Source organism: Salmo trutta, chromosome 25 (assembly GCF_901001165.1).
Source record: "Salmo trutta chromosome 25, fSalTru1.1, whole genome shotgun sequence".
Lineage (NCBI taxonomy): Eukaryota > Metazoa > Chordata > Actinopteri > Salmoniformes > Salmonidae > Salmo > Salmo trutta.
In genome coordinates, this window is record NC_042981.1 from 6011263 (window position 1) to 6155441 (window position 144179).

General features: G+C 43.7%; 5 protein-coding genes and 1 long non-coding RNA gene across 12 annotated transcripts in view; 1 reads left to right on the forward strand and 5 right to left on the reverse strand.

The window, feature by feature from the left end:
• Nucleotides 1-10657: 10657 nt before the first annotated feature.
• Nucleotides 10658-12105, reverse strand: LOC115161908 (uncharacterized). Its single transcript, XR_003869452.1, has 2 exons — nt 11609-12105; nt 10658-11458 (listed from the first exon to the last, which is right to left on the reverse strand). It is a non-coding gene; the product is annotated as an uncharacterized LOC115161908 (long non-coding RNA).
• Nucleotides 12106-13785: 1680 nt separating this feature from the next.
• On the reverse strand, nt 13786-42638 carry si:ch211-132f19.7 (adenylate cyclase type 8). Of its 5 annotated transcripts, XM_029712731.1 has the most exons (22): nt 41409-42638; nt 40036-40401; nt 32494-32694; nt 29831-30076; nt 26068-26296; nt 25653-25802; nt 25366-25496; nt 23935-24046; nt 23684-23811; nt 22760-23159; nt 22106-22294; nt 19294-19394; nt 17432-17633; nt 16783-16878; nt 16536-16702; nt 16288-16369; nt 15630-15788; nt 15403-15549; nt 15107-15199; nt 14393-14507; nt 14185-14309; nt 13786-14093 (listed from the first exon to the last, which is right to left on the reverse strand). In XM_029712731.1, the coding sequence occupies exons 2-22, from the start codon at nt 40296-40298 to the stop codon at nt 13809-13811; spliced, it is 3621 nt and encodes a 1206-aa protein (XP_029568591.1). In that variant the 5' UTR covers nt 40299-40401; nt 41409-42638; the 3' UTR covers nt 13786-13808. The 5 variants fall into 5 exon arrangements, with proteins under 5 accessions (XP_029568591.1, XP_029568592.1, XP_029568590.1 ...); XM_029712732.1 differs by lacking the exon at nt 41409-42638 and having other exon boundaries at nt 14393-14504; nt 40036-40941; XM_029712730.1 differs by lacking the exon at nt 41409-42638 and having other exon boundaries at nt 40036-40941.
• Nucleotides 42639-45985: 3347 nt separating this feature from the next.
• Nucleotides 45986-69576, reverse strand: LOC115161911 (dnaJ homolog subfamily C member 27). Its single transcript, XM_029712736.1, has 7 exons — nt 69019-69576; nt 61450-61532; nt 59711-59780; nt 57021-57185; nt 56739-56861; nt 52244-52404; nt 45986-48799 (listed from the first exon to the last, which is right to left on the reverse strand). The coding sequence occupies exons 1-7, from the start codon at nt 69103-69105 to the stop codon at nt 48667-48669; spliced, it is 822 nt and encodes a 273-aa protein (XP_029568596.1). The 5' UTR covers nt 69106-69576; the 3' UTR covers nt 45986-48666.
• Nucleotides 69577-75142: 5566 nt separating this feature from the next.
• LOC115161912 (pro-opiomelanocortin A) lies at nt 75143-78239 on the reverse strand. The gene is made up of 3 exons (XM_029712737.1): nt 78098-78239; nt 76469-76592; nt 75143-75789 (listed from the first exon to the last, which is right to left on the reverse strand). The coding sequence occupies exons 2-3, from the start codon at nt 76583-76585 to the stop codon at nt 75205-75207; spliced, it is 702 nt and encodes a 233-aa protein (XP_029568597.1). The 5' UTR covers nt 76586-76592; nt 78098-78239; the 3' UTR covers nt 75143-75204.
• Nucleotides 78240-83943: 5704 nt separating this feature from the next.
• LOC115161913 (angiopoietin-related protein 7) lies at nt 83944-108867 on the forward strand. Its single transcript, XM_029712738.1, has 8 exons — nt 83944-84156; nt 89015-89892; nt 102049-102283; nt 103347-103484; nt 103793-103886; nt 104891-105013; nt 105106-105301; nt 107140-108867. The coding sequence occupies exons 2-8, from the start codon at nt 89323-89325 to the stop codon at nt 107284-107286; spliced, it is 1503 nt and encodes a 500-aa protein (XP_029568598.1). The 5' UTR covers nt 83944-84156; nt 89015-89322; the 3' UTR covers nt 107287-108867.
• A 15800-nt stretch (nt 108868-124667) lies between these two features.
• Nucleotides 124668-144179, reverse strand: part of snx9a (sorting nexin 9a) — a 24663-nt gene continuing 5151 nt past the window's right edge. Inside the window, exons 4-18 of one of the 3 annotated variants that reach the window (XM_029712739.1) lie at nt 138073-138159; nt 136982-137084; nt 136681-136819; nt 136270-136354; nt 135331-135456; nt 132596-132713; nt 128476-128606; nt 128181-128284; nt 127896-127999; nt 127321-127398; nt 126962-127038; nt 126589-126678; nt 126212-126326; nt 126031-126122; nt 124668-125227 (exon numbers count right to left, since the gene is read on the reverse strand). In XM_029712739.1, the coding sequence (XP_029568599.1) occupies nt 125180-125227; nt 126031-126122; nt 126212-126326; nt 126589-126678; nt 126962-127038; nt 127321-127398; nt 127896-127999; nt 128181-128284; nt 128476-128606; nt 132596-132713; nt 135331-135456; nt 136270-136354; nt 136681-136819; nt 136982-137084; nt 138073-138159 (1497 nt within the window). In that variant the 3' untranslated portion in view covers nt 124668-125179. The other 2 variants (XM_029712741.1, XM_029712740.1) reach the window with 2 other exon arrangements.

Genomic DNA, 144179 nt, shown 5'->3' on the forward strand with positions numbered 1-144179 from the left:
AGTGTTAGCTAGCTAGCTACATAGCTGTCTTTGTCATAGCTTGATAATTGTGTAGTTTAGTAATAGCTAGGTTAGCTAGCCAGCTATTTCCGTCCCCCGCGACGCCATTGTTCCATACCCAGCCAATTATTACCGACGAGCAGCATTGTAGAAACTAAATACGTTACAAAGGAACGTCTTGATTAGTGTTATGTTATGTTAGCTAGCTACAAAGTTGCTTTTGTATAATAGCCAACCTCTACCGACTAGCAGCACTGTAGAAATTATTACATTACAACGGAACGATTTGACTAGTGCAGTGTTAGCTAGCTAGCTACATAGCTGTCTTTGTCATAGCTTGATAATTGTGTAGTTTAGTAATTATCGAGGCTAGCTAGGTTAGCTAGCCAGCTATTTCCGTCCCCCGCGACGCCATTGTTCCATACCCAGCCAACTATTACCGACGAGCAGCATTGTAGAAACTAAATACATTACAAAGGAACGTCTTGATTAGTGTTATGTTATGTTAGCTAGCTACAAAGTTGCTTTTGTATAACAGCCAACCTCTACCGACTAGCAGCACTGTAGAAACTATTACATTACAACGGAACGACTTGATTAGTGTAGTGTTGTGTTAGTTAGCTAGCATTTTCGTCACTTTAGTCAATAAGATTTTCGCAACGTAAGCTTAACTTTCTGAACATTCGAGACGTGTAGTCCACTTCTCATTCCAATCTCCTTTGCATTAGCGTAGCCTCTTCTGTAGCTTGTCAACTATGTGTCTGGCTATCCCTGTTCTCTCCCCTCTGCACAGGCCATACAAACGCTTCACACCGCGTGGCCGCTGCCACTCTAACCTGGTGGTCCCAGCGCGCACGACCCACGTGGAGTTCCAGGTCTCCGGCAGCCTCTGGAACTGCCGGTCTGCGGCCAACAAGGCTGAGTTCATCTCAGCCTATGCTACCCTCCAGTCCCTAGACTTCCTGGCGCTGACGGAAACATGGATTACCACAGATAACACTGCTACTCCTACTGCTCTCTCCTCGTCTGCCTACGTGTTCTCGCATACCCCTAGAGCATCGAGCCAGCGGGGTGGTGGCACTGGAATCCTCATCTCTCCCAAGTGGACATTCTCTCTTTCTCCCCTGACCCATCTGTCTATCTCCTCATTTGAATTCCATGCTGTCACAGTTACCAGCCCTTTCAAGCTTAACATCCTTATCATTTATCGCCCTCCAGGTTCCCTTGGAGAGTTCATCAATGAGCTTGATGCCTTGATAAGTTCCTTCCCTGAGGATGGCTCACCTCTCACAGTTCTGGGTGACTTTAACCTCCCCACGTCTACCTTTGACTCATTCCTCTCTGCCTCCTTCTTTCCACTCCTCTCCTCCTTTGACCTCACCCTCTCACCTTCCCCCCCTACTCACAAGGCAGGCAATACGCTTGACCTCATCTTTACTAGATGCTGTTCTTCCACGAATCTCATTGCAACTCCCCTCCAAGTCTCCGACCACTACCTTGTATCCTTTTCCCTCTCGCTCTCATCCAACACTTCTCACTCTGCCCCTACTCGGATGGTATTGCGCCGTCCCAACCTTCGCTCTCTCTCTCCCGCTACTCTCTCCTCTTCCATCCTATCATCTCTTCCCTCTGCTCAAACCTTCTTCAACCTATCTCCTGATTCTGCCTCCTCAAACCTCCTCTCCTCCCTTTCTGCATCCTTCGATTTTCTCTGTCCCCTATCCTCCAGGCCGGCTCGGTCCTCCACTCCTGCGCCGTGGCTCGACGACTCACTCCGAGCTCACAGAACAGGGCTCCGGGCAGCCGAGCGGAAATGGAGGAAATCTCGCCTCCCTGCGGACCTGGCATCCTTTCACGCCCTCCTCTACATTTTCCTCTTCTGTCTCTGCTGCTAAAGCCACTTTCTACCACTCTAAATTCCAAGCATCTGCCTCTAACCCTAGGAAGCTCTTTGCTACCTTCTCCTCCCTCCTGAATCCTCCTCCCCCTCCCCCCCCCTCTCTCTCTGCGGATGACTTCGTCAACCATTTTGAAAAGAAGGCTGATGACATCCGATCCTCGTTTGCTAAGCCAAACGACACCGCTGGTCCTGCTCACACTGCCCTACCCTGTGCTTTGACCTCTTTCTCCCCTCTCTCTCCAGATGAAATCTCGTGACGGCCGGCCGCCCAACAACCTGCCCACTTGACCCTATCCCCTCCTCTCTTCTCCAGACCATTTCCGGAGACCTTCTCACCTCGCTCATCAACTCATCCTTGACCGCTGGCTACGTCCCTTCCGTCTTCAAGAGAGCGAGAGTTGCACCCCTTCTGAAAAAACCTACACTCGATCCCTCCGATATCAACAACTACAGACCAGTATCCCTTCTTTCTTTTCTCTCCAAAACTCTTGAACGTGCCGTCCTTGGCCAGCTCTCCTGCTATCTCTCTCAGAATGACCTTCTTGATCCTAATCAGTCAGGTTTCAAGACTGGGCATTCAACTGAGACTGCTCTTCTCTGTGTCACGGAGGCTCTCCGCACTGCTAAAGCTAACTCTCTCTCCTCTGCTCTCATCCTTCTAGACCTATCTGCTGCCTTTGATACCGTGAACCATCAGATCCTCCTCTCCACCCTCTCAAAGCTGGGCATCTCCGGCGCGGCCCACGCTTGGATTGCGTCCTACCTGACAGGTCGCTCCTACCAGGTGGCGTGGCGAGAATCTGTCTCCGCACCACGTGCTCTCACCACTGGTGTCCCCCAGGGCTCTGTTCTAGGCCCTCTCCTATTCTCAATATACACCAAGTCACTTGGCTCGGTCATATCCTCACATGGTCTCTCCTATCATTGCTACGCAGACGACACACAATTAATCTTCTCCTTTCCCCCTTCTGATAACCAGGTGGCGAATCGCATCTCTGCATGTCTGGCAGACATATCAGTGTGGATGACGGCTCACCACCTCAAGCTGAACCTCGGCAAGACGGAGCTGCTCCTCCTCCCAGGGAAGGACTGCCCGTTCCATGATCTCGCCATCACGGTTGACAACTCCCTTGTGTCCTCCTCCCAGAGTGCTAAGAACCTTGGCGTGACCCTGGACAACACCCTGTTGTTCTCCACTAACATCAAGGCGGTGACCCGATCCTGTAGGTTCATGCTCTACAACATTCGCAGAGTACGACCCTGCCTCACACAGGAAGCGGCGCAGGTCCTAGTCCAGGCACTTGTCATCTCCCATCTGGATTACTGCAACTCGCTGTTGGCTGGGCTCCCTGCCTGTGCCATTAAACCCCTACAACTCATCCAGAACGCCGCAGCCCGTCTGGTGTTCAACCTTCCCAAGTTCTCTCACGTCACCCCGCTCCTCCGCTCTCTCCAATGGCTTCCAGTTGAAGCTCGCATCCGCTACAAGTCCATGCTGCTTGCCTACGGAGCTGTGAGGGGAACGGCACCTCCGTACCTTCAGGCTCTGATCAGGCCCTACACCCAAACAAGGGCACTGCGTTCATCCACCTCTGGCCTGCTCGCCTCCCTACCTCTGAGGAAGCACAGCTCCCGCTCAGCCCAGTCAAAACTGTTCGCTGCTCTGGCACCCCAATGGTGGAACAAGCTCCCTCACGACGCCAGGACAGCGGAGTCAATCACCACCTTCCGGAGACACCTGAAACCCCACCTCTTTAAGGAATACCTGGGATAGGATAAAGTAATCCTTCTACCCCCCCCCCCGAAAGATTTAGATGCACTATTGTAAAGTGGTTGTTCCACTGGATATCTTAAGGTGAATGCACCAATTTGTAAGTCGCTCTGGATAAGAGCGTCTGCTAAATGACTTAAATGTAAATGTAATGTAAATGTTGTTTTCGTTCAAAGAGAGAGAAAGTAAACATGGTGTCGGCTCGGGCACGCGCCTCCAGTATCATTGTTCTCAGATCGACCACTTACAAAATGCGCTAATGTTTTTCAGCCAGGGCCTGCAAAGCCACCATTCAGCTTTTTGGCGCCTTCTGAGAGCCTATGGGAGCGTTAGAAAATGTCACATCATGCCAGAGATCCCCTGTTTTGGTTAGAGATGATCAAGAAGGCCATGAAATGGTCAGAGAGAGCGCTTCCTGTTTGGAATCTTCTCAGATTTTGGCCTGCCAAATGAGTTCTGTTATACTCACAGACACCATTCAAACAGTTTTAGAAACTTTAGGGTGTTCTCTATCCAAATCAAACAATTATATGCATATTCTAGTTACTGGGCAGGAGTAGTAACCAGATTAAATCGGGTACGTTTTTAATCCGGCCGTGCAAATACTGCCCCCTAGCCCCAACAGGTTTTAAACAACTTCTTCCGTGGTGCCACAAATCCTAATTTATTTTAATTCATTTAATTAATTTTAATTTTAATTTCACCTTTATTTAACCAGGTAGGCTAGTTGAGAACAAGTTCTCATTTACAACTGTGACCTGGCCAAGATAAAGCAAAGCAGTGCGACACAAACAACAACACAGAGTTACACATGGAATAAACAAACATACAGTCAATAATACAATAGAGAAAAAAGTCTATATACAGTGTGTGCAAGTGAGGTAAGATAAGGGAGGTAAGGCAATAAATAGGCCATTGTGGCTAAATAATTACAATTTAGCAATTAAATACTGGAGTGATGGATGTGCAGAAGATGAGTGTGCAAGTAGAGATACTGGGGTGCAAAGGAGCAAAAAAATAAAAAATAACAGTATTGGGGATGAGGTAGTTGGATGGGCTATTTACAGATGGGCTATATACAGGTGCAGTGATCTGTGAGCTGCTCTGACACCTGGTGCTTAAAGTTAGTGAGGGAGATATGGGTCTCCAGCTTCAGCGATTTTTGCAATTCATTCCAGTCATTGGCAGCAGAGAACTGGAAGGAAATGCGGCCAAAGGAGGAATTGGCTTTGGGGGTGACCCGTGAAATATACCTGCTGGAGCGCGGGCTATGGGTGGGTGCTGCTATGGTGACCAGTGAGCTAAGGTGGGGCTTTACCTAGCAAAGACTTATAGATGACCTGGAGCCAGTGGGTTTGTGTGACAAATATGAAGCGAGGGCCAGCCAATGAGAGCATACAGGTCGCAGTGGTGGGTAATTTGTAAGTCGCTCTGGATAAGAGCGTCTGCTAAATGACGTAAATGTAGTATATGGGGCTTTGGTGACAGAACGATGGCACTGTGATAGACTGCATCAATTTGCTGAGTAGAGTGTTTGAGGCTATTTTGTAAATGACATCGCCGAAGTCAAGGATCGGCAGGATAGTCAGTTTTACAAGGGTATGTTTGGCAGCATGAGCAAAGGATGCTTTGTTGCGAAATAGGAAGCCGATTCTAGATTTAATTTTGGATTGCAGATGCTTAATGTGAGTCTGGAAGGAGAGTTTTTACAGTCTAACCAGACACCTAGGTATTTGTAGTTGTCCACATATTCTAAGTCAGGCATTTTAGTTTTACTTGCATTTAAGAGCAGTTGGAGGCAATGGAAGGAGAGTTGTATGGCATTGAAGCTTATCTGGAGTTTAGTTAACGCAGTGTCCAAAGAAGGGCCATAAGTATACAGAATGGTGTCGTCTGTGTAGAGGTGGATTGGAGAATCACCAGCAGCAAGAGCGACATCATTGATGTATACAGAGAAAAGAGTCGGCCCGAGAATTGAACCCTGTGGCACCCCCATAGAGACTGCCAGAGGTCTGGACAACAGGCCCTCTGATTTGACACACTGAACTCTGTCTGAGAAGTAGTTGGTGAACCAGGCGAGGAAGTAATTTGAGAAACCAAGGCTGTTGAGTCTGCAGATAAGAATGTGGTGATTGACAGAGTCAAAAGCCTTGGCCAGGTTGATGAATACAGCTGCACAGTATTGTCTCTTATCGATGGCGGTTATGATATCGTTTAGGACCTTGAGCGTGGCTGAGGTGCACCCATGACCAGCTCGGAAACCAGATTGCATAATGGAGAAGGTACGGTGGGATTCGAAATGGTCGGTGATCTGTTTGTTAACTTGGCTTTCGAAGACCTTAGAAAGGCAGGGTAGGATAGCTATAGGTCTGTAGCAGTTTGGGTCTAGAGTGTCTCCCCCTTTGAAGAGGAGGATGACCATGGCAGCTTTCCAATCTTTGGGTATCTCAGACAATACGAAAGAGAGGTTGAACAGGCTAGTAATAGGGGTTGCAACAATTTCGGCTGATAATTTTAGAAAGAGAGGGTCCAGATTGTCTAGCCCTGCTGATTTGTTGGGGTCCAGATTTTGCAGCTCTTTCAGAACATCAGCTATCTGGATTTGGGTGAAGGAGAAATGGGGGAGGTTTGGGCAAGTTGCTGTGGGGGGTGCCGGGCAGCTGACCGGGTGGAAAGCATGGCCAGAAGTAGAAAAATGCGTATTGAAATTCTCAATTATTGTAGATTTATCGGTGGTGACAGTAATTCCTAGCCTCAGTGCAGTGGGCAGCTGGAAGGAGGTGCTCTTATTATCCATGGACTTTACAGTGTCCCAGAACTTTTTGGAGATTATGCTGCAGGATGCAAATTTCTGTTTGAAAAAGCTAGCCTTTGCTTTCCTAACTGCCTGTGTATATTGGTTCCTGACTTCCCTGAAAGTTGCATATCGCGGGGGCTATTTGATGCTAATGCCGTACGCCACAGGATGTTTTGGTGCTGTTCAAGGGCAGTCAGGTCTGGAGTGAACCACGGGCTATATCTGTTCCTGGTTCTACATTTTTTGAATGGGGCATGCTTATTTAAGATTGTGAGGAAAGCACTTTTAAAGAATAACCAGGCATCTTCTACTGACGGAATGAGGTCAATATTCTTCCAGGATACCCGGGCCAAGTCGATTAGAAAGGCCTGCTCGCTGAAGTGTTTTAGGGAGCGTTTGACAGTGATGAGGGGTGGTCGTTTGACTGCAGACCCATTATGGACGCAAGCAATGAGGCAGTGATCGCTGAGATCCTGGTTGAAGACAGCAGAGGTGTATTTGGAGGGCAGGTTGGTTAGGGTGAGGGTGCCTGTGCTTACGGATTTGGGGTTGTACCTGGTAGGTTCATTGATAATTTGTGTGAGATTGAGGGCAACAAGCTTAGATTGTAGAATGGCCAGAGTGTTAAGTATGTCCCAGTTTAGGTCACCTAACAGCATGAGCTCTGAAGATAGATGGGGGCAATCAATTCACATATGGTGACCAGGGCACAGCTGGGGGCAGAAGGTGGTCTATAGCAAGCGGCAATGGTGAGAGACTTGTTTCTGGAAAGGTGGATTTTAAAAAGTATAAGCTCATTGTTTGGGCACAGACCTGGATAGTAAGACAGAACCCTGCAGGGCTATCTCTGCAGTAGATTGCAACTCCGCCCCCTTTGGCAGTTCTATCTTGTCTGAAAATGTTAAAGTTAGGGATGGAAAGTGTGGGTTTTTTGGTGGCCTTCCTAAGCCAGGATTCAGACACAGCTAGGACATCCGGGTTGTCAGTGTGCTAAAGCAGTGAATAAAACAAACTTAGGGAGGAGGCTTCTACTGTTAACATGCATGAAACAAAGGCTTTTATGGTTACAGAAGTCAACAAATGAGAGCACCTGGGGAATAGGAGTGGAGCTAGGCACTGCAGGACGTGGATTAACCTCTACATCACCAGAGGAACACTGAAGGAGTAGGATAAGGGTACGGATAAGGGCTATAAGAACTGGTCGTCTAGTACTTTCAGAACAGAGAGTAAAAGGAGCAGGTTTCTGGGCGCGGTAGAATAGATTCAATGCATAATGTACAGACAAAGGTATGGTAGGATGTGAATACAGTTGAGGTAAGCCTAGGCATTGAGTGACGATGAGAGAGGTTTTATCTCTATTGACATCAATTAAACCAGGTGAGGTCACCGCATGTGTGGGAGGTTGGACAAGAGGGTTAGCTGAGGCATATTGAGCAGGGCTGTGGTCTCTACAGTGAAATAAGACAATAATTACTAACCAAAACAGCAATGGACAGGGCATATTGACAATAGGGAGAGGCATGCATAGTCGAGTGATCATAGGGTCTAATGAGTAGCTGGACGGGCTGGAGACACGGCGATTCAGACAGCTAGCGGGCCGGGGCTAGCAGAAGGGCCTTAGAGGGACGTCGCAACGGACGAAGTCTGTTGTTGTAGCCCCCTCAAGCAGTTACGTCGGCAGACCAGTCGTGATGGATCAGCAGGGGTCCGTATAGTAAAAGGGTCCAGGCCAATTGGCAAAGTAGGTATAGTAGCCCAAGAAATTGACTGATGGACCATTTCAGCTAACAGTCCGGTATGCTCTAGACAGCTAGCGGGCCGTGGCTAACAGATGGGCATTCAGGGGACGTCGCGATGAAGGAGCCTGTTGAAAAACCCCCTCGGGCGGATTACGTCGGTAGTCCAGTCGTGATGGATCGGCGGGGCTCCGTATCGGTAATAAAAGAGGTCCAGGCCAATTGGCAAAATAGGTATTGTAGCCCATGGAGTGGCTGATGGACCTAGCATAGGCTAGCTCCAGGCTAATTGGTGCTTGCTTCGGGACAGAGACGTTAGCCAGGAGAAGCCAATCGGATACAGCTAGCTAGCTTCGATGATCCAGGTGAAGAGGTTCAGAGCTTACGGTAGGAATCCGGTGATATGGAGAAAAAGGAGTCCGATAAGCTCTGGGTTGAAACACGCTGTACAAACTGGCAGGAGTTGTCCTGGCTAAAGGTTAGCTGATGACCGCTAGCAGTGGCTAGCTGACTACTAGCTAGTTAGCTGGCTAGCTTCTGTTGGGGGTCCGGTTCTAAAGTAAAGAAAATAGAAGATCCATACCACATTGGGTGAGACGGGTTGCAGGAGAGTATGTTGAAGTTGGGTTTATGAAAAATATTTTTAAAAATATACGTGAAGAAAAAAGATATATATTCGCGACACGATAAGACGAAGACGCCTGACTGCTACGCCATCTTGGATTTTTGAATGAGTTAATTGTTACATAATTAATTAAATAAATCATCAGATCAATGAAAGTAAAGTCACGACACCGGTGACGTCAACATTTAAAAAAACATGTTTTCACTTTGTCATTATGGGGTATAGTGTGATGGGTGATAAAACCCCCCCGATTTATTCCATTTTGAATGTGGCTGTAATAAGACATGAAATAAGTCAGGGGTATGAATACTTTCTGAAGGCACTGTATGTGTTGTGTATATGTTATAATATAAACTATGTATATGGATCACCTGCTCACCAAACATCTCATTCCAAAATCACGGGCATTAATATGGAGTTGGTCCCCTCCTTTGCTGCTATAACAGCGTCCAGTCTTCTGGGAAGGCTTTCCACTAGATGTTGGAAACTTGCTGCGGGGGACTTACTTCCATTCAGCCACAAAAGCATTAGTGATGTTGGGCGATTAGGCCTGGCTCGCAGTCGGCGTTCCAATTCATCCCAAAGGTGTTCGATGGGGTTAAGGTCAGGGCTCTGTGCAGATCAATCAAGTTCTTCCACAGCAATCTCGACAAACCATTTTTGTATGGACCTCGCTGTGTGCACGGGGGCATTGTCCTGCTGAAACAGGAAAGGGCCTTCCATAAAGTAGGAAGCACAGAATTGTCTAGAATGTAGTTGTATGCTGTAGGGTTAACATTTCCCTTCACTGGAACTAAGGGGCCCGAACCATGAAAAATGTGTCCGACGGGGAACTTGACGAGGAATTGCGGGCAGTGGGTTCCAAACAATAATGACCAAAAATATATTTCAAAATTACACCACCACCCAAAAAGGCACTTTGGAGACTGGAAACAAAGGGTCATGTGCTCTGTCTGCACATGTAGAGCCCTGTCTATGCACGTGCACGGTCCCTCTATATCTCTGTCTGTGCACGTGCATGGTCCCTCTATATCGCTGTCTGTCTCTGCACGTGCACGGTCTCTCTGTCTGTTTGTGCACGTGCATGGTCCCTCTATATCTCTGTCTGTATGTGACTAGAAGCCAGTGCTTGTGGTGATATAAGCATCATAAAATGAGAAATGTATGCTTCTGCTGGACATAGGTGGGCATTTACTGGGATGAATCCTGCCCTGGAGGCAGCTCTGCAGAGTGCTCACTAGACGGCACAGCCAACATGTAATTACAATCCTATTTTAAACCAAACATTAACCCTAACAATACTGCATATAGCCAATTTTGAATTTGTAGCTGGCTCATCTATCGGAAATCGCTAAATTCTGCCTCCAAGGCAAGATTCACGACAAGAAATGTAATTGGTATTTGTAGCACGGCATGCCCAAATTACGCATGCTGCCTTTCCTTCCGAATGTAGGCAATGCAATTTAAAACATAAAAAAATAAGTTCATGATCCTCTGTCCTCATGCTTTAGTAGCCTATTTTGAATGATTTTATATATTTCTGTATAGACAGGAGTGGGCTAATTAGGTTTTATCATTTTGGCAATTATATTGACTTTAGGGACAGCAGCTTAGTCTTATGGCTAACACTGAAAAGAGCTAGGCTTGGTGAGAGATGCCAATGGTAAGATTAAGATGAAGTAGAACATGGCGTATTCTTATAAATAGATGAGTGAATGAATGAGTGAGTGAGTGAATTAATTAGTGAGTGAGTGAATTAATGAGTCATAAGCCAAAAGAGAGAGTGAGAGTCAGCGACGTCAACATCATTTGTCAGGACAGAGTGTGATAGTTTTAACATTTTATTTAATAGTTTTGTAGTTGTATCAAGAGTTACTGTTCATATGTATAAAAAATTCATGTAAATAAGTATACACATCTTAATTTGACCAGTTTCTCACAGCAGGGAAATAATCCTGCAGAAACAGGAAATGTACATTATTATGTAGGGGTTGATACATTTTTTTGTTAGGGCAAATCAAGTATGATATTTTAAAGTGGATAATACAAACTTAATAATAATTTTTAAACCTTAAATACACAAAAAGTTAGCATTACTGCTGTGCGGGACATTTCCTGCAACAACAGGGTAATCAAATTAAGATTACATTTACTTTAGTTTCTTCTCTCAGGCAATGCAATTCCACTTGTTACTCAAAGACAAGAGGTCTAGGATCAGGGCTCGTATCCACAAAGCATCTCAGAGTAAGAGTGCTGATCTAGGATCAGTTTAGCCTTTTAAAGATTATAGACAGATCCTAGATCAGATTGAATGAGGGTTTATAGACAGATCCTAGATCAGATTGAATGAGGGTTTATAGACAGATCCTAGATCAGATTGAATGAGGGTATATGGGCAGATCCTAGATCAGAATGAATGAGGGTATATGGACAGATCCTAGATCAGAATGAATGAGGGTAAATGGACAGATTCTAGATCAGAATGAATGAGGGTATATGGACAGATCCTAGATCAGATTGAATGAGGGTATATGGACAGATCCTAGATCAGATTGAATGAGGGTATATGGACAGATCCTAGATCAGCACTTCTACTCCAAGATGCTTTGTGAATATAGGCACAGTTGACCTTCCCCAGGTCCTAATTTATTCATAAACACAGATTTAGGGTCAGTTGACCTCTCCCATGTCCTAATTTATTCATAAACACAGATTTAGGGTCAGTTGACCTTCCGCAGGTCCTAATTTATTCATAAACACAGATTTAGGGTCAGTTGACCTTCCCCAGGTCCTAATTTATTCATAAACACAGATTTAGGGTCAGTTGACCTTCCCCAGGTCCTATCCTTAACAGACATACACAGTAAAGCTCTGACTGTGACCATTAAAGGGGGGGAAAAAGCAACAAATACGAAAGCAGAAGTGCTTTAGAATGTCCTGGATAGATATGTCCCATCAGCCCTCTGAGTTATTAAAGTCCATGCAGAGTAAATGCTAGAGATAGTTTGTGAGTGTTGAGGTTAATTAAAAGTCAATTCAAATCAAACTGTATTGCTGTTGGTGGCAGACGGTGGTATATTACATTTACATTACATTTAAGTCATTTAGCAGACGCTCTTATCCAGAGCGACTTACAAATTGGTGCATTCACCTTATGATATCCAGTGGAACAACCACTTTACAATAGTATATATAACCCACAGTATTGCTGTTGGTGTACAAAACATTGAGAACACCTTCCTAATGTTGAGTTTCCCCTCAGAACAGCCTCAATTCATCAGGACATGGACTCTACAAGGTGTCAAAAGCGTTCCACAGGGATGCTGGCCCATGTTGACTCCAATGCTTCCCACAGTTGTGTCAAATTGGCTGGATGTCCTTTAGGTGGTGGACCATTCTTGATACACACAGGAAACTGTTGAGCGTGAAAAACCCAGCAGCGTTGCAGTTCATGACACAAACCGGTGCACCTGGACCCTACTACCAAACCCCGTTCAAAGGCACTTCAATATTTTGTCTTCCCCATTCACCCTCTGAATGGCACATATACACAATCCATGTCTCAATTGTCTCAAAGCTTTCCGTCTTTAACCTGTCTGTGGATTTAACAGGTGACATCAATAAAGAGTCATAGCTTTCACCTGGTCAGTCTATGTCATGGAAAGAGCAGGTGTTCTTAATGTTTTGTACACTAAATATATAATCCACTGTATTTCTGTTGGTGGCAGACAGCAGAATATAATCCACTGTATTTCTGTTGGTGTCAGACAGTAGTATATAATCCAATGTATTTCTGTTGGTGGCAGACAGCCGTATATAATCCACTGTATTTCTGTTGGTGGCAGACAGCAGTATATAATCCACTGTATTTTTGTTGGTGGCAGACAGCCGTATATAATCCACTGTATTCCTGTTGGTGGCAGACATCCGTATATAATCCACTGTATTTCTGTTGGTGGCAGACAGCAGTATATAATCCACTGTATTTCTGTTGGTGGCAGACAGCAGTATATAATCCACTGTATTTTTGTTGGTGGCAGACAGCAGAATATAATCCACTGTATTTCTGTTGGTGTCAGACAGCAGTATATAATCCACTGTATTTCTGTTGGTGGCAGACAGCCGTATATAATCCACTGTATTCCTGTTGGTGGCAGACAGCAGTATATAATCCACTGTATTCCTGTTGGTGGCAGACAGCCGTATATAATCCACTGTATTCCTGTTGGTGGCAGACAGCCGTATATAATCCACTGCATTTCTGTTGGTGGCAGACAGCAGTATATAATCCACTGTATTTCTGTTGGTGGCAGACAGCAGTATATAATCCACTGTATTTCTGTTGGTGGCAGACAGCAGAATATAATCCACTGTATTTCTGTTGGTGTCAGACAGCAGTATATAATCCACTGTATTTCTGTTGGTGGCAGACAGCCGTATATAATCCACTGTATTTCTGTTGGTGTCAGACAGCAGTATATAATCCACTGTATTTCTGTTGGTGGCAGACAGCAGAATATAATCCACTGTATTTCTGTTGGTGGCAGACAGCAGTATATAATCCACTGTATTTCTGTTGGTGGCAGCCAGCAGTATATCCAACTGTCAACTGGTCTGTTTTCTGCTCTGTGCTGTCGTCCATGTGATTCCCAACCAGGGGGAAATTGGCCAATCCACCGAGGGTACTTGAGAAGACCCATGACGTACTATAGGGGTACTTCGGGCAGAGCAAAATACAGTTGGTCGGTACAGTAACAGAGAAAGGTTGGGAACCACTGCTATAGAGTACTCTGCTCTGTCCTGCTGTCCAGAAGAGGAGCTTCCGTTCCCCTCCTCTAGTGTCTCTCTTGTAGCCAGTACCCCCTCCGCTCTCCATTTTAGGTAATCCACCATAGAAAGCAGTTTTAATCCAACAAATGAGGAGAGGATATGCTGAATTGTCTCTCTTTCTTTCCCTATGTGATATACAGCCCCAGGGTCTATGAGACCTCCAGCAGATGGAACCCTCCGTTAGCCTCTCGCTGTGTCTCTCTCTTCCTGGTCTGGACCAGGGTAAAGACCAGAGCAGACAGAGTGTTCCTTCCCAGGCCCAAACCCCCGCGGTTCACACTGCGTTCCACGTTGCTCGAACACGACTCGCGGCTCCTCACGAAGTACGTCTTGACGTTGCCCTGCCTCTCGCTCACACCTTTCACGTAGATCTCCCCCCTCAGCTCGCGAACAAAGCCGCGTTCCACCAGGACATGACTGGTGCTCTCTGGGACCTGGGATACGCACACACACAGCACCGCACATTAACCCACATATTAATACGCCAAAGCCAAACCTCTGTTACCCGCCCACACACAGTCCTACCTGTATGCGTCCACTGACCCCGGTGCTGTCCATACGGCTGGCCAGGTTGACGGTCATTCCCCAGATGTCATACTGAGGTTTAGTGGCCCCTATCACTCCAGCCACCACTGGACCATGGGCTATGCCTACACAAACAGGTCAGAGGTAAAAGTGTGTGTGTGTGTGTGTGTGTGTGTGTGTGTGTGTGTGTGTGTGTGTGTGTTCTCACCAACACGGAGCTGAAAGCTGTTTCCAGAGTGTGTGTTGATTCGTTTGAGCGTCTCCTGCATTTCCAGGGCAAACAGCACCAGCTCACTGAGGTGACGCCACTCATCACCACACTGCTACAACACACACACACACACACACACACACACACACACACACACACACACACACACACACACACACACACACACACACACACACACACACACACATCATTTTACTATTCATACTTAATTCTACTCAAATGTAAAGTCAAAGTCCTACTTCGAACAGAATGAAGCCAGCTGAATAGAAGACAGTAAACAGGGTCGAATTGAAGGCAGTCAATTCAGGAAGTAAACTGAAATTCCAATTCAATCATTGAAAAAAGGGCATTTATGTTCAATGTCTATTCGATAAACTGAAAACTACACTGTTTCTGTATTTTAAATTCAAATCACTTTGAGCTCAACCCAGAGGAACCCAACCCAGAGGAGCCCAACCCAAAGGAGCCCAACCCAGAGGAGCCCAACCCAGAGGAGCCCAACCCAGAGGAGCCCAACCCAGAGGAGCCCAACCCAGAGGAGCCCAACCCAGAGCAGCCCAACCCAGAGGAGCCCAACCCAGAGGAGCCCAACCCAGAGGAGCCCAACCCAGAGCAGCCCAATTCAAAGGAGCCCAACCCAGAGCAGCCCAACCCAGATGAGCCCAACCCTGTGGCACTAAGAGGGCTGACCTGTTGGTCAGGGGAGAGGCCAGAAGCAGCCATGTAACAGCTGCCAATGGTTTTGATTTTCTCAATGTCCTGGAAATATGTCTCATCTAATAACTAGATACAGAGAGACAGAGACAGAAACAGAGAGAGAGAGAGAGGCAGTGAGAGACAGAGAGGGAGAGAGTGAGGCAGTGAGAGACAAACACAGAGAGAGAGAGAGAGAGAGAGACAGAGAGAGAGGTGGATATTAGAAAACAAAGTAATTGTACGCTGGTAACCTATCACAGAGAAACGGCGCGTGTAGATTTGATTCTAACCTCGTCGAAGTCAGCTATGATCTCATTGAGAAGCCGTAGACACTCCACATCCTGATGGATCAACTCTTTCTGTTCATAGTAGTCTGTAAACCCGGGAATGGAGGCAAACAACACCCCCACACGCTCATAGGACTGGGAGTACAGATCCTACACACACACACACACACGTTAACATCAAGATGGCCTGCTCTAGAACTGAAAACAGAGACTTAAACAAAACAAAACACCTCATTGTTGCGGTCTCTCTCTAGAAAGTGCTGTGCGACGTGTGAAGGCAGAATGTTGAAGAGTAAACACTCATTATGTTCCCTCAACTCCTTCATGTCCTCTACTTCCTGTCTGGCCTGCAGACGCCACAGGAAGTCCAGCCGCGCCGTCGCCTCCAACTGGACAGGAGGGGAACAACAACCATCACATGCAGTAGTGTAGGTGAAGGGAGGAGACGAGGAGGAGAGAAGAGGAGCGTAGAGGAAAGAAGATGAGTAGGAAAGTGTGAGGGAGAGGAGGAGAGGGGAGAGAGGAGGAGGAAGAGGAGTAGGGAGGAGATAGGAGGAGTAGGGAGGAGAGAGTAGGAGTAGGGAGGAGAGAAGAGGAGTAGGGAGGAGAGAGTAGGAGTAGAGAGGAGAGAGTAGGTGTAGGGAGGAGGAGAGAGGAGGACGAGTAGGGAGGAGAGAGGAGGAGTAGGGAGGAGAGAGTAGGAGTAGGGAGGAGAGAAGAGGAGTAGGGAGGAGAGAGTAGGAGTAGAGAGGAGAGAGTAGGTGTAGGGAGGAGGAGAGAGGAGGACGAGTAGGGAGGAGAGAGGAGGAGTAGAGCGGCGAGAGGGATTAGGAGGGAGGAGTAGTAGGGAGGAGAGAAGAGGAGGAGAGGACAGAGCCCATGTCCTACCTGTCTACTGTTGTAAATTACAGCCACCACAAACATGGCCATGAGCAGGACACACACATCCTTCCTCCTCAGGTACTGCTGCCTGCAAGGGACATACACAACCAGACAGTCACCACACACACTACACACATCCTTCCTCCTCAGGTACTGCTGCCTACAAGGGACAGACACAACCAGACAGTCACCACAAACACACACGCACACTACACACAACCAAATGGTCACCAGTGTGTGTGTTTATTCAGTACCTGGTGTTTTCAGAGGTCTGGCGTATAAACAGCGAGTGGTAGCTGACTTCTATGAGGTATGTGTAGACAGTTATGGCCAGAAGTAACACAGCTAGCTTCAGTAGACAGTGCAGCCTGAAGAACACAGCACACGACACCATGGCAACCACCCCACTGAAAACCAGGAACTACAGAAGACAGAGACAGTCACAAAATGGATCAACACCTTCTTGACCAATCAAAATCTAAGCGTGTGTGTGTGTGTTACCTCAGGGTGTGTACAGATGTTGACAGGCCAGGACCAGGTGTGCTGCTGGGAGCTGCTTCTGTTATTAGGGTCCATCTCAGACTCTACACACCACAGCTAGAACGAACACACACACACACACACACACACACAGACACACACACACAGACACACACACACACAGACACAATCAAACTGCAGCTACTCCAAAACAAGTTTATAGTGCAGCAGAGAGGCAAACCTTCATGAAAGAACAGATCGGATAATGGTTTGAGATTACATTCATATTGGTCGTTGTGTGTTATCGTTGAGGGTACAGAACATATTGGTCGTTGTGTGTTATCGTTGAGGATACAGAACATATTGGTCGTTGTGTGTTATCGTTGAGGATACAGAACATATTGGTCGTTGTGTGTTATCGTTGAGGATACAGAACATATTGTTCATTGTGTGTTATCGTTGAGGGTACAGAACATATTGGTCGTTGAGTGTTATCGTTGAGGGTACAGAACATATTGGTTGTTGATGATACAGAGCATATTGGTCGTTGAGGGTACAGAACATATTGGTCGTTGTGTGTTATCGTTGAGGGTACAGAACATATTGGTCGTTGTGTGTTATCGTTGAGGATACAGAACATATTGGTCATTGTGTGTAACAATAAACTCACTATATCAGATGAGGCCACTCCAAAGTTGATGATAATGGCGGTGAGCGTGAGTAGTGTTCTGACAGTCTTGGTCTCGTTGATCCAGCAGCACAGGAACTGCAGCGCTAGAGGGCTCTGTTTAAACTCTTCAGCTAGGACCACCACCAGCAGCAACACATACACACACACACACACTCCAAACTGAACCAGCATAGGACACAGTCTGAGAGGGGGGTGGGTGTGTCGGTCGGAGAGATTGAGGATGGAGAGGGGAAGAGAGAAACAGGGAGGAGGAGGAGAGGATCAGATGATGAAGAGAGAGAAACAGGGAGGAGGAGGAGGAGAGGATCAGATGATGAAGAGAGAGAGAGAAACGAGGAGGAGGAGAGGATCAGACGATGAAGAGAGAGAGAAACAGGGAGGAGGAGAGGATCAGACGATGAAGAGAGAAACAGGGAGGAGGAGGAGGAGAGGATTAGACAATGAAGAGAGAGAAACAGGGAGGATGAGGAGAGGATCAGACAATGAAGAGAGAGAGAAACAGGGAGGATGAGAGGATCAGACAATGAAGAGAGAGAGAAACAGGGAGGAGGAGGAGGAGAGGATCAGATGATGAAGAGAGAGAGAGAAACAAGGAGGAGGAGGAGGAGAGGATCAGACGATGAAGAGAGAGAAACAGGGAGGAGGAGGAGGAGAGGATCAGATGATAAAGAGAGAGAAACAGGGAGGAGGAGGAGGAGAGTATCAGACAATGAAGAGAGAGAGAGAAACAGGGAGGAGGAGGAGAGGATGAAGAGAGAAACAGGGAGGATGAGGAGAGGATCAGACAATGAAGAGAGAAACAGGGAGGAGGAGAGGATCAGATGATGAAGAGAGAGAAACAAGGAGGAGGAGGAGGAGGAGGAGAGGATCAGACGATGAAGTGAGAGAGAGAAACAGGGAGGAGGAGAGGATCAGACGAAGAAGAGAGAGAAACAGGGAGGAGGAGGAGAGGATCAGATGATGAAGAGAGAGAGAAACAAGGAGGAGGAGGAGGAGGAGAGGATCAGACGATGAAGAGAGAGAGAGAAACTGGGAGGAGGAGAGGATCAGACGATGAAGAGAGAGAAACAGGGAGGAGGAGGAGGAGAGGATCAGATGAAGAGAGAGAAACAGGGAGGAGGAGGAGGAGAGGATCAGACATTGAAGAGAGAGAGAGAAACAGGGAGGAGGAAGAGAGGATGAAGAGAGAAACAGGGAGGAGGAGGAGAGGATCAGATGATGAAGAGAGAGAAACGGAGGAGGAGGAGAGGATCAGATGATGAAGAGAGAGAAACAGGGAGGGTGAGGAGGAGAGGATCAGATGATGAAGAGAGAGAAACAGGGAGGGTGAGGAGGAGAGGATCAGACAATGAAGAGAGAGAGAAACAGGGAGGAGGAGGAGAGGATCAGATGATGAAGAGAGAGAAACAGGGAGGAGGAGGAGAGGATCAGACGATGAAGAGAGAGAGAGAAACAGGGAGGAGGAGAGGATCAGACGATGAAGAGAGAGAAACAGGGAGGAGGAGGAGAGGATCAGATGATGAAGAGAGAGAAACAGGGAGGAGGAGGAGGAGAGGATCAGACATTGAAGAGAGAGAGAGAAACAGGGAGGAGGAAGAGAGGATGAAGAGAGAAACAGGGAGGAGGAGGAGAGGATCAGATGATGAAGAGAGAGAAACGGAGGAGGAGGAGGAGAGGATCAGATGATGAAGAGAGAGAAACGGAGGAGGAGGAGGAGGAGGAGAGGATCAGATGAAGAAGAGAGAGAGAAGCATGTGAGCGGTTGAGAAAGATTACTCTAAAGATCTTTAATAAATGAAGTAAAAGATAATATCATACTTCTAATTAAATAAAGAACACACCTTGCGGCGGGGACGAGGGTCTGTGCACCCATGAGGCAGAGGAGCATGATGAAGGAGCAGACCAGGTTTGACTTGAACATCTCATCACGCATCTGGGAAAACTGAGAAGAGAGAAACATTCCTCAATTATACCACCCATCATCCCACCTTCCCACCCACCCATCAACCCACCTCCCCACCCACCCACCCATCAACCCACCTCTCCCTAGGAGTGGCCGTCCTGCAAAGATGACTACAAGAGCACAGCTCAGAATGCTCAACGAGGTTAAGAAGAATCCTAGAGTATCAGCTAAAGACTAACAGAAATCTCTGGAACATGCTAACATCTCTGTTGACGAGTCTACGATACGTAAAACACTAAACAAGAATGGTGTTAAATGGGAGGACACCACAGAAGAAGCCACTGCTGTCCAAATAAAACATTGCTGCAAGTCTGAAGTTCGTAAAAGAGCACCTGGATGTTCCACAGTGCTACTGGCAAATATTCTGTGGACAGATGAAACTACAGTTGAGTTGTTTGGAAGGAACACAACACTATGTGTGGAGAAAAAAGGCACAGCACAGCAACATCAAAACCGCATCCCAATTGTAAAGTCATCGATGGGGAAAAATGAATTCCCAAGTTTATCAAGACATTTTGCAGGAGAATGTTAGGCTATCTGTCCATCAATTGAAGCTTAACAGAAGTTGGGTGATGCAACAGGACAACGACACACAAGTAAATCAACAACAGAATGGCTTCAACAGAAGAAAATACACCTTCTGGAGTGGCCCAGTCAAAGTCTTGACCTCAACCCGATTTAAAATGCTGTGGCATGACCTCGCGAGCAGTTCACACCAGACATCCCAAGAATATTGCTGAACTGAAAGAGTTTTGTAAAGAGGAATGGTCCAAAATTCCTCCTGACCGTTGTGCAGGTCTGAACTACAGAAAACGTTTGGTTGTTATTGCTGCTAAAGGAGGATCAACCAGTTATTAAATCCAAGGGTTCACATACTTTTTCCACCCTGCACTGTGAATGTTTATACGGTGTGTTCAATAAAGACATGAAAACATATTATTGTTTGTGTGTTATTAGTTTAAGCAGACTGTGTTTGTCTATTGTTGTGACCTAAATGAAAATCATATAACATTTGATGACCAATTTATGCAGAAATCCAGGTATTTCCAAAGGGTTCACATACTTTTTCTAGCCACTGTAGCCTACATACCAAGTAATCAACTGTGTGTGTTTGAGTGTGTGTGGGCCCCTACCTTGCCCTCTGTATGTGCTTCTGTTGCGGGCCCCTACAGTGGTTCCCCCTTTAAAAGTTGCGTCATACTGCAGCACACCTTGCAGGCTGCCGCAGAATTCTATGGCAAGTTATTTAATTGTCAGCCATTGTTGCCATTAATGCTAGTTTGACCACCAGAGGGCATTTTTGAGAAGCATTTGATAGCCTTACATTTTTTGTAAGAACATAGTATATGAGATTGATTTTGCTTAATTAAATTTGCTTAATATTATGTTTCTAATCCAAGAAAAACGACACCCTCAGGGTTCCCGTTAGGATGGAAAATATGGCGCTGTACAACGTGACGGTCGGGAGTAGGCTACAGTACTAAGAGGATAACATCTCCACACCCTAATTGTAGTCTAACCAATACCCAAACGGAGATTCAGTGAAAATAAAAATCTCATTGATTTATCAAGACCAGTCCCCAGCTTGTCTCAGAGCAGCGCGAAACGGTGCTGAAATAGTTGACCACAGCGGGTATTGCTTCTAACTTCAATATGCTTTTTAAATAAATAAGACCTACACCACTTTTAACAGCACATTACTCAACACAAGTGAGACTCATGTCTCCTACAGTAGGCCTACAGTATGTCGGAAAATATTATTTTCAATAACGTGACTCTCCGCCAATAATTACATTTACAGGATTGGAGGATTCTAATATTAATATCTTTAATATTTTAGCATCTGAGAGAATATCTAAGGGGCTTTTATATCATTCTAAATGAATTAATAATAATAATCGCTTTGTTAAAAAAAAAATGATATTATGGAGATTTTGTTTTCATTTAACAAAAGAGTGAGCGAGAAAAAGGCCATTCTTGAACATGGGGTGAGACATTCTCACTAATTTGTAAATAAAGCTAGTTTGTTATTTAGAATGATATATTTCTGTTTTTAGAGGGAGAGAAACCAAAAGCCACCTCATGGGTCTTCCGGTGGTGGCCGGCAAGGGTATCGAACCGGCATCTGTAATTTGCACTGCGATGCAGTGTCTTAGACCGCTGCACCACTCGGGCGCTGTACAACGTGACCGGTCGGGAGTAGGCTATAGGACCACAGTAAGAGCAAAATAATCCTAACATTTCCACACCCTAATTACAGTCTAAGTTTCTCTTAGAATAAAAACTTTAGTGGAACAACAGTTTTAGTAAGTAATACTGAAGTCGTGCACAATTATCAGTTTCTATTTGGTTTATGTCGCCCATTCATTGTCAGTTAGAGACACAGTAGTGCCTTGGGACCCAAAATCATAATTAGTTCTCTAACTCCCCCCTTGCGCTGGTCTGGAGCAATGAAGTAGTGACACAGGGTAACGTACTAAACCACAAATTACCTCTAAGTCCCGCAGCGGAATCGCAAAACTTTTAGTGGAGCAACCACTGTACCTTGCCCTCGGTGTGTGTTTCTGTTGTGGGCCCCTACCTTGCCTCTGTGTGTGTTTCTGTTGTGGGAGCCTACCTTGCCCTCAGTGTGCGTTTCTGTTGTGGGCCCCTACCTTGCCTCTGTGTGTGTTTCTGTTGTGGGCCCCTACCTTGCCCTCGATGTGTGTGTCCTTGAACTCCTGTGTGAAGGTGGTGATGTGTTCCTGTCTCATGCGTTCGCTGCTCCGGACCTCGATGGCCCGGCGGATCCTCTTGTTGACTTCACGCGTCCCCGTCCGCTGAGCCGCCAGCTGGTTAGGTAACTGGGCCAGAGAGCCGTTGCTGAAGGTCGCCAGGATCTGGTCAGGGGTGAGAGGTTAGGGGTCAAAGGTTAGGTAAAGGCCAGACAAAGAGGATCTATAACTGACAATAGACTCTCTAACAATGAGAATAAATGTCAGCAAAGGCAGAAGGCAGGTGGGAAAATTCTAGCCAATGAGCATCCAGGCACAAAATCGCTTTTCTCAAAGTTGCCAGGATGCCACATGCGTCCACGTACAGTACATCAGTCCAGTCGTCATAACCTAAGAATTATAAAACTTCTATTGGATCAAATAATCAAATAATTATCAATTGGAGTATATGTTGACCAAATTCGACACTCTCTCATTGTTCTCCATACCAACAATCCCCCAATTCAAACTTCTTAGCTCTTAATTTTTTGCACTGACAGATTTTGGGGTCGCACTCAGCCCTCTCGCTTTGCCTCTTCCGCTCTGAGGTAGAGGGTAAAGGTTAGGAGGCAGGGGTTAGAGGTCACCTACACAGTTCATTCCGATGATGTTTCCAAACGGCAGCTCAGTACTCCAGCCAGCATGAATGGTGTCATCTCGACTGGGCCGGCGAGCCTTCTGGGCAGGAGCCTCCTCCGTGGGCGCGTGACGAATCAGGAACGTGTCGATTTTGTGTTTCCGTAGAAACTCGTTCCTCTCGTGGCCACGCCCCTCTTCCGTCTCATAGACCCCGCCCAGACAGTCCAGCGTTGCCCGGGAGATGTGGATACGGCCCGGCACCCCTCCCACCTCCAGCATGTTAGCGATGTCCACATCCCAGGACCACACGTCAAACTGCCACTTCTGCAGCCCCAGCACCCCACACAGCACTGAGCCAGAGTGGACACCGATACGCATGTCCACCTCATGTTTCAGCTCCCTTCGCACATACCTACAGGTCAGCAAGGAGAGACAGACTGTTGAAAACACAATCTACTAGGAACAATATATTATAACAATATTGATGAATTCCAGATTAAAGTTGGGGTGAAAAGTTTTGATCATGACTAGTGTGTGTGTGTGTGTGTATGTGTGTGTGTGTGTGTGTGGTTGTGTGTATGTGTGTGGTTGTGTGTGTGGTTGTGTGGTTGTGTGTGTATGTGTGGTTGTGTGTGTGCTTGTGTGTGTGCTTGTGTGTGTGTGTGTGTGTGTGTATACATAGTTATTTGTGTGTGTGTGTATACATAGTTGTGTGTGTGTGTGTGTGTGTGTGTGTGTGTGTGTGTGTGTGTGTATACATAGTTGTGTGTGTGTTTGTGTATATACATAGTTATTTGTGTGTGTGTGTATACATAGTTGTGTGTGTGTGTGTGTGTGTGTGTGTATACATAGTTGTGTGTGTGTTTGTGTATATACATAGTTATTTGTGTGTGTGTGTGTATACATAGTGTGTGTGTGTGTGTGTGTGTGTAGTACTTTATGGTGCTGATCATGGAGAGGCCCATCTCAACACAGCAGCGGGCGTGAGCCGTCTCTGGCTCTGGGACTCCGGATACACAGTAGTAACAGTCCCCAAGGATCTTGATACGCATGCAGTGGTGCTCCTACACACACACACACACACACACACACACACACACATATACACACAAACTAATGAAACATACTCTGATTGAATTTCATGAATTGCTTACTGAGTTCAGGATAACATGACCTTATGGTCTCACCTCAGCCAGGCGGTCGAAGCGTCCAAACAGCTCATTGAGCGTCCGGACCAATTCCTGAGCCGACAGGACCATGGACAGAGATGTGAAGCCTTTTATATCAGCAAACAGAATACTGCAGAGAAAGAGAGAAATATATTACACAGGGCAGACACAACCCAGACAAGGTCTAGTACTGGAATGAAAAACAGCTTTCAGTGGAGAAGTTACAATGCTTTTCAGTCCAGGACTTGAAAACCAGCTTAACAAGCTTTCTGGACCTGGATCAAGCCTGTGTGTGTTTACTGTAGATGTGTTTGTGTGTGTGTGTGTGTTTACTGTAGATGTGTGCTTACTGTAGATGTGTTTGTACAGTAGATGTGTGTGTGTTTACTGTAGATGTGTGCTTACTGTAGATTTGTGTGTTTACTGTAGATGTGTGTGTGTGTTTACTGTAGATGTGTGTGTGTGTGTTTACTGTAGATGTGTGTGTGTTTACTGTAGATGTGTGTGTGTGTGTTTACTGTAGATGTGTGTGTGTTTACTGTAGATGTGTGTGTGTGTGTGTGTGTGTGTGTGTGTGTGTGTGTGTGTGTGTGTGTGTGTGTGTGTGTGTGTGTGTGTGTGTGTGTGTGTCTGTGTTTACTGTAGATGTATGTTTACTGTAGAGTGTGTGTTTACTGTAGATGTGTGTGTGTGTGTTTACTGTAGATGTGTGTGTGTGTGTCTGTGTACAGTAGATGTGTGTGTGTTTACTGTAGATGTGTGTTTACTGTATATGTGTGTGCTTACTGTAGATGTGTGTGTGCTTACTGTAGATGTGTGTGTTTACTGTAGATGTGTGTGTGTGTGTGTTTACTGTAGGTGTGTTTGTACAGTAGATGTGTGTGTGTTTACTGTAGATGTGTGTGTGTGTGTGTGTGTGTGTGTGTGTGTGTGTGTGTGTGTGTGTGTGTGTGTGTGTGTGTGTGTTTACTGTAGATGTGTGTTTACTGTAGATGTGTGTTTACTGTAGATGTGTGTGTGTGTTTACTGTAGATGTGTGTGTTTATTGTAGATGTGTTTGTACAGTAGATGTGTGTGTGTTTACTGTAGATGTGTTTGTACAGTAGATGTGTTTGTACAGTAGATGTGTGTGTGTGTGTGTGTTTACAGTAGATGTGTGTGTGTTTACTGTAGATATGTGTTTACTGTAGATGTGTGTTTACTGTAGATGTGTGTGTGTACAGTAGATGTGTGTGAACAGTAGATGTGTGTGTGTGTTTACTGTAGATGTGTGTTTACTGTAGATGTGTGTGTTTACTGTAGATGTGTGTTTACTGTAGATGTGTGTGTTTACTGTAGATGTGTGTTTACTGTAGATGTGTGTGTGAACAGTAGATGTGTGTGTGTACAGTAGATGTGTGTGTGTACAGTAGATGTGTGTGTGAACAGTAGATGTGTGTGTGTGTTTACCTGACGTCTTTGTACTGGTGAATATAAATCTTGTGGAACTGCTGTGACAACAGGTCATCATCCATGTTGGACATGTCAGCGATCATCTCCAAGGCAACGAACCGCGGAATGATGGAGTTCACCAAGCGCTCCTGAGGAGGACAGGTACCGTGTGACTCTCTCACATGCTTGGTAAACAACAGGTGTAGAGACTAACAGTGAAATGTTTACTAACGGGCCCTTCCCAACAATCAGTCAATCACCCTGTGATATTGTTTGTCTGTCTGTCAGTCACACGGTCTCTCTACCTGTCTCTGGTTCTCCCTCTCCAGGCGTACTCGTCCCTCAATGCAGCGTCGTGTCTCCAGGAAGGCTTGTCTCTGTGTGTGGTCTGACAGGTAGTGGATGAACAAACCTGCTGTGTTCATACCCAGGTACAACAAGCCCTTCGCCAGAACCTACACACACACAAACACACACACACACACACACACACACACACACACACACACACACACACACACACACACACACACACACACACACACACACACACACACACACACACACACGGTTAGTACACACTAAACACACCTGAGACCAAACACACATACACAAAAAGGAGGAGGAAGAGGAAAATGAGGAGGAAGAAGAGGAGAAGCATGAAAGAGAGTCAGGAAGAGAGAGGAAGGCAGAGGGAGGGAGTCTGAGTTGACCTCTGACCTTTCTGTAGAGCGCGGTGTCGTCGTAGTGGTGAACGGTTTCCACCAGGAGGTGCAGCGTGGCGGTGAGCAGGCCGGTGGAGAGGGACCAGAGCAAGGGGAGAGGCAGGAGGGTGTAGGTGGAGAACAGCGTGAAGAGGACATACCAGGCCTGGTCCTTCTCCAACCCCCCCACCACACCTCCCAACACCTGCACTGTCTGGGACAACCAGCTGGCTAGAGCCATGTACCTAGGACCACATACAGTTGAGGTAGGAAATGTACATACACGTAGTCTGGAGTCATTAAAACTCGTTTTTCAACCACTCCACACATTTCTGGTTAACAAACTATAGTTTTGGCAAGTCGGTTAGGACATCTACTTTGTGCATGACACAAGTAATTTTTCCAACAATTGTTTACAGACAGATTATTTCACTGTATCACAATTCCAGTGGGTCAGAAGTTTACATACACTAAGTTGACGGTGCCTTTAAACAGCTTGTAAAATTCCAGAAAATGATGTCATGGCTTTAGAAGCTTCTGATAGGCTAATTGACATCAGTTGAGTCTATTGGAGGTGTACCTGTGGATGTATTTCAAGGCCTACCTTCAAACTCAGTGCCTCTTTGCTTGACATCATTTGAAAATAAAAATAAAATCAGCCAAAACGCCTGAAGATACCACGTTCATCTGTACAAACAATAGTACGCAAGTATAAACACCACGGGACCACGCAGTCGTCATACCGCTCAAGAAGGAGACGTGTTCTGTCTCCTAGAGAGGAACGTACTTTGGTGCGAAAAGTGAAAATCAATCCCAGAACAGCAAAGGACCTTGTGAAGATGCTGGAGGATACAGGTACACAATTATCTATATCCACAGTAAAACGAGTCCTATATCAACATAACCTGAAAGGCCGCTCAGCAAGGAAGAAGCCACTGCTCCAAAATCACCATAAAAAAAGCCAGACTACGGTTTGCAACTGCACATGGGGACAAAGATCGTACTTTTGGAGAAATGTCCTCTGGTCTGATGAAACAAAAATAGAACTGTTTGGCCATAATGACCATCGTTATGTTTGGAGGGAAAAGGAGGATGCTTGCAAGTCGAAGAACACCATCCCAACCGTGAAGCACAGGGGTGGCAGCATCATGTTGTGGGGGTGCTTTGCTGCAGGAGGGACTTCACAAAATAGATGGCATGATGAGGATGGAAAATTATATGGATATATTGAAGCAACATCTCAAGACATCAGTCAAGATGTCAAAGCTTAGTTGCAAATGGGTCTTCCAAATGAACAATGACCCCAAACATACTTCCAAAGTTGTGGCAAAATGGCTTAAGGACAACAAAGTCAAGGTATTGGAGTGGCCATCACAAAGCCCTGACCTCAGTCCTATAGAACATTTGTGGGCAGAACTGAAAAAGTGTGTGCGAGCAAGGAGGCCTTCAAACCTGACTCAGTTACACCAGCTCTGTCAGGAGGAATGGGTCAAAAATTCACCCAACTTATTGTGGGAAGCTTGTGGAAGGCTTCCTGAAACGTTTGACCCAAGTTAAACAATTTAAAGGCAATGCTACCAAATACTAATTGAGTGTATGTAAACTTCTGACCCACTGGGAATGTGATGAAAGAAATAAAAGCTGAATTAAATGATTCTCTGTACTATTATTATGACATTTTGCATTCTTAAAATAAAGTGGTGATCCTAACTGACCTAAGACAGGGAATGTTTACTGGGATTAAATGTCAGGAATTGTGAAACACTGAGATTAAATGTATTTGGCTAAGGTGTATGTAAACTTCCGACTTCAACTGTACATACATACATACAGTGCCTTGCAAAAGTATTCACCCCTCTTGGCGTTTTTCCTATTTTGTTGCATTACAACCTGTAATTTAAATGTATTTTTATTTGGATTTCATGTAATGGACAAACACAAAAGTCAAAATTGGTGAAGTGAAATTTAAAAATAAATAAAAGTGGTGCGTGCATATGTATTCACCCACTTTGCTATGAAGCCCCTAAATAAGATCTGGTGCAACCAATTACCTTCAGATGCCACATAATTAATGAAATAAAGTCCACCCGTGTGTAATCTAAGTGTCACATGATCTGTCATATGATCTCAGTATATATACATCTGTTCTGAAAGGCCCCAGAGTCTACAACACCACTAAGCAAGGGGCACCACCAAGCAAGTGACACCATGAAGACCAAGGAGCTCTCCAAACAGGTCAGGGACAAAGTTTTGGAGAAATACAGATCAGGGTTGGACTATAAAACAATATCAGAAACATCCCACAGAGCACCATTAAATCCATTATTAAAACATGGAAAGATATAGCACCACAGCAAACCTGCCAAGAGAGGACCGCCCACCAAAACTCACGGACCAGGCATTAATCAGAGAGGCAACAAAGAGACCAAAGATAATCCTGAAGGAGCTGCAAAGCTCCACAGCGGAGATTGGAGTATCTGTCCATGGGATCAGTTTAAGCCGTACAATCCACAGAGCTGGGCTTTACGGAAGAGTGGCCAGAAAAAAAGCCATTGCTTAAAAAAAGAAATAAGCAAACACATTTGGTGTTGGACAAAGGACATGTGGGAGACTCCGTAAACATATGGAAGAAGGTGCTCTGGTCAGATGAGACTAAAATTGATATTTTTGGCCATCAAGGAAAAGGCTATGTCTGGCGCAAACCCAACACCTCGCATCACCCCGAGAACACCATCCCCACAGTGAAGCATGGTGGTGGCAGCATCATGTTGTGGGGATGTTTTTCTTTGGCAGGGACTGGAAAACAGGTCAGAATTGAAGGAATGATGAATGGTGCTAAATACAGGGAAATTCTTGAGGGAAACTTGTTTTAGTCTTCCAGAGATTTGAGACTGGGACGGAGGTTCACCTTCCAGCAGGACAATGACCCTAAGAATACTGCTAAAGCAACACTTGAGTGGTTTAAGGGGAAACATTTAATTGTCTCGGAATGGCCGAGTCAAAGCCCAGACCTCAATCCAATTGAGAATCTGTGGTATGACTTAAAGATTGCTGTACACCAGTGGAACCCCTCCAACTTGAAGGAGCTGGAGCAGTTTTGCCTTGAAGAATGGGCAAAAATGGCTAGATGTGCCAAGCTTATAGAGACATACCCCAAGAGACTTGGTGGCTCTACAAAGTATTGACTTTGGGGGAGGGGGTGAATAGTTATGCACGCTCAAGTTCTGTTTTCTTGTCTTATTTCTTGTTTGTTCACAATAAAAAATATTTTGTATCTTCATAGTGGTAGGCATGTTGTGTGAATCAAATGATGCAAACCCCCAAAAATCCATTTTAATTCCAGGTTGTAAGGCAACAATATAGGAAAAATGCCAAGGGGGTTGAATACTTTCGCAAGCCACTGTACATACATACATACATGAACACAAAGCATGGTTGCAAAATCTAATTTTCCCAACATTCAAAAGAGATCCCAACAGACCCATATATTTAGAGAGTTGGGACGTTGAGCTTTAAATTATGCATTATGTGACACTACAACATTCTATGGCAGCCATGTTGGCTCCACATTAACATGACACTACAACATTCTATGGCAGCCATGTTGGCTCCATATTAACATGACACTACAACATTCTATGGCAGCCATATTGGCTCCTCATTAACATAACATGGGGAATATTTAAACAATGCTATGTAACTGAATGTCTGGAATTAGAACAATATAAAATCGAGGTCCCAATACTGGAGTAGACGACCATCTTAAACACCTGTCGCACCTCAACCACTCTGGCGATGACATCATCCCCTTAGAACAGAGCACCAGCACGCAGAGTCCAGCCCCCAGAGCGATGAACAGGCCGACCAGCCAACCATTGGCTGTGTCCAGGCTCTGAGGCCCCGCCCATAGGGTCAGACCCAGGATGTGTAGTTTGGTGATGATGTCGATAACATTAGTGAAAACCAGAGAGGTTATCCTCTGGCTTGATGCATGCTGCTGGTACAACTTCTCCAGGTCGGGAGACCTACACACACACACACACAGACACACACACACACAGACGTACGCAGGCACACATCAAACAAATCATCAAACAATCGAATCCACCAGCTCTGAAGCTCGTCGGATTTGGCAGGGCTTGAAAACTATCACAGACTACAAAAGGGAAACCCAGCCCTGAGCTGTCCAGTGACGCCAGCCTACCAGACGAGCTAAATACCTTCTATGCTCGATCCGAGGCTAGCAACACTGAACCATGCATGAGAGCACCAGCTGTTCCGGACAGCTGTGTGAGTAAGGCTATAACGTAACAACATGTGTAAAAAGTCAAGGGGTCTGAATACTTTCTGAACGTACTGTACATACCTACCTCACACTCCTGCACATAGAATCGGTACTGGTACACTGTGTATATAGCCATCTCATTGTGTATCTATTCCTTGTGTTATTTTTTCTATTTGTTGTGACAAGGGCCCACGAGGAGGGCCATGCGCAATGGGGGTGATTTACAATTACACATTAAAACAGGATCCAGGGTCACCCGTCCCGCCCTTGAGTGTGTTACAAGAGCCACTGGAATGTGCTTCATTATATGACAGGGCCATAAAGGCCACCAGAGACCAAAGCTCATCTGTTCACCACCTTTCTTTAAGACCCTGAGTGCCCCCTGGGAAGAGAACGAGGCAAAATGCAGAGTCAAAAACATCTCTGTGTGAACAAAGAGATAAAAGGGAGCCAACAGAGCCAGAACACATTAACCATGGTTCTTATTAAACTGAGAAGCTCACAACATGTTCTGGTTTGAACCCAATATACATTGTGATATTTTTCCTCTGCTTTTAAAAAAGTAGAATATGCATTTCACTATAACATAAAATCTTATTTTTTTTTAAAATCTTATTTATTATATTAAGACTTATTCAAGTCATGTTTAGAATCTATGGATTGCTTGTTTCTTTTTTAAGATTGTGAAATTATTCTCTGTACAGGAAAAAAGAAAATCTGTGAACACTTATGAGGAAATCTCAGGTTTATCTCATACATGTTTATCTCATACAGGTTTATCTCATATGAACGTTAAATCAACAAGGCGTTCCCAATGTCACATTGTCCAGCCAATAAAGGCCGCCTTCTGTGAGCTTCCCTATAAATTAGAGGACTTACTAAACAGGAATTAGATGGAGGAGAATCAAAGGAGTTCAAATTCCACTAGACGAGGTCATGCCCGTTGGACGAATGATCCCATCTCCTTGGAAACGCAGTTTAAAACTCAGCCGAGAGACAGACAGGAGAAAACCGGTCTAAGTCGGGTCCCCAACTACACAGACGAAATGGAAAATGTAATCGACTTGGGAGGAGAAAGAGACTTGTCTTGCAGGAGGGAGAGAGGAGAGTAGGCATGACTAAGAGTTGTCAATCTTGGACTGAAACAGAACTTTAGGAAATGACCTCTGAACTCAAGAGAGACACATCTTCCTCACGGAGACGGAACACTGACAAGGTATGAAGAAAAATGGACAGCCACTTTGCTGAAGAATCAATGGCCCACAAGAGGTGGGGTCTTGGACAACTTTATACCGTGTGCTGCAACACAAAGCTGACTGCACCAATAGATGGTAACGACACGGGTTGAAGGGGGGGGGGGGGGGGGGGGGGGGGGGGGGAGAGAGAGAGAGAGAGAGAGAGAGAGAGAGAGAGAGAGAGGAGAGAGAGATCCTGACCAGTGACTCAGTAAATATGGCAGCATTCTCTGTGTTCCATCCTTGACTATTCAACATCGCTAAATTATAATCTCAATAGATCAATCATAATATTTATTTTTATTGTGTGTTTTTTGGCATAATAATAAATCCTATCTTCATAAATAAGTTTTCCCTTGCTTTGATAAACGCTCTAAGAAAATTAAAGACCTTACGTATCCTTTAAGATTGTTGATATGAGACTTGATGAACGGAGGCTAAACTACTAATTAGAGGTTCAAGTTAATTGTACTCCTTGAATACAAAATGATTACTGGTGTCCTTATACAATGGTATTCATTTGAAATAGTAGGCAGATTAACCAATTATTAGACCACTAAAGTCCCTTCATATCTTGTTTTCTCTCTGCATTGTTAAGAAAGACACACAGAGAGAAAGACAGAGAGACACACACACAGAGGGAGAGAAACAAAAAGAGAGAGAGAGAGAGAGAGAGAGAGACACAGAGACAGCGAGAGAGAGAAAATAGGGCCCGTTAGTTGGAAGGGCCCGTTAGTAAGCATTTCACCTGTTGTTTACCAAGTATGCGACAAATACAATTTGATTTAGTTTGACAAAGACACACGAACGCACACACACCTTAGTGTACCTGCGTACATGCGTGTGTGTCCTACCTGAAGGTGTGTGTGTGCGTGTATTTCCTACTTGAAAGTTTGTGTGTGTGCGTGATCGCGTGTCCTACTTGAAGGTGTGATGAAGGGCAGGCAGGAAGACCCCTCTCACTGTAGACTCCCAGGAGACAAAGTAGTCAGCATCACTGAGGGAGTCGCTGCTCTTCTGGGTCACCGTGGACATTCGGTCCTGATTGGCTGGGTGGATACGAGCTACAGATGAACGCCGCTTATGTCCCGCTCCACCCCGAGACGCCTTGTTGCGGATCTGCCTGTTGATCAATCACTATATGATTATAAGTATATTATAAGTAAGTACATAATAAGTATTTCTGAACGTGCTTCCTCCAAGTATATGGAACACATGAGACACACAGTATATTGTATAAAAACTCAGCAAAAAAAGGAAACGTCCTCTCACTGTCAACTGCGTTATTTTCAGCAAACTTAACATGTGTAAATATTTCAATGACCATAACAAGATTCAACAACTGAGACATAAACTGAACAAGTTCCACAGACATGTGACTAATAGAAATGGAATAATGTGTCCCTGAACAAAGGGGGAAGGTCAAAATCAAAAGTAACAGTCAGTATCTGGTGTGGCCACCAGCTGCATTAAGTACTGCAGTGCATCTCCTCCTCATGGACCACCAGATTTGCCAGTTCTTGCTGTGAGATGTTACCCCACTCTTCCACCAAGGCACCTGCAAGTTCCCGGATATTTTGGGGGGGAATGGCCCAGGCCCTCACCCTCCGATCCAACAGATCCCAGACGTGCTCAAAGAGATTGAGATCCAAGCTCTTCGCTGGCCATGGCAGAACACTGACATTCCCGTCTTGCAGGAAATCAGCCATACTGCTCGTTCTGTGCGTGGTGGCATTGTCATGCTGGAGGGTCATGTCAGGATGAGCCTGCAGGAAGGGTACCACATGAGGGAGGAGGATGTCTTTCCATTAACTTCTCTAGGGTAGGGGGCAGTATTTTGACGTTGGGATGAAAGGCGTGCCCAAATTAAACTGCCTGCTACTCAGGCTCAGAAGGTAGGATGTGCATATTATTAGTAGATTTGTAAAGAAAACACTCTGAAGTTCTAAAACTGTTTGAATGATGTCTGTGAGTATAACAGAACTCATATGGCAGGCAAAACCCTGAGAAAAATCCAACCAGGAAGTAGAAAATCTGAGGCTTGTAGTTTTTTCAATTGATTCCCTATTCAAACTACAGTGACTTAGGGGTAATTTTGCAGTTCCTAAGGCTTCCACTAGATGTCAACAGTCTTTAGAACGTTGTTACAGGGTTCTACTGTGAACTGGAAGGGAATGACAGTCATTTCAAACAGGTGTCTGGCCATTAGATCATTCATGCGCGTGGCCGTCAGCGGGAGGTGATTTCTTTTTCCTTTCTGAAGACAAAGGATTTGTCCGGTTGGAATATTATCGAAGATGTATGATAATAACATCCTAAAGATTGATGCTATACATCGTTTGACATGTTTCTACAAACTGTAGTATAACTTTTTGGACTTTTCGTCTCAACAAAATGCGCAAGCATGGCGCATTTGGATAACTCGACTGAATGCGCGAACAAAAAATGAGGTATATGGACATAAATATGGAGTTTATTTCTTGTGGAAGTGGGAGTCCTGGGAGTGCATTCCGACGAAGATCAGCAAAGGTAAGTGAAGATTTATAATACTATTTCTGACTTTCTTTGACTCCAGAACTTGGCGGGTAACTGTATAGCTTGCTTTTGATGGCTGAGCTCTGTACTCAGAATATTGAAAAATGTGCTTTCGCCGTAAAGCTATTTTGAAATCTGACACAGCGGTTGCATTAAGGAGAAGTGTATCTATAATTCTTTCAATAACTGTTGTAAAGTTTATCAACGTTTATGATGAGTATTTTTGTAAATTGATGTGCTCATTCACCGGATATGTTGGAGGCAATACATTTTCTGAACATCACGCGCAAATGTAAAATGGGGTTTTTGGATATAAATATGAACTTTATCGAGCAAAACATACATGTATTGTGTAACATGAAGTAAAATGAGTGCCATCTGATGAAGATCATCAAAGGTTAGTGATTCATTTTAGCTGTATTTCTGTTTTTTTTGTGACGCCTCTCCTTGCTTGGAAAATGGCTGTGTGGTTTTTCTTGTCAAGGTGATGTGCTAACATAATCTAATCCTATGCTTTCAACGTAAAGCCTTTTTGAAATCGGACAATGTGGTTGGATTAAGGAGAAGTGTATCTTTAAAACGGGATATAATAGTTTTATGTTTGAGAAATTTGAATTATGAGATTTTTGTTGTTTTGAATTTGGAGCTATTTCACTGGCTGTTGAATAGTGTGTCCCGCAGGAGGGACGGTCACGTCCCACATACTCAAGAGAGGTTAACGCACAGAGTTGAGATTTCCTGCAATGACAACAAGATCAGTCCGATGATGCTGTGACACACCGCCCCAGACCATGACGGACCATCCACCTCCAAATCGATCCCGCTCCAGAGTACAGGCCTCGGTGTAACGCTCATTCCTTCGACAATAAACGTGAATTTGACCATCACCCCTGGTGAGACAAAACCACGACTTGTCAGTGAAGAGCACTTTTTGCCAGTCCTGTCTGGTCCAGCGACAGAGGGTTTGTGCCCATAGGCGACGTTGTTGCCGGTGATGTCTGATGAGGACCTGCCTTACAACAGGCCTACAAGCCCTCAGTCCAGCCTCTCTCAGCCTATTGCGGACAGTCTGAGCACTGATGGAGGGATTGTGCGTTCCTGGTGTAACTCGGGCAGTTGTTGTTGCCATCCTGTTCCTGTCCCGCAGGTGTGATGTTCGGATGTACCGATCCTGTGCAGGTGTTGTTACACGTGGTCTGCCACTGCGAGGACGATCAGCTGTCCGTCCTGTCTCCCTGTAGCGCTGTCTTAGGCGTCTCACAGTACAGACATTGTAATTTATTGCCTTGGCCACATCTGTAGTCCTTATGCCTCCTTGCAGCATGCCCAAGGCACGTTCAAGCAGATGAACAGGGCCCTGGGCATCTTTCTTTTGGTGTTTTTCAGAGTCAGAAGAAAGGCCTCTTTAGTGTCCTAAGTTTTCATAACTGTGACCTTAATTGCATACCGTCTGTAAGCTGTTAGTGTCTTAACGACCGTTCCACAGGTGCATGTTCATTAATTGTTTATTGAACAACCATGGGAAACAGTGTTTAAACCCTTTACAATGGAGATCTGTGAAGTTATTTGGATTTTTACGAATTGTCTTTGAAAGACAAGGTCCTGAAAAAGGAACGTTTCTTTTTTGGCTGAGTTTACATAGTGGCATATACAGTGCCTTACGAAAGTATTCACCTCCTTTGGCATTTTTCCTATTTTGTTTTCTTACAACCTGGAATTAAAATGGATTATTTGGGGGTTTGTATAATTTGATTTACACAACATGCTTACCACTTTCAAGATGCAAAATATATTTTTTATTATTGTGAAACAAACAAGAAATGAGACAAAAAAACTGAAAACTTGAGCGTGCATAACTTTTCACCCCCCCAAAGTCAATACTTTGTAGAGCCACCTTTTGCAGCAATTACAGCTGCAAGTCTCTTGGGGTATGTCTCCATAAGCTTGGCACATCTAGCCACTGGGATCTTTGCCCATTCTTCAAGGCAAAACTGCTCCAGCTCCTTCAAGTTGGATGGGTTCCGCTGGTGTACAGCAATCTTTAAGTCATACCACAGATTCTCAATTGGATTGAGGTCTGGGCTTTGACTAGGCCATTCCAATACATTTAAATGTTTCCCTTTAAACCACTCGAGTGTTGCTTTAGCAGTATGCTTAGGGTCATTGTCCTGCTGGAAGGTGAACCCCCGTCCCAGTCTCAAATCTGGACAACTGAAACAGGTTTCCCTTAAGGATTTCCCTGTATTAGCGCCATCCATCATTCCTTCAATTCCGACCAGTTTCCCAGTCCCTGCCAATGAAAAACATCCCCACAGCATGGTGTTCTCGGGGTGATGAGAGGAGTTGGGTATGCGCTAGACAAGCTCAATTTTAGACTCATCTGACCAGAGTACCTTCTTCCATATGTTTTGGAGCCTTTTGGCGAACACCAAATGTGTTTGTATATTTTTTTCTTTAATGGCTTTTCTGTTGGCACTCTTCCCGTAAAGCCCAGCTCTGTGGAGTGTACGGCTTAAAGTGGTCCTATGGACAGATACTCCAATCTCCGCTGTGGAGCTTTGCAGCTCCTTCAGGCTTATCTTTGGTCTCTTTGTTGCCTCTCTGATTAATGCCCTCCTTGCCTGGTCTGTGAGTTTTGGTGGGCGGCCCTCTCTTGGCAGATTTGTTGTGGTGCCATTTTCTTTCCATTTTTTAATAATGGATTTAATGGTGCTCCGTGGGATGTTCAAAGTTTTTTTTTAATAACCCAACCCTGATCTGTACTTCACCACAACTTTGTCCCTGACCTGTTTGGAGAGCTCCTTGGTCTTCATGGTGTCTCTTGCTTGGTGGTGTTGCAGACTCTGGGGCCTTTCAGAACGGGTGTATATATACTGAGATCATGTAACAGATCATGTGATATTTAGATTGTACACAATTTATTTAACTAATTATGTGACTTCTGAAGGTAATTGGTTGCACCAGATCTTATTTACCGGCTTCATAGCAAAGGGGGTGAAAACATATGCACGCACCACTTTTCCATTTTCTTTTTTTTGAAACAAATTCATTTCACTTCACCAATTTGGACTATTTTATGTATGTCCATTACATGAAATCCAAATAAAAATACATTTAAATTACAGGTTGTAATGCAACAAAATAGGAAAAATGCCAAGGGGGATGAATACTTTTGAAAGGCACGGTACCGTTAAACACATACAGTACATACAGTTGAAGTCAGAAGTTTACATACACCTTAGCGAAATACATTTCAACTCAGTTTTCCCACAATAAGTTGGGTGAATTTTGACCCATTCCTCCTGACAGAGCTGGTGTAACTGAGTCAGGTTTGTAGGCCTCCTTGCTTGCACACACTTTTTCAGTTCTGCCCACAAATTTTCTAAAGGATTGAGGTCAGGGCTTTGTGATGGCCATTCCAATACCTTGACTTTGTTGTCCTTAAGCCATTTTGCCACAACTTTGGAAGTATGCTTGGGGTCATTGTTCATTTGGAAGACACATATGTGACCAAGCTTTAACTTCCTGACTGATTTCTTGAGATGTTGCTTCAATATATCCATATAATTGTCCTGCCTCATGATGTCATCTATTTTGTGAAGTGCACCAGTCCCTCCTGCAGCAAAGCACCCCCACAACATGATGCTGCCCCCCCCCCCGTGCTTCACGGTTGGGATGGTGTCGTCGGCTGGCAAGCCTCCCCCTTTCCCCCCCCAAACAGAGCGATGGTCATTATGGACAAACTATTTCCTTTTTGTTTCATCAGACCAGAGGACATTTCTCCAAAAAGATCTTTGTCCACATGTGCAGTTGCAAACCGTAGTCTGGCTTTATTATTGTCACGTCCTGACCAGTGAAAGGGGTCATTTGCCATAGTAGAATGGTCAGGGCGTGGCAGGGGGGTTGTTTTGTGTATTTTGGGGTTTTTTGGTTCTAGGGGAATTTGTTGTAGTTTTCTATTTCTATGTTTCGTTTTCCATGTTTGGCCGAGTATGGTTTTCAATCAGAGGCAGGTGTCTTTCGTTGTCTCTGATTGGAAGCCATATTTAGGCAGCCTGTTTTCCTTTGGGTTTTGTCGGTGGTTATTTTCCGTTTAGTTATTGTACCTGACAGAACTGTTGGTCGTTTGTTATTTTGTAAAGTGTTTCTCAAAGTATCAAGAATGAGCACTATTCACGCTGCGCCTTGGTCTGTTCAATACGACGCCTGTGACAATTATGATGGTTTTGGAGCAGTGGCTTCTTCCTTGCTGAGCGGCCTTTCAGGTTATGTTGATATAGGACTCGTTTTACTGTGGATAAAGACACTTTTGTACCTGTTTCCTCCAGCATCTTCACAAGGTCCTTTGCTGTTGTTCTGGGATTGATTTGCACTTTTTGCACCAAAGTACGTTCCTCTCTAGGAGACAGAACACGTCTCCTTCCTGAGCGGTATGACGGATGCGTGGTCCCATGATGTTTATACTTGCGTACTATTGTTTGTACAGATGAACATGGTACCTTCAGGCATTTGGAAATTGCTCCCAAGGATGAACCAAACTTGTGGAGGTCTACAATTTTTTTTCTGAGGTCTTGGCTGATTTCTTTTGATTTTCCCATGATGTCAAGCAAAGAGGCACTGAGTTTGAAGGTAGGCCTTGAAATACATCCACAGGTACACCTCCAATTGACTCAAATGATGTCAATTAGCCTATCAGAAGCTTCTAAAGCCATGACATCATTTTCTGGAATTTCCCAAGCTGTTTAAAGGCACAGTCAACTTAGTGTATGTAAACTTCTGACCCACTGGAATTGTGATACAGTGAATTATAAGTGAAATAATCTGTCTGTAAAGAATTGTTGGAAAAATTACTTGTATCATGCACAAAGTAGATGTCCTAACCGACTTGCCAAAACTATAGTTTGTTAATAACAAGAAATTTGTGGAGTGGTTGCAAAACGAGTTTTAATGACTCCAACCTAAGCGTATGTAAACTTCCGACTTCAACTGTATATAGTGGCATATACCACTAAACCCATACAGTATACAGTGTTGTAAAGTACTTAAGTAAAAATACTTGAAAGTACTGCGTAAGTAATTTTTTGTGGTATTTATATTTTTGACAACTTTTACTCCAAAACATTCCTAAAGAAAATAATGTACTTTCTACACTCAAAAGTATTTGTTACATTTTGAATGCTTACCAGGACAGGAAAATGGTCAAATTGCAGCCCTTATCAAGAGAACATCCCTGGTAATCCCTACAGCCTCTGATCTGGCGGACTAATTAAACACACATGCTTCATTTGTGAATTATGTCTGGAGTGTTGGAGTGTGTCCCTGGCTTTACGTAAATGAATAAAAAAAAAATGAAATGGTGACGTCTGGTTTGAAATTATTTAAACATTTACTTTTGATACTTAAAACCAAATACTTTTAGACTTTCACTCAAGTAGTATTTTACTGGGTGACTTTCACTTTTACTTGAGTCATTTTCTATTAAGGTATCTTTCCTTTTACTCAAGTATGACAATTGGGTACATATATATATATACACACAGTGTATTCAGAGAGCATTCAGACATATTGACTTTTTCCACATTTTGTTACATTACAGCCTTATTCTAAAATGTATTAAATCGTTTTTTTCCCCCCACTCATCAATCTACACACAATAGCCCACAATGACAAAAAATTGCAAATTTATAAAAAATAAAATATCACATTTACATAAGTATTCAGACCCTTTATTCAGCACTTTGCAATGATTACAGACTAATTTAAAAATTTTTAGAATAAGGCTGTAATGTAACAAAATGTGGAAAAAGTCAAGGGGTCTGAATACTTTTACAGTGGCATACACCGCTAAGCACATGCAGTATATATGGTTTATAGTTTAGGTGCACAGCTTCCAACACTGGGTGATGCACGGCTGCCATTTTCTACCCACCTGTTGATGTCGTTGATGTAAGCGTCTGTGAGCACTATGCGGGTCCCTGCTCCCCCTGTCCCTCTCTCAAGGTCAGAGGTTGGAGGGTAGAGGTCGTGCCGGTCGATGACGTGCCGCATGGCGCTCTGCCACATCAGCCGTTTCCTCCGCAGGCTCGGGGAAATGGCAGGACTGATGTGAACAGAAAGGACTGGCGGCTGCAGCGTGACGTCACTGGAGCGCCGTGGCTCGCACCTGCTGTCCTCCACCTCACAGGTAGCCATGGCTACGCCGTTCTGGACCGCCACGTTGAGGTGATTTGGTCCAGGTGTAGGGGATCAGAATGTCCAAGGACGTGTCAGAGACTGAGAGTGCAAACACATCGGCCTACGAAGAAAGAGCGTATAGAAAGAGTTCAAGGAGAATTTATCCTATTTCTGAAGTAAATCTCTATTTGTTATGTAAATGGAGTGTTCCAGAAAGGTCCAGACACTTTGTGATTTGGCTCGTCTTTGAGAAACTTACCTCAGCAGCGATTCACTTACTCATTGCTCGTTGTGCAGTATTATTCAGGCCCAAATTAACCCTGAACCCCCCATTCAGGCCCATGTTAACCCTGACCCTCCCATTCAGGCCCATATTAACCCTGACCCTCCCATTCAGGCCCATATTAACCCTGACCCTCCCATTCAGGCCCATGTTAACCCTGACCCTCCCATTCAGGCCCATGTTAACCCTGAACCCCCCATTCAGGCCCATATTAACCCTGACCCTCCCATTCAGGCCCATATTAACCCTGACCCTCCCATTCAGGCCCATATTAACCCTGACCCTCCCATTCAGGCCCATATTAACCCTGACCCTCCCATTCAGGCCCATATTAACCCTGACCCTCCCAATCAGGCCCATATTAACCCTGAACCTCCCATTCAGGCCCATATTAACCCTGACCCTCCCATTCAGGCCCATATTAACCCTGACCCTCCCATTCAGGCCCATATTAACCCTGACCCTCCCATTCAGGCCCATATTAACCCTGACCCTCCCATTCAGGCCCATAGCCTCTTCAGAATGTAGATCCCCCCCCCCCCCCCCCAGCAGCCGACACACTGATCAATGACACAATTTACTGGCTTTTAGTGCAGGGAAAACTAAGTCGACACTTTACTCCACAGATGATAGTGAAGATGATGATGAAGGGACATGCCTTGATGTGTTTAACATGGTGGAGAGTGTGTGGCTACTCTCCTACAGACTACCGATACACAGATACAGCACCACAGACAGTTAGCGTGTGGAATTACAACCTCTTCTCTACCGATCATACTTAAAAGTAGAAATCTGTGAGGTTAAATGTTATGTATGTGTCATGTGGAAAAGCGGGTGTAACTTACCATTGTGGATGATTTGGGGTGGTGATGAGGCGTGTACACCCAGCCACTGAGCGTGTTGTCTCCTCATGAGATCTAGAATTCAGCGTGGTAGTTCTATGGAACGACATGACTCTCCCATCAGACACCAGTTAACCTGCTCCTGCTCAGAACAACATCCTCTTTGCCTCTCATGTTATTGTTAAATACACCACTTCAGAAGTCTTCTTCTTCTGCAGTCCTCTCTCTCCTCTTCTCTTCCTGTTTCTCTGCTAACCCACTTAGCGATCAGTTAACCCTCTCCTTCTCACAATCTTCTATCCTGTCAGATATATTTTACATCCAGAGCATAATAACCTCCTTAAAAGATTCAGCATGGGGCAAAAAGCCAAACAGAGCCAGTCCAGTCCAGTCCAGTGGATAGATAAGTGTAATGTATTAAAGTAAGGTGAGGTAAAGGACAGGCTGTCACTGGCATCCCGTCACAGAGTGGAAAGGGTTTAGTGGTGCTGCTCTTAGCCCTGAGCCAAGGTAATGAGCTAAACAGATGGGCCCAAAGCTCCCTGGCCTTTCCTGACCTGCTCTGCTTTTGGGCCTGGCTGGGCGTGTACTGCACCACCACTTTGGCTCCACTAATCCACAGAGAGCCAATATAGGACATAGGAACAAAGAGAAAGGAGAGTCATCTCAGTTGTCCAGTCATGGCTAGACTGAGTCCAAGTGAAGTCACCTGTGTGTGTGTGTGTGTGTGTGTGTGTGTGTGTGTGTGTGTGTGTGTGTGTGTGTGTGTGTGTGTGTGTGTGTGTGTGTGCATATAATCATATGGCAGTGTGCCTGACGTGCTTTAATCAGCCTGGTCAGCCTTTTATCCAGATTATACTCAGCATGCCTTGAGGTCAGGGACCATCCAATCACATCCTGCCACCAAGAGGCCAGCCTAGGAATGCCAGAAAGATCCTCAAGGACCTCAGCCACCTGAGCCATGGCCTGTTCACCCCACTATAATCCAGAAGGCGAGGTCAGTACAGGTGCATCAAAGCTGGAACCGAGAGACTGAAAAACAGCTTTTATCTCAAGGCCATCAGACTGTTAAATAGCCTCCACCCAGAATTCTGCCCTGAACTTTAGTCACGGTCACTAGCCAGGCTACCACCTGGTTACCCTATCCTGCACCTTAGATACTGCAACAGAACAATGACCCCAAGAACACAGCCAAGACATCGCAGGAGTGGTTTCGGGACAAGTCTCTGAATGTCCTTGAGTGGTCCAGCCAGAGTCCGGACTTGAACCCGATCAAACATCTCTGGAGACACCTGAAAATAGCTTTGCAGCAACGCTCCCCATCCAACCTGACAGAGCTTGAGAGGATCTGCAGAGAAGAATGGGAGAAACTCACCAAATACAGGTGTGAAAAGCTTAGTGTCATACCCAAGACGACTCAAGGCTGGGGCTCCCGAGTGGTGCAGCGGTCTAAGAGACTGCATCTCAGTGCAAGAGGTGACACTACAGTCCCTGGTTCGAATCCAGCCTGAATCACATCCGGCCGTGATTGAGTCCCATAGGGCGGCGCACAATTGGCCCAGTGTCGTCCGGGTTTGGCCGGTGTAGGCCGTCATTGTAAATAAGAATTTGTTCTTAACTGACTTGCCTAGTTAAATAACAGTTAAATATATTTTTTTAAATAAAAAACAGTCATGGAATCACTAGTCACTTTAGTAAGTGGTCACTTTAATAATGTTTACATACTGCACTGCATTATGGGCAAAATGTTGAAAAATACTGTTATTAACTGTAATACGGAAGCCTCCTGTAAAAATTACTCTAACATACTATTTCTTTACAGTAATAGGATCCACGTTAGCCGTTACAAAAGCAGCAACTACACTTCCCGGGGTCCACACAAAACATGAAATAATACAGAACATTAATAGACAAAATATTAATTGACGCCAGTAACTGACAGTCAACCCAGCCAGTCACACAGCTGGAGACAAGGTACCCCCCCAACCCAGCCAGTCACACAGCTGGAGACAAGGTATCACCCCCAACCCAGCCAGTCACACAGCTGGAGACAAGGTATCACCCCCAACCCAGCCAGTCACACAGCTGGAGACAAGGTACCCCCCCCAACCCAGCCAGTCACACAGCTGGAGACAAGGTATCACCCCCAACCCAGCCAGTCACACAGCTGGAGACAAGGTACCCCCCCCCAACCCAGCCAGTCACACAGCTGGAGACAAGGTACCCCCCCCCCAACCCGGCCAGTCACACAGCTGGAGACAAGGTACCCCCCCCCCCAACCCGGCCAGTCACACAGCTGGAGACAAGGTACCTCCCCCAACCCAGCCAGTCACACAGCTGGAGACAAGGTACCCCCCCCCAACCCAGCCAGTCACACAGCTGGAGACAAGGCACCTCCCCCAACCCAGCCAGTCACACAGCTGGAGACAAGGTACCTCCCCCAACCCAGCCAGTCACACAGCTGGAGACAAGGTACCTCCCCCAACCCAGCCAGTCACACAGCTGGAGACAAGGTATCACCCCCCCAACCCAGCCAGTCACACAGCTGGAGACAAGGTACCCCCCCCCCCCAACCCAGCCAGTCACACAGCTGGAGACAAGGTAACCCCCCAACCCAGCCAGTCACACAGCTGGAGACAAGGTACCCCCCCCCCAACCCGGCCAGTCACACAGCTGGAGACAAGGTACCTCCCCCAACCCAGCCAGTCACACAGCTGGAGACAAGGTACCTCCCTCAACCCAGCCAGTCACACAGCTGGAGACAAGGCACCCCCCCCAACCCAGCCAGTCACACAGCTGGAGACAAGGTACCTCCCCCAACCCAGCCAGTCACACAGCTGGAGACAAGGTACCTCCCCCAACCCAGCCAGTCACACAGCTGGAGACAAGGTATCACCCCCCCAACCCAGCCAGTCACACAGCTGGAGACAAGGTATCACCCCCAACCCAGCCAGTCACACAGCTGGAGACAAGGTATCACCCCCAACCCAGCCAGTCACACAGCTGGAGACAAGGTATCACCCCAAACCCAGCTAGTCACACAGCTGGAGACAAGGTATCACCCCCAACCCAGCCAGTCACATAGCTGGAGACAAGGTATCACCCCCAACCCAGCCAGTCACACAGATGGAGACAAGGTACCTTCCCCAACCCAGCCAGTCACACAGCTGGAGACAAGGTACCTTCCCCAACCCAGCCAGTCACACAGCTGGAGACAAGGTATCACCCCCCCCCCCCAGTCACGTCTTCACACTTACTAATACGTCAACGCTAACACATCATAACTCCCTGTTATTCATTCACACAGTCTCTCACAGAGCTAATCAAGGTAAACACACCGTATCTACCACACGGTATCGAAGCTAGTGATCACTCACTCTGTTGTCATTGTTCACTCACTGTGCTCTGCTCTGCCTGGTTCAAAACATGCTTCACAGTAACAATTCAGTTCAATAAATATCCTCTTATCAAATAGATAAATCATCACCATAAATATTCACATATATAAACATACTATACATGATGAAAGAAACAAATCATAGTTCAATACATATTACACAGGTCTGGAAGTACCACTACATATCTTTATAGTCATACAGTATATGTTCCCTCTTCTGGTGGTGATATAAAAATATAAATAGTATGGATTTCATATACACATCTGTCTGCGTGTTTAAATACCATGCTCACTACTCAGGCTAAATCATCCATCTTCTCATGTCTTAGTTGTACCTTAAAAGGCCCAGTGCAGTCAAAAACGTGATTTTTCTGTGTTTTATATATATATTTCCACACTATGGAGGTTGGAATAATACTGTGAAATTGTGAAAATGATGATACTGCCCTTTTAGTGTAAAAGCTGTTTGAAAAGAACACCTGAAATTTCAGCCTGTTTTGGTGGGATGGAGTTTTGGCCTGCCTGGTGACATCACCGGGCGGTGAATTAGGTAATAGACCAATAAGAGAGTTCCAAACGCTCTCTGCCAATAACAGATAGGTTTCCATTTTCCCTTCCCCACTCAGACTACTCCCACAGTGAAATTAAGAAATTGCTCTTTGTTAATAAGCTATTTTTGTTTCTTTTTGACCATTTGAATTCAAAACAAATCACATTAAGGTACTTAATTGTTACCCAGAAATGATTTGATATGGAGATAAACATGTCTGCATTGGACCTTTAACATGTCAGTCACTTGGACCAATAGGAGCCGTAAACAAACACCCCAGTCTAGTTTGTCTAAAATACCCAGTGGGCCGTATCAGAAAACACATTCACTAAGTTAACCTGCTCCCTTTTACAACCTGCTCCCTTTTACAAACTGCTCCCTTTTACAAGCTGCTCCCTTTTACAACCTGCTCCCCTTTACAAGCTGCTCCCTTTTTACAAGCTGCTCCCTTTTTACAAGCTGCTCCCTTTTACAACCTGCTCCCTTTTACAACCTGCTCCCTTTTACAAGCTGCTCCCTTTTACAACCTGCTCCCTTTTACAAGCTGCTCCCTTTTACAACCTGCTCCCTTTTACAACCTGCTCCCTTTTACAAACTGCTCCCTTTTACAAGCTGCTCCCTTTTACAACCTGCTCCCCTTTACAAGCTGCTCCCTTTTTACAAGCTGCTCCCTTTTTACAAGCTGCTCCCTTTTACAACCTGCTCCCTTTTACAACCTGCTCCCTTTTACAAGCTGCTCCCTTTTACAACCTGCTCCCTTTTACAAGCTGCTCCCTTTTACAACCTGCTCCCTTTTACAACCTGCTCCCTTTTACAACCTGCTCCCTTTTACAAACTGCTCCCTTTTTACAAGCTGCTCCCTTTTACAACCTGCTCCCTTTTTACAAGCTTCTCCCTTTTACAAGCTGCTCCCTTTTACAAGCTGCTCCCTTTTTACAAGCTGCTCCCTTTTTACAAGCTTCTCCCTTTTACAAGCTGCTCCCTTTTACAAGCTTCTCCCTTTTTACAAACTGCTCCCTTTTACAAGCTGCTCCCTTTTACAAGCTTCTCCCTTTTTACAAGCTGCTCCCTTTTACAAGCTGCTCCCTTTTACAAGCTGCTCCCTTTTACAAGCTTCTCCCTTTTTACAAACTGCTCCCTTTTACAAGCTGCTCCCTTTTTACAAGCTGCTCCCTTTTACAAGCTGCTCCCTTTTACAAGCTTCTCCCTTTTTACAAGCTGCTCCCTTTTACAAGCTGCTCCCTTTTACAAGCTGCTCCCTTTTACAAGCTTCTCCCTTTTTACAAACTGCTCCCTTTTACAAGCTGCTCCCTTTTTACAAGCTGCTCCCTTTTACAAGCTGCTCCCTTTTACAAGCTGCTCCCTTTTACAAACTGCTCCCTTTTACAACCTGCTCCCTTTTACAAGCTGCTCCCTTTTACAAGCTGCTCCCTTTTACAAGCTAATCCCTTTTACAAGCTGCTCAATTATCTTATTATTCTTACATTTTATTTAAAAAACTTGGATTATGGGATGTTGTGTTAATTATAAGATGCCATTTTCAAAATCTATCTTCTTAAACATATGAAGTTATTGAAGAAAATGTAGTTCAGGTGAGCAGGTTTAACTAATTGATCGTGCTTGGTAACATCATTTCCTATTCCAGGTCCTCACAGACATACAACCTATAGAACGGGCCTCCCCATTCAAGTCAATAGGATCAGAGGCTCCAAAACCCTTTCTATAGATTGTATTCTATGATTACAATCTCTATCATCATCATCATGTAAACACCACTGTTAGGGTTTGGCACTGCTGATGTCATAGCTCTACCCACCAATCAGCTGCTCTGTCAGCTAGGAAGTCATCAGCAGACATTTCAGTAAACGTTTTTTGAACGTTTTTTTGAAGGTGGAATGATGACATTGATTGGAACAATATGTCGTCATTATCAACTACAACAATATAGGAATAGAAAAGATATACGGGAGGGGGGGGGTATCTAACACATTTTGGATGAGTAACAGGATGTGACTGATGATCCAGAGTATTATAGCCAAACAGGGTTATGGTTTGGTGTACTGAGAGCTGGGGCTCTGTAGTGGGGGATGGTGGTTCTACATGTGATTATCTAGAGCCAAGGTTGCCACTTCCTTAAGAGGTTTGTTTGCTTCAGTTTCCCCATCTCTCAGTTAGTTACTACACCCCTCGGTGAATCTGTGGCTGTGGAGACACAAAATGTCTTGAGGAAGAGAACACAGCATACGCTGTGAACACTGAGTTATACTGTATGGGGTTGGCTGGGGTAAGTATTTATAAGGATGAGGCCAAACTTGTCCAGAGGGCAGAGTAGGGACTGTAGTCTAGTATAGACCAGTGCTTCTCAAACCCGTTTAAACATTAAGAAAAATGGTCCATTAGTCACATCCATGCAAGATGAAAGACCAACATTTCTGCCGTCAGAAAATTATAAATCGGGTCATCCGACGAGGGTCTGGAAAATGGAACAGCCTTCATCGGTGTGTCCTCGACCCGCTCAAACTACGAGTCCCGACGTACTGATCCTAGTCCACGTTCATAGGATTTCAGGAAAATTTGTCTGGGACAGCAAAAAAACGTGCCGAATTTTTTTGTTGCATTACCCACCTTATTACAACCATTCATGTTTACAGCACCTATAGCTCTTATCTAGGGTGTTACGTGCGTGCAGCTTGCTGATGTTGAGCCTTCCTTAGCTCTGGACCAGAGCTAACAACATCTGGTTAGTAGAAATTGATACTGTCACATATCGGGATATAATTTTTTGACAATATTGCAATATAATTTTTGTTGGCTGCACCAACATTTATCCTTCATAGTTTGTTCTCCATCTCCTTTTTTAAATAGGGAACAAATTCATTTTCAGCACTTTTTTTCCTCCCCATGACTGATCAAAACTTGTTTTCATATCGTATCGGCACCTAAGTATTGTGACCAATATCGTATCGTGAGGTCCCTGGCAATTCCCCGCCCTACTGGTTAGGACCAAGTTAATGACTTACCAGGTCTTCCATTGACTTCTCTCTGCAGTGTTTGAAAGATGACAGTTTAAAGCATTGATAGTCTTCCTTACAGAGAGACAGAGTTGCTGTGGCACATCATCAGTAGTGACTTTATAAAACACTGTTGTAGCAAATGTAATGGCACCTGGTGGGAGGGGTGGAGAGCAGGGAGGGGGGAGAGGGGGTTGGGAGAGGGTAGAAAAGGCTAATGACGGTCTGGGGCGAGGGGACAGGGTGCCCATGTGGTGTAGATCATTGACCGGAGTCCCTAGCTGGCGTTGGTTGGTGGAGTGTCTACTTGATGTTCTTGAGCAAGGAGGTGCGAGCGTTCACCACGGCCTTGAAAGCATCCTCGCTGCCCGGGGCAACGCACTTATCCGGATGGAGCAGCACAGCCAGCTTCCTGTATGCCTTGTTAACCTCCTCCCTGGAAACACAAACAGGAACCAAGGTTAGACCAGGAGGAAGGCGCTGTTGAAGCCGCCGTGTGTGTGTGTGGAAGAAGTTGATTGTCAGGTGGATGGAGTAATGAGATTCTCCACTGTCTTCTAATCCCCTCGCTAAATCCAAGCCCCCAATCCCCTCCACACACACACACACCAAGCTGCCTCATATCAGGGAAGATAGAAATTACTGAGAGAAGTCTGTTTTTTGAGAGAGCGAGAGAGAGAGTAGGGAGAGAAAGAGAGAGAGATAGAGTGCGAGAGACAGAGAGAAAGAGAGAGAACGAGCGAGAGGGAGAGAGAGGCAGAGAGAGAAAGAGAAAGAGAGAGGGGTAAAGAGGTAAAGAGAGAGTTCGTCCCATATAGGGTTAAAATAAGGGCTAGGGTTAAGATAAGGGCTAGGGTTAAAATAAGGGTTAGAATAAGGGTTAGGGCTAGGTTTTAAAATAAGGGCTAGGGTTAAGATAAGGGTTAGAATAAGGGTTAGAATAAGGGTTAGGGCTAGGGTTAAAATAAGGGCTAGGGTTAAAATAAGGGTTAGAATAAGGGTTAGAACAAGGGTTAGGGTTAGAATAAGGGTTAGAATAAGGGTTAGGGCTAGGTTTTAAAATAAGGGCTAGGGTTAAGATAAGGGTTAGAATAAGGGTTAGAATAAGGGTTAGGGCTAGGGTTAAAATAAGGGCTAGGGTTAAAATAAGGGCTAGGGTTAAGATAAGGGTTAGGGTTAGAATAAGGGTTAGAATAAGGGTTAGGGCTAGGTTTTAAAATAAGGGCTAGGGTTAAGATAAGGGTTAGAATAAGGGTTAGAATAAGGGTTAGGGCTAGGGTTAAAATAAGGGCTAGGGTTAAAATAAGGGCTAGGGTTAAGATAAGGGCTAGAATAAGGGTTAGAATAAGGGTTAGGGCTAGGGTTAAAATAAGGGCTAGGGTTAAGATAAGGGCTAGAATAAGGGTTAGAATAAGGGTTAGGGCTAGGTTTTAAAATAAGGGCTAGGGTTAAGATAAGGGCTAGGGTTAAGATAAGGGTTAGAATAAGGGTTAGAATAAGGGTTAGGGCTAGGGTTAAAATAAGGGCTAGGGTTAAGATAAGGGCTAGAATAAGGGTTAGAATAAGGGTTAGAATAAGGGTTAGGGATAGAATAAGGGTTAGAATAAGGGTTAGGGTTAGAATAAGGGTAGAATAAGGGTTAGGGTTAGAATAAGGGTTAGAATAAGGGTTAAAATAAGGGCTAGGGATAGAATAAGGGTTAGAATAAGGGTTAGAATAAGGATTAGAATAAGGGTTAGAATAAGGGTAGAATAAGGGTTAGGGTTAGAATAAGGGTTAGAATAAGGGTTAGGGTTAGAATAAGGGTTAAAATAAGGGCTAGGGATAGAATAAGGGTTAGAATAAGGGTTAGAATAAGGGTTAGAATAAGGGTTAGGGCTAGAATAAGGGTTAAAATAAGGGCTAGGGATAGAATAAGGGTTAGAATAAGGGTTAGAATAAGGGTTAGGGTTATAATAAGGGTTAGAATAAGGGTTAGGGATAGAATAAGGGTTAGAATAAGGGTTAGGGTAAGGGTTAGGGCTAGAATAAGGGTTAAAATAAGGGCTAGGGATAGGGTTAGGGTTAGGGTAAGGGTTAAGTTTAGGGTTAAGGTTAGAACTAGGGTTAGTAGATAGGTTAAATATTGCTGATAGTCAGTCCATCTGTAGATGTTCTACAGACTATCCAAATAAAGTGTTCTCTCTCTCCTTTTGCCAACATGAACCTGTCATGTCAATAAACACATTTCATTTAATTGAGTGCAGATCAGATTGTGGAGGATGAATTGACAGAGTAGAGGATAGGATAGCGTGACTGAGTGGGCTGTCGGAGTGGGACTGCATGGTAACGTGGCAACAGGGTCTAATTGCAGTAATAGACAGGAAGGGGTTAAGAAGAGATGATCTTTCCTCCTCCTGATCTTCTTAAGCCCCTGTTGTCATAACAACCTCTAGCCCCTAGACACTTATCTAAGAGCGATTGGACAGGTCATTGTGTCATTCTGAGCGATTGGACAGGTCATTGTGTCATTCTGAGCGATTGGACAGGTCATTGTGTCATTCTGAGCGATTGGACAGGTCATTGTGTCATTCTGAGCGATTGGACAGGTCATTTTGTCATTCTGAGCGATTGGACAGGTCATTGTGTCATTCTGAGCGATTGGACAGGTTGTGGTGTCAATCTGAGCGATTGGACAGGTCATTGTGTCATTGGAGCTATTCCAAGTGTCTAGGGCACAGGGGTCAACCTCAGTGCAAGTGTCTTGGGCAAAGGGGTCAAATTCATTCCAAGTGTCCAGGGAACAGGGGTCAAACTCATTCCATGGAGGGCTGAGTGTCTGCATCAGTCCTCCCGATCACTGATCAATTAAGGTGATTGGTTAGTTAGGAACTCTCCTCACCTGGTTGTCTAGGTCTCAATTGGTTAGTTAGGAACTCTCCTCACCTGGTTGTCTAGGTCTCAATTGGTTAGTTAGGAACTCTCCTCACCTGGTTGTCTAGGTCTCAATTGGTTAGTTAGGAACTCCCCTCACCTGGTTGTCTAGGTCTCAATTGGTTAGTTAGGAACTCCCCTCACCTGGTTGTCTAGGTCTCAATTGGTTAGTTAGGAACTCCCCTCACCTGGTTGTCTAGGTCTCAATTGGTTAGTTAGGAACTCTCCTCACCTGGTTGTCTAGGTCTCAATTGGTTAGTTAGGAACTCCCCTCACCTGGTTGTCTAGGTCTCAATGGGTTAGTTAGGAATTCTCCTCACCTGGTTGTCTAGGTCTCAATTGGTTAGTTAGGAACTCCCCTCACCTGGTTGTCTAGGTCTCAATTGGTTAGTTAGGAACTCTCCTCACCTGGTTGTCTAGGTCTCAATTGGTTAGTTAGGAACTCCCCTCACCTGGTTGTCTAGGTCTCAATTGGTTAGTTAGGAACTCCCCTCACCTGGTTGTCTAGGTCTCAATTGGTTAGTTAGGAACTCCCCTCACCTGGTTGTCTAGGTCTCAATGGGTTAGTTAGGAATTCTCCTCACCTGGTTGTCTAGGTCTCAATTGGTTAGTTAGGAACTCCCCTCACCTGGTTGTCTAGGTCTCAATTGGTTAGTTAGGAACTCCCCTCATCTGGTTGTCTAGGTCTCAATGGGTTAGTTAGGAATTCTCCTCATCTGGTTGTCTAGGTCTCAATTGGTTAGTTAGGAACTCCCCTCACCTGGTTGTCTAGGTCTCAATTGGTCAGTTAGGAACTCCCCTCATCTGCTTGTCTAGGTCTTAATTGGCCACAAATTTAAAGGAAATAACCAAAACCAGCAGAGACTCGGCCCTCCATGGAATGACTTAAGACACCCCTGGTAAGGGGGTCAGGGGTTTCTGGACTGGGCCTGAGGCTCCATGTTGGACTCCTGACCCCTGCTCTTACCGTGTGGCTCCAGGTTTTACCCCCAGCATATCCCAGGAGTCCTTGCTGTTGCGTATGCGTCGGATGGTGTCGGCCTGCTCCTTGGTGAAGCCGACAGTGACCTCCGCCACCGGACGCTTCCCGCCGTTCTCACACATGTCCGTTATGGAGGAGAAAAACGCCTGGAGAACACACACACACAAAGATCACTACAATCTATCATCTAGCTACAGGTGAAGTAGGAAGTTTACATACACTTAGGTTGGAGTCATTAAAACTCGTTTTTCAACCACTCCACAAACGTCTTGTTAACAAACTATAGTTTTGGCAAGTCAGTTAGGACATCTACTTTGTGCATGACAAGTAATTTACCAACAATTGTTTACAGACAGATTGTTTCACTTATAATTCACTGTATCACAATTCCAGTGGGTCAGAAGTTTACATACACTAAGTTGACTGTGCCTTTAAACAGCTTGGAAAATTCCAGAAAATGATGTCATGGCTTTAGAAGCTTCTGATAGGCTAATTGACATCATTTGAGTCAATTTGAGGTGTACCTGTGGATGTATTTCAAGGCCTACCTTCAGAATCAGTGCCTCTTTGCTTGACAAAAAAATTGTAGACCTCCACAAGTTTGGTTCATCCTTAGGAACAATTTCCAAACGCCTGAAGGTACCACGTTCATCTGTACAAACAATAGTACGCAAGTATAAACACCATGGGACCACGCAGTCGTCATACCGCTCAAGAAGGAGACGCATTCTGTCTCCTAGAGACGAACATACTTTGGTACGAAAAATGCAAAACAATCCCAGAACAACAGCAAAGGACCTTGTGAAGATGCTATAGGAAACAGGTACAAAAGTATCGATATCCACAGTAAAATGAGTCCTATACCGACATAACCTGAAAGGCTGCTCAGCAAGGAAGAAGCCACTGCTCCAAAACCGCCATAAAAAAGACAGACTACGGTTTGCAACTGCACATGGGGACAAAGATCGTACTTTTTGGACAAATGTCCTCTTGTCTACTGAAACAAAAATAGAACTGTTTGGCCATAATGACCATCGTTATATTTGGAGGAAAAAGGGGGAGTCTTGCAAGTTGAAGAACACCATCCCAACCGTGAAGCATGGCGGTGGCAGCATCATGTTGTGGGGGTACTTTGCTGCAAGAGGGACTGGTGCACTTCACAAAATTCATGGCATCATGAGGCAGAAAAATTATGTAGATATATTGAAGCAACATCTCAAGACATCAGTCAGTAAGTTAAAGCTTGGTGGCAAATGGGTCTTCCAAATGGACAATGACCCCAAACATACTTCCAAAGTTGTGGCAAAATGGCTTAAGGACAACAAAGTCAAGGTATTAGAGTGGCCATCACAAAGCCCTGACCTCAATCCCATAGAAAATTTGTGGGCAGAACTGAAAAAGCATGTGCGAGCAAGGAGGCCTACAAACCTGACTCAGTTACACCAGCTCTGTCAGGAGGAATGGGCCAAAATTCACCCAATTTATTGTGGGAAGCTTGTGGAAGGCTTCCCAAAACGTTTGACCCAAGTTAAACAATTTAAAGGCAATGCTACCAAATACTATTTGAGTGTATGTAAACTTCTGACCCACTGGGAATGTGATGAAAGAAATAAAAGCTGAAATAAATCTCTCTACTATTATTCTGACATTTCGCATTCTTAAAATAAAGTGCTGATCCTAACTGACCGAAGACAGGGAATTTTTACGAGGATTAAATGTCAGGAATTGTGAAAAACTGAGTTTAAATGTATTTGGCTAAGGTGTATGTAAACATCTGACTTGAACTGCATCTATCATCTACCTACAGTATCTATCTATAAAGGAGACTAGACATCTACCACCCCACTAACACTATCAGATTAGAGTCATAACGGAGACTAGACATCTACCACTATCAGATTAGAGCCATAAAGGAGACTAGGCGTCTACCACCAATCAGATTAGAGCCATAAAGGAGACTAGACATCTACCACTATCAGATTAGAGACATAAAGGAGACTAGACATCTACCACCCCACTACCACTATCAGATTAGAGCCATAAAGGAGACATCTACCACTATCAGATTAGAGCCATAAAGGAGACTAGACATCTACCACCCCACTACCACTATCAGATTAGAGCCATAAAGCAGACTGGACATCTACCACCCCACTACCACTATCAGATTAGAGCCATAAAGGAGACTAGACATCTACCACTATCAGATTAGAGCCATAAAGGAGACATCTACCACCCCACTACCACTATCAGATTAGAGACATAAAGGAGACTAGACATCTACCACTATCAGATTAGAGACATAAAGGAGACTAGACATCTACCACTATCAGATTAGAGACATAAAGGAGACATCTACCACCCCACTACCACTATCAGATTAGAGCCATAAAGGAGACATCTACCACCCCACTACCACTATCAGATTAGAGCCATAAAGGAGACATCTACCACCCCACTAACAATATCAGATTAGAGACATAAAGGAGACTATACATCTACCACTATCAGATTAGAGACATAAAGGAGACTAGACATCTACCACTATCAGATTAGAGACATAAAGGAGACTAGACATCTACCACTATCAGATTAGAGACATAAAGGAGACATCTACCACCCCACTACCACTATCAGATTAGAGCCATAAAGGAGACTAGACATCTACCACTATCAGATTAGAGACATAAAGGAGACTAGACATCCACCACTATCAGATTAGAGACATAAAAGAGATTAGACATCTACCACCCCACTACCACTATCAGATTAGAGTCATAAAGGAGACTATACATCTACCACTATCAGATTAGAGAGATAAAGGAGACTAGACATCTACCACTATCAGATTAGAGCCATAAAGAAGACTAGACATCTACCACCCCTCTACCACTGTCAGATTAGAGCCATAAAGGAGACTAGACATCTACCACCCCACTACCACTATCAGATTAGAGCCATAAAGGAGACTAGACATCTACCACTATCAGATTAGAGAGATAAAGGAGACTAGACATCTACCACTATCAGATTAGAGCCATAATGGAGACTAGACATCTACCACCCCACTACCACTATCAGATTAGAGCCATAAAGGAGACTAGACATCTACCACCCCTCTACCACTATCAGATTAGGAGGCAATGTAGCCTGTTTTTTGCCCCCTCACTTTGGTTCTGAAATCACCCACTAATTCACTTATAATTTTTGCAGATGAAGTGTTTGAGCTAATAATGTATCGATATTTAGCGTTTACAAATTAGCTATGACATAGCCAATCAATATATAGCACTGACATAGCCAATCAATATATAGCACTGACATAGCCAATCAATATATAGCACTGACATAGCCAATCAATATATAGCACTGACATAGCCAATCAATATATAGCACTGACATAGCCAATCAATATATAGCACTGACATAGCCAATCAATATATAGCACTGACATAGCCAATCAATATATAGCACAACGTTGGATTTCAAAATCGAATGGTTTGACATGCAGTGCGCCTCGCAAAAAGTGATTGGTGTCCCTCGTTATGAAATTATTAACTTGACGGTGTATATCTAAAAAATGACCATGTATGATTGTTTAAAGCAGAACTACCAAAACTATTGCTGATGGTGAATCTGAACGATCAAAATAAAATATATTGTAAACCCCATTCAGCAGCTAATTTGTATTCCCGGTAAAAACACACATTTTCAACAGCGCATAGATAACAATAACCTAGAAAATGACATAGGTTGTCACTCAACTAATGAAGCCATTTTAGCATTTGAATGCTGAAGGTGCCACAGATGTTCAAGATCAGGAACAGGCTGCCTGGCGCACAAAGCTGGTCACAGTGCTGTTTGACTAGGCTACTGATATTCCCTGGGGTTGTTCAGTATTCACAATGACTTGTAGATCAATGACTGTCAACACAGTTACATGCAGTTAGACCCTGATGGGGCGAGGGATGACGGAGAGAGGGCTGATGGAGAGAGGGCTGATGGAGAGAGGGCTGACGGAGTGAGGGATGACGGAGAGAGGGCTGACGGAGAGAGGGCTGATGGAGAGAGGGCTGACGGAGAGAGGGATGACGGAGAGAGGGCTGACGGAGAGAGGGCTGACGGAGAGAGGGCTGACGGAGTGAGGGCTGACGGAGTGAGGGCTGACGGAGAGAGGGATGACGGAGAGAGGGCTGACGGAGTGAGGGCTGACGGAGAGAGGGCTGACGGAGTGAGGGCTGACGGAGAGAGGGCTGACGGAGCGAGGGCTGACAGAGCGAGGGAAGACAGAGAGAGGGAAGACAGAGAGAGGGAAGACAGAGAGAGGGCTGACCGATGCATGCTACATTTAGATGGGTTATGGGTCCGCAGACCGATGCACTTGTATCTTAAACATTTGAATGATGCGTATCGATGCGTATCGGTGATTCGTTATCCATCCATCTCTCTATGAGGTAACCAGCTGTGTGTGTATACATACCTGGAACATCTCACTGATGCCCTCTCCGCTCTGTGCTGATGTCTCAAAGTAGTGGAACCCTCTAGACTCTGCCCATAGCCTGCCCACTCCCTCGTCTACTACACGACGCTTAGTCAGATCCACCTGGCGGGCACACACACACACGGTATTAAGTCCAATGAACCTTATTATTGATTAGCATTGTTGGGTTTTGAGTTTGCAAGAAAGGCATTTCACTGTACTCCTGCATGTGACATTAAAACTTGAAAACACACACACACACACACACACACACACACACACCTTGTTGGCACACACAACGAAGACGATGCTCTCCATGTTAACCATGGAACCCATCTCCTGTTTCATCTCCCCCAGCCAGCTGTCCAACGCATCGAAACTCTCCCTCAGACCTACATCATACACCAACACCACCCCCTGGCTGTCCTTATAGAACTCATTACGAACCTGCAGAGAGAGAGAAAGAGACAGAGAGACAGAGAGATAGAGAGACAGAGACAGAGATATAGAGAGATAGAGAGACAGAGAGAGACAGAGATATATAGAGAGAGAGACAGAGATAGAGAGAGACAGCGAGATAGAGAGACAGAGCGATAGAGAGACAGAGAGAGACAGAGAGAGACAGAGAGAGACAGAGAGATCGAGACAGAGAGAGACAGAGAGAGAAAGAGGCAGAGGCAGAGAGAGACAGAGAGACACAGAGAGAGAGAGACAGAGAGAGACAGACAGAGAGAGACAGAGAAAAAGAGACAGAGAGACAGAGAGATAGAGAGAGACAGAGAGAGAGATAGAGAGAGACAGAGATAGAGAGAGATAGAGAGAGACAGAGAGATATAGAGAGACAGAGAGACAGAGAGAGAAAGAGAGAGAGATAGAGAGAGACAGAGAGACAGAGAGACAGAGAGAGAGAGACAGAGAGAGAGATAGAGAGACAGAGAGACAGAGAGATAGATAGAGAGAGACAGAGAGACAGAGAGAGAGAGAGATAGAGAGATAGAGAGAGAGAGATAGAGAGAGAGAGATAGAGAGAGAGAGAATAACAACATGTGTGACCTGTTGCCTGTTAAAAGGGTAACCAGTGGAGTATAAACAACCTATATTTATTTATTTCCCATTTTGCAACAGACTAAACATTTTGCAGCAGAATCTGCGTAATGAGGGTTAAGCGCAGAATCAGTTGCAAAACGTTAGGTCTGTGGCAAAACATTTTGCAACAGAAACCGACAGAGGTTCTCCAAACGGGATTATCTACATTTTAGTCATTTAACAGATGCTCTTATCCAGAGCGACTTACAGCAACAATTAGGGTTTAGTGCCTTGCTCAAGGGCACGTCGACAGATTTTTCTTCTAGTCGGCTTGGGGATTCGAACCAGTGACCTTTCGTTTACTAGGCTACCTGCCGCTCTCTTTTCTATTGGACAGATGCAGGTAGGATCCTTCCCCGTTTCATTCTGTTTGCTACCGTTTGGTTCTTAAACAATAACCGGTTTCCATAATGAATACACCCATGCTGTTCCTGTGAAGCAATTTATTATTACACCAGTAAGAGGTGCTGTTGTTACACAAATCATCATTGAGTCAAACGCAGTAGTGAAGTGCATCTCATGTTTCCATTCAGTATAGAAACAGCAGAAAATCCACAGTCAACACACAGACAGCGTGTCTGGACATGAAAGTGTAGATGTTTTTCTGGTCAGACGTGTAAAAGTATTTTCCAGTATGCTAGAAGGATAACAGGACCATGATTCACGTTTTAAATATGTCTTTGAATTCAACTTTATGTGCCACTACTTTGGCCAAGTCTCTCTTGAAAAATAGATTTGTAATCTAACCTGATAAAATAAAGGTCAGATAAATCTAATTTATTTTTTATTTAACTAGGCAAGTCAGTTAAGAACAAATTCTTATTCACAATGATGGCCTACCCGGGGCAAACTCTAACCCGGATGAAGCTGGGACAATTGTGCGCCGCCCTATGGGACTCCCAATCACTGCCGGTTGTGATACAGCCTGGAATCGAACCAGGGTCTATAGTGACGCCGAGATGCAGTGCCTTAGACCGCTGCGCTACTCGGGAGCCCATAAGGTGGTAAGGTGCTCACTGACCTCAGAAGATCAATAAGGCATTAAGGTACTCACTGACCTCATAGAAGATCAATAGGGTACTCACTGACCTCATAGAAAATTAATAAGGCAGTAAGGTACTCACTGACCTCAGAAGATCAATAAGGCATTAAGGTACTCACTGACCTCAGAAAATCAATAAGGCATTAAGGTACTCACTGACCTCATAGAAGATCAATAAGGCATTAAGGTACTCACTGACCTCAGAAGATCAATAAGGCATTAAGGTACTCACTGACCTCAGAAGATCAATAAGGCATTAAGGTACTCACTGACCTCAGAAGATCAATAAGGCATTAAGGTACTCACTGACCTCATAGAAGATCAATAAGGCATTAAGGTACTCACTGACCTCAGAAGATCAATAATGCAGTAAGGTACTCACTGACCTCAGAAAATCAATAAGGCATTAAGGTACTCACTGACCTCATAGAAGATCAATAAGGCATTAAGGTACTCACTGACCTCATAGAAGATCAATAAGGCATTAAGGTACTCACTGACCTCAGAAGATCAATAATGCAGTAAGGTACTCACTGACCTCAGAAAATCAATAAGGCATTAAGGTACTCACTGACCTCATAGAAGATCAATAGGGCATTAAGGTACTCACTGACCTCAGAAGATCAATAAGGCATTAAGGTACTCACTGACCTCATAGAAGATCAATAAGGCATTAAGGTACTCACTGACCTCAGAAGATCAATAAGGCATTAAGGTACTCACTGACCTCATAGAAGATCCATAAGGCAGTAAGGTACTCACTGACCTCATAGAAAATTAATAAGGCAGTAAGGTACTCACTGACCTCATAGAAAATTAATAAAGCAGTAAGGTACTCACTGACCTCATAGAAGAAGGGGTGTCCTGCCATGTCAAAGATGTTCACTTTGATCTCTCTGTCACGCACCTGGACTCTGATGGAGAGAAAGAAAACACCCAATCAGTCACACAGACTTCAGTAGTCTCTACAACAGTGGTTCTCAACAAGGGGTACTAGTAGGCTTACTGGTAAAATGCACACATCAGGGGTACTAGTAGGCTTACTGGTAAAATGCACACATCAGGGGTACTTCATGCAGAGGGGATTTCGTTAATTATCATTTACACAATTATTATTGCATTCCTCGTGTTGATCAAAGCTCAGAACGTTTATATTCTTGTTCTGAGTTCTAAACACGCCTGCCTCTTTGCGAACAAGTGGAATCATAAACAGTTGCTTGTTCGTTAAGTTCGCCTGCCTCCTCCTGATTGCCCCCCCCCCCTCAGATTAGCACATTCACCACTCTCTCAAATGGCTAACTACGTCCTGTCAGGTCACAGGCCGATGGCCAGACTACTCCAGCTCAGAGTCGGTAGGGAACTAAAGATGCTGCTGACAGTGGATTTAAACAGATATGATTTTTTGGTTTTGTTTAATCGTCCACGACTCCTGCCATGTCTGCAGGTATTCCCCCAAACAAAGAAAACCAGACTCTTGGAGAATAAGTGCACAGCTGGTAAATAGTCACTTGTAGATAGATATATATGTCAGTCAGTTAGGTGGCTAGCTGCCGGCAGAGACTTCTATTGCAGTAGTGAATGGTAAAGGGCTTTGGCTAGAAAGATGAAGCAAAAAGCTTACATTAAATGGACGTCAGCAGTTCTCATCCTAACTTTCCAGAGGCTACTGAGACAGACAGTGGTGTTGTGCTCTGTGGTGAGGCTGAGGCAGGCTGCAAAACGCATGCAGGAGGAATTTATTTAATTTAATTTAACCTTTAAATTTAACTAGGCAAGTCAGTTAAGAACAAATTCTTATTTTACAATGACGGCCGCCTACCCCACCGGCCAAATCCTCCCCTAACCGGGACGACGCTGGGCCAATTGTGCGCCGCCCTATCACACTCCGGATCACGGCCCGGTTGTGACACGGCCCGGGAACGAACCAGGGTCTGTAGTGATGCCTCTAGAAATGCAATGCAGTGCCTTAGACCGCCGCGCCACTTGTTTTTTTTTTTTTACCACTAAATCACCGACGCAGAGCTGTAAATGTACATGGTAGTAACAGTAACCAAAGGAGATGGAGATCCTAGAGGAAAAAAAGATGACTGCTATGCTGTGTGATCAATCCACACAGATCTACAGTCCATTGGTCTCTTTCACTTAAAACGATCTGACAGTAACGGAACTGAGCTGCGCATCTGGTCTACAAATGATAGAAATACACTTGAGTGTACAAAACATTAAGAAACATTAAGAAACCCAGCAGCGTTGCAGTTCTTGACACAAACCGGTTCCTGGCACCTACTACCAAACCCCGTTAAAAGGCACTTAAATCTGTTGTCTTGCACATTCACCCTCTGAATGACACACAGACACAATCCATGTCTCAATTGTCTCAACGCTTAAAAATCCTTCTTTAACCCGTCTCCTCCCCTTAATCTAAGTGGATTTAACAGGTGACATCAATAAGGGATCACAGCTTTCACCTGGATTCACCTAATCAGTCTATGTCATGGACAGAGCAGGTGTTCATAATGTTTTGTAAACTCAGTATATGCCTCTTACTGCTAACAACTTGTGTCATCATTGGGGACAACTTACTTGGTGACCCCATAGTCAATCCCTATGGTGGCCAGATACTTGGGCACAAACCTCTTCTCACAGTATCGCTTGATGATGCAGCTCTGTAATCAAGAAAAAGTAGTAGAGGTGTATAAAGTAACAAATATAGTACATATATAGAGCACATTACACATGGAAACTGTATTTCATTCAATGCAGCAATTGCCGTGTAAGCATGGATGATCAGTGGTCGTGATGGTATTGATGCATTCTGCGATAGGCTACCCTAGCTGGCTGGCATGCTTTAGAGGGGGACATCATCTCATTGTTGAATATTGACTTAAATGATTTTACATGCATCTGTTCAGCGGAGTTTTTTTGCTCCATTTTAAAATGTGTAGAATGTGATACAAATTCATCTCATTCCATCGTCTTCCACTGCCGGCCACTGGGCTTCCTTTCATCAACATATTTAATGGTGAGTGGAAATGTTTCAGATGTATACAACTGGTAAAACATCTGGCTCATTGTTCTATCTGTGTAGTAACAAAATGTAGTAACAAAGTAGCAAAGATCCTGATAACCAGGGGTTGGGTCTGGTTCAGGGAACAGAACCGAAAACGAAAGTGATCTATACTGTTCAGGAACAGAACCGTTGTTTTAAAAGCATGGGAACCGGGTTAATAACGTTATTTTATGCCCCCACATTTTTCCCAATCCCACAAAAAAAAAAACGCAGAAAAAAAAGCACCTATGCAAAGCCCCCTCCCTCTGTCAATCAGAAACTTCTTCCAGTTGTCTGTCTGTCTGTCTGTCTGTCTGCCTGCCTGCCAGCCTGTCTGCCTGTCTGCCAGCTGTCTGTCTGTCTGCCAGCCTGTCTGTCTGCCAGCCTGTCTGTCTGCCAGCTGTCTGTCTGTCTGCCAGCTGTCTGTCTGTCTGCCAGCTGTCTGTCTGTCTGTCTGTCTGTCTGTCTGCCAGCTGTCTGTCTGTCTGCCAGCTGTCTGCCTGCCAGCCTGTCTGTCTGCCAGCTGTCTGTCTGTCTGTCTGTCTGCCAGCCTGTCTGCCTGCCAGCCTGTCTGTCTGCCAGCTGAACATCTTGGCCAGTGTGTGTAGGCTACCTGTCTCACCGTTCTTATTATACCTTAGTGGTCTCCTGTCGTATGTTTCACAGCTTCTATGGCCTTGAGAAGGTATCTACTGGAGCCACAACCTATAGATCAACACTGTGAGGTGTGGCTTAAAGTGACCACACCCCTGAGTAGGGTATTGTCTTTACTCCCAAGTTAAATTGCCTCCTCTACTCATAACCCGCCAACTAGGGATGCACGATATATCGGTGAACATATCGGAATCGGACGATATCAGCTAAAATGACAATATCGGTATCGGCCCGATGTCTAGTTTAACGGCGATGTGCAAAACCGATGTCAAAGCTGACGTGCATACCTCTATAAAGTAGGTAGATGAGGTCCATACCTCTATAACGTAGGTAGATGAGGTCCATACCTCTATAACGTAGGTAGATGAGGTCCATACCTCTATAACGTAGGTAGACGAGGTCCATACCTCTATAACGTAGGTAGACGAGGTCCATACCTCTATAACGTAGGTAGATGAGGTCCATACCTCTATAACGTAGGTAGATGAGGTCCATACCTCTATAACGTAGGTAGATGAGGTCCATACCTCTATAACGTAGGTAGATGAGGTCCATACCTCTATAACGTAGGTAGATGAGGTCCATACCTCTATAACGTAGGTAGAGGTACATACCTCTATAACGTAGGTAGATGAGGTACATACCTCTATAACGCAGGTAGATGAGGTCCATACCTCTATAACGTAGGTAGAGGTACATACCTCTATAACGTAGGTAGATGAGGTCCATACCTATATAACGTAGGTAGATGAGGTCCATACCTCTTTAACATAGGTAGAGGTACATACCTCTATAAAGTAGGTAGATGAGGTCCATACCTATAGAACGTAGGTAGATGAGGTCCATACCTCTATAACGTAGGTAGATGAGGTCCATACCTCTATAACGTAGGTAGATGAGGTCCATACCTCTATAACGTAGGTAGATGAGGTCCATACCTCTATAACGTAGGTAGAGGTACATACCTCTATAACGTAGGTAGACGAGGTCCATACCTCTATAACGTAGGTAGATGAGGTCCATACCTCTATAACGTAGGTAGATGAGGTCCATACCTCTATAACGTAGGTAGATGAGGTCCATACCTCTATAACGTAGGTAGATGAGGTCCATACCTCTATAACGTAGGTAGATGAGGTCCATACCTCTATAACGTAGGTAGAGGTACATACCTCTATAACGTAGGTAGATGAGGTACATACCTCTATAACGCAGGTAGATGAGGTCCATACCTCTATAACGTAGGTAGAGGTACATACCTCTATAACGTAGGTAGATGAGGTCCATACCTATATAACGTAGGTAGATGAGGTCCATACCTCTTTAACATAGGTAGAGGTACATACCTCTATAAAGTAGGTAGATGAGGTCCATACCTATAGAACGTAGGTAGATGAGGTCCATACCTCTATAACGTAGGTAGATGAGGTCCATACCTCTATAACGTAGGTAGATGAGGTCCATACCTCTATAACGTAGGTAGATGAGGTCCATACCTCTATAACGTAGGTAGAGGTACATACCTCTATAACGTAGGTAGATGAGGTCCATACCTATATAACGTAGGTAGATGAGGTCCATACCTCTTTAACATAGGTAGAGGTACATACCTCTATAAAGTAGGTAGATGAGGTCCATACCTATAGAACGTAGGTAGATGAGGTCCATACCTCTATAACGTAGGTAGATGAGGTCCATACCTCTATAACGTAGGTAGATGAGGTCCATACCTCTATAACGTAGGTAGAGGTACATACCTCTATAACGTAGGTAGATGAGGTCCATACCTCTATAACATAGGTAGAGGTACATACCTCTATAACGCAGGTAGATGAGGTCCATACCTCTATAACGTAGGTAGATTAGGTCCATACCTCTATAACGTAGGTAGATTAGGTCCATACCTCTATAACGTAGGTAGATGAGGTCCATACCTCTATAACGTAGGTAGATGAGGTCCATACCTCTATAACGTAGGTAGATGAGGTACATACCTCTATAACGTAGGTAGATGAGGTCCATACCTCTATAACGTAGGTAGATGAGGTCCATACCTATATAACGTAGGTACATGACGTAATGACGACGCGTAAAATTTTGCGCTTCACGTGCAACACAGCATTCCTAACCTTGCCCACAATGTCTGCTGTGTGGATCGAGAAGTCAACAAGTCGAGCAGTCATTTGAAAGAGTAAGAACATTTTCAGCGAGACAACTCAGAAAGACGAAATCCATTAACGCCAAGATAATGGAATTCATTTCCCTTGACAATCAACCGTTCTCTGTCGTGGGTGATGTTGGCTTTCGCCGACTGGTCAAGTACCGGTACACACTACCAATGCGCTATTTTTCAGATGTTGCCCTACCGGAGTTACACAGTAATAGCATCACTACTATTAGCTTCACGACATACATACATACAAAATATACAGTAGCACTGTCAAAGCTGTACAAAAAAGTCTGCAAACAAGCAAACACCAGCCACAAACAACGTGTTTACAATACCGCGTTGGTAATAAAAAATTATTTGTTCGACCGTAACTTCTGGGGTAGCTACTTTTAGCTTGGTACCTAGCTAGCACCAATACAACCAGCCTGAAAACAACGACCAGTAGAAACTGCAGTCATTTTCATTATTCTTAACAATGATTTAGGAATCCTTGTGAGTAAGTATTAACTAGGTAGCCACTTGTTGTTCGCCTATTGAAATTGAACTTCAGTTCATGAAAATAAATAGCTAGCCCAAGCTAAAGTTATAAGCAGCCAGCTAGTTTCATATGGCTAGTGATGCTCGACCGGACCAGGTTATGTGTTGTGAAGCTAGCCACAATAAGGATCAGGCACAACAGTGGAATTTGTGGTTTGCCTTCAAAATAAAAGTACCTCTTTGAAAGTGATGCAGAAAGTTACAATTGGTGGAATCATGCCATATTTAGACTAGATAATGTTAAACAAGGTTGGAATGTGAAGCAATAAAATCAGTCTACTCGGTGACACCCACAGAACACAACTGTGAAGAGTTTACGCAAATATTAGCATTGTAGCTCTTATTGTGGGACTGTGACTGTGTGAAATCACCTCCCCAGTCAGCCTATTGTGTGTATTGACATTCCTATCGCACAGCTTTACCTAAGGATTGGGGATCAATGAAACGGGGTATCAGTCTACTCAATAACCAAGATATTTTTTTTCCCAACGTCCTCCTCAGAGTTATCAGACTCCAGAACATCCACACAGTATTGTTTTCCCTCTGGAATAGTGTTCAATACACAGGTTGACAATAAATGTGGCTCAATTCACAGTTGTGTCCCACAATAACAGCTATAACGCTAATGTTCTCTGGGTGTCACTGAGTAGACTGATACCTCATGTCATTGATCCACAATCCATAGGTAAGGCTGTACAGTGAAATAAGTAAGTCCCCAATGCAATTCTAAAGTACAATACATCCAGTGTGATTTCAACAGCTTTTTGTCAAATTAACAAATTATTGTCTTTTGTTGATTTTATATAAAAACATTTCAAACTCGTTTAGCACAATCTATTCAATTATGGCATAATTCTACTATCTGTATTCATTTGCATCACTGTCAACGGCACACTTTTATTTTGAAGGCTAACCGCAAAGTCCACTATTGTGGCTAATCTTTATTGTGGCTAGCTTCACATAGATGTGTCCGACCAGCATTAATCAAATAAGAACTGTCTTATAAATTAGGGTTATTTTAGATAATGACACCTAGCTATATAGTTAGCTAGCTAACTATAGCTAATGAAACAGATGATGTTGTTTTGCTATGTTTTTGGGGAAGAACATTGTTTGTATCCATGAGCTAGCTAGCTTGTTTTATGACCAGCACTGTAGGTGCGAGAGGCAACTTTACCAGCATCATAGCAGACGTATCGATGAATCGTTGTGAAATACGATTGATATTGTAATCAATGTGTAATAACTACATTAAAAAAATATATAAACACGTTAAATTATTATGTGACGTGCGGTCATATTCAGGTCCTGATTGGTCACCAAGCTTATTTGACACGTCAAATAGTGTTATCTTTTTGGACACGCAAACACCCACACGGCGTTCCATAGACATCCTGGTTGAGAAGGAAACGACTGAACAAATGAACAACGAAACAGCACAGCAAGTAAGTGAAAGAAGTAGGTTTGATTATGTTTCACTGGTAATGGAGACATACGTAAATGTCAACAAAATAACTTTTTGGTCAGTGTGGTGTGTGTAACCATTATTTAACTAGACAAGTCAGTTAAGAACAAATTCTTATTTACAATGACGGCCTACCCCGACCAAACCCAATTGTGCGCCGCCCTATGGGACTCCCAATCACGGCCGGATATAACACAGCCTGGATTCGAACCAGGGACTGTAGTGACGCCTCTTGCACTGAGATGCAGTGCCTTAGACCGCTGCGACCGTGTGTGTGTGTGTGTATGTGTTAACTATTTAACTGTAGTAGAAAGCTTTTAAAGGCCGCTAAAAGAAAAACATTGGATATCGGTATCAGACAAAAATGTCATATTTTTGTGTTGCATCACTACCAACAACGGCTGATTTATTTGTTTTTGATCATTCAATAAATATTTGGGATATGCTTGGTTGGTCATTTTTAACATACTTCCATGTTGTTTTAATCAACAAACTACATAATACCTAAAAACACTTTGATTTTAAGTGTAAAAATGTACATCTGTTCATGCTAACATTCCATGCGACAGTCTGCCACGATTATCAGCTAAAGAGCCGATTCCAATGGGCTTTCTTCAGCTAGCTAAGGTTAGCTAACTAACCCTGCTTTTATAGCTAAAATGATGAAAAGCTGTTGCGTACCGTTTTGTTTGAACAACAGTAGGAGGGGAAAGACTACCAACTTAAGTTTCATCAAGGACCAGGTAAGACGAACCGCATGGTTGCAGGCTATACGCCACGATGATTGACATTTTAGTTATTTTGCAGATGCTCTTAATCCAGAGAGATTTACAGTAGTAAATGCTGTATTTCAAATGGCACCTTATGGGCCCGTGGGAATCGAACCCATAACACTGGCGTTGCAAGTGCCTTGCTCTACCAACAGAGCCACACAGGACCATGTGGGCTCCCGAGTGGCGTAGCGGTCTAAGGCACTGCATTTTAGTGCTGGGGGCGTCATTACAGACACCCTGGTTCGATTCCAGGCTGTATCACAACCGGCAGTGATTGGTAGTCCCATAGGGCGGCGCACAATTGGCCCAGCGTCTTCCAGGATTGGCCGGTGTAGGCTGTCATTGTAAATAATAATTTGTTCTTAACTGACTTGCCTAATTAAATAACAGTTAAATAAATACATAAAAAATGATGGAAAGTCGCTAGCTAACACAGGCTATGTGTATTGCCTGTGTAAACCTGAAGATATTACCATAGGCTACTTTGGGCCATTTGATAGGTTTGTCTGCACAGCTGGTTTCCGGTGAGGTAAGTATAATGCGACAGTGTATTTTATTGGAATGACATTACATTGGAGTAATGATTTTATTGAAATGACATTACATTGGAGTAATGATTTTATTGAAATGACATTACATTGGAGTAATGATTTTATTGAAATGACATTACATTGGAGTAATGATTTTATTGAAATGACATTACATTGGAGTAATGATTTTATTGAAATGACATTACATTGGAGAAATGATTTTATTGAAATGACATTACATTGGAGTAATGATTTTATTGAAACGACATTACATTGGAGTAATGATTTTATTGAAATGACATTACATTGGAGTAATGATTTTATTGAAATGACATTACATTGGAGTAATGATTTTATTGAAACGACATTACATTGGAGTAATGATTTTATTGAAACGACATTACATTGGAGTAATGATTTTGTTGAAACGACATTACGTTGGAGTAATGATTTTATTGAAACGACATTACATTGGAGTAATGATTTTATTGAAATGACATTACATTGGAGTAATGATTTTATTGAAATGACATTACATTGGAGTAATGATTTTATTGAAATGACATTACATTGGAGTAATGATTTTATTGAAATGACATTACATTGGAGTAATGATTTTATTGAAATGACATTACATTGGAGTAATGATTTTATTGAAATGACATTACATTGGAGTAATGATTTTATTGAAATGACATTACATTGGAGTAATGAGAGTACCTTCCCTACTCCGGCGTGGTAAAGTTAATCCACGCCTTGCCGTGTGTATCTATTGGAAATCATTTTTATTTTATGAAAAACTGACGTGGGAGCTCCACTTCACACACACACTGGTCGCCGTTCATCGTAAATTGTAGAGTTGAGTTTAGTCGTCTTGCTAGTTACCTGTCTTCTTACATGTATCTGTACAGTTGCTGACACGTTAACGTTGTTAGGAAAGAAAATAAATCATTTAATTTAGCTAGGTGACTCACCTTGCCCACCTCGGCATTGCCAAGGCTGATCACTTTCACACGGAGTGATTTCTTGTTCTCACGTCTCTTCTGCACATTTGAGTCCATGCTAATGAGATTCACCAATAATGTGTTATTTACGTCTTCGATGAAGGCTGTCAAAACACCTGGAATTACAATGCTAGCAAGCTAACTAGCTTAGCACGCCCCTTAACGTTAGCTGGCTAGCAGACATTTACTCCCGTCGTTTACGACAGTATACACCCCTGCATCGTTATTTCATCTGAAATATTATCTGAAATATTATCTAGACTCGTTCTGGACAAGTGTAATATGCATCGGATGGGATATGTATCTTGCTGTGCTAACCAGCTCTGCTGTTTTACACAGCGACAAGCAGATGCATTATGAAGTCAGCGTTGGCAAAACCCATAGACATCCACGTTGATGTCATAACCCTCTATATTCCTGCATTGGGTGGAAAATTGGAGCCATATTGGTCAGGGACAAAATCCAATTCAATCTAATTGGAATAAATGGCAGTAAAGGAATTATCCTGATTTTACTTATGCAGGGAAATAAAAGTAAGGTATCAGGAATTGTGAATATTTTATTTTACCTTTATTTAACCAGGCAAGTCAGTTAAGAACAAATTCTTATTTTCAATGATGGTCTAGGAACAGTGGGTTAACTGCCTGTTCAGGGGCAGAACGACAGATTTGTACCGACAGATTTGTAGCTTGGGGATTTGAACTTGCAACCTTTCAGTTATTAGTCCAACGCTCTAACCACTAGGCTACCCTGCCGCCCCGTAATATATAATTATTGTCTACCGAAAATACAGTCATATAATTATAAATACAGTTTATAGTGTATTTATATTTAAATGTCTACATTAGTGTTTTCTTGGAAAGCTTTGGATGTTATTACATGATACACTATTAGTACTTTTTGCATTTACAACATGTGTATTGTGTATGGCTGGATTGATTGCTTTGTTTCAATGGAATGTTGGCATATTGATAGTTAATTTGGGTGAAAAGTGGCTGGCTAGCTAACAAACATACATTGCCGATAAATTCTTAAGATATTGTGTAAAATAATGCATTTTATCACAGCACTGGCAAACCATAGTTGACCAACTCTCTGACCAAAATTGCGGACTTTTATACCAGAAGGGTTACTCTAGTATTCTAATTCCTAATTATATGACCCAAATTATATCTGTTATATTTAGGTATACATTTAACAATCAAACCAGCTGTATGTAACAATAAAAAGTATATTATTTACAGCTAGTTATCTTCATATAGATTTTTGTTAAACTTTTTTAAATCTCAGATGTTTAAAACTGGAAGCAGTTTCTATGGCAACAGCGAGAAACGACTGCAGATGATAGATTTTTTATTTTTTTTAATCCATTAATGGCATACCCCTGTACAAGCAGGCACACAAGAGTGCCCTAACTTTACATAGCAGTATGGTACTGAATCAGTTTTTCTGTGTCATGATTCTGGCATTGGACAAATCGTCTTTATAGCGTAGGCAGTTTCAGTAGGTTACACTTAATACATCTGAATTCATTTTTGATATGGATTATGGGAAGATAGGGATCATGTGATGGGCTTTAGCAGGAAAACGTAGGCCTAACCTCCATAAACCATGTTGTTCACTAACTTGTGATGGATGTGGCTCTACAAAGTATTGACTTTGGGGGGGTGAATAGTTATGCACGCTCAAGTTTTCATCTTTTTTTTTGGACTTATTTCTTGTTTGTTTCACAATAAAAATATTTTCTATCTTCAAAGTGTTAGGCATGTTGTGTAAATCAAATGTTACAAACCCCCCAAAAAATAAATCTTAATTCCAGGTTGTAAGGCAACAAAATAGGAAAAATGCCAAGGGGGTGAATACTTTCGCAATCCACTGTAACCATGTATTCATCTTGTTCCACTTTGATATCATAAGAGTGACAGATTCACTTTGCTGAGCGTGTCTCAAGTCTTAGGTAAACAGTGGTCTTGTGCTTTCATGATCTGCCGACGGTGTTTTCAATCACAACTGAAATCTAAAGTGATATATGTGTTCAAGGTACATGCATCAAGTATCAGTACTTTTATCCTACTGTTTTAGATTTGATATTCGGAATAATCAAAACCATTAATATTTCCATTGACTTGAATTTGGCATGGGACCATAATGCACATTTATGCAGAGGACACTGTGTCGGTCTAATGCTTATGCAGAGGTAGGCCTATCCTCATACTGCTAATAGCATTGACCATCAGTCCATAGCACAATATAGCAGAACATTAATTTAGGCTCAAACTAAACTTCAGGTTGTGTTGTGTGTTGCTTCTTAAATTAATTAACGTGCATATAAACATTTAGTTGGGAAACAGATTCCAGTCCACTTTTTAGGTTAATGTGGGTATTAGTTTAGGTTAATGTGGGTATTAGTTTAGGTTAATGTGGGTATTAGTTTAGGTTAATGTGGGTATTAGTTTAGGTTAATGTGGGTATTAGTTTAGGTTAATGTGGGTATTAGTTTAGGTTAATGTGGGTTTTAGTGTAGGTTAATGTGGGTATTAGTTTAGGTTAATGTGGGTATTAGTTTAGGTTAATGTGGGTATTAGTTTAGGTTAATGTGGGTATTTGTTTAGGTTAATGTGGGTATTAGTTTAGGTTAATGTGGGTATTAGTTTAGGTTAATGTGGGTATTAGTTTAGGTTAATGTGGGTATTAGTTTAAATTAATGTAAAAGATCACTTATTTGTATTATCAACTGGATAGTTTGGGTCCTGGAGGCTGATTGGCTGAAACAGCATTTCAGCCTGGTGTATATCAGACCTTGGGTATGAAGTAAAAATACATGTATACTATTCTATTTATGTTGGTAACCAGTTTCTAATAGCAATAAGTCACCTTGGGGGTTTGTGGTATATGGCCAGTATACCACGGCTAAGAGATGTATCCAGGCACTCTGCTTTGTATCGTGCTTAAAAACAGTCCTTACCCCTACTGGTGGGAAACTCGTCTATTATCCTTAGCTCCCACTTCTCTCACATGGTGACCTCTGACGTCACCCACTAAGGAAATTACCTCTATAACAGCATTTTCGGGAGTTACAGTACCTATCAAAAATTTGGACACACCTACTCATTCAAGGGTTTTTCTTTATTTTTATTATTTTCTACATTGTAGAATAATAATGAAGACATCAAAACAATGAAATAACACATATGTAATCATGTAGGAACCAAAAGTGTTAAACAAATCCTTGAAACTTGCCACCCTTTGCCTTGATGACAGCTTTGCACACTCTTGGCATTCTCTCAACCAGCTTCGTGAGTTAGTCACTTGGAATCCATTTCAATTAACAGGTGTGCCTTGTTAAAAGTTAATTTGTGGAATTTCTTTCCTTCTTAAAAAAAAAGTAGTTGTAAAGAAAAACCCTTTATTGAGTAGGTGTGTCCAAACCTTTGACTGGTACTGTAAATGCAAAAAAAAACATTATTTACTAAAAGCAATCTATTAGTATGGTTTTTGAACACTATAATATGTTTACAAGCGTGATAGCTGTACTTTTACTCTATGGTTAACGCATTTTGTTAGCCATTATTTCATCAGCGTCAAACTTTCTCTATGAACTATGGAAAGTTAGCTGGCTAACTCTTTGATCCTGCTTTGTGAAATCATCAGCCCCCTGAACTACCACTGTGTAGCCAATATCAATCAAACAGCAGTATCTGTATCTCCTCTCCTCCACTCCCTTCTCTTCTCTCCTGTCCTCTTGATCTCTGCTACACGACCTTAGCCTGACAGCCCCAACATTATACATTGGGTTAGGGTTGGGTAGGGCCTGTTTTTTTTCATCAATAAACTGATCATTAAATTGATCACTAACATTTTGAAGCAGAGCCATTTGCTTGTGCTCTGCTGCTGCAATACAGTCATATCTGACTAAGATCATAACAATGGATTTACTAACAGAGGAAGTCATTTCAGATTTCGGGCCGGGCCTTAAATTTGGCATTAGTAGTCGGGCCTGGGTATGGTAGGGCCTGTCGAGTGCATGGTTTGGGCTTGGGCTTAAAATGCATGCCCGTGCAGGACGATACTCTACTCTACTCTGCTCAGTGTGTCAGTGTAATCTCTGTAGCCAGTGATATTCTGAATGCAGAATCCTCTCAATATGAGTGATGCTGTATATATTGTTTGGGTTCCGATACTGATGCTCCAATGTTTTGGTGTGTGTGTGTGTGTGTGTGTGTGTGTGTGTGTGTGTTACTCTGTCCTGTAACTACGTGTATAATATTGTTTCATTCCACAGTACATCCCAGGTGTACCTGTACATAGTGTTACAGTACATCCCAGGTGTACCTGTACATATGGTTACAGTACATCCCAGGTGTACCTGTACATAGTGTTACAGTACATCCCAGGTGTACCTGTACATATGGTTACAGTACATCCCAGGTGTACCTGTACATATGGTTACAGTACATCCCAGGTGTACCTGTACATAGTGTTACAGTACATCCCAGGTGTACCTGTACATAGTGTTACAGTACATCCCAGGTGTACCTGTACATATGGTTACAGTACATCCCAGGTGTACCTGTACATATGGTTACAGTACATCCCAGGTGTACCTGTACATAGTGTTACAGTACATCCCAGGTGTAGCTGTACATATGGTTACAGTACATCCCAGGTGTACCTGTACATAGTGTTACAGTACATCCCAGCTGTACCTGTACATAGTCACAGTACATCCCAGCTGTACCTGTACATAGTCACAGTACATCCCAGGTGTACCTGTACATAGTCACAGTACATCCCAGGTGTACCTGTACATAGTCACAGTACATCCCAGGTGTACCTGTACATAGTGTTACAGTACATCCCAGGTGTACCTGTACATAGTGTTACAGTACATCCCAGGTGTACCTGTACATAGTGTCACAGGCTTTGGTTTTTCCATTTATATTTTGAGGTTGGACATAGCTCGTTAGCACGTAGGGCGCACCGATTGGTGTCACCTCGTTAGTCAGTATGTGTTACACCTGTGCTGGCTTGGCATCTCATTAGTGGGAAGGTGTTTCACCTGTGCTGGCCCACATGCTGTTTAAGAGCGGCTGGCCCACATGCTGTTTGAGAGCGGCTGGCCCACATGCTGTTTGAGAGCGGCTGGCCCACATGCTGTTTAATAGCAGCTGGCCCAGAGCTCCAGTTGTCTTGATAGATGTGGAGGGTCAACACCTTTAGTTGGAGTTCCCTAATTCGATGTCTAGAAAAACACTCCTTTTTCTGATTTCTCTGTTTCTGTTTTGCTCCTCCTTTTTGGTTGGCTTCCTGTCTTTAAGTTCAGTGTAGGTTTTTATTTTGTTTGTGTCTTCTTGGGCAAATTTAGTGGGTCTCATTGTGGGTGTCTTTTAGGTCCCAGTTGTTGTTACTAGTGGACACCCCCATGAGTGTCTTTCAGAACCCCTTCCTAGAACCCACCTGTTTCATTTTGGTTGTTGGTCAGTGACTCTCTTTGTTAGTTCCCTCTTCTGTTTGAGTGACATCTTTGGTTTTCATGCTGGGGAACGTAGCAATATACAGACTACATGAATAATGACTAAACACATAAAATATTTAATTTTATCAGGTCTGCGTATATGCCGGTAAATAAAAACTGCTTGACTGTAGTTACTTGCAATACAATATTTTTATGTTTGGAATAATTTCAATAACAACTTTCTTCTTTACCCATCACCCCTATACCCATCCCTCAGTGATAACAGCATGGTTCTATACAGAGTTATGATTTATTAGAGACATTATTACATTAGCAGCTAACATCATTGCTGGATCAGAGGACAAAGTACTTTTAGCCAATCACAAAGCTTGTCTGTCTCCTAATTGTGAATCAAATGAGAGCTTACTGGATCTACGTCCTACAGTGCTGGATGGGGAGTAAAGGGACTTTCTCTCTCTCCCTCCCTCAACCCCCATGTCCTCTCGCTCTCCCTCCCTCAACCCCCATGTCCTCCCTCCCTCCCTCAACCCCCCATGTTCTCTCTCCCTCCCTCAACCCCCTTGTCCTCTCTCCCTCTCTCCCTCAACCCTGATAATGGTATTTCTCCTGTCCCCCATGTCCTCTCTCCCTCCCTCCCCCCTCTTCAGCTCACCTATCCTCCCTTCCTCTCTCTCCCTCCCTCACTGCTCTCTCTTCTGCTGTCCGTCTTTGATGATGACATTTTTGAACAGTGTGAGCAGTGGTTTCTGACTGCGTTCGTCCCAGCTCTTCATGAACCCTCCGTAGCGCTTACTGGTGGGCGGTCCGCTCCAGCGGAAGTGGTTCATCTTGTACGAGCCGTCTTTCTTCTCCTGAAGACTAAACACCCCACCCAGGCCATCTGCCTCGCCCCCCAGGCCCTCTCCCTCTCCCCCTTCCACAGCCTCCAGGGCGGGGTACATGGCCGCGTTGGTGCCCAGCTCTCGTCTCATCTCGCTGGGGAAGCCCTCGGAGGACTCCTCCTCCACACCGTTGGTGTAAACCTTCACCGGGCGGCGCTTCTTTCCCACAGGCTTCCCCCAGCGGAAGTGTTCCATAGAATAGGAGCGCTTGGCCTGGGGGGACACGATGTTCTGCTGCTCCAAGGGGGACAGGGGAGAGGGGGGGGACAGAGGTAAGGAGGGGGGAGGAGAGTCGGAGGAGGGGGAGTTGGGTTGGAGATGCACCTCGCCAGGGAAGATGGGAGATTCGGCGGTGAGGTCAGAACGACAGAGCTGGATGCACTCCTGTGAGGAGGCCGATAGGAGGAGGAGGAGAGGAGAAGGACAAGACCGGAGAGGCGAGGAGAGAGGGAAGAGAGGGGAGGGAAAAGAGTGGGAAGAGAGGGAGAAGGGTAGAGAGACAGAACCAGAGAGGACAGCGAAGAGGAGAGGGAGAAAAGCGGAGAAGAGCAGAGAGCAGAAAGGAGGTAGAATAACAGAGAGGAGGGAGAAGAGCAGAGAGGAAAGGAGAGGTAGGTTAGGTTGGTAACAGTAAAATGCTGTAACACTCTCGTAACTGCTCTCTTTTAAAAAAAAAGTTGTACTTTTATTGAACTAGGCAAGTCAGTTAAGAACAATTTCTTATTTACAATGACGGCCTACCCCGACCAAACCCGGGACGACGCTGAGCCAATTGTGCGCCGGCCTATGGGACTCCCTATCATTGTGATACAGGGTCTGTAGCGACGCCTCTAGCACTGAGATACAGTGCCTCAGACCGCTGCGCCACTCAGGAGCCTCTTACATACTTGAGCTGGGATTCACTGTAATCGCGGGTTATAGGCATTGCCGCTTTTAAACTCAATTTCTGATTGGAACATTGCCTTTAAAAGCCACAATGCCTATAACCTGGAATCGGATTAAATCCCGGCCTTGAGCTTAACTTTTCAAAAACATTGCGCTCTCTGCAACGTTTCTAACTCACCAGGATGCTGTTCTCAGAGTTGAGGTCTTGACAGCGAGGATTCTCCCAGCACTGACCTTTAACCCCGCTGACCACACCCACCACAGCCACAGCCAATAACCACGCAGGACACAGCATCGTCACGCTGCTCACAGGAAAAACACAGTTATACTGCATTCAAGACAAGTCGGAAACTCGGAACCTCTGAGTTAAAATAAAATAACATTTTTGCGTAAAGCTTCTTATTGTTTGATTCTGTTAGTGGGAAACTCTGATATAATCTTTCTACAATGAGTTTCCAAGTCAGAAATGTCCCGGTGTTCTAGTTCTGACATGTCATGAATGCAGCATTCTACTGACCCGTTCATGAATGTCATCATAAACTGAAGAACGGCAGATGAGTGTGACAAACATGCAGGTTGACGTTTATTATCATGTGTCAGAACTGGCTGCATTGTAAAGATTCATGAAAAAACAAAAATGTGTTTTTTGGTCTTAATTTAAGGTTTGGGTTAAGGCATTAGGGTTAGCAGTGTGGTTAAGGTTAGGTTTAAAATCAGATTGTATGACTTTGTGGCTGTGCCAGCTACTGACCACTCTGTAAAGCTGCCTCCAGAACAACATTCATGATGAAAAACGTGACATAAATGCAACACATTTCTTATCTAATGAAGTCCATAGAGGACATACAGTACCAGTCAAAAGTTTGGACACACCTACTCATTCCAGGGTTTTTCTTTATTTTTCTATTTTTACATTGTAGAATAATAGTGAAGACATCAAAACTATGGAATCATGTAATAACCAAAAAGGTGTTAAACAAATAAAAATATATTTTAGATTCTTTAAAGTAGCCACCCTGACTGACTGGAAGACTGAAGGACTGACTGACTTGCTGACTGACTGACTGACTGACTGCCTGAAGGACTGACTGGCGGACTGACGGATTGACGGACTGACTGACTGACTGACTTGCGGACTGAAGGACTGACTGACTTGCTGACTGAAGGACTGATTGACTTGCGGACTGACTGACTGACTGATTGCCTGAAGGACTGAAGGACTGACTGACTTGCGGACTGACTGACTGACTGACTGCCTGAAGGACTGACTGGCGGACTGACGGATTGACTGGCTGGCTGACTGTTTGACTCACTGGCTGATTGACTGACTGACTGGCTTGCTGACTGTTTGACTCACTGGCTGATTGACTGACTGGCTGGCTTGCTGACTGATCGGCTGACTGACGGATTGACAAACAAACTGGCTTGCTGATTGACTGACTGACTCTCTTACTGACTGATTGACTGACTGGCTTACTGAATAATTATTGACTGAATGAGCTAACACCACTTATCTTACTGTTTATGTGAAGAAGTGAAGAATATATACATTTGTCTTATTTACAATAAATGATAGAAGCCCACAGATAGCTGTAGAGGACCAAATGTGATTTAGTCAAATAATGAGCATTTAGTCAATGAGCATTTAGTCAAATAACATTAATTAAAGGCAGTAATTTTAAATGACTAAATAATTATATAATTGTTTTGAAAAATAAATCATTACTATTATCTTCAGAATTCAGTGTTCTGTTTTCATTTGATAATCATTCTCAAATCAAAAGATTATACATCTGATGTCACTAACCTGTTTCAAAAGTATTTTCTTCTCTGTCTCTCTTTCTCTCTCCTCCGACCAGTCTATGACTTTTCTCTTCCGAGGAGTTGTCCACTTCAGAACTGTTGTCCGTCTGTATGTGTGTGTGCGTGTGTGTCTCTGTCTCTGATGTGTCTCTGGCCCTCTCTTTTATACCTGAACCTGAGTGACGGAGGTTCCCGAGACCACCGGAGGCCACGGGCCACCCCCCCCCCCCAGACCCCTCGCAGCCCTTAACCCTTTCCTTATGTTACGGGTCAATTTGACAAACACCATTATAATGAGTGTCCAATGCATAACAACCGTTTAGAGAACCATGCCCAATTTTTGACCACCAGTTAGGACTTGAATGTCAGCAGCATGGACAGGTGGGTTAACACACACACACACACACACACACACACACACACACACACACACACACACACACACACACACACACACATACATACAGAGACACACACACACAGGTGAATTATCAAGGGTATTAACAAGGGTCTGCCATGCCGTCAGACAACACGTCTGCATGCTGAAGGTGAGGGTATGGAATTACTCTGGTCTGAATGGTCCAGGGCTGTGACTGCCATCTGGCTATTGGTGGCTCTTTGTCTGCTGGCTGAGTAGCAGGAACACCCTTCCAAAACGGGGATTAACCGGAGAGGCCGGGTGACAGACCGGATGGAGTCACTGGAGATTGGAGGAGGAGGAGGAGGAGGGTGGTTACTGGCTAGTCCGGGTGTCAGGAGGGTCATGAGTCATGACCTCTGTTGACCTCTACTCAGTAACTCAGACGTTCAACAGGGACCTGCTCTCTGTCAATGGCCGTTCACATTAAATTCAATTCACACGTACACACACACACACACACACACACACACACACACACACACACACACACACACACACACACACACACACACACACATACACACACTCAAACATACACACACATACATACACACACTCAAACATCCACACACATACATACACACACTCAAACATCCACACACATACATACACACACTCAAACATCCACACACATACATACACACACTCAAACATACACACACATACATACACACACTCAAACATACATACACACACTCAAACATACACACACATACATACACACACATACACACACTCAAACATACACACACATACATACACACACTCAAACATACACACACATACATACACACACTCAAACATACATACACACACTCAAACATACACACACATACATACACACACTCAAACATACACACACATACACACACTCAAACATACACACACATACATACACACACACACACACACACACAAACACACACACACACGCACACAAACGCACACACATACACAAACATACACACACACACAAACATACATACACACACACAAACACACACACACACACATACACACACAAACACACACACATACACATACACACACACATACACACATAAACACACACACACACACACAAACACACACACACATACACACTCAAACATAAACACACACACACACACACACAAACAAACATACATACACACACACACACACACACACACTCAAACATACACACAAACACACACACACAGGCACTCTGAGACCTCGTCACCAGTGTGTGACTTCATTCTAATTGGACAAGACAAGAGGATGTCCATTAGTGCACCGTCTGACCTTGGCTCGCTGTGTGTACGGTCCTGCGATTGACAAACGAACAAAAACACACTAACACACACACACACGCTGTGGACACACACACGCTGCAGACACGCAGAGCTGAGTGGTTGTGGAGTGCATGGAGGAAGCATTTAGTGAATGACTTCATTGATGGAAACACACAAGTACATCTGAACGTCTCCTCTTAGATGGAACGGTTTATTGACAGAGTTTATCATTTAAGACAAAATGTGAAGAAAATAAAGATAATTCCTTGAATTCATCTTTTTCCATTGATAGCAGCTCTAACAGGAGGAAACCATGGCCGTGGTTCAACCCGATTGCAGTTTATAGTTATTGCAGCTTTTAAAGGCCCTGTGTTTTGTATCATTTTGTACAACACCTGATGAAACTAACACTGTAAAAGTGTGATAAATGTTGTTATTTCCTGATAGTTGCAGGTTGAAAATACAACTTTACACAGGACTTTCTAATCAACAGGTTTTGCATGGGTGGAGTTCTGGCTTGTCTGGTGACATCACCAGGCGGTCTAAGTTCATAGGGGGATACCTAGTCAGTTGTACAACTGAATGCATTCAACTGAAATGTGTTTTCTGCATTTAACCCAACCCCTCTGAATCAGAGTGGTGCAGGGGGCTGCCTTTTTCAACGTCATTGGCGCCCGGGGAGTAGTTGTTGTTGGGATTAACTGCCTTGCTCAAGGGCAGAACAACAGATTTTTTTCCCCCTTGCCGGCTCGAGGATTCAAACCAGTGACCTTTCGGTTATTGGCCCAACACTCTTAACCGCAAGGCTACCTGCCGCCAAATCGGATCAATAACAAAGTGAGTTCCAAACCTCACTACCAAGAACAACTAGTTTATATACCCCTCCAATAAGGTCCCTTACTTAGACTAGAGCATACGCAGACCAGCTGGGTGGTGTGTTTACGGACATATTCAATCTCTCCCTATCACTGTCTGCTGTCCCCACATGCTTCAAGATGTCCACCATTGTTCCTGTACCCAAGAAAGCAAAGTTAATTGAACTAAATGACTATTGCCCATAGCACTCACGTCTGTCATCATGAAGTGCTTTGAGACACTAGTCAAGGATCATATAACCTCTACCTTACCTGACACCCTATACCCACTTCAATTTGCTTACCGCCCCAATAGATCCACAGATGATGCAAACGGATACTGCCCTATCCCATCTGGACAAGAGGCATACCCATGTGAGAATGCTGTTCATTGACTACAGCTCAGCATTAAACACCATAGTACCCTCTAAGCTCATCACTAAGCTCGAGGCCCTGGATCTCAACCCCGCCCTGTGCAACTGGGTCCTGGACATTCTGACGGGCCACCTCCAGGTGGTGAAGGTAGGAAACAACACCTCCACTTCACTAATCCTCAACACAGGGGCCCCACAAGGGTGCATGTTCAGCCCCTTCCTGTACTCCCTGTTCACCCAGAAGGCGAGGTCAGTACAGGTGCATCAAAGCTGGGACAGAGAAGCTGTTTTTCAGTCTCTATCTCAAGGCCATCAGATTGTTAAATAGCCATCACTAGCACATTAGAGGCTTCTGCCCTATATACATAGACTTGAAATCACTGGCCACTTTAATAATGGAACACTAGTCACTTTAACAAAGTTTACATATTTTGCATTACTCATTTCATATGTAAAGTCAGCAAAAAAAGAAACATCCTCTCACTGTCAGCAGCGTTTATTTTCAGCAAACTTAACATGTGTAAATATTTGTATGAACATTACAAGATTCAACAACTGAGACATAAACTGAACAAGTTCCACAGACATGTGACTAACAGAAATGGAATAATGTGTCCTTGAACAAAGGGGGGGTCAAAATCAAAAGTCAGTATCTGGTGTGGCAACCAGCTGCATTAAGTACTGCAGTGCATCTCCTCCTCATGGACTGTACCAGATTTGCCAGTTACTGCTGTGAGATGTTACCCCACTCTTCCACCAAGGCACCTGCAAGTTCCCGGACATTTCTGGGGGAATGGCCCTAGCCCTCACCCTCCGATCCAACAGGTCCCAGACGTGCTCAATGGGATTGAGATCCGGGCTCTTCGCTGGCCATGGCAGAACACTGACATTCCTGTCTTACAGGAAATCACACACAGAACGAGCAGTATGGCTGGTGGCATTGTCATGCTGGAGGGTCATGTCAGGATGAGCCTGCAGGAAGGGTACCACATGAGGGAGGAAGATGTCTTCCCTGTAATGCACAGCGTTGAGATTGCCTACAATGACAACAAACTCAGTTCAATGATGCTGTGACACACCACCCCAGACCATGACGGACCATCCACCTCCAAATCGATCCCGCTCCAGAGTACAGGCCTCGGTGTAACGCTCATTCCTTCGACAATAAACGCGAATCCGACCATCACCTCTGGTGAGACAAAACCACGACTCGTCAGTGAAGAGCCCTTTTTGCCAGGCCTGTCTGGTCCAGCGACGGTGGGTTTGTGCCCATAGGCGACGTTGTTGCCGGTGAGGTCTGGTGAGGACCTGCCTTACAACAGGCCTACAAGCCCTCAGTCCAGCCTCTCTCAGCCTATTGCGGACAGTCTGAGCACTGATGGAGGGATTGTGCATGCCTGGTGTAACCCTGGCAGTTGTTGTTACCATCCTGTACCTGTCCTGCAGGTGTGATGTTCGGATATACCGATTCTGTGCAGGTGTTGTTACACGTGGTCTGCCACTGCGAGGACGATCAGCTGTCCGTCCTGTCTCCCTGTAGCGCTGTCTTAGGCATCTCACAGTACGGACATTGCAATTTATTGCCCTGGCCACATCTGCAGTCCTCATGCCTCCTTGCAGCCTAAGGCACATTCACGCAGGTGAGCAGGGACCCTGGGCATCTTTCTTTTGGTGTTTTTCAGAGTCAGTAGAAAGGACTCTTTAGTGTCCTAAGTTTTCATAACTGTGACCTTAATTGCCTACCGTCTGTAAGCTGTTAGTGTCTTAACGACCGTTCCACAGCTGCATGTTCATTAATTGTTTATGGTTCATTGAACAAGCATGGGAAACAGTGTTTAAACCCTTTACAATGAAGATCTGTGAAGTTATTTTGATTTTTACGAATTATCTTTGAAAGACGGAGTCCTGAAAAAGGGAAGTTTATTTTTTTGCTGAATTTATTTACTGTATTCTATTCTACTGTATCTTAGTCTATGCCGCTCTGACATTGCTCGTCCAAATATTTATATATTCCTAATACCATTCCTGTACTTAGATTTGTGTATTGTGTGTTGCTGTGAAATTGTTAGCTATTACTGCACTGTTGGAGCTAGAAACACAAGCATTTCGCTACACTGGTAATAACATCTGCTAAACACGTGTATGTGACCAATACACTTTGATTTGATTTGACCACCCCACAGTCCTAGCTATATCGTTGCTTGAGAAATTGTTTTTGCTAAATGATTTTTATTTAAAACTATTACAGTAAAGTACTTAGTCGTTAAACAGAAATGATTTGATATTGAGATGAAAACAGCTGTGTTAGGCCTTTAAAGGAAATGTTCCCGGGCCAATCCCAGCTCCTGCGTTCACAGAGATACCATTCAAGGTAAACACTGCAATCGTAAAATGCCTTTAAAATGCCTATAACCGGTGACCGGATTGAAACCCAATCCAGGTTGGACATGGTAAAGACCTGATAGATAGGAATCAGGTTGGACATGGTAAAGACCTGATAGATAGGGACCAGGTTGGACATGGTAAAGACCACCACTAACAAACCTGATTCAGGATGACTTTAGTTCTAACCCACCACTAACAAACCTGATTCAGGATGACTTTAGTTCTAACATTCCCCAGTAGTTGCATAGTAGTGTGATGTCCTAACGCCATCGCTCCACGTTTTATGAAACAGCAGGTGATGCTGTTGCTCAGTGTTCATTTAGGTGAATGTTCATGAACAGAGCACAACATTCAGAGGCCACCAGAAACACCCTGCTTTGACTTAGAAACTGCCTGTACGCATAAGGAAAGATATGAGTGTGTGTGTGTGTGTGTGAGGTTACGTGTGGTTGAGTGTGTGTACAGTACATTACAGTAAGGTAGCTGTGACGCTGTGTAGTCTCATGTCTCTGTGTTGAATCCTATTACAGAGGATTGTGGGGGATAAGATGTCTGCTCAGGACTCTGACACACTGTCGCTTTCCTCTAGAAGACAGAGAGAGAAGCACACACACACACCTTACACACACACACAGAGAGAGAAGCACACACACCTCACACACACAGAGAGACTCACACACACAAAAAAAACACATTTCCAACACTCACTCAGCCTGCTGCTTTTCCAATAAGGAGTTGTCGCTGTCCACAGAAAGGTAGGAAGCATTTTTTTGATCTATCTATCGAGAGAGAGAGTGTGTGTGTGTGTGTGTGTGCGAGAGAGTGATCATAGAGGGAGAGAGACGGCGAGAGAGGCTTTAAGACTAATGGCAACAACAAAAAGGGCTCTTTATGATAATAGCTGGTTGCTGTGTGAGTGTTGTGTAACAAACGCACACTACTGACCATGGCCACACCCACAAAACAGTTGTTAGTTTTATGGGTATCGATAGCCAGCACTTGTCTCTTTTCTAAGCTGTTCAGTTCCGATGATGGTGCTGACTCAGGTATGCTAACTAATCCACACCTGAACCGTAGATACTGTATATCACTCAGACACTTGAAGCAGCTGTCAGTGTTAAGAATGATTAGAGTGTTTATGGACACAGGACACTAGTTAAACAAGTTCTATAATCTAAATGAATCTAGCAGGCCACATCCAGAGAGAGTGAGAGAGGGAGAGTGGGAGAGGGAGAGTGAGAGAGGGAGAGTGAGAGAGGGAGAGTGAGAGAGGGAGAGTGGGAGAGGGAGAGTGGGAGAGGGAGAGTGAGAGAGGGAGAGTGGGAGAGGGAGAGTGGGAGAGGGAGAGTGAGAGAGGGAGAGTGGGAGAGGGAGAGTGAGAGAGGGAGAGTGAGAGAGGGAGAGTGAGAGAGGGAGAGTGGGAGAGGGAGAGTGAGAGAGGGAGAGTGAGAGAGGGAGAGTGAGAGAGGGAGAGTGGGAGAGGGAGAGTGGGAGAGGGAGAGTGAGAGAGGGAGAGTGAGAGAGGGAGAGTGAGAGAGGGAGAGTGGGAGAGGGAGAGTGAGAGAGGGAGAGTGAGAGAGGGAGGAAGATATATAGCCACTGAGATTTTTTGCCCATTCTTCAAGGCAAAACTGCTCCTGCTCCTTCAAGTTGGATGGGTTCCGCTGGCGTACAGCAATCTTTAATTCATACCACAGATTCTCAATTGGATTGTGGTCTGGGCTTTGACTAGGCCATTCCAAGACATTTAAATGTTTCCCCTTAAACCACTCAAGTGTTGCTTTAGCAGTATGCTTAGGGTCATTGTCCTGCTGGAAGTTGAACCTCCGTCCCAGTCTCAAATCTCTGGAAGACTGAAAGAGGTTCCCCTCAAGAATTTCCCTGTATTTAGCACCATCCATCATTCCTTCAATTCTGACCAGTTTCCTAGTCCCTGCTGATGAAAAACATCCCCACAGTATGATGCTGCCACCACCATGCTTCACTGTGGGGATGGTGTTCTTGGGGTGATGAGAGGTGTTGGGTTTGCGCCAGACATAGCATTTTCCTTGATGGCCAAAAAGCTACATTTTAGTCTCATCTTACCAGAGTACCTTCTTCCATATGTTTGGGGAGTCTCCCACATGCCTTTTGGCGAACACCAAACGTGTTTGCTTGTTTTTTCTTTAAGCAATGTTTTTTTCTGGCCACTCTTCCATAAAGCCCAACTCTGTGGAGTGTATGGCTTAAACTGGTCCTATGGACAGATACTCCAATCTCCGCTGTGGAGCTTTGCAGCTCCTTCAGGGTTATCTTTGGTCTCTTTGTTGCCTCTCTGATTAATGCCCACCTTGCCTGGTCTGTGAGTTTTGGTGGGCGGCCCTCTCTTAGCAGGTTTGTTGTGGTGCCATATTCTTTCTTTTTCTGAATAATGGATTTAATGGTGCTCCGTGGGATGTTCAAAGTTTTGGATATTTTTTTATAACCCAACTCTGATCTGTATTTCTCCACAACATTGTCCCTGAGCTGTTTGGAGAACTCCTTGGTGTTTGTAGTGCCCCTTGCTTAGTGATGTTGCAGACTCTGGGTTCTTTCAGAACAGGTGTATATATACTGAGATCATGTGACAGTTAGATTGCACACAGGTGGACCTTATTTAACTAATTATGTGACTTCTGAAAGTAATTGGTTGCACCAGATCTTATTTACCGGCTTCATAGCAAAGGGAGTGAAAACATTTGCACACACTACTTTTCCGTTTAAAATTTTTGGGATTTTTTTTTTAAACAAGTAATTTTTTTAATTTCACTTCACCACTTTTGACTATTTTGTGTATGTCCATTACATGAAATCCAAATAAAAATCAATTTAAATGACAGGTTGTAATGCAACAAAATAGGAAAAACGCCAAGGGGGATGAATACTTGTGTGTTTAGTCACAGACAATTTACACTACATGACCAAAAGTATGAGGACACTGCTCGTCGAACGTCTCATTCCAAAATCGTGGGTATTAATATGGAGTTGGTCCCCCCTTTGCTGCTATAACAGCCTCCACTCTTGTAGGAAGGCTTTCCACTAGATGTTGGAGCATTGCTGTGGGGACTTGCTTCCATTCAGCCACAAGAACATTAGTGAGGTCGGGTACTGATGTTAGGCGATTAGGCCTGGCTCTCAGTCGGTGTTCTAATTCATCCCAAAGGTGTTCGGTGGGGTTGAGGTCAGGGCTCTGTGCAGGCCAGTCAAGTTCTGTTGTTGCTCCTAGACGTTTCCACTTCACAATAACAGCACTTACACTTGACCGAGAGAGCTCAAGCAGGGCAGAAATATGACAAACTGACTTGTTGGAAAGGTGGCACCCCATTACGGTGCCACGTTGACAGTCACTGAGCTCTTCAATAAGGCCGTTCTACGGACAATGTTTGTCTATGGAGATTGCATGGTTGGGTGCTCGATTTTATACACCTGTCAGCAACAGGTGTGGCTGAAAGAGCCAAATCCACTAATTTGAAGGGGTGTCCACATACTTTTGTTTATATATATATAGTGCATCTTAATGACAGCCTATCTAGGGGTTATTTTTATTTATTTTTATATATATATATATATATATATATATATATATATATATATATATATAGAGTGGTCGAGTGTAGTGTAGGCCATTTCAGGACGCAGAGGGTTAAACCTTAGTCAGGAGCTCATCTTAACCGCCAATTATGGTCTCTGGAAGGTCTAGCGAGGTCGTAGGAGCGATTAGGTTTGCTGTGGTCTGACCACATTATACCTATGGAGATGCAGGTCTAAGGAGGTCACATGATCTGTAGAAACGGTGAAGGAATACCAATGGGATACAGAGGGAGAGAAAGGGAGTTGGAGAGAAGGAATGACAGGAGAGGAGAGGAAACAGAAAGAGATAGATAGAAGGAAAGAAAGGAAATTAAAGAAGAAGAAGACAGAGAGAGGGGGGGAGAATAATGCCGAATAAAGGGTAGGTCCAGGAAGTAGTTGTATATAGGCTGTGGGGTCGTAACCTGCTGATCTGCCAAGTGGTGAGTCCATAATGGGATTCTCTTCTCAGAGAGGAAGCTTCCGGTGACACACGTCTACAGTGTATTCAGACCCCTTGACTTTTTCCACATCTATAGTCTATTCAGAAAGTATTCCTTGACTTTTTCCACATTTTGTGGATTTTTTTTCCCCCTCATCAATCCACACAATACCCCACAATGACAAAGAGAAAACAACAGGTTTTTTGTAATTTTTGCTAATTTATTTTAAAAAATTAAAACAGAAATACCTTATTTACATAACTATTCAGACCCTTTTCTATGAGACTCGAAATTGAGCTCAGGTGTACCTGTTTCCATTGGTCATCCTTGAGATGTTTCTACAACTTGATTGGAGTCCACCTGTGGTAAATTAAATTGATTGGACATGATTTGGAAGGGCACACACCTGTCTATATAAGGTCCCACAGTTGACAGTGCATGTCAGAGCAAAAACCAAGCCGTGAGGTCGAAGGAATTGTCCATAGAGCTCTGAGACAGGATTGTGTTGAAGGACAGATCTGGGGAAGGGTACCAAACATTTCTGCAGCATTGAAGGCCCCAAGAACACAGTGGCCTCCGTCATTCTTAAATAGAAGTAGTTTGGAAGCACCAAGACTCTTCCTAGAGCTGGCCACCAGCTGGTCACTCTGACAGAGCTCTAGAGTTCCTCTCTGGAGATGGGAGAACCTTCCAGAAGGACAACCATCTCTGCAGCACTCCACCAATCAGGCCTTTTAGGTAAAGTGGCCAGACGGACGCCACTCCTCAGTAAAAGGCACATGACAGGCCGCTTGGAGTTTGCCAAAAGGCACCTAAAGTATTCTCCAACCATGAGAAGCAAGATTCTCTGGTCTCATGAAACCAAGATGGAATTCTTTGGCCTAAATGCCAAGCGTCACATCTGGAGGAAACCTGGCACCATCCCTACGGTGAAGCACAGTGGTGGCAGCATCATGCTGTAGGTTTGTTTTTAAGCGGCAGGGACTGGGAGACTAGTCCGGATTGAGGGAAAGATGAACGGAGCAAAGTACAGAAAGATCCTTGATGAAAACCTGCTCCAGAGCACTCAGGACCTCAGACTGGGGCGATGGTTCACCTTCCAACAGGACAACGACCTTAAGCAGGAGAGAGGGGGAGGATAGGCTGTGGACAGGAGAGAGGGGGAGGATGGGCTGTGGACAGGAGAGAGGGGGAGGATGGGCTGTGGACAGGAGAGAGGGGGAGGGTGGGCTGTGGACAGGAGAGAGGGGGAGGGTGGGCTGTGGACAGGAGAGAGGGGGAGGGGGGCTGTGGACAGGAGAGAGGGGGGGATGGGCTGTGGACAGGAGAGAGGGGGAGGGGGGGCTGTGGACAGGAGAGAGGGGGGGGATGGGCTGTGGACAGGAGAGAGGGGGAGGATGGGCTGTGGACAGGAGAGAGGGTGGGCTGTGGACAGGAGAGAGGGGGAGGGTGGGCTGTGGACAGGAGAGGCTGTTTTTGTTTTCTTCTCAACTTAAATGAATGTTGTTCTCTGCAGTTTGTGTGTGTATCCTCAGTCAGAATGTGTGTGTGTGTGTGTGTGTGTGTGTGTGTGTGTCCTCAGTGAGGCCAGTGAGGATGCTGTCATGAGGAGAGGAGGGTGGCCGGTGAATGGAGGCAGTTTCTCTCCCTGTCCCACTGCACTCCAAGAAGTCTGTCTCCCTGCTGGTCTCTCTGTCTGGAGGGAATAAGAGCCAAGCAGAGCTGGACTGCATGGGACCACAGCTAGCCTGGATGGCTCTGGGTGCAACTGGACCTGGCCCGAGAGAAGATCTAGTCTAAGTTGGTCTAATTTGGAGCCAAGTTTAGCTGTAGCCCCCATGCTGGAGCTGGTCTGAGAGGGTCTTCCTTGACCTGGTTTAGAGGGTCAGGATGAGACCACCTCTCCTGCTGACTGCTGTCTTACTGGCCCTATGGACCGTTGCCCTGGTGACTGGAGACTACACTTACACAGATACACACCAAGACAGAGCTGATGACAGCAACACAGACGGACACAGAGACACCCAATCAGACTCAGGTATAGACATGCCTCCAAAAGACATCCTTCCGGAAACACAGACAGATTCCCACAGGGACACACAGACAGACACACATGATCCATATGATCAACATCCGGACACAAACCCAGACTCGCACCCAAACTCCCATCCGGATGTACACGAACACCCAGACAGCCATCGTATCAGCAGTGGTCTGATGCAGTGTGGGGAGTACAGTAACGAGGTGTTGCCTAACGGTCAATGTCGAGTCACAGCCACGCTGCCTCAGCTCCAACACCAGCGCTGCCCAGACATGTTCCGCTGCACTGACGAAGTGTCCTACTGGCTGCAGGAGAACCAGGAGAGGAAGCAGCAGTTGCAGGATCTGCAGGAGACCATCTCCCAGCTACAGGAGGAACTCCGTAGTCACAGGCACCGAATCAAGGTCCTGGAGCTACAGGTAAGTCACAGCCACATTTAACACATCAAGGTCCTGGAGCTACAGGTCAGACACAGCCACATTAAACACATCAAGGTCCTGGAGCTACAGGTCAGTCACAGCCACATTTAACACATCAAGGTCCTGGAGCTACAGGTCAGTCACAGCCACATTTAACACATCAAGGTCCTGGAGCTACAGGTCAGTCACAGCCACATTTAACACATCAAGGTCCTGGAGCTACAGGTCAGTCACAGCCACATTTAACACATCAAGGTCCTGGAGCTACAGGTCAGTCACAGCTACATTTAACACATCAAGGTCCTGGAGCTACAGGTCAGTCACAGTTAGAACTATAACTGGAACTGTAATTCTGAGTTCTAGAACTACAGGGGAGTCAAGAGTTCTAGAACGACAGGGGAGTCAAGAGTTCTAGAACGACAGGGGAGTCAAGAGTTCTAGAACTACAGGGGAGTCAAGAGTTCTAGAACTACAGGGGAGTCGAGTTCTAGGACTGTAGTGCATGCAGTTCTGGATCCACAAGTTGGTCAATGTGAAGTCACACCAGGCATGAAACAGTAGCTTGTTCATGACCATTGATTATTTATGTACAAATGAGAATTCATGGTACTCCTGCAAGCTAGCAGAAATGTACCCCACTGTCCCTACCCCACTGTCCCTACCCCACTGTCCCTACCCCACTATCCCTACCCCACTGTCCCTACCCCACTGTCCCTACCCCACTGTCCCTACCCCACTGTCCCTACCCCACTGTCCCTACCCCAGTCCATACCTCACTGACCCTACCTCACTGACCCTACCTCACTGTCCCTACCCCACTGTCCCTACCACTGTCCCTACCCCACTGTCCCTACCACTGTCCCTCCCCCACCCTCCCTACCCCACTGTCCCTACCCCACTGTCCCTACCCCACTGTCCCTACCCCACTGTCCCTACCCCACTGTCCCTACCCCACTGCCCCTACCCCACTGCCCCTACCCCACTGTCCCTACCCCACTGTCCCTACCTCACTGACCCTACCTCACTGTCCCTACCCCACTGTCCCTACCCCACTGTCCCTACCACTGTCCCTCCCCCACCCTCCCTACCCCACTGCCCCTACCCCACTGTCCCTACCCCACTGTCCCTACCCCACTGTCCCTACCCCACCCTCCCTACCCCACTGCCCCTACCCCACTGCCCCTACCCCACTGCCCCTACCCCACTGCCCCTACCCCACTGTCCCTACCCCACTGTCCCTACCCCACTGTCCCTACCCCACCGTCCTGACCCCACCGTCCCGACCCCACTGTCCCGACCCCACTGTCCCGACCCCACTGTCCCTACCCCACTGTCCCTACCCCACTGTCCCTACCCCACTGTCCCTACCCCACTGTCCCTACCCCACTGTCCCTACCATACTGTCCCTACCCCACTGTCCCTACCCCCCTATCCCTCCCCCACTGTCCCTACCCCTATCCCTACCCCTGTCCTGACCCCTTTTCCCCGATTCTCCTTTACCTTTCTCCCCATCCCCCACTTCCTAACCATCCTGATATCTTTCTCTCTCTCCCTATTTCTCCAGGTGATAAGTCCTCCTTAACCTTGCATGCTAAAAGGATTAGACAGCATCCTGCCCCAGTCCCACGTTCTGCCCCAGTCCCACGTGCCTCTCTACCCCTGTCAGAGTGCCCCTCCCTGGGGTTTCGCTCCTCCATACTCCCCCTGGCTGTCTTTGGCAACTGGGTTTGGTGCTTACAGGAAATACAGGCTACATACAGTACAGCAGGAAGTACAGGCTATATCAGGAGCAGGAAGTGCAGGCTACATACAGTACAGCAGGAAGTGCAGGCTACATACATTACAGCAGGAAGTACAGGCTACATACAGTACAGCAGGAAGTATAGGCTACAGCAGCAGGAAGCACAGGCTACATACAGTACAACAGGAAGCACAAGCTACATACAGTACAGCAGGAAGTATAGGCTACAGCAGCAGGAAGTACACACTACATACAGTACAGCAGGAAGCACAGGCTACATACAGTACAGCAGGAAGTAAAGGCTACATACAGTACAGCAGGAAGTACAGGCTACAGCAGCAGGAAGTACACGCTACATACAGTACAGCAGGAAGCACAGGCTACATACAGTACAGCAGAAAGTAAAGGCTACATACAGTACACTAGGAAATACAGGCTACATACAGTACAGCAGGATGTACAGGCTACATACAGTAGAGCAGGAAGTACATGCTACATACATTACAGCAGAAAGTACAGGCTACAGCAGCAGGAAGTACAGGCTACATACAGTACAGTAGGAAGTACAGGCTGCAGCAGGAAGTACAGCAGGAAGTCCTCTCTCTGTCTCTCCTTCCTTCCCCCTCTCCCTCTACCCTCTCTCTCCCTCTACCCTCTCTCTCTGTCTCTCCCTCTACCCTCTCTCTCTACCCTCTCTCTCTCTCCCCCTCGCTCTCACTCTACCCTCTCTCTCCTCTCTGTATTTCCTTCTCTCTCACTCTCCCTACCCTCTCTCTCTCCTCTTTCTCAAGATGGCGCCGATAGAGATGGTTGCCTCGCTTCGAGTCCTTAGGAAACTATCCAGTATTTTGTTTTTTATGTATTATTTTTTACATTGTTAACATTTCCTGGGGTAAGTCTTATTACATACAGTCGGGAAGAACTATTGGATATAAGAGCAACGTCAACTTACCAACATTACGACCTGGAATACGACTTTCCTGAAGCGGATCCTCTGTTTGGACCACCACCCAGGACAATGGATCAGATCCCTGCCGGCGACCCAAAACAACGGCGCCGCAGAAGGGGCAGACGGAGCGGCCTCCTGGTCAGGCTCCGTAGACGTGCATATCGCCCACCGCTCCCGAGTATACTACTCGCCAATGTCCAGTCTCTTGACAACAAGGTAGACGAAATTCGAGACAGGGTTCCCTTCCAGAGAGACATCAGAGACTGTAGCATTCTCTTTTTCACGGAAACATGGCTCTCTCGGGATATGTTGTCGAATTTGGTTCAGCCACCGGGCTTCTCCATGCATCACGCCGACAGAGATAAACATCTTTCTGGGAAAAGGAAGGGCAGGGGTGTATGCTTCCTGATTTAACGGCTCATGGTGTAATCATAACAACATACAGGAACTCAAATCTTTCTGCTCACCCGACCTAGAATTCCTCACATATTAGCTTCCAAGAGAATTCTCGCTAGTTATAGTCACAGCTGTGTACATTCCCCCTCAAGCAGACACCAAGATGGCCCTTATTAAGTAACTTCACTGGACTCTATGTAAACTGGAAACAAAATATCCTGAGGCTGTTTATTGTATCTGGGGATTTTAACCTGTTTTGAGAACAAGGCTACCTAAATTCTATCAGCATATTGATTGCACTACGCCCTGGGGTAATACACTCGACCACTGCTACTCTAACTTCCCCAATGCATACAGAGCCCTCCCCCGCCCTCCCTTTGGCAAATCCGACCATGACGCCACCTTGCTCCTATCATCTTATAGGCAGAAACTCAAACAGGATGTACCAGTGACTAAACCATTCAATGCTGCTCTGACCAATCGGAATTCCACTTCAAGATTGTTTCGATCACGTGGACTGGAATATGTTCCGGTCAGCCTCAGAGAATAACATCGACCTATACGTTGACTTGGTGAGTGAATTTATAAGGAAGTGCATTGGAGATGTTGTACCCACTGTGACTATTAAAACCTACCCTAACCAGAAACCGTGGATGGATGGTGGCATTCGCACAACTGAAAGCGCGAACCACATCATTTAACCATGGAAAGGGGTCTGGAAATATGGCTGAATTTAAACAGTGCAGTTATTCTCTCCGCAAGGCAATCAAACAAGTGACATTCCGGTACAGGGACAAAGTGAAGTCACAATTCAACGACTCAGACACGAGACGTATGTGGCAGGGTCTACAGGAAATCATGGACTACAAAAACAAAACCAGCAATGTCACGGACACCCACGTCACGCTTCCAGACAAACTAAACACCACCTTTGCCCGCATTGAGGATAATACAGTGCCACCGTCGCGGCCCGCTAACAAGAACTGCGCCCTCCTCCTTCTCTGTGGCCAACGTGAGTAAAATATTTAAACGTGTTAACTCTCGCAAGGCTGCTGGCCCAGATGGCATCCCTAGCTGCGTCCTCAGAGCATAAGCAGAGACCAACTGGCTGGTGTGTTTACGGACATATTCAATCGCTCCCTAACCCAGTCTGCTGTCCCCACATGCTTCAAGATGGCCGCCATAGTGCTCTGCCCCCTCCTGTACTCCCTGTTCACCCATGACTGCGTGGCCATGCACGCCTCCAACTCAATCATCAAGTTTGCAGATGACACCACAGTAGTGGGCTTGATTACCAACAATGATGAGACAGCCTACAGGGAGGAGGTGAGGGCACTCGGAGTGTGGTGTCAGGACTTCAGGAAACAGCAGCGTGAGCACCCCCCATCCACATTGAAGGGACAGCAGTGGAGAAAGTCGAATGTTTTAAGTTCCTCAGCGTACATATCAACGACAAACTGAAATGGTCCACCCACACAGACAGTGTGGTGAAGGCGCAACAGCGCATCTTCAACCTCAGGAGGCTGAAGAAATTTGGCTTGTTACCCAAAACCCTGACTAACTTTTACAGATCCACAATCGAGAGCATCCTGTCGGGCTGTATCACAGCTTGGTACGGCAACTGCTCCGCCCTCAACCGCAAGGCTCTCCAGAGGGTGGTGTGGTCTGCATAACACATCACCAGGGGCAAACTACCTGCCCTCCATGACACCTACAGCACCCAAAGTCACAGGAAGGCAAAAAGATCATTAAAGACAACCACCCGAGCCACTGCCTGTTCACCCCGCTGCCATCCAGAAGGCGAGGTCAGTACAGGTGCGTCAAAGCTGGGACCGAGAGAGAGAAGCTGTTTTCAATCTCAAGGCCATCAGACTGCTAAACGGCAATCACTAACTCAGAGAGGCTGCTGCCTACACTGAGACCCAGTCACTGGCCACTTTAATAAATGGATCACGAGTCACTTTAAACAATGCCACTTTCATTTTGTTTACATCTTACATTACTCATATCATATGTATATACTGTACTCTATACCATCTATTGCACCTTGCCTATGCCGCTCGGCCATCGCTCATCCATATATTTATATGTACATATTCTCATTCACTCCTTTTAGATTTGTGTGTATTAGGTAGTTGTTGGGGAACTTGTTATATACTACTACACTGTCAGAACTAGAAGCACAAGCATTTCGCTACACTCGCATTATCATCTGCTAACCATGTGACCAATAAATTGGGATTTGATTTGATCTCTCTCTCTCACTCCCCCTTCCTCTCTCTCCCACTGCTGGCTTGCCTCTAAAGCTAAGCAGGGTTGGTCCTGGAAGTAGTGTTGAAGGGCCAGTAGGTTTTCAGATCAAATCCCAATGTCCCAGGTCAGTAATGGGGACATTGCCCTGCGTAGGGTGCTGTCTTTTGGATGGGATGTTAAAATGGGTGTCCTGAATCTCTTGTGCTCATTCAAAATCCCATGGCACTTATCGTAAGAGGTTTTAACCCTGCCTTTCTGGCTAAATTCCCAACCTAGCCACCTAATCATCCCCTAATTGGCACATATCACTCCTCACCTGTCCACCTGATAGCTGATATGTGGTGAGCGTTCTGGCGCAAATTGGTTGCCAATTTGAGGGTATTTTTCATCCATATCAGGTGAACAGTTTAGAAATTGCAGCACTTTTTTGTACATTTTAGGGGAGAAAAAGTATTGAGAGGGAAGGATAAAAGAAGTTTCTAAACACTGCTACCATGATTACTGATAGTCCTGTATGAATCATGCATAATGATGAGTGAGAAAGTTACAGAAGCACAAATATCATACTCCCCTCTAAAAATGCTAACCTCCCCTGTTATTGTAATGGTGAGAGTTTAGCATGTCTTGGGGGTATGATATGAAATGCTAACCTCCCCTGTTATTGTAATGGTGAGAGGTTAGCATGTCTTGGTGGTATGATATAAAATGCTAACCTCCCCTGTTATTGTAATGGTGAGAGTTTAGCATGTCTTGGGGGTATGATATGAAATGCTAACCTCCCCTGTTATTGTAATGGTGAGAGGTTAGCATGTCTTGGCGGTATGATATAAAATGCTAACCTCCCCTGTTATTGTAATGGTGAGAGGCTAGCATATCTTGAGGGTATGTTATTTGTGTCTAACTTTCTCATTCATCATTATTCACGATTCATTCAAGATTATCCGTTATCATGGTTGCATCCATATTCATGTAGACGTGTTTAGAAACATATTCTATCCTTGTTTACAATAAAAGTTACTCCAAAATGCACAATACATTATTTATCATTCATTTCTAAAAACTATGAAATAACACATATGGAATCATGTACTAACCAAAAAAAGTGTTAAGCAAATCAAAATATATATAAAAAATGTTGATTCTTCAAAGTAGCCACACTTTGCTTTAATGACAGCTTTGCACACTCTTGGCATTTTCTCAACCAGCTTCACCTGCAATGCTTTTCCAAAAGTCTTGAAGGAGTTCCCACATGTGCTGAGCACTTGTTGGCTGCTTTTCCTTCACTTTGCTGTCCAACTCATCCCAAACAATCTCAATTGGGTCAGGTGATTGTGGAGGCCAAGTCATCTGATGCAGCACTCCATCACTCTCCTTCTTGGTCAAATAGCCCTTACACAGCCTGGAGGTGTGTTGGGTCATTGTCCTGTTGAAAACAAATGATAGTCCCGCTAAGCGCAAACCAGACGGAATGGCGAATGGCTGCAGAATGCTGTGGTAGCCATGTTGGTTAAGTGTGCCTTGAATTCTAAATAAATCAGACAGTGTCACCAGCAAAGTACCCGCACACCTCCTCCTCCATGCTTCACGGTGGGAACTAAACATGCAGAGATCATCCGTTCACATACTCTGCCTCTCTCAAAGACACGGCGGTTGGAACCAAAAATCTCAAATTTTGACTCATCAGACCAAAGGACAGATCTCCTCCGGTCTAATGTCCATTGCTCATGTTTCTTGGCCCAAGCAAGTCTCTTCTTCTTATTGGTGTCCTTTGGCAGTGGTTTCTTTGCAGCAATTCAACCATGAAGGCCTGATTCACACAGTCTCCTCTGAACAGTTGATGTTGAGGTGTGTCTGTTACTTGAACTCTGTGAAGCATTGATTTGGGCTGCAATTTCTGAGGCTGGTAACTCTAATGAAGTTATCCTCTGCAGCAGAGGTAACTCTGGGTTTTCCATTCCTGTGGCGGTCCTCATGAGAGCCAGTTTCATCATAGCGCTTAATGGTTTTTGTGATTGCACTTGAAGAAACTTTCAATGTTCTTGAAATGTTCAAGATTGACTGACCATGTCTTAAAGTAATGATGGACTGTCGTTTCTCTTTGCTTATTTGAGCTGTTCTTGCCATAATATAGATTTATAGGGCTATCTTCTGTATACCACCCCTACCTTGTCACAACACAACTGATTGGCTCAAACCCATTAAGAGGCACACCTTTTAATTTAAATGCATTCCAGGTGACTACCTAATGAGGCTGGTTGAGAGAATGCCAAGAGTGTGCAAAGCTGTCATCAAGGCAAAAGGGTGGCTACTTTGAAGAATCTCAAATATGAGAAAAAAGAAGGAACCCACACACTGAACTTGATAGTATCACTGCTCTGGATAGTATCACTGCTCTGCTCTGGATAGTATCACTACTCTGGATAGTATCACTACTCTGGATAGTATCACTGCTCTGGATAGTATCACTGCTCTGCTCTGGATAGTATCACTACTCTGGATAGTATCACTACTCTGGATAGTATCACTGCTCTGGATAGTATCACTGCTCTGGATAGTATCACTACTCTGGATAGTATCACTGCTCTGGCTAGTACCACTGCTCTGGATAGTATCACTGCTCTGGATAGTATCACTGCTCTGGTCACTGCTCTGGATAGTACCACTGCTCTGGATAGTACCACTGCTCTGGATAGTATCACTGCTCTGGATAGTATCACTACTCTGCTCTGGATAGTATCACTACTCTGGATAGTATCACTACTCTGGATAGTATCACTACTCTGGATAGTATCACTGCTCTGGATAGTATCACTGCTCTGCTCTGGATAGTATCACTGCTCTGGATAGTATCACTGCTCTGGTCACTGCTCTGGATAGTATCACTACTCTGCTCTGGATAGTATCACTGCTCTGGATAGTATCACTACTCTGCTCTGGATAGTATCACTGCTCTGGTCACTGCTCTGGATAGTATCACTGCTCTGCTCTGGATAGTATCACTGCTCTGGATAGTATCACTGCTCTGCTCTGGATAGTATCACTGCTCTGGATAGTATCACTGCTCTGGATAGTACCACTGCTCTGGATAGTACCACTGCTCTGGATAGTATCACTGCTCTGCTCTGGATAGTATCACTGCTCTGGATAGTATCACTGCTCTGCTCTGGATAGTATCACTGCTCTGGATAGTACCACTGCTCTGGATAGTATCACTGCTCTGCTCTGGATAGTATCACTACTCTGCTCTGGATAGTACCACTGCTCTGGATAGTACCACTGCTCTGGATAGTATCACTGCTCTGCTCTGGATAGTATCACTACTCTGCTCTGGATAGTATCACTGCTCTGGATAGTATCACTGCTCTGCTCTGGATAGTATCACTGCTCTGGATAGTATCACTGCTCTGCTCTGGATAGTATCACTGCTCTGGATAGTACCACTGCTCTGCTCTGGATAGTATCACTGCTCTGCTCTGGATAGTATCACTGCTCTGCTCTGGATAGTATCACTGCTCTGGATAGTACCACTACTCTGGATAGTATCACTGCTCTGGATAGTATCACTGCTCTGGATAGTATCACTGCTCTGGATAGTATCACTGCTCTGGATAGTATCACTGCTCTGCTCTGGATAGTATCACTGCTCTGCTCTGGATAGTATCACTGCTCTGCTCTGGATAGTATCACTGCTCTGCTCTGGATAGTATCACTGCTCTGCTCTGGATAGTATCACTGCTCTGGATAGTATCACTGCTCTGGATAGTATCACTACTCTGGATAGTATCAATGCTCTGGATAGTATCACTGCTCTGGATAGTATCACTGCTCTGCTCTGGATAGTATCACTACTCTGCTCTGGATAGTATCACTGCTCTGGATAGTATCACTTCTCTGGTCACTGCTCTGGATAGTATCACTGCTCTGCTCTGGATAGTATCACTGCTCTGCTCTGGATAGTATCACTGCTCTGCTCTGGATAGTATCACTGCTCTGCTCTGGATAGTACCACTGCTCTGCTCTGGATAGTACCACTGCTCTGCTCTGGATAGTATCACTGCTCTGGATAGTAACACTGCTCTGGATAGTATCACTACTCTGGATAGTATCACTGCTCTGGATAGTATCACTGCTCTGCTCTGGATAGTATCACTGCTCTGGATAGTCTCACTGCTCTGGATAGTATCACTGCTCTGCTCTGGATAGTATCACTGCTCTGGATAGTATCACTGCTCTGGATAGTATCTCTGCTCTGGATAGTATCACTGCTCTGCTCTGGATAGTATCACTACTCTGCTCTGGATAGTATCACTGCTCTGCTCTGGATAGTATCACTGCTCTGCTCTGGATAGTATCACTGCTCTGCTCTGGATAGTATCACTGCTCTGCTCTGGATAGTATCACTGCTCTACTCTGGATAGTATCACTGCTCTGCTCTGGATATTATCACTGCTCTGGATAGTATCACTGCTCTGCTCTGGATAGTATCACTGCTCTGCTCTGGATAGTATCACTGCTCTGCTCTGGATAGTATCACTGCTCTGCTCTGGATAGTATCACTGCTCTGCTCTGGATAGTACCACTGCTCTGGATAGTATCACTGCTCTGGATAGTATCACTGCTCTGCTCTGGATAGTATCACTACTCTGCTCTGGATAGTATCACTGCTCTGGATAGTATCACTGCTTTGGATAGTATCACTGCTTTGCTCTGGACAGTATCACTGCTCTGGATAGTATCACTACTCTGCTCTGGATAGTATCACTACTCTGCTCTGGATAGTATCACTACTCTGCTCTGGATAGTATCACTGCTCTGGTCACTGCTCTGGATAGTATCACTGCTCTGCTCTGGATAGTATCACTGTTCTGGTCACTGCTCTGGATAGTATCACTGCTCTGCTCTGGATAGTACCACTGCTCTGGATAGTATCACTGCTCTGCTCTGGATAGTATCACTACTCTGGATAGTATCACTGCTCTTTAATGAGCTTTACGTATCGGCCTCACGGTCTTTGTCAGAATCTCAAATATAAAATATATAAATATTTGTTTAACACTTTTTTGGTTAATACGTGATTCCATTGTTTTGATGCCTTCACAAATATTCTACAATGTAGAAAATAGTAAAAATAAAGAAAAAACATGGAATGAGTAGGTTTGTCCAAACCTTTGAATGGTACTGTATATATATGGGACGAAATGCTTAACTTTTTACCACTTTAATACACATATAAGTGAATTTGTCACAATACATTTGGTCCCATAAAATGGGGGGACTATGCACAAAAAATTGCTGCAATTTCTAAACAGTTCTAAACAGTGAAAATACCCTAAAATTAAAGCTGACAGTCTGCACTTTAACCTCATAGTCATTGTATAATTTCAAATCCAAAGTGCTGGAGTACAGAGCCAAAACAACCAAACATGTGTCACTGTCCCAATACTTTTGGAGCTCACTGTAAATCCAATTAATTAATTACACTTACTCCCGCTGTCTCTCCCTCCCCCTTCCTCAACCCTCCACCCTGTCCCCTCTGTCTTGAATCCAACTCAGCTCTTTATGCCAATGGTAGCTTCCCCTACCTCCCCCCTCTTCCTCTGTGTTGTGAGTGATCTTAGTCAAGGCAGACACCTTTAAATCCTGGTAGGTATTAAGGACCTGCTCACAGCAGGTGGTCATATGAGACACGGTCCTAGCATGACCACGAGCAAAATCATGACATGCACAACATTTTAAGCAACACATGACAATGTTCAAAACCCTCCCTCTCTACCCCACCTCCCTCCCTCCCTAACCTACCTCCCTCCCTTTCTACCCCACCTCCCTCCCTCCCTAACCTACCTCCCTCCCTCTCTACCCAACCTCCCTCCCTCTTTACCCCACCTTCTTCCCTCCCTCTCTACCCTCCCTACCTCTCTACCCCATCTCCCTCTCTCCATCGTTCCATCTCTACCCCTCCTCCCTCCCTAACCTACCTCCCTCCCTCTCTACCCCACCTCCCTCACTCCCTAACCTACCTCCCTCCCTTTCTACCCCACCTCCCTCCCTCCCTAACCTACCTCCCTCCCTCTCTACCCAACCTCCCTCCCTCTTTACCCCACCTTCTTCCCTCCCTCTCTACCCTCCCTACCTCTCTACCCCATCTCCCTCTCTCCATCGTTCCATCTCTACCCCTCCTCCCTCCCTAACCTACCTCCCTCCCTCTCTACCCAACCTCCCTCACTCCCTAACCTACCTCCCTCCCTCTCTACCCAACCTCCCTCCCTCTTTACCCCACCTTCTTCCCTCCCTCTCTACCCCACCTCCCTCTCTACCCCACTACCCTCCCTCCCTCTCTACCCCATCTCCCTCTCTCCATCGTTCCATCTCTACCCCTCCTCCCTCCATCCCTCCCTCCGTCCCTCTCTCCATCCTTCCATCTCTACCCCACCTCCCTCCCTCCATCCCTCCCTCCCTCTCTCCATCCTTCCATCTCTACCCCACCTCCCTCCCTCCCTCCCTACCCCACCTCCCTCTCTACCCCACCTCCCTCCCTTCCCTCCCTCCCCACCTCCCTCTCTCTCTCTCCCCGATCTATTTAAATACTACTTTGACTACTTTGTTGTATGTAAAACAATGTTGTTATTAACAGTGAGAGAGTTATTTTATTTACCAAGCAACAAATCATGTGTTTTCCAATTTATCAAAAACCTACTGATAACTATCTCTCTGTCTCTCCCACACTCCTCTCTTCCAATCTCCCTCCCTCCACTCCTCTCTCCCCCTCTCTCTCTCTCTAACCCACCTCCCTCCCTCCCTCCCTCTCTCTCTCTCTTAGGGTGAGGAGAGGAACAACGTGAACGAGTCTTTAGAGGAGCGTTTCAGAGTGTTGGAGCTACAGTACGCTGAGGCTGACAGCCTGCTGCACACCCATAGTTCCATCCTGTTTGATCTGCAGACTCAGGTCCGGAACCTAACCATGACGGTGGAACGGATTAAACGTAACCCCGGCTGCATGATCAACATTGTCAGGACCAGTCCTCTGCTCAGCGCCCAGGAGGCCCTTCACCCAGGTGCACACAGACACACACACACACACACACACACACACACACACACACACACACACACACACACACACACACACACACACACACACCATTATAATGAGTGTCCAATGCATAACAACCGTTTAGAGAACCATGTCCAATTTTTGATCACCAGTTAGGACTTGAACATCAGCAGCATGGACAGGTGGGATAATACACACACACACACACACACACAGACACACACACACGCACACACACACACACACACGCACACACACACACACACACACACACACACATACAGAGACACACACACACACACACACACACACACACACACACACACACACACACATACAGAGACACACACACACACATACAGAGAGACACACACACACACACATACAGAGACACACGCACACACATACAGAGACACACACATACAGAGACACACACGCATACATACAGACACACACACACACACAGACACACATACAGACAGACAGACAGAGACACACGCACACACATACAGAGACACACACATACAGAGACACACACACACACACACACACATGCATACATACAGTGACACACACACACATGCCCTCCAGTTTCAACGACAGTTGTCCCGCTAGCAGGACGCCTAGCCCTAAGAAGTTGTTTAACAGATTGTGATTTTTCCTTCCATTGGCAATTTTCTGATTTTGGGATATTTTGCAACTATAACTTCTATACTTTCATAAAATGTACAAAATCGGCAATATGGTTGCGATGCCCCAAAACTGTCTTCGTGGGCAAATGCCGCATTGACGGAGCAGCCAGTATGGCAGTAGGTATGTTCACTGAGGGAGCCACTGCTAAAATTGAGATAAAAGGGGCCTAGCCCTAAGAAGTCACACCTGGTTTAATCTGTAATCTGTTAAAAACCACTCACAGCTGGGGTTTTTTCCTACCTATTCTTCCTCAATGCTGCTGCTGGAAACACACATAATCATTGCAATAGTGTTTTATATTCTAAATTCAAAATGTATTTATTAACTCACGTGTGTGTGTGTGTGTGTGTGTGTGTGTGTGTGTCTTCCAGAGGTGCAGCATGTGAGAAACTGTCCAATAGACTGTGCATCACTGTACTATAACGGGGTGTATCGGTCCGGTGTCTACACGGTGGTTCCCTCTCTGAGCTCCCATCCTGTAGAAGTCTACTGTGACATGGACACAGAGGGTAAGACTCACACACACATTTGATAATAGGGTTGTAAAAATTCTTTCCCAGAATTCCCTGGGTTTTCCAGAAATCCTGGTTGGACGATTCCTGGAATTACGAGGGAATAAGCAGGAAATCCTCCAACCTGGATTTTTGGAAAACCAGGTAATTCTGGGAAAGTTCACAGAATTTTGTAACCCTATTATCAAATGTGTAAAGCATTCTTAGTACAACATCAGTGACCTTTTCAAGGGCTAGACCTCCTTGGTGTAATGGCTAACGTTGGTCTGACAAACAAGGTATGCGTCTCCTCTCTCCTGTGTCAGGTGGTGGTTGGACGGTGTTTCAGCGGCGTCAGGATGGGAAGGTGAACTTCAATAGAGGCTGGCAAGACTATAAGGAGGGATTTGGAGAGCTCAGGTATGTCATATTAATTGTCAAGTTAATTAGATTAAGCTAATTAGTTCATTCACATTTAATGAGTTAGTTTGGTAATTGACTGTTACTGATTGGCCAGCCAGATATGAATTCTACTCACTAGTGTTCCAAGGTCTGAATCAGTGTCTGATTTCAGAGGGAAAGAATGAAAACCGGATATTATATTTTTGTTTGTTTTATTGTTAGTTTGTCTTTTCTTTTTATGTATGGGTGGTCCTCCGTACCTCAGTTGGTAGAGCATGGCGCTTGCAACGCCAGGATAGTGAGTTTGATTCCTGGGTCCACCCATATGTAAAATATATGCAAGCATGAGTGTACGTCACTTTTGATATTATTTGTAAAGTATTTTGCAAAAATTCTGTGAAATGTAGATTGAATGAAGTTTGTTGTGGTTTAGTTGTGAGATCTGAGTATGAGACTGACTTCCCTGTAGTTCTAGTTCTCCGACTCCCCTGTAATAGAACTGGGACTCCCCTGTAATAGAACTGGGACTCCCCTGTAATAGAACTGGGACTCCCCTGTAATAGAACTGGGACTCCCCTGTAATAGAACTGGGACTCCCCTGTAATAGAACTGGGACTCCCCTGTAATAGAACTGGGACTCCCCTGTAATAGAACTGGGACTCCCCTGTAATAGAACTGGGACTCCCCTGTAACAGAACTGGGTCTCCCCTGTAACAGAACTGGGACTCCCCTGTAATAGAACTGGGACTCCCCTGTAATAGAACTGGGACTCCCCTGTAATAGAACGGGGACTCCCCTGTAATAGAACTGGGACTCCCCTGTAATAGAACTGGGACTCCCCTGTAATAGAACTGGGACTCCCCTGTAATAGAACTGGGACTCCCCTGTAATAGAACTGGGACTCCCCTGTAATAGAACTGGGACTCCCCTGTAATAGAACTGGGACTCCCCTGTAATAGAACGCCGACTCCCCTGTAATAGAACTGGGACTCCCCTGTAATAGAACTCTGACTCCCCTGTAGGTCTGAGTACTGGCTGGGGAATGAACACATTCACCACCTGTCCACCCAGGGAGACTACAGCCTCAGGATAGACCTGGAGGACTGGACACATCACCACAAACATGCCTTCTACCAGAGCTTCAGGTATAGTAAAACACACACACACACACACACGTTATCCTACCTGCCTGCATGTGTGAGCGTGTTAACACTCTCCTGTGTGTGTGTGTGTGTAGTATTGAAGATGAGGAGAACCACTACCGCCTGCATGTGTCAGGCTACAGTGGGACAGTAGAAGACTCGTTCAGCTGGTACCATGATAAACAGGACTTCAGTACTCCAGACACGGGGGATATCTGTGCTGAGATCTCACACGCTGGCTGGTGGTACCACCAGTGTTTCTATGCCAACCTCAATGGAGTCTACTACAAGGTAGCGCACACACACACACACACACACACGGAGAGAATTCAGGCCTCTTGACTTTTTCCACATTTTGTTACAGCCCTATTCTAAAATGGATTTACATTGTTGTTGTTTTTCTCAATCTACACACAATACGCTATAACGACAAAGCAAAAACTGTTTTATTTTAACATTTTTGCAAATGTTTAAAAAACTGAAATCACATTTACATAAGTATTCAGACCCTTTACTCAGTACTTTGTTGAAGCACCTTTGTCAGCGATTACAGCCTCGATTCTTCTTTTTTATGATGCTACAAGCTTGGCGCACCTGTATTTGCGGAGTTTCTCCCATTCTTCTATGCAGATCCTCTCAAGCTCTGTCAGGTTGGATGGGGAGTGTCGCTGCACAGCTATTTTCAGGTCTCTCCAGAGATGTTCAATTGGGTTCATGTCCGGGCTCTGACTCGGCTACTCAAGGTCATTCAGAGACTTGTCCTGAAGCCACTCCTGCGTTGTCTTGGCTGTGTGCTTAGTGTTGTTGTCCTGCTGGAAGGTGAACCTTCACCACAGTCTGAGGTCCTGAGCGCTCTGGAGCAGGTTTTCATCAAGGATCTCTCTGTACTTTGATCCGTTCCTCTTTCCCTCAATCCTGACTAGTCTCCCCGTCCCTGCCGCTGAAAAACATCCCCACAGCATTATGCTGCCACTACCATGCTTCACCGTAGGGATGGTGCCAGGTTTCCTCCAGACGTGACGTTTGGCATTCAGGCCAAAGTGTTCCATTTTAGTTTCATCAGACCAGAGAATCTTGTTTCTCATAGTCTGAGTCCTTTAGGTGCCTTTTGGCAAACTCCAAGCGGGCTGTCATGTGCCTTTTTACTGAGGAGTGGCATCCGTCTGGACACTTTATGGGCTCCCGAGTGGTGCAGCGTTCTAAGGCACTGCATCTCAGTGCTAGAGGCGTCACTACAGATCCTGGTTCGATTCCAGGCTGTATCACAACTGGCCATGATTGGGAGTCCCATAGTTCGTTTTTTTTTTAAATAACAATTTGTTCTTAACTGACTTGCTTAGTTAAGTGAAGGTTCAATAAAATAAATACAAATTGGTGGAGTGCTGCAGAGATGGTTGTCCTTCTGAAAGGTTCTTCCATCTCCACAGAGGAACTCTGGAGCTCTGTCAGAGTGACCAAGGCCCATCTCTCCGATTGCTCAGTTTGGCTGGGCGGCCAGCTTTAGGAGGAGTCTTGATGGTTCCAAACTTCTTCCGTTTAAGAATGATGGAGGCCACTGTGTTCTTGGGGACCTTCAATACTGCATAAATGTTTTGGTACCCTTCCCCCGATCTGTGCCGCGACACAATCCTGTCTCGGAGCTCTACGGACAATTCCTTCGACCTCATGGCTTGGTTTTTGTTCTGACATGCACTGTCAACTGTGGGACCTTATGTAGATAGGTGTGTGCATTTCCAAATCATGTCCAATCAATTGAATTTACCACAGATGGACTCCAATCAAGTTGTAGAAACATCTCAAGGATGATCAACGGAAACGGGATGCACTTGAGCTCAATTTTGAGTCTCATAGCAAATACTGATGTAATACTTATGTAAATGTGATATTTCCGAAATTGTTTTTATTTTAATACATTTGCAATAATTTCTAAAAACCTGTTTTGCTTTGTCATTATGGTGTATTGTGTGTCATTTTAGAATAAGGCTGTAACGTAACAAAATGTGGAAAAAGTCAAAGCGTCTGAATACTCTCTGAATGCCCTGTACACAAACAAATTGCAGCCAAAACAAAAGGTTATTTGCATCAGATGTGGTAGTCCATTTATTTGTGTGTGTGTGTGTGTGTTCCAGGGTGGGCGGTACTCATCTAAAGCCAAGACTCTGCTGGGTCCTGATGGTGTAGTATGGTACAGCTGGAAAGATTCAGACTACTACTCTCTCAGGAAGACCTCTATGATGATACGACCTAGAACCTTCAGACCACGCCTGTCACCGTGACGACAGCCGCGACCGACACACCGTCGGACCGTGGGAGACCTTCTGACGTCACCGTGGGATGGGACGTAGGATTGTCGTGATGTTACAGGAAGAGGTCGAAGAAGGATTAAGGCCATTGGCTGAGGGCTCATGAGAGAAGTCCCATCGCTACCAGTGGGCCAAGAGAACTGGAGAAGACACGAGGAGAACGCTGCAATGGGATTGTGTCCGACTATTCATGGAGTCTAAGAGAGAGTGTATGTGCTTTCTTTCTACTTTTGAAATACTGTTCCCAGGAGCCCTCAGACAAACTGTCCTGCTCTTCCGCTGGAGGGACATACACAAACTGTCCTGCTCTTCTACTGGAGGGACATACACAAACTGTCCTGCTCTTCTACTGGAGGGACATACACAAACTGTCCTGCTCTTCCACTGGAGGGACATACACAAACTGTCCTGCTCTTCCACTGGAGGGACATACACAAACTGTCCTGCTCTTCCACTGGAGGGACATACACAAACTGTCCTGCTCTTCTACTGGAGGGACATACACGAACTGTCCTGCTCTTCTACTGGAGGGACATACACAAACTGTCCTGCTCTTCCACTGGAGGGACATACACAAACTGTCCTGCTCTTCTACTGGAGGGACATACACAAACTGTCCTGCTCTTCTACTGGAGGGACATACACAAACTGTCCTGCTCTTCTACTGGAGGGACATACACAAACTGTCCTGGTCTTCCACTGGAGAGATTTACAACACTGGAAATACATACGTACTGTACATTCTGCCCTGCTATTCCTCTGTCTATACTGTGAATACTTACTGTGAATGTCAGTTTCTGTCAACTGTCTTGTTACTGCTTCATTCGCTATGAGATCTGCAGTCGTGATAAAGTAAGTACACCCTCATATTTGGACACATGAATATTTGAGCTAAATTCAAACCACATTCATTGATAAAGGTAACCCAATTGAACAAATCACCCCCCCAAAAAATGTACTACAAAAATGTTATGCAATTAAAATAAATTATATTTTCTTATGTGGAAAATTTAGTACACCCCTACCTTTACCATCACATAAAATGGCTCAAATTGGAATCAGGTGCACCAAAACAGGTGACAAAGATTAGAACATCATTAGAGAGAACCTTGGGATGGTCCAGCCTTCCATAAAGATCAGAACATCATTAGAGAGAATCTTGGGAGGGTCCAGCCTTCCATAAAGATCAGAACATCATTAGAGAGAACCTTGGGAGGGTCCAGCCTTCCATAAAGATTAGAACATCCTTAGAGAGAACCTTGGGAGGGTCCAGCCTTCCATAAAGATTACAACATCATTAGAGAGAACCTTGGGCGGGTCCAGCCTTCCATAAAGATTAGAACATCATTAGAGAGAACCTTGGGAGGGTCCAGCCTTCCATAAATATTAGAACATCATTAGAGAGAACCTTGGGAGGGTCCAGCCTTCCATAAAGATTAGAACATCATTAGAGAGAACCTTGGGAGGGTCCAGCCTTCCATAAAGATTAGAACATCATTAGAGAGAACCTTGGGAGGGTCCAGCCTTCCATAAAGATTAGAACATCATTAGAGAGAACCTTGGGAGGGTCCAGCCTTCCATAAATATTAGAACATCATTAGAGAGAACCTTGGGAGGGTCCAGCCTTCCATAAAGATTAGAACATCATTAGAGAGAACCTTGGGAGGGTCCAGCCTTCCATAAAGATTAGAACATCATTAGAGAGAACCTTGGGAGGGTCCAGCCTTCCATAAAGATTAGAACATCATTAGAGAGAACCTTGGGAGGGTCCAGCCTTCCATAAAGATTAGAACATCATTAGAGAGAACCTTGGGAGGGTCCAGCCTTCCATAAAGATTAGAACATCATTAGAGAGAACCTTGGGAGGGTCCAGCCTTCCATAAAGAGTAGAACATCATTAGAGAGAACCTTGGGAGGGTCCAGCCTTCCATAAAGATTAGAACATCATTAGAGAGAACCTTGGGAGGGTCCAGCCTTCCATAAAGATTAGAACATCATTAGAGAGAACCTTGGGAGGGTCCAGCCTTCCATAAAGATTAGAAACTTGGTCTAGTTTGGTCTTAACTATCTGGGTGCTTGGTAACACATCATGCCAAGATCAAAAGACCTATTTGAGGCTCTCAGAAGAAAATATTATTGATGCCCATGAGTCTGGGATGGGGTTACAAATCCATTTCCAAGCAATTCGAAGTACATCGTTCCACTGTCCGACGGATCATCTACAAATTGAGAACATTTCAGACCACTGACAATCTACCTAGGACAGGTCGTCCCACCAAATTCAGTTTAAGAGCTGACCGAAAGATGCTCTCTAAGAACCCCTGGGTAACATCAAGGGATCTAGAGGTCTCTCTTTTCACAAACAATGTCGAAGTGCATGAGTCAACTGTCAGAAAGATACATGGGAGGTCAGGAAGGAAGAAGCCTCTGCTCTCAAAATATTATATCAAGACCAGAGTTACGTTTCCCAGACAACACCTGGGTAAAGACCAAAACTACTGGAACAATGTGCTCTGGACAGATGAGTCAAAGGTGGAGTTGTGTGGATGCAATACCAGATGCCATGTTTGGCGAAAAACGAAACACTGCATTTGAACTGAAGAACCTCATAACAACCGTAAAGCATGGAGGCGGTAGAATTATAGTTTGGGGCTACTTTGCTGCCTCAGGGCCTGGCCAACTTGCCATCATTAAATCAACCACGAATTCTATATTGTACCAGAGAATTCTTGAGGAGAATGTGAGGCCTTTTGCTGTGGCTGGCTATGCTGTGGGGGGACTTGAATCCTGGCTATGCTGTGGGGGGACTTGAATCCTGGCTATGCTGTGGGGGGAACTTGAATCCTGGCTATGCTGTAGGGGGGACTTGAATCCTGGCTATGCTGTAGGGGGGACTTGAATCCTGGCTATGCTGTGGGGGGGACTTGAATCCTGGCTATGCTGTGGGGGGAACTTGAATCCTGGCTATGCTGTAGGGGGAACTTGAATCCTGGCTATGCTGTAGGGGGACTTGAATCCTGGCTATGCTGTGGGGGAACTTGAATCCTGGCTATGCTGTGGGGGGGACTTGAATCCTGGCTATGCTGTGGGGGGAACTTGAATCCTGGCTGTGGGGGGGACTTGAATCCTGGCTATGCTGTGGGGGAACTTGAATCCTGGCTGTGGGGGGGACTTGAATCCTGGCTATGCTGTAGGAGGGACTTGAATCCTGGCTATGCTGTGGGGGGGACTTGAATCCTGGCTATGCTGTGGGGGGGACTTAAATCCTGGCTATGCATGCAAGAAAGCCCTTCAAACATGACACAGTTGAAGCAGTACTGTAAAGAAAAGTGGGAAAAAATTCCTCCCAGTCGATGTAAAAAACTGATAGAGAGTTACAAGAATCAGCAACATGAAGTTATTTCAGCCAAAGGGGGCAACATCAGGTAATGAAGCTAGGGGTGTACTATTTTCCATCTTATGCTTCATGCTAAAATTACTCTGTGTAAATATTGTGTCCGATGTACAAGTTCAAAGAAGAAACACAATACATACTGGGAAGTGTTTACCTATTTACCTTCTTAAAGCATGAGGGCTAATAACATTGTATGTGTATATATATATAAACAGTAATGTTTATGTACATTTGTCAGGGTAGGCCTATTGTACAGTATTGTCCTGTTGCTTTTACATTTCTACTCAAATTTACCTTTTAAACTATTATTAAGAGGTGGTTTACTTTAAATGTTGGTTCGACAGACACACGCTACTGCATCGTGTGAGCTCTGATGACCCAGTTCCTACCTGACTTGAAGGCTTAGACACGGGGATAAAGATATGTGTATGTGAGAGTGTATGCGTGTGTATACAGTTTGTGTTGTTCAGTCCTTAAGCTCCCTTCCCCTGATAACTTTATCTCCTCTGGCTTATCATAAGCCTCTATGTCAATGACATGGCGAGGGAGGGAGGGAGGATATACACTGAGTATACAAAACATTAATAACACCTGCTCTTTCCATTACAGACTGACCAGGTGAATCCTGGTTAAAGATATGATCCCTTATTGATGTCACCTGTTAAATCCACTTCAAATCAATGTAGATGAAGCGGAGGAGACATGTTAAATAAGGATTTTTAAGCCTTGAGACAGGAATTGTGTATGTGTGCCATTCAGAGGGTGAATGGGCCAGGCACACCGGTTTGTGTCAAGAACTGCAATGCTGCTGTGTTTTTCACGCTCAACAGTTTCCTGTGTATATACACAATGGTCCACCGCCCAAAGGACATCCAGCCAACTTGACACAACTGTGGGAAGCATAAAACTGTGGGAAGCATAAATACCCATAAAACCTAGCGGTAAAACAGAAAAATGCATAAAACTGTGGGAAGCATAAATACCCATAAAACCTAGCGGTAAAACAGAAAAATGGTTCCAATTGTTTTCCCACCATTCATAGGGGATTTTAGAAACAACTAAACCAAGGGTTGTGCTTCGTGTAGGCTTACCCTGGCATGACGTTTTGATAGACATGTACATTTCTTTAGGACAAAGCTGGCTTTTATCAATATATTCGCCTGTATTTACCCTCCAGAAAATGTAACGCTAATTAGCTGCTAATGTGGCTATCATAAAGAACTACAAATGCCATGATGATTTGGACGAGACTGCTGAATCGAGGCAAAGGTAAGAATCTATGGATTAAATACTGTATCTAATATTAGCTAAATGTAGTAATGAATAAATTGGCAAAATGTCTTTTTAAATTGCCAATTCTGTGAACTGTCTTGTGCAATTGTTAAATTGACACCTGTTAGCAAAGGTGTCAGCGAGAGATGATGTGCAGGAGTTTGCTGGGATTTGTAGTTTTTCATGATGTCTACTTTGATGCTAATTAGCATTTTTGAATCCGAGAGCAAATAGAGCCGAATATATTGATCAGAGAGTCACCTTGTCCTAAAGAGATTTACATGGTTATCAAAACGTCACGCCAGGGTAAGCCTACACAAAACGCAGCCCTTATTTTAAGTGTTTCTTCGATCCCCTATGGGAAAAATGAATGGTGAAAAAACAATTGGAACCATTGCCTTGTTTGACCGCTAGATTTTACGATTAGAGTCTATTGGAGTCAACATGGGCCAACATCCCTGTATCTGGTTTGACCACCATTTGCCTCATGCAGCGCGACACATCTCCTTCGCATAGAGTTGATCAGGCTGTTGATTGTGGCCTGTGGAATGTTGTCCCACTCCTCTTCAATGGCTGTGCGAAGTTGCTAGATAGTGGCAGGAACTCAAACACGGTGTTGAACACATCGATCCAGAGCATCCCAAACATGCTCAATGGGTGACATGCCTGGCGAGTATGCAGGCCATGGAAGAACTGGGACATTTTTAGCTTCCAGGAATTGTGTATAGATCCTTGCAACATGGGGCTGTGCATTATCATGCTAAAACATGAGGTGATGGGGGCGAATTAATGGCATGACAATGGGCCTCAGGATCTAGTCACGGTATCTCTTTGCATTCAAATTGACATCGATAAAATGCAATTGTATTCGTTGTCCGTAGCCTATGCTTGCCCATACCATAACCTCATCGGGCACTCTGTTCAATGTTGACATCAGCAAGCCGCTTGCCCATCTTGACAAAGGAGAAATGCTCGCTAACAGGGATGTAAACAATTTTGTGCACAAAATTTGAAATATGCTTTTTGTACATATGGAATATTTCTAGTATCTTTCGTTTCAGCTCATGAAACATGGGACTAAAAATTCCTATTTTGAGTTTATAATTTTGTTACGTGTATATATACCCTACCATACAAAAGTTTGGGTTCATTTAGAAATGTCCTTGTTTTCCATGAGTTGCAAGATGAAAAGGAAATATAGTCAAGACGTTGACAAGATTATAAATAATATTTTTTTAATTGAAATAATTGTGTCCTTCAAACTTTACTTTCGTCAAAGAATCCTCCATTTGCAGCAATTACAGCCTTGCAGACCTTTGGCAATCTTGTTGTCCATTTTTTGAGGTAATCTTCCAGAAGTTGGATTGGCTTGATGGGCACTTCTTACGTACCATACGGTCAAGCTGCTCCCACAACAGCTCAATAGGGTTGAGATCTGGTGACTGTGTTGGCCACTCCATTACAGACAGAATACCAGCTGACTGCTTCTTCCCTAAATAGTTTTTGCATAGTTTGGAGCTGTGCTTTGGGTCATTGTCCTGTTGTAGGAGGAAATTGGCTCCAATTAAGCGCCGCCCACAGGGTATGGCGTGGAATTGCAAAATGGAGTGATAGCCTTCCTTCTTTAAGATCCCTTTTACCCTGTACAAATCTCCCACTTTACCACCACCAAAGCACCCCCAGACCATCACATTGCCTCCACCATGCTTGACAGACGGCGTCAAGCACTCCTCCAGCATCTTTTCACTTTTTCTGCATCTCCCGAATGTTCTTCGTTGTGATCCTTACACCTCAAACTTAGATTTGTCTGTCCATAATACTTTTTTCCAATCTTCCTCTGTCCAGTGTCTGTGTTCTTTTGCCCATCTTAATCTTCTCTTTTCATTGGCCAGTCTGAGATATGGCCTTTTCTTTGCAACTCTGCCTAGAAGGCCAGCATCCCGGAGTCGCCTCTTCACTGTTGACGTTGAGACTGGTGTTTTGCGGGTACTATTTAATGAAGCTGACAGTTGAGGACTTGTGAGGTATCTCTTTCTCAAACTAGACACTAATGTACTTGTCGTCTTGCTCAGTTGTGCACCGGGGCCTCCCACTCCTCTTTCTATTCTGGTTAGAGCCAGTTTGCTCTGTTCTGTGAAGGGGGTAGTACACAGCGTTGTACGAGATCTTCGGTTTCTTGGCAATTTCTCGCATTCGAATAGCCTTCATTTATGGTTGCTGACAATGGGCTGTAGATATTCCATTAAAAATCAGTCGTTTCCAGCTACAATAGTCATTTACAACATTTGATCAATTTTAGAATAAGGCTGTAACGTAACAATGTGGAAAAAGCCAAGGGGTGAATGCAATGAATGAGAGCGAGAGAGGGAATATAAAAATTGACACTACAATTAAAAGCATTATACTGTACATGTACTCAGAAGCTTATGACTGTCTAAGAAGGACTCTGTGTGTGTGTGTGTGTGTGTGTGAAGCTGAATTATGTCTTTTATAAAACCCTGCTCAGTCAGATTTGGAGAAGACCCTCTCTTCACTTCCACTACTTCCTGTTCACCGGCCAGTTTCCTACCAGGGCTGCACTGTTGACCTTCCCACCACACTGTAGCACACACACACACACACACACACACACACACAATAGTACTAACACACACAGAAACATAAAAAAAATCTATTTAACATCCATTTCTGAGCCAACCAAACAGGAAAACGAAATCACTGACAGTGCATCCCCCCAATCACTAGTAACCCATCATACTGAACATTCCTTCCTGGAACAGCGGAAGACGTTTCCCTGAGGTTGACATAAAGGATAGAACCTCTCATTCCTCATTCTATGACAGGAATGTTCCAGAAAGTCAACACAGCAGCACCATGTTGAAGCAAATTAACAACAGCAGAGTAGAGGAAGTATTAATAAAAATGTAGATGTACAGGTTGAGAACATGACATATTATGAATTTATATTATGTTGATGACTTTGTGGCAACAAGAACAGTACATTATGGGTGACAAGCCCTCGTAACACAACGTTTTGGCTAAATAACCATAACATCTGAAATGCAAAGGGGTTTGGAATACTGCAACTGGCAACTGTTTTGAATGCAAATAATTTCCCTGCTGTTTACTGCTAAAGACTTTTTACATTGGGATTCATTTCCCAAAGTGCTTTTTCGGCGATGTAGCTTTTAAAGGCAATGTTCACCAAGGCGCTGTAACCCTTTCGTATAAATCAGAGTGCTGGAGAATATCAGGGAACATTCTAAATGTGAGCGACTGGCTCGATCTTATGTAGCAAAATTTGAAATTGTGTTTTTTAATTTACATTGGATAAAAGTAGAGACTCAGAGCTAGAAAATGGGATATCTTACACTACAGTTGAGGAACAATGGGGATAGTAATTCTGCTTTGAAAGTTGATAAACTTGTAATTCTACTTTTGAGAAAATGGCCCTTGAATTATTTTGGTGCACCTACTGGAGGGCTCTTATTTGTCTAAACCCATTCAGCATCGTTCACACCCTCTTAAGCCTAAACCCCACCCATCTCTTTAAGGAGTCACGTGTGAGGCCATGTGCTAAACAGTGAGTACGGTAGTGTATTAAACAGAGTGAGTACGGTACTGTACTAAACAACCAAAGATTTCAAGACTAAAGGCTGGTTTATACAACGTCTATCGACATGTCTGTAGACAGTTGTCGCTATGACATCATAAACATTCTATTGTCGTCCGACAGACTTGTCGTTGTTAAAAAAGTATAAAAAACAAAAACGACTGGTGGTCCAAAATAGCATAACTGGTGTATTTTAACAGCAATAAACCCATCCATTTAAAAATGAATTTAGTATACAGTGGCTTGTGAAAGTATTCACCCCCTTGGCATTTTTCCTATTTTGTTGCCTTACAACCTGGAATTAAAATTTATTTTTTGGGGGGGGGGATTGTACCATTTCATTTACCTACCATTTGCCTACCACTTTGAAGATGCAAAATATGTTTTATTGTGAAACAAACAAGAAATAAGACAAAAAAACATTAGTTGAGCGTGCATAACTATTCACCCCCTCAAAGTCAATACTTTGTAGAGACACCTTTTGCTGCAATTACAGCTGCAAGTCTCTTGGGGTATGTATCTATAATCTTGGCACATCTAGCCACTGAGGTTTTTTGCCCATTCTTCAAGGCAAAACTGCTCCAGCTCCTTCAAGTTGGATGGGTTCATACCACAGATTCTCAATTGGATTGAGGTCTGGGCTTTGACTAGGCCATTCCAAGACATTTAAATGTTTCCCCTTAAACCACTCGAGTGTTGCTTTAGCAGTATGCTTAGGGTCATTGTCCTGCTGGAAGGTGAACCTTCGTCCCAGTCTTAATCTCTGGAAGACTGAAACAGGTTTCCCTCAAGAATTTCCCTGTATTTAGCGCCATCCATCATTCCTTCAATTCTGACCAGTTTCCCAGTCCCTGCCGATGGAAAAACATGCCCACAGCATGATGCTGCCACCACCACGCTTCACTGTGGGGATGGTGTTCTCGGGGTGATGAGAGGTGTTGGATTTGTGCCAGACATAGCGTTATCCTTGATGGCCAAAAAGCTCAACTTTAATCCCATCTGACCAGAGTACCTACTTCCATATGTTTACGGAGTCTCCCACATGCCTATTGGCGAACACCAAACATGTTTGCTTATTTTTTTATTTAAGCAATGGCTTTTTTTCTGGACACTCTTCCGTAAAGCCCAGCTCTGTGGATTGTATGGCTTAAAATGGTCCTATGGACATATACTCCAATCTCCGCCGTGGAGCTTTGCAGCTCCTTCAGGATTATCTTTGGTCTCTTTGTTGCCTCTCTGATTAATGCCCTCCTTGCCTGGTCCATGAGTTTTGGTGGGCGGCCCTCTCTTGGTAGGTTTGTTGCGGTGCCATATTCTTTCCATTTTTTAATAATGGATTTAATAGTGCTCTGTGGGATGTTCAAAGTTTCAGATATTTTTTTTATAACCAAACCCTGATCTGTATTTCTCTACAACTTTGTCCCTGACCTGTTTGGAGAGCTCCTTGGTCTTCATGGTGCAGCTTGCTTGGTGGTGCCCCTTGCTTAGTGGTGTTGCAGACTCTGGGGCCTTTCAGAACAGGTGTATATATACTGAGATCATGTGACAGAGCATGTGACATTTAGACTTTATTTGACTAATTATGTGACTTCTGACGGTAATTGGTTGCTCCAGATCTTATTTAGGGGCTTCATAGTATTGTGGTTTGTTCCTTGTTTCTTGTCAATCATTTTCTTTTTGGTGAAATTAGCATTCAGACAATATCTTTAAGTAAATCAATCATTCATTTATTAATGCAATTGCAGACAGAAGTTGACAAAGGGAACATAGCACGCATGTTTCCTAGTAATTTCTGCAAAATAGTAAAGGGTCCAAGTTATTTTATTATGCTTGCAGTCAACCCCTAGTGATGTCACTGCCTACGTCATTACCTTCTACTCATGAGACCGAGCCCATGCATACACAGCTATACAAACAGTAGTTTCAGTATTATGTAAAGGCTCAGCAGTAAATGTCCACTCCCCGAGTTGATTTATAGAGGTCTGTCTGACTAGTCTCATCTCTTTCACTCCCCTGCAGGGTTCTGTGTCTATGAATCTCTTTCAGCCTTTAGGCGCTTTCTCCCTACAATAATTCACACATCTCACAGACCGTTTCTTTATAAGAGGCAGAGACTAGAAAAGAATAGTGGAACAATTTTAAACCTTATAATGAATATATAAATATTGTTAATCTGTAGTCTAGGACCTTATAAATGTAGTGGGGGAGGGGTCTTATAGCCCTTCCCCTTCTATTAATACAACATAAACATAATCAATTATTATTGTTAATCTGTAGTCTAGGACCTTATAAATGTAGTGAGGGAGGGGTCTTATAGCCCTCCCCCTTCTATTAATACAACATAAACATAATCAATTATTATTGTTAATCTGTAGTCTAGGACCTTATAAATATAGTGAGGGAGGGGTCTTATAGCCCTCCCCCTTCTATTAATACAACATAAACATAATCAATTATTATAATACATCAAACATTTGGTGCAGCCCCTATCATGACCCCAAGGTGAACCCCATCAATAGCAAAGGGGTGAATACACATGCACGCACCACAATTAATGGCGAGCTAATTACAGAAAAAAGCTTACAGTTGTGATTGTGATGAAATAAAAGCAGGGCATTCTACATGACTATAGGCTTAACGTTATATCCTAATTTGACTTTGGTGCAGGTCATGTTGTCTTCACATTACCGTCTCTGGTAAACACATAAATCAAAGTTCATTTGTCACATGCACAGGATACAGGAGGTATAGTTGGTACAGTGAAAAGGTTACTTGCATAATGGAGTCTTTTATTTAGACATGTAGCTAGCTAGCTAAACAATGAACCATAATCCCAACTCATAACGTTACTACCATGCATGAATCTGCAACTTGCAAGTCAGTTAACAACAAATTCTTATTTACAGTGACGTCCTACCCCGGTTAAACCCTCCACTAACCCGGACGACGCTGGGCCAATTGTGCGCCGCCCTATGGGACTCCCAATTCATGGCCGGTTGTGATACAGCACGGGATCAAACCAGGGTCTGTAGTGATGCCTCTAGCACTGAGATGCAGTGCCTTAGACCGCTGCGCCACCCGGGAGCCCCAACAAACTGGCAGCACTCGAAACCAACTAGTTTCGATGTTAGCTAGCTAACATTAGGCTATAACTAGCAATGCAAATGGATTTCTGAGATACTGTACTAATAATATTACTACACAGATCATACACTTAACGTTAGCTAGCTAGTGAGCCAGCCGACGTAAGCTAGCTAGCTAACAGAACGCTTTAACTTGCAATGAAAATGACTTTCTTACAAAATTAGAAATGTATAATATCTGAAAATGTAGTTAGCTAGACTCTCTTACCCGTATACATGGATGAACGCTTCTCGCTCTTCGTCACGGATACCATGGTTGCCCTTAGTTTGAAGATGTAATCCATAGACACGAGTAAACAAAAGCCTTCTGTGTGTTCTCTTTTCGACTCCCTTCACATATTTTCAATCAAACGCCAGAGTTTTCTCCTACTCCTTAGCTATCATACTGTGCTTCCACCGGGCATTACACTGATTTCAAAACTCGGTCAACTTCTTCCGTGACAACTACACTGTTGTTGAATGTCTGATTCAATTAAAATGTTTTTACCTAAAAAAGGGATTTCCTCATTGTCTGATTCATTTAGAGTCCGAGTCAGCATGGCACGATCGTCCTCCAGAAAGTGGAGAGCATTAGCAACACTTTGGAAGTTATTTGTGATATCGTTCAAAAAACAGTGTTAGAAAGGAGCAGCTCATGTTAGAGACAGAAGCATGCCTCTCGGCATGTCCAGCCCCAACCAACTAGGCTCGTAATGTAAAACATTTTATTTTGTATTTACAGATGGCATACAAGTTTATTATTAAGACACATGAAAGGTGACATGTTTCAGAAGGCATTTCTATCAAAAAATGTATGTTTATGCTCTCATGCCTCTCCTGTGAAGTAGTGACGTGTGACATACACCTAGTGTCCTGAAACGAGTCACAAATATAGATAACATGTTCCCTTCAATATTTATTTTATATTTGGTCCTAAAGTTGAAAGCACAGCCTCGCTCTCCAAGCACAGAGAGAGAAATCTGAGGTTATCTGCCTTTGGCCTAAAGAGCACGAACCTGAACTTCATCAAAGAAATCAGAAATACAGACATTGTCATCCTACAAGAAATATGGTATAGATGAGATGGATCCACTGGATGCCCCCTACTGTAGGTTACAGAGAGCTGGTAGTCCCATCCAACCAAACTACCAGGTGTGAAACAGGGAAGGGACTCTGGGGGAATGCTAATTTGGTATAGAGCAGACCTAACTCACTCTATTAAATTCATCAAAACAGGAACATTTTATATTTGGCAAGAAATTCAAAAGGAAATGATCTCAAATGAGAAATTTCCTCCTATGTGCTACCTACAGTTGAAGTAGGAAGTGTTCATACACTTAGGTTGGAGTAATTAAAACTTGTTTTTCAACCACTCCACAAATTTCTTATTAACACACTATAGTTTTGGCAAGTCGGTTAGGACATCTACTTTGTGCATGACACAAGTCCTTTTTCCAACAATTGTTTACATACCGATTATTTCACTTATAATTCACTGTGTCCGAAGTTTACATACACTAAGTTGACTGTGCCTTTAAACAGTTTGGAAAATCCCCGAAAATTATGTCATGGCTTTAGAAGCTTCTGATAGGCTAATTGACATCATTTGAGTCAATTGGAGGTATACCTGTGGATGTATTTCAAGGCCTACCTTCAAACTCAGTGCCTCTCTCCTTGACATCATGGGAAAATCAAAAGAAATCAGCCAAGAAAAATAATTGTAGACCTCCACAAGTCTGGTTCATCCTTGGGAGCAATTTCCAAACACCTGAAGGTACCACGTTCATCTGTATAAACAATAGTACCCCAGAATAAACACCATGGGACCACGCAGCCGTCATACCGCTCAGGAAGGAGATGCGTTCTGTCTCCTAGAGATGAACGTACCTTGGTGCGAAAAGTGCAAATCAATCCCAGAACAACAGCAAAGGACCTTGTGAAGATGCTGGAGGAAACGGGTACAAAAGTATCTACATCCACAGTAAAACGAGTCTTACATCGACATAACCTGAAAGCACGCTCAGCAAGGAAGAAGTCACTGCTCCAAAACCGCCATAAAAAAGCCAGGCTATGGTTTGCAACTGCACATGGGGACAAAGATCGTACTTTTTGGAGAAATGTCCTCTGGTCTGATGAAACAAAAATAGAACCATTTGGCCATAAGGACCATTGTTATGTTTGGAGGGAAAAGGGGGATGCTTGCAAGCTGAAGAACACCATGTGGGGGTGATTTGCTGCAGGAGGGACTGGTGCACTTCACAAAATAGATGGCATCATCAGGTAGGAAAATTATGTGGATATATTGAAACATCTCAAGACATCAGTCAGGAAGTTAAAGCTTGGTCGCAAATGGGTCTTCCAAATGGACAATGACCCCAAGCATACTTCCAAAGTTGTGGCAAAATGGCTTAAGGACAACAAAGTCAAGGTATTGGAGTGGCCATCACAAAGCCCTGACCTCAAACCTATAGAAAATGTGTGGGCAGAACTGAAAAGCGTGAGCGAGCAAGGAGGCCTACAAACTTGACTCTGTTACACCAGCTCTGTCAGGAGGAATGGGCCAAAATTCACCCAACTTATTGTGGGAGGAAGCTTGTGGAAGGCTACCCAAAACGTTTGACCTAAGTTAAACAATTTAAAGGCAACGCTACCAAATATGAGTGTATGTAAACTTCTGACCCACTGGGAATGTGATGAAAGAAATAAAAGCTGAAATAAATCGTTCTCTCTACTATTATTCTGACATTTCACATTCTTCAAATGAAGTGGCGATCCTAACTGACCTAAGACAAGGATTTTTACTAGGATTAAATGTCAGGAATTGTGAAAAACTGAGTTTAAATGTATTTGGCTAAGGTGTATGTAAACTTCCGACTTCAAATGTATATCCCCCCACTAAAATCCCCATACTTTAATGAAGACAGCTTCTCCATTCTGGAGGGAGAAATCAATCATTTCCAGGCCCAGGTACATGGGACCAGGTACTAGTCTGTGGTGACCTAAGTGCCAGAACTGGACAAGAACCTGACAGACTCAGCACACAGGGGAACAAACACCTACCTGGAGGTGACATCATTCCCTCCCCCATATGACCCCCTAGGCACAACTACAACAACATAACCAACAAAAACGGATCACAACTCCTGCAGCTCTGTCGCATGCTGGGTATGTACATAGTCAATGGTAGGCTTTGAGGGGGATCTTATGGTAGGTATACTTATAGCTCATCTCTTGGCAGTAGTACTGTAGACTACTTTATCACTGACCTTAACCCAGAGTCTCTCAGAGAGTCACAGTCAGCCCACTGACACCCCTATCAGATCACAGCAAAATAAGTCTACTTAAACAGAGCAATATTCAACCCTGAGGCATCAAAGCCAAAGGAACTGAATAATATTAACAAATGCTATAGGAAATAGTGTGGAAACCTAACAAAAAAAAATTAGGCAACAACAAATTCAATCCCTTCAAGACAACTTCCTGGACAAAACATTCTACTGTAATATGAAAAAGCAGAAACAGCACGTCAGAAATCCGCTCAATGTAATTGAAGAATCTATAGACTCAACAGCAAAGTTATCTATCAGAAAATGGAGATGTATGAGTAAACCACTTCTCCAATCTTTTTGGCCCTAGAACAAAGAACAAACAGCAAAAAAATATATACATAATCAAATACAAATCTTAGAATCAACTATTAAAGAGTACGAGAACCCACTGGATTCTCCTATTACACTGAATGAACTACAGGACAAAATACAAACCCTCCAACCGAAAAAGGCCTGTGGTGTTGATGGTATCCTTAATGAAATGATAAAATATACAGACCACAAATTCCAATTGGCTATACTTAAACTCCTTATTAATATTATTAGCTCTGTCATCTTTCCCAATATTTTAAACCAAGGACTGATCACCCCAATCCACAAAAGTGGAGACACATTTGACCCCAATAACTATCGTGGGATATGCATCAACAGCAACCTTGGTAAAATCCTCTGCATTATCATTAACAGCAGACTCATACATTTCCTCAGTGAAAACATGCTACTGAGCAAATGTCAAATTGGCTTTTTATCTAATTACCGTACGACAGACCATGTATTCACCCAGCACACCCTAATTGACAAACAAACCAAAATAAAGGCAAAGTCTTCTCATGCTTTGTTGATTTCAAAAAAGATTTTGACTCAATTTGGCATGACGGTCTGCTATACCAATTTATGGAAAGTTATGTAGGGGAAACACATACGACATAAAATCCATGTACACAAACAAGTGTGCGGTTTAAATTGTGAGAAGAAAAAAATATTTCTTCCCACATGGCCGTGGGGTGAGACAGGGATGCAGATTAAGCCCCACCCTCTTCAACATATATATATATACACATTGGCGAGGGCACTAGAACAGTCTGCAGCACCCGGCCTCACCCTACTAGAATCTGAAGTCAAATGTCTACTGTTTGCTGATGATCTGGTGCTTCTGTCACCAATCAAGGAGGGCCTACAGCAGCACCTAGATCTTCAGCACAGATTCTGTCAGATCTGGGCCCTGACAGTCATTCTCAGTAAGACAAAAATAAATGTGTTTCAGTTGCCAGGACCAAAAATACAAATTCCATCTAGACACCGTTGCCCTTGAGCACACAAAAAATTATGCATACCTCGGCCTAAACATCAGCCCCTCAGGTAACTTCCACAAAACTGTGAACGATCTGAGAGACAAGGCAAGAATGGCCTTCTATGCCATCAAAAGGAACATAAAATTCAACATACCAATTAGGATCTGGCTAAAAATACTTGAATCAGTTATAGAACCCATTGCCCTATATGGTTGTGAGGTCTGGGGTCCGCTCACCAACCAAGAATTCACAAAATGGGACAAACACCAAATTGAGACTGCATGCAGAATTCTGATAATATATCCTCTGAGTACAACGTAAAACACCAAATTATACATGCAGAGCAGAATTAGGCCGATACTCGCTAATTATCAAAATCCAGAAAAGAGCCGGTAAATTTTACTACCACCTGAAAGGAAGCGATTCCCAAACCTTCCATAACAAAGCCGTCACCTACAGAGAGATGAACCTGGAGAAGAGTCCCCTAAGCAAGCTGGTCCTGGGGCTCTGTTCACAAACACAAACAGACCCCACAGAGCCCCAGGACAGCAACACAATTAGACCCAACCAAATTTGGCCCTAAACAGAGAGTACACAGTGGCAGAATACCTGACCACTGTGACTGACACAAAATTAAGGAAACCTTTGACTATGTACAGACTCAGTGAGCATAGCCTTGCTATTGAGAAAGGCCGCCGTAGGCAGACATGGCTCTCAAGATAAGACAGGCTATGTGCACACTGCCCACAAAATGAGGTGGAAACTGAGCTGCACTTGTAAAGAACAAACACCATTGTAAATACAACCCATATTTATGTTTATTTATTTTCCCTTTTGTACTTTAACTATTTGCACATCGTTAAAACACTGTACATAGACATAATATGACATTTAAAATGTCTTTATTCTTTTGGAACTTCCGTGAGTGTAATGTTTACTGTTCATTTTTGTTTATTTCACTTTTGTTTACTATCTACTTCACTTGCTTTGGTAACATTAACATATGTTTCCCATGCCAATAAAGCCCCTTGAATTGAATTGAAATTGAATTGAGAGAGAAAATTGAGAGAGACAGATGAGCAATCTTTAGTGTTGCATAGGGAGTGTGTGTGAGTTGTTCTATACATGAGAGGGCATACAGAGAGTGGTCAAATTGCTTTGTGAGTGTGTGGAGGGAGGAAGGGAAAACACTGCCAGCAGTGTGTCTGCTTGATGGGGAGGAGAATGGGGGGGTGGCAGAGTGTGTGAATCACATGATCTTTCAGTCTCGGTCTACTCTGCTCGTCTCCGCTCCTCGTCTCTCTCTGTCTCCCCTCTTCCTCTCTCTCTCTCTTTGTCTCCCTTATTCTCTCTCTGTCTCTTTTCTCTCTCTCCCCTCTCAGTCAACCCTCTCTAAATCACATTATCCAGAATAATAAGACAAAGCGAAAACATCCAACCAAAGTAAACATTAAATATAAACATTTCATATATCAATATTATAAATAAAAGAGATATGGCATTAATTAGAGGGTTATGAAACAACATTTAACATATTGTTCTGCACTGTAATATTAAAATATAACCTCATTATCTTTAACTCCTTGAGTAGTTAAAAGGCACAGGGTGACACTGTCTTCCAACTACATCATCCAGACACCAGTCCAGTTAAAGGCACAGGGTGACACTGTCTTCCAACTACATCATCCAGACACCAGTCCAGTTAAAGGCACAGGGTGACACTGTCTTCCAACTACATCATCCAGACACCAGTCCATCCTGTTTAAAGTTGTTGGTCCACGAAGCAGAAAGGAGAAGAACAAGGTTTGTGTGTGTGTGTGTGTGTGTGTGTGTGTGTTTCCCTTTTACAGGGTGGTAAACTGGCCCAGGGTTTGCTTCAGCTTCTCAGCAATCTGACCAATGAGAAGAAAACTACATTAACGATCATACATCAGGAGACAACAACTACATTAACCAGAGTATGCATCTACAGTATTACTCTTTAGACTTGTGTGATATAGAGCATATGGCTGTCTTTCAAAACTATAATGTCTTTCAAACCATATTGTCTATCCAAACATATGATTATTTCAAAACATCATGAAACACAATAACCCCCTCTCTCTCTTACCATTTCATAGAACCCTCTCTCTCTTACCCCCCTTACCGTTTCATAGAACGAACCCTCTCTCTCTTACCCCCCTTACCGTTTCATAGAACTCTCTCTCTTACCCCCCTTAACGTTTCATAGAACCCTCTCTCTCTCTCTCTTACCCCCCTTACCGTTTCATAGAACCCTCTCTCTCTCTCTTACCCCCTTACCGTTTCATAGAACCCTCTCTCTCTCTCACCCCCCTTAACGTTTCATAGAACCCTCTCTCTCTCTTACCCCCCTTACCATTTCATAGAACCCTCTCTCTCTCTCTCACCCCCCCTTACCGTTTCATAGAACCCTCTCTCTCTCTCTTACCCCCTTACCGTTTCATAGAACCCTCTCTCTCTTACCCCCTTACCGTTTCATAGAACCCTCTCTCTCTCTCTCTCACCCCCCTTACCGTTTCATAGAACCCTCTCTCTCTTACCCCCTTACCGTTTCATAGAACCCTCTCTCTCTCTCTTACCCCCCCTTACCGTTTCATAGAACCCTCTCTCTCTCTCTCTTACCCCCCCTTACCGTTTCATAGAACCCTCTCTCTCTCTCTCTTACCCCCCTTACCGTTTCATAGAACCTGATCTGTTCTTCCAGGTAGAGCTGCATGACTCTGTTGTAGTCATAGATACGGTTGCTATGGAAGTGGTTCATCTCAGCTGTATGGAAACACAGAAGGCAAGTAAGAGATTGTGTTACACAGGTGAACATGTGTGTGTGTGTGTCTGTGTGTGTGCGCGCGTGTTACCTTGTAGTGAGTAGCACATGATGCTGGTGCGTTTAGCCATGGTCACTTTATCCTGTGTGGTGATCTTCCCTGCTGCCACCATCTTATCCCCTTCCCTCACCTTCTCTATAGCCGCCTACACACACACACACACACACACACACACACACACACACACACACACACACACACACACACACTTCATTTAGCTTGAGCAGCTCTCCTGGAGAGCGGAGTTTGTACTTTTAGGACTATTCCATTGGTTCTACTGTTACAGACCAGCTAAATCAAGCACAGCTCAACAAACTACTTATTCACAACTTAGTTGTGATCTGATGTGTATCAGGCTACAATACTTAATAATACTTGACAGTAGTAGAGTAGTATCTGTTGTGTACCTTGTGTACTCCTATAGTATCAGGGAAGCAGCCTAGCAGCCCTTTGTATTCATTGTTGGTTTCCATCAGGAAATGAAGGTCTTTTCTGGGCTGGAAGAAATACACATCACAACAGTTTTTATTTTCACTCAGAGTCTGTAGTTCGACCTTCAGAGACAATGAGAGAATGAGAGAGAGAGATAGAGGGAGAGAGAAAGAAGGGGGATGGATAGTAGAGAGAGAGAGTGTGGGAGAGAATGGCAGAGAGAGAAAGAGGGGGCGGGATGGAGCGAGAGAATGTATTCAAAGGGAAGGAAGGAAGGAGAGAGAGAGAGACGAACAGGAAATGCCTCAAGGACAGGAAGAACATAGGTTATCTATGTGTGTGTGTTACCTGCTCAGCTACGATCTGTGAGATCTCCTCGTATGTTTTCCCTGCAGCTGTGAGAGCATCTGTGAGTGTGGCCTCTCCTACACCACACACACACGACAGAGACACAATTGATCATAGTGTACAGTTTAGTGACAGTACTATGACAGTAGCCAGCAACACAGAGTGTGGCTCAGTTGGTAGAACATGGTGTTTGCAACGCCAGGGTTGTGGGTTCGATTCCCACGGGGGACCAGTACGGAGAAAAAAAATGTATGAAATGTATGCATTCACTACTGTAAGTCGCTCTGGATAAGAGCGTCTGCTAAATGACTAAAATGTAAAAATGTAAAATGTAAATCCTCATGGGAGTCAGTCAATACCTGTATAGCCACTGGTGTTGAAGACAGATGACAGGTTCTGAAAGGCTTTCCCAATCTTCTGGTACTCCTTACGCAGAGCTGAACACATCAAGCACACACCTGGTTCAATGCAGTACGACTTGGAGGGAGTTGTAGTTTTAACAAAGTATTGCTCGTAGGGAGTTGTAGTTTTAACAAAGTATTGCTCGGCGGGAGTTGTAGTTTTAACAAAATATGGCTCGGCGGGAGTTGTAGTTTTAACAAAATATGGCTAGGAGGGAGTTGTAGTTTTAACAAAGTATGGCTAAGAGGGAGTTGTAGTTTTAACAAAGTAGGGTTAGGGTTGAGACTGGGTGTGGACATGAAGCTAGGGTTAGAGTTTTCAGAGAGGAGTGTAGGTAGAGTTTGTAGTTTTTCAAGGCAGGAAGGTAGTCCCTTGTGTGTGTGTGTGGGTGTGTGTGTGTGTGAGTGAGTGAGTGAGTGAGTGAGTGAGTGAGTGAGTGAGTGAGTGAGTGAGTGAGTGAGTGAGTGAGTGAGTGAGTGAGTGTGTGTGTGTGTGTGTGTGTGTGTGTGTGTGTGTGTGTTTCGCTCCTCACGGCCTGTGCAGCGTTTCCAGTGTATGTTCCCAACGTTCAGCAGGTCTTTAACTCCATCGTCCATCTCCTTAGTGAACCTACTGAACAACTCACACTTCTGCTCCCTACACACACACACACGCACGCACGCACGCACGCACACACACACACACACACAGATAAGAACCAATGTCAAATACGCATCTGAAATCACTGTGTGTGTGTGTGTGTGTGTGTGTGTGTGTGTGTGTGTGTGTGTGTGTGTGTGTGTGTGTGTGTGTGTGTGTATCTATCTACCATACGTACACTTCTATTATGTCTAACTCAGGAGCTTCAGGGTCGATGGTGGAGAAGACCATTGGTCCAACACACTCATCCTTCTCTGCTCTCCTCTTCCCGGTCTTCCACTCCTGGCCACATACACACACAGACAGAGAGAGAGTGAGGGACTGCACGAGTGTGTGTGTATATGTGTGTGTGTGTGTGTGTGTATGTGCGCTCGCGCTTGTGTGTGTGTGTGCGCATATGTGCGCTAGTGTGTGTATATGTGTGTGTGTGTGTGTGTGTGCGTGCGTGCGTGCATGCGTGCGTGTGTGTGTACCTTCTCGTCTCTGTACGTGAGGAAGAGTTGGAAGACGTCACTGTTGGAGACGACAGGATGTCGACACATACGACACAACCAGCCCTGCAGTCTCTCCATCCTCATCTTGATAAACTCTTCCTCAAAACGACCTGGCAAGATGGAGGATTGGATATAATAATAATAATAATAATAACAACATTGTATTTGACTGCAGATGACCTGGTTGAACTAATTGGTGCTTGGTCACGCTCCTACCCACTCCACCTGTTCTCACTTAATAACTTATATGCCATCTGTAAATACGAATAAAAATGTTAAATTAGGAGCCTAGTTGGTTTAGCTACAGAAAAAGACAACAACCTTTCCGCTAGCCATGATTGGTTGGGATAATGAGTGGGCTGGACATGCAGAGAGATGAGTTCCGATTGGTCTGCCATATAGCACGCTTCTGTCAATTTGAGCTGGTCAGTATTTCTAGTTAATCCTGTCTACCACTGCTTTAAAAAAAGATATATATCTCGTAGTATAACTGCGTAAGTGTTGCTCTCCACTTTCTGGAGGACAGAGTTTTGAAATCAGTGGAATTAGAGTATGATTGCAAAGGAGATGGAGAAATCACCTGTCTCCGGATTACATCTTCAAACTAAGGGAAACCACGGCATCCGGGAGAAGCGTCCATCCATGTATACGGGTAAGATAGTCTAGCTAGCTACATTATCAGATATTACATGTTTCAAAAATGTTGTCTCAGTCATTTTCATTTCATGTTAAAGTGTACTATTAGCTAGCTAGCTAACGTTAGCTGTATGATCTGTGTGGTAATATTATTCGTATCTCAAAGCCAATCGGTTTGCTAGTTATAGCCTAATGTTAGCTGGATAATGTTGAACTTGGTTGATTAGCTGCAAATTCATGCAGGGTAGTAACGTCATGAGTTGGGATTATGCAAGTATCCATGTCAATAGGGTGAGTAAAATGGTCAGCTCAGAGTGAGCTGGTTTCTCATGTGTCGGGAAGTAGCTAGCAAGCTAGCCAACATTAGCCAGTTAGCTTTGGTGCTTGACTGCTGTTGTTAGGTCAGCTAGCTAACGTTATGTGTATGATCTGTGTAGTAATATTATTTGTATTTCAGAGCCATTTGCTTTGCTAGTTATATCCTAATGTTAGCTAGTTAACATTGAACCTGGTGTGTTAGCTACCTGCAGATTCATGCACGGTAGTAATGTCATGAGTTTTGATTATGGTTAATTGCTAAACAGTGCGGCATTTTCCTTTCTGTTTTCCATGAGTTTGCTCCTTACTCCAGAACCTGCTAAACGTACCTGGATGTGTGTATGTTCTTCAGCTCATGGACTACAAAATTGTGACTTCCTGTATTATACTTATGCTAAAAATTGTATTATATTATACTGATCCATTTACTGTATGTTCATACTCTTATATTTCTAATTGTTGTTGTATTGTCCAGAAGGAACCTGCAAGTAAGCAGGTTGGACAATGTTATACCATGCATATCCCGTACCTACGGACTAATAAAACCGGAAACTTTTTCTGTTATATTACGGGAGTGTTTAAATGTAAGTGCTCTTGCTAAACATGCATTATGCTTCCACATTTCTAGTCTTAGTTATTACACCCCTTTGATAATATTCAGGTCCTCAGTTTGTTATGCCATGTGCTCTTCTGTTTTAGCTCATGTTTGTCAATGTCCTGATTATTACGTGTTACTGTTAAACCCATTTCCTTCCTGTTCACTACATGTTACTGTTAAACCCATTTCCTTCCTGTTCACTACATGTTACTGTTAAAACCTGTTGGGGTATAGGGGGCAGTATTTTCACAGCCGGATGAAAAACGTACCCAATTTAAACAGGTTACTACTCTGGCCCAGAAACTAGAATGTGCATATTATTAGTAGATTTGGATGGAAGACACTCTGAAGTTTCTAAAACTGTTTGAATGGTGTCTGTGAGTATAACAGAACTCATATGGCAGGCAAAAACCAGAGAAAAAGTCAACCAGGAAGTGGAGGATCTGAGAAATGTAGTTCTTCTTTCTAGTCTCTTTCGAAACTACAGTATCTGTGGGGTTATGTTGCACTTTCTAAGGCTTCCATTGGCTGTCAAAAGCCTTCAGAAAGTGGTTTGAGCATTCTCCTGTCACTGGGCAGAGTATAGGAGCTCAGTTACTGAGTGGCCTGCCTGGCAACAAAGGGATTGGATATGCGCGGTCACGCAAGCACGCTGTTCGTTCTTTTTCTCCTGGAATGAATACGCTATTGTCCGGTTTGAATATTATCGCATTTCTACGTTAAAAATACCATAAAGATTGATTTTAAACAGCGTTTGACATGCTTCTAAGTACGGTAATGGAACATTTTGACTTTTTGTGTCTCTAATTGCGCTCGCGCATCATGCTTTTGGATAGTGACCTGAACACACGAACAAAACGGAGGTATTTGGCACATAAAAATGTATTATTTCAAACAAAAACAACATTTCTTGTGGAAGTAGCAGTCCTGGGAGTGCATTCTGACAAAGATCAGCAAAGGTAAGACAATATTTCTAATACTAATTCTGAGTTTAGGTTGCCCCGAACTTGGCAGGTGTCTGGATAGCTCGCTGTGATGGCGAGCTATGTACTCAGAATATTGAAAAATGTGCTTTCTCCGTAAAGCTATTTTAAAATCTGACACAGCGGTTGCATAAAGGAGTAGTCTATCTATAATTCTTAAAATAATTGTAGGTATTTTGTCAACGTTTATGATGAGTATTTTTGTAAATTGATGTGCACATTCGCTGGACGTTTTGGTGGGAATACATTTTCTGAACATCCCGCGCCAATGTAAAATGCTGTTTTTGGATATAAATATGAACTTTATCGAACAAAACATACATGTATTGTGTAACAGAATGTCCTAGGAGTGTCATCTGATGAAGATCGTCAAAGGTTAGTGCTTCATTTAGCTGTGTTTTGGGTTTTATTGACACATGTCATTGCTTGGAAAATGGCTTGTGTGATTATTTTTGTCTATGTACTCTCCTAACATCATCTAATGTTGTGCTTTCGCTGTAAAGCCTTTTTGAAATCGGACAATGTGGTTAGATTAACGAGAGTCTTATCTTTAAAATGGTGTAAAATAGTTGATTGTTTGAGAAAATGAAATTATGAGACTCTTGATGTTTTGTATTTTGCGCCATGCTATTTCACTGGGTGTTGAATAGTGTGTCCCGCAGGTGGGACGGTCACGTCCCACGTAGCCCTGAGAAGTTGCTTCCTGTTAATTACATGTTACTGTTAAACCCGCTTCCTTCCTGTTAATTACATGTTACTGTTAAACCTGCTTCCTTCCTGTTAATTACATGGTACCGTTAAGCCCATTTACATGTTACTGTTAAGCCCATTTAACTCTTACTGTGTAAACCCATTTACCTCCTGTTAATGACGTGTTACTGTTAAGCCTATTTCCTTCCACTTTATTCACCCGGCAGCACTTTTTATGTTTTGATCTCACCCTGATATGTGTTTTGTCCCTACTAAATCACTACAACCCCACCTACTGGCCTTACAAGCCAACACAATCCACCATCATATTCTCCCCCTCGGTCTTCGCGGTGTGTGTAAAAAATAAAAAAGATAATTGGATTTATCTCATCTCCTAAATCATCCACATTTTAATAGACGTACCATAGTGACATTCTGAACCAGTAAATTACAAAACCTATTTTATACTAAACTTTTATACTTATACCTTTAATAATAATAATAATAATAAATGCAATTTAGCAGATACTTATCTAACGTGACTTGCATACATTTTGTGTGTATGGGCTGTCAGGGGAATCAATAAAACAGTTAGAGCTCACTAGATGGCCATTGTGAACAGGCTCTAATACAGAACTATTTATGACCTCACTAGATGGCCATTGTGAACAGGCTCTAATACAGAACTATTTATGACCTCACTAGATGGCCATTGTGAACAGGCTCTAATACAGAACTATTTATGACCTCAATAGATGGCCATTGTGAACAGGCTCCAATACAGAACTATTTATGCTTGAAGGATGCCTTCCTTACACACAGCTCAATACATTCAGGAAAAACTGAGGCGACAGTTGCCATGGAAGCCACTGACCTGTGACCTGTTTGTCAGGCAGCGAGGGGATGGGGATGGCGGAACCAAACTTCTCCAACAGGCGCTCATACAGCCAATCAAAATGCTTATACCTGTGATTGACAGGTCTGTTGGTCGTCTGTAGAAAACACCAAAAGAAAAGTCAGAGAAGTGAGTGTGTTGGTGCTGAGCGATCAATTTATTCTTTTTTTGCTTATTAAACAACTAAATTGACCGATGTCAGTTAAATTACTTGAATTCCATTTAGTTAGTATTTTTTTACAACTTTTTGTGAGCTCTACGCGCCATTCCTCTAGAATGAAATCAGATCAAAGACAAACTGTGGGCCGCTGGAAGTTGTAGTTTTCAACAGACAATATTCAACTTAGTTCAGGACAGAAAATAATGGTGGTAATTAACTACAATGCCTATAATCCATTGCGCCTAACCTGGTCTTCCGGCCCCAGAAAGACACATGAGAGAGGAATGTACACAACGACAATGACAATAGGGATATAGACAGTTCGTGAGGTAGCTGTACCCGATTAATAGTTGTAGTACTTGGTAAATAGCAGTCTTGAAAGTATGCCCCATCTACTTTGAAGAACAACTAAAATAGTTTTATCGTCAGACAGCTCTGCAGCATATTAGGTAGCTACTAGCTAGCCAGCTAGCTAGTTACTATTACATATTAGGTAGCTACTAGCCAGCTAGCTAGTTACTAGCCTAGCTAAGTAGGATGACTTGTTAATGAGGTTGGCTGGTTGGCTGCTACTGCCTGAGCAGAGATGATGACCAAAAAATAATGAAATAATAAAAAGTTCTCAAATAAAAACAATTTAATAAGACAATTTATTTAAAATATTTGGCTTTGGAATTTCTATTAAAAAGCTCCAACATAATTTTAAGGCCATCATTACATTTTTTTTTTTTTAATACAAATCAAAATGGAAAAAAATCTTTATTTTTCACAGAACTGAAACGACCTCAAAAAGCACTAATCGCTCAGCACTAGTCAAATCAAATCAAATGCATTTGTCACATACACATGGTTAGCAGGTGTTAATGCAAGTGTAGCGAAATGCTTGTGCTTCTGGTTCCGACCATGCAGTAATATCTAACAAGTAATATAACCTAACAGTTCCACAACAACTACCTTATACACACAAGTGCAAAGGAATGAATATGAATATGTACATATAAATATATGGATGAGTGATGGCCGAGCAGCATAGTCAAGCTGCAGTAGATGGTATAGAGTACTGTATATACATATTTTTTATTTTTATTTTATTTCACCTTTATTTAAACAGGTAGGCAAGTTGAGAACAAGTTCTCATTTACAATTGCGACCTGGCCAAGATAAAGCAAAGCAGTTCGACAACATACAAAAACACAGAGTTACACATGGAGTAAAACAACATACAATCAATGATGCAGTAGAAAAAAATAAGACTATATACAATGTGAGCAAATGATGTGAGATAAGGGAGGTAAAGGCAAAAAAATGCCATGGTGGCAAAGTAAATAAAGTATAGCAAGAAAAACACTGGAAAGGTAGATTTGTAGTTTGAAGAAAGTTCAAAGTTAAAATATAAATAATATGGTGCAAAGGAGCAAAAATAAATAAAATAAATAAATACAGTAGGGGAAGAGGTAGTAGTTTGGGCTAAATTAAAGATGGGCTATGTACAGGTGCAGTGATCTGGGAGCTGCTCTGACAGCTGGTGCTTAAAGCTAGTGAGGGAGATAAGTGTTTCCAGTTTTAGAGATTTTTGTAGTTCGTTCCAGTCATTGGCAGCAGAGAACTGGAAGGAGAGACGACCAAAGGAGGAATTGGCTTTAGGGGTGACCAGAGAAATATACCTGCTGGAGCGCGTGCTACAGGTGGGTGCTGCTATGGTGACCAGTGAGCGGAGATAAGGGGGGACTTTACCTAGCAGGGTCTTGTAGATGACCTGGAGCCAATGTGTTTGGTGACGATTATGAAGCGAAGGCCAGCCAACGAGAGCGTACAGGTCGCAGTGGTGGGTAGTATATGGGGCTTTGGTGACAAAACGGATGGCACTGTGATAGACTGCATCCAGCTTGTTGAGTAGGGTATTGGAGGCTATTTTGTAAATGACATCGCCGAAGTCGAGGATTGGTAGGATGGTCAGTTTTACGAGGGTATGTTTGGCAGCATGAGTGGAGGATGCTTTGTTGCGAAATAGGAAGCCAATTCTAGATTTCACTTTGGATTGGAGATGATTGATGTGAGTCTGGAAGGAGAGTTTACAGTCTAACCAGACACCTAGGTATTTGTAGTTGTCCACAAATTCTAAGTTAGAACCGTCCAGAGAAGTGATGCTGGACAGGCGGGCAGGTGCAGGCAGCGATCGGTTGAAGAGCATGCATTTAGTTTTACTTGTGTTTAGGAGCAGTTGGAGACCACGGAAGGAGAGTTGAATGGCATTGAAGCTCGTCTGGAGGGTTGTTAACAGTGTCCAAAGAAGGGCCAGAAGTATACAGAATGGTGTCGTCTGCGTAGAGGTGGATCAGAGATTCACCAGCAGCAAGAGCGACATCATATGAGATGAGCAATGTAGGGTATGAAAACATATAAAGCGGCATTGTTTAAAGTGGCTAGTGATACATTAAGTCAAGATGGCAAGATGCAGTAGATGGTATAGAGTACAGTATATACATATGAGATGAGTAATGTAGGGTATGAAAACATTATATGAAGTGGCATTGTGCGTCTGTGTGATACTCACATTGGGTGTGACCTGGTACTCTATGTAACTCTTCAGGCCGTACATCTTAGAGCCCTTTTTAGGATCAGCCACGACACAGTCAAGAGGAGACTGGGGATACAGCCACACTGGTCCCACATCTCCCATCTACACACACACACACACACACAATTACTACATTGCTATTACCATCTAGAGTAGAAGAGTTTTTTCCCCACCCGTAAATGTAATGTAAATGTAATGCCTTGTAAATGTAATGCCTTGTAAATGTAATTTAAAGTAATGCAATGTAAAAGTAATGTATGGAAGAGTAATGCCTTGTAAATGTATTTTAAATGTAATTTAATGTAATGTAATGTTATGTAAATAATGTAATCTTAATGTAATGTTATGTAAATAATGTAATCTAAATGTAATGTGAATGTAATACAATGTAATGTAAAGCCTTGTAAAAGTAATGTAAAGTAATGCAGATGAATGTAAAAGTAATGTAAAGTAATGTTAATGTAATGTACTGTTAATGTAATGTACTGTAAAGTAATGTTCTGTAAAGTAATGTTAATGTACTGTAAAGTACTGTTAATGTAATGTACTGTAAAGTAATGTACTGTAAAGTAATGTTAATGTACTGTAAAGTAATGTTAATGTAATGCACTGTAAAGTAATGTTAATGTAATGCACTGTAAAGTAATGTTAATGTACTGTAATGTTCATGTACTGTAAAGTAATGTTAATGTACTGTTAATGTAATGTACTGTAAAGTAATGTTAATGTACTGTAAAGTAATGTTAATGTAATGTAAAATAATGTTAATGTACTGTTAATGTACTGTAAAGTAATGTTCATGTACTGTAAAGTAATGTTAATGTACTGTTAATGTAATGTACTGTAAAGTAATGTTAATGTACTGTAAAGTAATGTTAATGTCATGTAAATGTGTAGAACAGATGGATGACTCACATAGATGGCTAGTCTGTCTTTGCCTTTGGGTGGTAGTTTAGCCAGCAGGTAGACCTCTGGGTTGGGGATCTTAGAAAACGCAAACCTAGTGGAAGAATACGGACCTACAGTACCAGTCAAAAGTTTGGACACATCTACTCTTTCAAGGGTGTTTCTTTACTTTGGCTATTTTCTACATTGTATAATATTAGTGAAGACATCAAAACTATGAAATAACACATATGGAATCATGTAGTAACCAAAAAAAGTGTTAAACAAATCAAAATATATTTCATATTTGAGATTCTTCAAAGTAGCCACCCTTTGCCTTGATGACAACTTTGCACACAATTTTTTTTAAAGTTACCAGAATTTTGCAACCCTAGTGAAATGTAACAACATTTAAAAATAAATAGTGTTTGTGTGTTTTACTTGTTGAGGGATAGCTTCATGTGTGTGTGTGTGTCGCGTCCGGCCGCCTCTCCTTCCTCCTCCCCTGTAGTTTCTCCATAACCCCCTGTTGATCTGGCATCATCCCACTCTTCATCCCACTCACCATCATCATCATCACCTTCACACGCACAAACAAGGACATTATATAAAAAAAATACAAATAAATACAACATAACAAATACAACAGCATTTACAAACATCTTGTGTGTCTCTGTTTGTCACCTGCATTCTGTTGAGTGTGTGTGTGTCACCTGCATTCTGTTGAGTGTGTGTGTGTCACCTGCATTCTGTTGAGTCTGTGCGTATCCCTGGGTCTCCCATCCCCCGGCTGTGTCGTTGGTGTAAGCTCCTCCCCCAGACCAAGGGTTGTCACCGTTAGCAACCTGCAAACATCAACAGCAGCAGTGAACTCTGGGAAATGTTTCACAGAGCTGCTTAAAAAATAAATAAATGACTGCTTCACCCTGCTCTGTTTTAAAGGCTAAGTGGCTTGATGTTTTGAAGTGGCATGGCTCTAACCAAGGCAGTCTTAATGGCTAAAGTGTGTGTGTGGTGCATGCTGTCCTGCTTTATGCAGTTTTAATGGCTCAAGCGTGGACAGAGAAGGTACCTGGATGTTTGTGTGTGTTTTAATGGCTCAAGCGTGGACAGAACTGGCCTTGGGCCTACAAAAGAGAAGCTTCAACGCCATGGTAACGACCATTTCCCCTTCCTGCCTGACTATAAACATCTCTCTCTCGCTCTATTTCAATTTAAGGGGCTTTATTGGCATTGGAAACATTGCCAAAGCAAGTGAAATAGATAATAAACAAAAGTGGAATAAACAATAACAAATTAACAGTAAACATTACTCTCACAAAAGTTCCAAAAAAATCAATACATTTCAAATGTCATATTTTGTCTATATGCAGTTTTGTAACGATGTGCAAATAGTTAAAGTACAAAATGGAAAATAAATAAACATAATTATGGGTTGTATTTACAATGGTGTTTGTTCTTCACTGGTTGCCCTTTTCTTGTGGCAACAGGTCACAAATGTTGTTGCTGTGATGCACACTGTGGTATTTCACCAAATAGATATGGTTGTTAATTGAAATCGTAGTTGTTTTCGAATTCTTTGTGGGTCTGTGTAATCTGAAGGAAATATGTGTCTCTAATATGGTCATACATTTGGCAGGAAGTGCAGCTCAGTTTCCAAATCATTTTGTTGGCAGTGTGCACATAGGCTGCCGTAGGCATGCTTTCTCAATAGCAAGGCTATGGTCACTGAGTTTGTACATAGTCAAAGCTTTCCTTCATTTAGAGACAGAGACAGAGTCCCTCTCTTTCTCTCTCAAGCCCTATAACTTATAGTAATAAAGTAGTGTGAACCTGAGTGTTTGTGGTGTTGCTGGACTCTGGGATGTGGGCAACCGGATAGGTAGCTGTCTCTGGTGTTCTGGATGACACCGCACCAACCTGAGAGATGGGGGGGTTTGTAATAAACATCCACATTTTCACTTTATCTTTCCATGTCTGCAGGATGAAAGCATTACTGTTTGTACTACAGAGATCCCAGTAAACATACTTTGCAAAGACACAGCGTTGCTTTAGCGTCACACTGTTAGCGACATTTAGTCAAGTTTATTTTGGCGTGGTACTTGGGGTCTTCAAACTTTTTCCAGAGTTCAACTTTGTCGTTACCGTGCGGCTCCCCGGTGACGTCACGTTACCGTGCGGCTCCCCGGTGACGTCACGTTACCGTGCGGCTCCCCGGTGACGACACGTTACCGTGCGGCTCCCCGGTGATGTCACGTTTGTCAAAAACAAGGGCGGTGTGATGGGGGTCTCACAAAGACTCCTCTACACCTCCCCTGTATGACTGAGGAATGCCGCACGCATAGACAGACAGACAGACAGACAGACAGACAGACAGACAGACAGACAGACAGACAGACAGACAGACAGACAGACAGACAGACAGACAGACAGACAGACAGACAGACACACACACACACTCACACGAGCTAGAACGATAAACCACCTTCCTCTTACCCGAAGCATTTTGTGTAAGTTGTTCATTTTCAGTGATTTTGCTACACAACGTTCCAGTAGACTGATAAACAGTTTCTATCTCCAGGCTATCAGACTGTTAAATAGTCACCACTAGCCGGCCTCCGCCCAGATCCCTGCCCTGAACTTAGTCACTGTTACTAGCCGGCTACCACCCGGTACTCTACCCTGCACCTTAGAGACTGCTGCCCTGTGTACATAGTCATGGAACACCAAGAAAGGGGGATACCTAGTCAGCTGTACAACTGAATGCATTCAACTGAAATGTGTCTTCTACATTTAACCCAACCCATCTGAATCAGAGAGGGGGGGGGGGGGCTGCCTTAATCGACATCCACGTCATCGGAGCCCGGGTAACAGTGTGTTAACTGCCTTGCTCAGGGGCAGAACGACACATTTTTACCTTGTCAGCTCGGGGATTCGACCCAGCAATCTTTCGGTTACTGGCCCAACGCTCCTATCCGCCAGGCTACCTGGTCACTCTAATAATATTTACATTTTAGCCACTTCATATGTATATACTGTATTGTAGTCCAGTCCCATCCTATATAACTACTGCTGTACACACCTTTTCTAATCATATACTGTCCATATACTGTCCCGGACTCTGACATTGCTTGTTCCAATATTTCTTAATTACTTTCTTTGAATGTTTTGGATTTGCGTGTATTGTTTTGTATTGTTAGGTATTACTGTACTGTTGGAGCTAAAAACACAAGCATTTGGCTAGTTATTAATGTACTGTTGGAGCTAAAAACACAAGCATTTGGCTAGTTATTAATGTACTTTTGGAGCTAAAAACACAAGCATTTGGCTAGTTATTAATGTACTGTTGGAGCTAAAAACACAAGCATTTAGCTAGTTATTAATGTACTGTTGGAGCTAAAAACACAAGCATTTGGCTAGTTATTAATGTACTTTTGGAGCTAAAAACACAAGCATTTGGCTAGTTATTAATGTACTGTTGGAGCTAAAAACACAAGCATTTAGCTAGTTATTAATGTACTGTTGAAGCTAAAAACACAAGCATTTAGCTAGTTATTAATGTACTGTTGGAGCTAAAAACACAAGCATTTAGCTAGTTATTAATGTACTGTTGGAGCTAAAAACACAAGCATTTGGCTAGTTATTAATGTACTGTTGAAGCTAGGAACATAATCATTTGGCTAGTTATTAATGTACTGTTGGAGCTAAAAACACAAGCATTTAGCTAGTTATTAATGTACTGTTGGAGCTAAAAACACAAGCATTTAGCTAGTTATTAATGTACTGTTGGAGCTAAAAACACAAGCATTTAGCTAGTTATTAATGTACTGTTGGAGCTAAAAACACAAGCATTTAGCTAGTTATTAATGTACTGTTGGAGCTAAAAACACAAGCATTTGGCTAGTTATTAATGTACTGTTGGAGCTAAAAACACAAGCATTTAGCTAGTTATTAATGTACTGTTGGAGCTAAAAACACAAGCATTTAGCTAGTTATTAATGTACTGTTGGAGCTAAAAACACAAGCATTTGGCTAGTTATTAATGTACTGTTGGAGCTAAAAACACAAGCATTTGGCTAGTTATTAATGTACTGTTGGAGCTAAAAACACAAGCATTTAGCTAGTTATTAATGTACTGTTGGAGCTAAAAACACAAGCATTTAGCTAGTTATTAATGTACTGTTGGAGCTAAAAACACAAGCATTTAGCTAGTTATTAATGTACTGTTGGAGCTAAAAACACAAGCATTTAGCTAGTTATTAATGTACTGTTGGAGCTAAAAACACAAGCATTTAGCTAGTTATTAATGTACTGTTGGAGCTAAAAACACAAGCATTTGGCTAGTTATTAATGTACTGTTGGAGCTAAAAACACAAGCATTTAGCTAGTTATTAATGTACTGTTGGAGCTAAAAACACAAGCATTTAGCTAGTTATTAATGTACTGTTGGAGCTAAAAACACAAGCATTTGGCTAGTTATTAATGTACTGTTGGAGCTAAAAACACAAGCATTTAGCTAGTTATTAATGTACTGTTGGAGCTAAAAACACAAGCATTTAGCTAGTTATTAATGTACTGTTGGAGCTAAAAACACAAGCATTTGGCTAGTTATTAATGTACTGTTGGAGCTAGGAACATAATCCAGACCTACCAACCCTGTCCAACTTTTTAGAGTACAAGACGCGTGCGGCAAATTGGAGATTCAACTCGCAAATCTAGTGCCAAGGCATTTTAGAAGCATTGCCTCTATAGCCGATACCGGACACTCATTCATTCTTCATCACGCAGTCTTCTAAACTCCGGACTCCATTTAATGCCAAGATGTTTATATTTATTTTTGATTATACTTTTGTAATGCTTTTTATGACGTGGATCATAATTACAGTTAAAGTCTATCAGGTTGCGTGATCCTCGTAATGTTACGTGGAAAATACAACTAACGGGACGCAGAATTAAATGTATATCACACTCGCACAAATGCAACCAGTTATTTTTCAGTATTTGCATTTAATTTCTTTCACTAGCAAATGCGAGTGAACTGCTGGCATTTTAGAGCCCACTGAATGTCCATCTTATGTTCGCTAACGTTAGTTTAAAACAATTAGTGTTTACCTTTCCACAACACACAGAGTGGAAAAGGGATTCGTCCATGTGTTAACGTACAGCTGACAGTCGGCCAACTCAGCATCACAACAAACAGGAGGGGCAGACACGGGGTAGATACGTCCAATAATGATGTATTCATCTCCATGTCCGTTGACACAAACTCCGTACATGTCTATTGGATGCCAATTACTTTATTAAATATTGATTACAAATTGATTGCTCTGGTTTATGCCAAAAGATTAAAGAAAGGAATAGATACCATTATAAATGAGACTCAAACAGGATTTATGAAGGGCCGTCACATCAGCTCTAACATCCGTTTAGTCTTGGACCTTATAGATTATTCAGATGCAATTGACTCAGATGCGCTTGTCTTATTTTTGGACTTCTGTAAAGCCTTTGACACAATTGAACATGAATTTCTCTTTAGGTCACTTAAACTTTTTGGATTCGTTGAAAATCTTATCAAAGTCATTCGCATGTTCTACAAAGATATAAATAGTTCTGTGTTACTAAACCTTAATACTTCCAAAAGATTCAGTATCAACAGAAGTGTATGACAGGGATGCCCAATTTCGCCATTTTTATTCATTTTTTCCCATTCTATCTCTAGATATTGTGAATAATGCAAATTTGTATGTCTTAACCATTTTTAACAAATAAATCTAAATTTCCCAACTGGCTGATGATACTACTCTTTTTATTAAGAGACAAAGACCAGGTCGCCCATGCCCTTAATGCTATAACTGCATTTTCTATTGCATCAGGATTAAAACTGAATGTTTCTAAATGTGAAACCAACCTACACCGACCGAGAGGAAAAATTTTCTGGAACATGCTAAATCATGACATTGTCTGGAAAAATGCATGGTTAAGGCCTTACAAATATTGTATACCAAACAAAGTTAAGTGCACTTTAACATTTTACATAAGATATATCGACGTAATTCTATGTTATCCAAATTTGTGGCTATTGATGATATCTGCATTTTCTGTGAAAAAGAAGGTGAGAATCTGTCTCACTTGTTCTTTGAATGTAAATTTGTGTCAGAATTTTGGAAAACCTTGCAAAATACTTATTTACCATTATGAACACTACCCATGTTTTTGACATGAAGGATATGATATGTTACTATTGCAATGATAACAAGACCATTTAAATGATTGTGAATTGTATTATTCTTGTTGCCAAATACTTTATACACAAACAAAAATTCCAAAATTCTATACCAAAATTAGACATATTTTTGATTGAATTGAACTATCTTATTAAAACCTTAACCCTAGTGAATAACAACAAGAATAACATCTTCCTGAATCATTATAATAAGATTTTTTTCCAGAGTGATTACAATTGCACTAGAATTTCTTATTTTTTTATTATTTCAAAGATCTTTTTTGTATGTTTTAGTATTTTCTTGTTAATACCTGTGTTCTGTTTTGTATGATGTAACAATGTAAATTGTTGATCTGTATTATGAATTTAAAAAAAAAAAGTTGCAGTTCGAGAATTGGGATGTTAGATTTACTCAGTGGATTTATTTTTTATTAAAATGTTTTTAAAAATGTCAAAATTAAATAAATCAGGCCCTATTCATTTCTGCGTACTTTTAAATCGGACCTCGTACCTGCGTACATGGACAGAGCATTGCGAAGTTGGTAAATGTGTACATGTTGGTAGGTCTGATAATCATTTAGCTAGGTTTTAATGCACTGTTGGAGCTAGGAACATGAGAATTTAGCTAGGTATTAATGCACTGTTGGAGCTAGGAACATAAGAATTTAGCTAGGTATTAATGCTAGGTATTAATGCCCTGTTGGAGCTAGGAACAAAAGCATTTAGCTAGGTTTTAATGCACTGTTGGAGCTAGGAACATAAGCATTTAGCTAGATTTTAATGCACTGTTGGAGCTAGGAACATAAGCATTTAGCTAGGTATTAATGCTAGGTATTAATGCACTGTTGGAGCTAGGAACAAAAGCATTTAGCTAGGTATTAATGCAATGTTGGAGCTAGGAACATAAGCATTTATCTAGGTTTTAATGCACTGTTGGAGCTAGGAACATAAGCATTTAGTTAGGTTTTAATGCACTGTTGGAGCTAGGAACATAAGCATTTAGCTAGGTAATAATGCACTGTTGGAGCTAGGAACATAAGCATTTAACTAGGTATTTGCCTGCCCCTGTTTTGCTGTCTGTTGCTATGTTAGCGAGCCACTCTCACCCCCCTCTCCACAATGTGCGCACAGAGAAGAGAGTGATGCATTCTGAGACAAGCATATGACCGTTGCTAAATATGCAAAATACTGTTTTGAAAGCAACTACTGTTGTTCTAGATACAGAGAGAAGAGTCACAACTTTCTGGGAGTATATCGTTTATTTTTCACCTCTTAATATTGAGTTCATGGCACCACTTTACAACCAGAGTAGGCTGTAGTGTGGTTTTAAATGATGACCAAATAGGCCTACCAGTAAACATTTATCCATTAGCTAAAGCAAAGCAAAACATGCCCTGGAACCACAGACAGCCTACAGTTGAAGTCAGAAGTTTACATACACTTAGGTTGGAGTAACAAAAACTCATTTTTCTACCACTCCACAAATTTCTTGTTAACAAACTATAGTTTTTCTACTGTGTGCGTGACAAGTAATCTTTCCAACAATTGTTAACAGACAGATTTTTTCACTTATAATTCACTGTATCACAATTCCAGTGGGTCAGAAGTTTACATACACTAAGTTGACTGTGCCTTTAAACAGATTGGAAAATTCCAGAAAATGATGTCATGGCTGTAGAAGCTTCTGATAGGCTAATTGACATCATTTGAGTCAATT

Coding starts and splice junctions, on each gene's coding strand:
- si:ch211-132f19.7 (XM_029712731.1), bottom strand. CDS start 40,298: ATGGCTACCTGTGAGGTGGAGGACAGCAGGTGCGAGCCACGGCGCTCC. Junction 24,047..25,365: donor CACCAGTACAAAGACGTCAG/GTAAACACACAC, acceptor CTTTCTCTGCAG/TATTCTGTTTGCTGATATAA. Junction 16,703..16,782: donor ACATCTGTACACACCCTGAG/GTAACACACACA, acceptor TGTCTTCTGTAG/TTCCTGGTTTTCAGTGGGGT.
- LOC115161911 (XM_029712736.1), bottom strand. CDS start 69,105: ATGGACTCAAATGTGCAGAAGAGACGTGAGAACAAGAAATCACTCCGT. Junction 56,862..57,020: donor TCGTTGTGTGTGCCAACAAG/GTGTGTGTGTGT, acceptor TGTGCCCGCCAG/GTGGATCTGACTAAGCGTCG. Junction 52,405..56,738: donor GCATCAGTGAGATGTTCCAG/GTATGTATACAC, acceptor TGTGTTCTCCAG/GCGTTTTTCTCCTCCATAAC.
- LOC115161912 (XM_029712737.1), bottom strand. CDS start 76,585: ATGCTGTGTCCTGCGTGGTTATTGGCTGTGGCTGTGGTGGGTGTGGTC. Junction 75,790..76,468: donor ACTCTGAGAACAGCATCCTG/GTGAGTTAGAAA, acceptor GCCTCCTCACAG/GAGTGCATCCAGCTCTGTCG.
- LOC115161913 (XM_029712738.1), top strand. CDS start 89,323: ATGAGACCACCTCTCCTGCTGACTGCTGTCTTACTGGCCCTATGGACC. Junction 103,485..103,792: donor CTGTGACATGGACACAGAGG/GTAAGACTCACA, acceptor CTCCTGTGTCAG/GTGGTGGTTGGACGGTGTTT. Junction 103,887..104,890: donor GAGGGATTTGGAGAGCTCAG/GTATGTCATATT, acceptor ACTCCCCTGTAG/GTCTGAGTACTGGCTGGGGA.